The sequence below is a fragment of the Myxine glutinosa genome, chromosome 5 (genome assembly GCF_964187855.1).
Source record: "Myxine glutinosa chromosome 5, kmMyxGlut1.1, whole genome shotgun sequence".
NCBI lineage: Eukaryota > Metazoa > Chordata > Myxini > Myxiniformes > Myxinidae > Myxine > Myxine glutinosa.
Window position 1 is genome coordinate 175,830,032 of NC_136265.1, and position 124,499 is coordinate 175,954,530.

Genomic DNA, 124,499 nt, shown 5'->3' on the forward strand with positions numbered 1-124,499 from the left:
CTAACCCTAACCCTAACCCTAACAACTCTAACCCTAACCCTAACTCTAATCCTAACTCTAACTCTAACTCTAACTCTAACTCTAACCCTAACCCTAACCCTAACAACTCTAACCCTAACCCTAACTCCAACTCTAATCCTAACTCTAACTCTAACTCTAACTCCAACCCTAACTCTAACTCTAACCCTAACCCTAACCCTAACTCTAACTCTAATCCTAACTCTAATCCTAACTCTAACTCTAACTCTAACTCCAACCCTAACTCTAACCCTAACTCTAACTCTAATCTTAACTCTAACTCTAACTCTAACCATAACCCTAACTCTAACTCTAACCCTAATGCTAACTCTAACTCTAACCCTAACTCTAACTCTAACCCTAACTCTAACTCTAACTCTAACCCTAACTCTAACTCTAACCCTAACCATAACCCTAACAACTCTAACTCTAACTCTAACCCTAACCCTAACTCTAACTCTAACTCTAACTCTAACCCTAACCCTAACTCCAACTCTAACTCTAACCCTAACCCTAACTCTAACTCTAACATCCATATCACAATGGTACTTAATTTCCATAAACTATCTTTTCTTATATTTTTATAGGAATTTACATGACCAAGGTGGTGGCCCAAAGGCCTAATTTTGTGAGCATATCTTGGAGTTTTATGTTCATATCATGGTAAATAGAACAACCAGTGTAATGTTTTCTCTGAAGTACGATCCAGGCAACAATGCAACCCTCCCCCACTTTCCGATTCGAGCTGACTCCACACCAAAATGGTGATTTTGTCAGATCCATCTCTGTCAGGCATCATGCAACTCAAAAGCAGATGGTTCAAAAGTGAGCCAACTACCAGCTGGACTGTCCTGCAGTAGCTGTGGAGTGCAGCGTGGAGGGAACTGTTGATGAAGAAAGCACTTAAAGTTTCTTCTCTTCTCAAACTCTTTGAGATCAAAACACAAATTCCGTTTTTATCTGAACACTCCAACCTTGATATGCTTTTCCTGCTTTCACAGTATGCCAGGTCAAGCTGAGACGTCGCTACCGTAGTCCAATCAGGAAGTCGAACCAGGAACCAGAAAACACAAAAGAGAAAGTGAATGAGTCTCGAGTGTTTGGAGAGCTGATGATCTACATTGAGAAAGCTGAAGACTCTGGGACTCTCCGCTTCAAGCTGTCTAAACTAGTCAACAAGACCAGGCGGAAGGATCTCGTGTTCAAACACTTCCCAGAAGCCCAAGTACAGTATAATGGGAGAAGCCCTCTTCTTATTTTCAGAGGAGTGAAAAACAAATTAAAGGAAGCTCTGAAGGAACAAGATGTTGCTGAAGATGCTCTTACCTTGGCCAAAGCTACTATGATAATAAGAAAACACATCTTCAGCCATGAAGGCCTCAAATTCACTTCCTGCTTCCCAGCACAATGTCGATAAGTTCTTGACGGCAGATGTTTTCCACTCTCTCAGATCATCCCCCATACAAAACAATGATATTTTCCACCTCCATTAACCCCCCTTCCCACCTCCAAACCCATCTCATTCCAAATTTCCAGTTTTTCCTTCCTTAGAGTTTGCTCCTGTATCTATCTTGTTCATTCCTCCTTACATCCCTTATTTGTCCGAGTCTCCCTTTCTTTTGTCCTTCAGCCCTGCTCTTGGTGTCCCCCCAAACTCTTTCTACTGTTCCTTTTGTTTCGTTGGGTCCTTATCTGTTCAGTGTTCCAGCTCTTCCTTGAGCCTCGACTTTAGGTACAAACAAGGCTCACTCCCCTCAAGCCTCAAGTCTCTCATCTCCCTTATCTTTCCTGACAACAGCTTGAAAAAAATCAAGACAGACATGAATTCCAGGCTTGTCTCACCATTGTCCAATAAATCTGAAACAACACAAAGAGAAGAGCATCCAATTTTGACGACGTGAAAACACGGCCACCTCTCTACGTCTCAATTGGCTTCAATATCCATGTACTGACCAGAAGTAAGAAACTCATCCAGGATTATACCATATGGGTATCGGTATTCCATACGACAGGGTTAGAGTAGATCTGGATCACCCCTTCTGTCAGCGAGTGCTTTGAAGAAGATGTCGTCGTATCCTCTGCTTGTCTCCGGAATGGCTTGTTCAATGTTGGCACCTTAGACATCCTGAAGATCACAATCCCAGCTCAACCACTTCTCTGACCATTCTCCAAGGAACTGGAATCGGCATTTTCCAGTTTCCAACCAGGATCGAGCCTGGTGAGAGCAGACCACCTGTTATGATACTACCTTTTGGAGCCAGAAAGCACTGTCTCCCAGACAGTTTGCCTCAGTCTCAGCTGTATCTCTGATAACCACTGATGTTCCAGAGTGTCACATGAGGCTAATCCAGAGATGTTTAGATGAGGCCAGAATATAGAGAACATAGCAATGTTACACCACAGAGACACTGAGGACATCAGCCCTAGGATGCAGGCCCGAAGGCATTCTATGGGCAGCCGGGTCCATTGGACCCGAGTCATGCAACCTAGGATTAAATACAGAGCTCGTCATGAATGGTGAACGATTGCTCGAGCACACTTTATTACCTCCGCCAATGAGGGTGGGCGCAGGTTATCTTTTCACTCTGTCTTCCTGTCTGTTTGTGAACAGGATATCTCAAAACGTTGTGGACTGATTTGGACGAAACTTGGTGGACAGGTTGGGCGTGTGTCAAGGAAGAATTGATTCAATTTTAGTCAAGATCCAGATCCGAGTGCTAGAATTTTTTTTTTAAATGATTCGTCACCATTGAGAGATTGGGCCAAAAACGATATATAGCACGATATCGCAAAAAGTTGTGGATGACTTATGACAAAACTAGGTGGATGAGTTGGTTAGGTGACAAGACTAATCCGATTAGATTTTGGTTCAGGTCCGAATCCAGATTCTGTCGGATGCAAAACGTAGACTGTTCAGCCTGGAGGAGGTATGCGCTCTACCGAGTGCACCATGGTTCAGCCTGGAGGAGGTATGCGCTCTACCGAGTGCACCATGGTTCAGCCTGGAGGAGGTATGCGCTCTACCGAGTACCGTTCTAGTATTCACGCTGCATGACGTAACAGGACAAAAGCAACAGTAGAGAGAGGAGGGTAATGAATGGCACCTGGTTAGAGTTTCCTATCAGGAGGATCAAGGTTTTCCACAAATATGTTGATTTAGAAGTCCTCCATCATGTTCTGTCTGGTCTTGCTCCTCTCACCCTGTCTGTTCTCATCTACCAGGCCAGGTCACCCAAGCCGATCAGAAAGGCCATTTTTTTCTTGCTCTCCTCAGATCTAATATTTCTGGTGACCTCCATTCTTTAATTTCTCTCTTCTCTTATTTGTGGAATCACTTCCCTGAGACTGTTCTGTCTCGGTCTTCCTTCTAATATTTAAACCCAAAAACCTACCTCCATTTAATGTTGTCTCTCATGCCTGTCGACAACGTGTTCTCCCGTCACTAACTGCGGATTTGCACCTCTCGCTACCAATAGTTCTGCTTTTCTTCATTTTTTTTTGTCTCTTTGTGACTTGTCTGCCTGTATCTCTTGACTCTGTTGTCGGAATGTCTTCCCACTGCCAGTTGTTGTCCAGATCTTCTATAAGCCTTGTTCTTTGCATGAGAATGGGGCTGGACAGTGTTTTACTCATTCTGGGTACGACATGGCATAGTGGTGAGGACGGACACCCGACAAGCATCACACAGATTGTGGGTTCAAATCTGGCTGAAGACACTAATGCTAAGGATTTGCACTTCTGGAAACTCAGGTGAGCGGTCTGGTTTAGAAAATACATTGATCAGGTGTCGTTCTCGAAGATCAGGTGAACAATCGCCGGCCCCATGGCCAAAATAAGTTCCAAATTCCTGTCCCAACCTCGCGTTTCCCCTGTTTGAAGGGAACGAAGTGCAAAAATAGTCAGGTTCACTATGTCAATAAATTATATTTCGTTCAAAATCATGGTAGATTAGCAAACCTATACATTTTTGGAAAGGTTATAGCATAAGGAAACTAAAAATCAATGTTTACATTTGGAGAGATACCTGTATGGCGGCCATTTTGGATTTTCAAAATGGCCACTGTAAAATACATATTTTGTTCTATTTCTGCCTCTAATTACCCTAAAAACTTTTAAAAATATACTAAACCTTTATTTTCAGGGACAAGGAATCCAAAGAAAGTATCAAATTAGTGCTATGGGGAATGGTAAGACACGAATCAAAGGTTTTGAATTGCAAAATACTGTCTTTATATTCGCGATAAGTTGCATAATCAAATACATGTTATCATTTTGTACAGGCAGTTAATAACATCAAAATGTGTCACAATAATTCATATCACCAAACATACACAGGCAGTCAGCAAAATCATATATACACATGCAGTCAGTATAACTTCACATCTACACAGGCTGTCAATGACAAAATATACACAGGCAGTCAATGGCATCAAACATACACGATTACAGAATATGCCATTTAGAGTTCGTCAGCACTGTCCTGTGTGTCGTATCCGACAATATAGTCCGCGTCGTTTTCACAGTCCGTTCCACACAAGCAAAGGTCGGTCAAATTGATTGGCAAATCGAATTGGTCGAATGGTCGATCGAATCGAATTCGATGAATCGAATCGAATCGAATCGATCGAATTGGTCGAATGGTCGAATGGTCGAATTGGTCGAATGGAATTGGTCGATTGGTCGAATTGGTCGAATTGGTCGAATCGAATTGGTCGGAATTGGCAAATGTAAACATTGATTTTCAGATTTTCCATGTAATAACGTTTCCAAAAATGTATAGGTTTGCTAATCTACCATGATTTTGAACGAAAAAACATAGTGAACCTGACTACAAGGTCAAATCACATCCGCTCCGCCCCAAGGGTAGTACTCGAAGCATTGGGGATAGAGGCATACCTGGATATTGGCAGAAATTTGTAGGTGCGCGATGGCCTCCTGCGTTGAAGTTCCTTGCATTTCCTCGTAAAGCTGCAGTGAAGTGAAATGTTTTGCAGAGGCTTGGGCCTGCAGCACATTCTCAATAAAGAGTTGTTCCACTAGTCCAGGATTTCTGCAATCCTATTCTTCGGGTCGGATTAGTTGGCTTGAGCACATACGTTTGAAGGATTGGCCAATGAAATCCCCCTGGATTTCGTATCAGCATTTGTAACTTACTGGAGACCAACAACTTCATTCCTAGAAGCGGAGCAACAGGTCATAGGCATAGAAAGTGTTTTACTGATACATCTAAACTATTTGTTACAGAACATTTCCCCCATTAACTCTAATGCTAACATGATGCACAATTTTCTTTCACTTGAACAAGAACAAATCACGTGACCTGAAGTTGTGCTCTGATTGGACATTTTTCTTTGAGGTCATTTACCAAGCATTGAAAAGGCGAATTTTAGCCCAGGAGCATTAGCCAAAAATGAAGGGGAAGCCTAGACGAAATTAGTAGAAAGCTGATTTTTTGCACAGAGCTCCAGAATGTCATGTGGATACCCACAGTACAAAGTCCCACGAGTCCCACCTTGTGGCATTTTCAAAATTCAAGATGTCCGCCGGTTAGACGGAAAATGCATAAATTGCGATAACTTCAGCCTAGAACCTCATAAAAGTATACTTTTTATGTCTAAATATATTTTTTAGCATCCTAGGATTTCAATAGAATATCTTTCAGTGACCTCAGATAATGATATGCAGAGATAATCCAAGATGGCCGACAAAATGGCCGCCGCCTTAATGCAAAAAATGGTGACAACTGGGATTGCCTGAGTGTTTTCTCTCGATCTAAAAGCACTCAACAAGAAATAGCGAGAGTGGGAGAGCTGTTTCTGCTGAAGCTGTATGGAGCAGCTCGATCGAAGTCACTGGACAAACACCGATATCTCATGTACTTCCGATCAATCCATAGAACATCTTTGACGTCATCTGGTTTCAAGCTGGAATCACTCCCACCTACTTCGGCAGCTACCAAATTCCACAGCTACAGAGCATACCATGCTGTTCAGCAGTGGCAGGGGAATGAACTGCTGCCAACTGAGTGGGGGTGGCAGTACAGAGAGGGACAACTTGTTCCAATCGAGACCGATAGGCCTGTCGCCCCTGAGAAAGTGCTGAAAATGATATCTTGTGGATGCAAGGCGGGGTGTGGAAAACGATGCACTTGCTACAAGTCTGGTCTGGAGTGTACCCTCTTGTGTACTGTTTGTAATGGCCATAATTGCAAAAACTCTCGGGACATTGATTTAGAGGGTGATAACAGTGTTTAAGTCAGGAATAAGAAAAGTGACATTCAGTTAACACGGTACTGCCCAAAACACTAGAATCAGGTTGGGATGACTGGGATCAAAGAGTTGGTCTGCTTTTGTGTCGTATTGTAATTAAATGTCAAATCCCCATGTGTTGTTTACCTCTTGCAGGCCTTGTGGTCACAATGTGAAACATTTTGCATTAAATAAAATAATAGCAAATTAAACTTATCATGATTTTGATGTTTTTTTGCATTACAGCAGCGGCAATTTTGTCAGCCATCTTGGATTATATCTACATATCATTATCTGAGGTCACTGAAATATATTCTATTACAATCCTAGTGTGCTAAAACATATTTAGCCACGAAAAGTACACTTTTATGAGGTACTAGGCTGAAGTTATCCATATTTATGTATTTTCCATCCAACCGGCGGCCATCTTGGATTTTGAAAATGCCACAAGGTGGGACTCGTGGGACTTTATATTGTGGGCATCCAGATGGTATTCTGAAGCTCTGTGCAAAAAATCAGCTTTCTACTAATTTCTTCTAGGTCCTAACCTAATGCTCCTGGGCGACCAGGATCCTAGGATCCCAAGCCGGCACCCTAACCGCTAAGCCAACACCAGGCCTGAAATTGTAAAATATGAATAGAATAATTTTTTTTTAAAAATAATTCATATTTTTATAAATCATATAAGAATAAAAATTCATGTTTTAAATATGAATAAAATTAATTTTACAAAAGTTGTAAAAAAAAAAATAGTCATGCTGTTTCGTATGCAGCCTCTGACTGCTTGGCTGCATCATCTCCTGGAAGCACAGCTGTGCTGCTGATGCAGTGCCCTTGTTACTAGTCAGCTGGTACTCATTTTGTCCACCGAAGGATGACAGGTTGAGTCAACCGTCGTCAGGGGCTCAACATCAAGACCCTAAGCAACCTAGGCTCAGCCATCTTAACCGTTAATCATGGGCTTTAGTTATGGTAAATAGAGCCATAATTATTGATTTATTCTTGTGAAATCCCCCATTGATCTGGGAATACCATTAAAGCCAAGCAAGGTGACCTCCTGGGTGAGGTTACAGCAGGGGCGCTGCGTTTCGCGGCACACCATCCTTCGGATTGGGACACGAAGCCTACGAAACTTCAAATATCCCACCATGGCTTCCCAAAAGGACAGGCCTTTGAGTGCCAGTACTCTGGCCAAATTCCAAACTCCTGCACTTACCTGGCTTACCGACACGTAGAGGAGACTTATCGGCACCGCCGTTTCTGTTTGCCCATAATTACACTGACTCGGTGCTGAACAGTCTCCAACGTCATGACACAGAATATGTCAGATCAGACATGATAAGCACTAGATCCAGTCGCTGGGAGCTGGGGGAATAATATCCATCACAAGCATGGGATAGGTTCCCTCTTTGGTTATCTCCTTGGATTTCCTTATGTAAAAAAATACTTTGTTGTCTCCTAATGCCATTGGTCTTTATTCAATAGACACATGCACAAGTCGTCTTACTGGCATTAGACACTTAAAGCAAGAAAAAAGCCACTGACCCAAAAAGTGTGTTTTTAGTAGCCCCTGAATGTGAAGACATTTGATTTTTATTAAGAAATGCTGTTTACGTGAACTTGAAACTTCACCTCTAAAATGGGTTAAAACATACCATATGGAGGGCAGGAATTTGGAATGCCAGGGGAGGGTTAATTGCCACTGGTGCGTCAGAGAAGTTTGCGCATGGGCCGCCCTATTGAGCCAGCAGTAAGCTAGCATTCCTAGTCTGCAGACCGCAGACTTGCTTCGACCATTTGCGTAGAAATGTTACCAAGAGCTGTGTGGTTCTGTGTGGTGTTACCAAGAAATGTTACCAAGATTTGGCTTCAAATTCAAATTCTCATATATGGCGAGGCAACTGTTGTGTGTATGTGCGTCTGTGTGTGGGAGATTTCAGGAAGTGGTAAACAACCTTTTGATAACGTCCTTTTATAAGTCTGTCCAGTTTTTTTTTTTTTTGTGAGCACTGATTTTGATTTCTCCATCAGTATGAGTCATACAGGCAGGAATTTCCTGCCATAATCCAGAGCAGCGGCAGCCAGAATCCATGCAAACCTGGTCGGGCATGACTCCATCCAGCCATCGCCTTCGAGTCGAGGCCTGCTTCGCACAGTTACCCAATGTATCTTCTGAGAAATGAAAAACGTCATTATGATTTGCTTACTGGGCACCGGCGGTTAGCACTTCTGTTGTGATGGGGAAAAAAGACCCACAAAGACTTCTCTGTTTTCCAACACCAGTGATGGCTCCGCATTGTGACAGTCCGCAGCAGAATTCCACTTGTGTGGGCCATGAATCCGTTTTAAAGTTGGAATATCTGGTGTTTATTAACTGGAATGAAGACAAACTTACAACTTTCCACCAAATTCCAAATTCCTGAGTGAAGAACAATTTTGATCATAGCAACTGCAGATATAGGTTCATGTCTGATAGGCCATCTTTTCTGGGTTTGATTCCCGGCTTAACCTGTAAACTGTGGGATTGGTGTTTCACTGACAGAGTTGGATCCCAAAGGTGAATGGATGTTGAACTCAGGTCCCGTCTTGCTGGAATCAGTCATTGGACCGTTCATCGCCCAACGGTGTCTTTCACGAAGGGTCCGCGAGTTAACCCCTGCACCCTGAACAAGTCTAGTCTGTTCTTCTCAGGTATTCCTGCACACCAGGTGACACTCCTCGTTCCTATTTCATAGTGTGGTTGACTTTTGGGCTGCAGCTCCCACGCTTAAACCGATTGACACACACACAGGTGTTCGCGTCCCACAGGTAAGTGGCCATATGTAGGGCAAATCAGCAACATCTGCTTACTCATCACAGTTTTCCATTTGATAACCAGAAGGTTTTCTGAGTCGTTTCATCTTTCAGTGCAAAAACCGGAAAGATAAGTGTGTTATATTTACATTGAGATATGACCAAGAAATCCTCTTTTCAGGAATGATTTAACATTCTGCTGTTTGCCCCCAAAATGTGATATGATTGAATGGATGAACAAACTTGAAGTTAACATGTGTGATGCCATGTGTGGTCTCAGCAGAAACTGCGCCCAGAGATGACTACATGCTGGAAGGTAGCGGAGGGACAGATGAAGATTCAACTCAAACCTCACCGCTGAAGCGTATCCGTGAGTGAATAGAATCCCCTGTTACACCGGGGGAGGAAACCTGTGCTGTAAGCAAAGGACACTGATCAAACACCCAGTTTGTCAAGTTACACGACTCCAAAAACAACGTTTTGCCAAAACAGGAAGCTAGACGTAAGAGGGTTGGTTTTGGTTAGGTATAGGATTCATAGGGGTCGAAATGATAGTGGGTAAGGATAACGGGATGGCATGAGGTGGTAATGAACTGCTGGAGGGAAGGCTGCGATGTAACATCCCGAGGTATTGATGTCATTCTGCTCAAAATTGTTCATCCCAGATGGAGCAAGAAGTATATCCATGAGCATGATCTGCAGTTGATTTCAGTTAAAGCGAACTTCGGTGATTAGCTCACAAATCCCCCCTTTACCGCATCTCCAATACGCTGTCGGAGCATCGGAGCTCGGATGTTTCATAGGAATAGTCAATCCAATGGGTTGTCAATGTTGAAAACTCCATTTTTGTCATTGGGAGGTCTGTGCAACTCGACCACAAGACCTCCAGACATTAGGCAGGAAGTTGAAGTTGGAGCGGTTCCCCATCTTCGGAAACACACGACTAACCTTGCCTCTCTAGAACAGCTTAAAGTGGTGCATTTTTACCACACCCTCAAAAAATCACTTATAGTGGTGCATTTTTACCACACTCACAAAATCACTTAAAGTGGTGCATTTTTACCACACTCACAAAATCACTTAAAGTGGTGCATTTTTACCACACTCACAAAATCACTTAAAGTGGTGCATTTTTACCACAGTCACAAAATCACTTAAAGTGGTGCATTTTTACCACACTCTACACAAAATCACTTAAAGTGGTGCATTTTTACCACACCCTCAAAAAATCACTTAAAGTGGTGCATTTTTACCACAGTCACAAAATCACTTAAAGTGGTGCATTTTTACCACACCCTCAAAAAATCACTTAAAGTGGTGCATTTTTACCACAGTCACAAAATCACTTAAAGTGGTGCATTTTTACCACACTGTCACAAAATCACTTAAAGTGGTGCATTTTTACCACACTCTACACAAAATCACTTAAAGTGGTGCATTTTTACCACACTCACAAAATCATTTAAAGTGGTGCATTTTTACCACACTCTACACAAAATCACTTAAAGTGGTGCATTTTTACCACACTCACAAAATCATTTAAAGTGGTGCATTTTTACCACACTCTACACAAAATCACTTAAAGTGGTGCATTTTTACCACACTCTCACAAAATCACTTAAAGGGGTGCATTTTACCACACTCTCACAAAATCACTTAAAGTGGTGCATTTTTACCACACTCTCTCAAAATCACTTAAAGGGGTGCATTTTACCACACTGTCACAAAATCACTTAAAGGGGTGCATTTTACCACACTGTCACAAAATCACTTAAAGGGGTGCATTTTATCACACTGTCACAAAATCACTTAAAGGGGTGCATTTTACCACACTGTCACAAAATCACTTAAAGGGGTGCATTTTACCACACTGTCACAAAATCACTTAAAGGGGTGCATTTTACCACACTCACAAAATCACTTAAAGGGGTGCATTTTACCACACTGTCACAAAATCACTTAAAGGGGTGCATTTTACCACACTGTCACAAAATCACTTAAAGGGGTGCATTTTACCACACTGTCACAAAATCACTTAAAGTGGTGCATTTTTACCACACTCTACACAAAATCATTTAAAGTGGTGCATTTTTACCACACCCTCACAAAATCACTTAAAGTGGTGCATTTTTACCACACTGTCACAAAATCACTTAAAGTGGTGCATTTTAACATACTCTCACAAAATCACTTAAAGGGGTGCATTTTTACCACACTCTCACAAAATCACTTAAAGTGGTGCATTTTTACCACACTCTACACAAAATCACTTAAAGTGTGTGCATTTTAACATACTCTCACAAAATCACTTAAAGGGGTGCATTTTTACCACACTCTCACAAAATCACTTAAAGTGGTGCATTTTTACCACACTCTACACAAAATCACTTAAAGTGTGTGCATTTTTACCACACTCTCACAAAATCACTTAAAGTGGTGCATTTTTACCACACTCTACACAAAATCACTTAAAGGGGTGCATTTTTACCACACTCTCACAAAATCACTTAAAGTGGTGCATTTTTACCACACTCTACACAAAATCACTTAAAGTGTGTGCATTTTTACCACACTCTCACAAAATCACTTAAAGTGGTGCATTTTTACCACACTCTACACAAAATCACTTAAAGTGGTGCATTTTTACCACACTGTCACAAAATCACTTAAAGTGGTGCATTTTTACCATACTCTCACAAAATCACTTAAAGGGGTGCATTTTTACCACACTCTCACAAAATCACTTAAAGTGGTGCATTTTTACCACACTCTACACAAAATCACTTAAAGTGGTGCATTTTTACCACACTCTCACAAAATCACTTAAAGTGGTGCATTTTTACCACACCCTACACAAAATCACTTAAAGTGGTGCATTTTTACCACACTCTCACAAAATCACTTAAAGTGGTGCATTTTTACCACACTCTACACAAAATCACTTAAAGTGGTGCATTTTTACCACACTCTACACAAAATCACTTAAAGTGGTGCATTTTTACCACACTCTCACAAAATCACTTAAAGTGGTGCATTTTTACCACACTCTACACAAAATCACTTAAAGTGGTGCATTTTTACCACACTCTACACAAAATCACTTAAAGTGGTGCATTTTTACCACACTCTCACAAAATCACTTAAAGTGGTGCATTTTTACCACACTGTCACAAAATCACTTAAAGTGGTGCATTTTTACCATACTCTCACAAAATCACTTAAAGTGGTGCATTTTTACCACACTCTACACAAAATCACTTAAAGTGGTGCATTTTTACCACACCCTACACAAAATCACTTAAAGTGGTGCATTTTTACCACACTCTACACAAAATCACTTAAAGTGGTGCGTTTTTACCACACTCTACACAAAATCACTTAAAGTGGTGCATTTTTACCACACTCACAAAACCACTTAAAGTGGTGCATTTTTACCACACTGTCACAAAATCACTTAAAGTGGTGCGTTTTTACCACACTCTACACAAAATCACTTAAAGTGGTGCGTTTTTACCACACTCTACACAAAATCACTTAAAGTGGTGCATTTTTACCACACTCTACACAAAATCACTTAAAGTGGTGCATTTTTACCACACTCTACACAAAATCACTTAAAGTGGAGCGTTTTTACCACACTCTACACAAAATCACTTAAAGTGGTGCATTTTTACCCCACTCTCACAAAATCACTTAAAGTGGTGCATTTTTACCCCACTCTCACAAAATCACTTAAAGTGGTGCATTTTTACCACACTCTCACAAAATCACTTAAAGTGGTGCATTTTTACCACACTCACAAAATCACTTAAAGTGGTGCGTTTTTACCACACTCTACACAAAATCACTTAAAGTGGTGCATTTTTACCACACTCACAAAATCATTTAAAGTGGTGCATTTTTACCACACTCTACACAAAATCACTTAAAGTGGTGCATTTTTACCACACTCTCACAAAATCACTTAAAGGGGTGCATTTTTACCCCACTCTCACAAAATCACTTAAAGTGGTGCATTTTTACCACACTCTCACAAAATCACTTAAAGTGGTGCATTTTTACCATACTCTCACAAAATCACTTAAAGTGGTGCATTTTTACCACACTCTCACAAAATCACTTAAAGTGGTGCATTTTTACCCCACTCTCACAAAATCACTTAAAGTGGTGCATTTTTACCACACTCTCACAAAATCACTTAAAGTGGTGCATTTTTACCATACTCTCACAAAATCACTTAAAGTGGTGCATTTTTACCACACCCTACACAAAATCACTTAAAGTGGTGCATTTTTACCACACTCTACACAAAATCACTTAAAGTGGTGCATTTTTACCACACTCTCACGAAATCACTTAAAGTGGTGCATTTTTACCACACTCTCACAAAATCACTTAAAGTGGTGCATGTTTTCTGATGTTGTGTAGTGTGAGAGTTTTGAGTGTTCCTGGTTATATGATCGCAAAGTCAACTGATCACAGAGCTTCAGGAATGCTGTTCTCAATCCGGAGTGCACGTTCTTTCGAGTAGACGTCCTTCACCCAATCCAAGAAGTATTCAAGAAAAATGTCCTTTCTTATACATCAACATTTACTTTGCCCCAAAGGCCCAGCTGGCAAAATAGAGTGTAACTATAGCCATTGGTCAGCTGCAGGTTTGTTCACAACTCCAGCTTTTTACTAGATTATATTGGATCAAGAATATTTTATATTATGCACCAAAAAACAGCCTTTTGTGATGTGGTCAAAAAGTTGGCCTAACTCTGTTACATATACTGTATGTTAATTAAGTAATTAACTGTTCATGTAACATTATCCCTCAAGAAGGAATTTGTGAGTCTGAGTTTATTTGATCAGCTAAGTAGAACAGCCTGAAATACAATATATAATTCTTTAATTATTCAAAATCCAAGATGGACTTTTTTCTATTTTTTTTTTTTTTTTTTTTTTTTTTTTTTTGTATACAATATCGAGGCTCGTGAAAGAGCGAACATTAATCACATGAACACACAGAAAGACAAACCGACACATAAAACATAACATAGGGAGCGGTAGACAAGATGGGGAGAGAGGGGGAAGGACACAAACACAACATTTGAGAGCAGGGACCGAGAGACATGGAGACATCGAGAGATCTGAGAGAGGGCGAGGGCTTTGGGGGGGGGGGGGGGCGTGGGAAGGGGGCAGTGGGAGAGGTATAAAACATATGGACATTGCCAGGACTTCCAGGAAAGAAGTTGGAATTTCAAACAAGGTGGATCTGGGGTGAATTAGCGGGGGTAGAAAAGATCAAGGTTTTGGATAGGGGAAGATAAGAGATGGTGGTGAACAGCTGTTTTAAAGACCTGGAGGGAGGAGTGGGATTGAAGGGAGTGAGGGAGTTTGTTCCAGAGGCGGGAGAAAAGAGGAATGAAAGAGTGAAGGTGAGCGGAGAGCCGAGATTTCGGCAGTTTAACCATCAGAGGGTTGCTGGCAGATCTTGTGCGACCTGTAGGAATATTTGGGGGACAGAGCACAGAGAGAGCTGGGGGTGCAAGGCCGGAGAGGAGTCGGTAGAAGACAGAAAGACCACCTACCTGCCTGCGGTGAGTGAGTGAAAGGCCCTCAGAGATAGCTTCATCGCGGGAGATTCCAATAATTCTGAAAGCTTTGGTTTCAACAGCGTGAAGCCGAGCTAGGTGTGAGGCAGGAGCACCGGCCCATAGGGGAGAGCAGTATTCCATTGAGCTGCGGATGAAAGCCTTGTATGTGGTGAGGAGCTCAGGTGTGTCAACGAAGGACTTCGCACGACGGAGGATGCCCAGTCGGCGACTGGCTTTGGAGGCCAGCTTGGAAATGTGGTTTTCCCAGGAAAGATCATGGCAGATAGTGAGACCCAAAATCTTGAGCGACAGAACTTCTTGGAGAGGATTGTTGAGAAAGTGGATGGGAGGGTTGTCCAGTCGATCTTTTCGGAGAGACATAGTAAGAGTGTGAGATTTGTCAGGATTGAAAGACATGTTCCACTTGTTTGACCAGTCTGTGATTTTGTCCAGGTCTTCAGAGAGTGAGGAGGCAGCAGACTGCCGATCTGAGAGTTGTGAGATGAAGCGGCAGAAGGTGGAGTTCAAACATGTTGACTTAAAACATGTTTATGTGGTGGGTAGTGGGTAGGCCTACCCCTTATTTGTCGTGAAACAGGCAGAAATGGTTGATGTTGCTTTTGCAGCTCTTAAGGACATTTACATTGACATCCTGAATGAGTGTATGTATATGTCGACTATGACCTCCTTAATGGTCCTGATTATGCCAACCTTTATTGTGGAGTTGGCTGGGGGCTTGGCAGTTGCAGTCAAGGGTATGGGTGGGACCAAGGGCAAGGCCTTGTGGCAAGCCTGCTGGTGGAATATAAGTACTTGTTTTGCACTGGAATATGGCAGGTTAGGTGTGAAGGTTAAGCTGTGCATCAAAGAAGGAGCAAGGCCCAAATTCCTCAAGACAAGGCATGAACTCCTCAAGGCAAGGCATTAACTCCTCAAGGCAAGGCCTGAACTCCTCAAGGCAAAGCTTGAAATCCTCAAGGCAAGGCATTAACTCCTCAAGGCAAAGCTTGAACTCCTCAAGGCAAGGCATGAACTCCTCAAGGCAAAGCTTGAAATCCTCAAGACAAGGCATGAACTCCTCAAGGCAAAGCTTGAACTCCTCAAGGCAAGGCATGAACTCCTCAAGGCAAGGCATGAACTCCTCAAGGAAAGGCCTGAACTCCTCAAGGCAAGGCATGAACTCCTCAAGGCAAGGCATGAACTCCTCAAGGCAAGGCCTGAACCTGTATCTCTTCTGTTGAAATCAATTGTCCCAGTTCTGAAAGCCGACGGTTCTCTTCGGATTTGTGGCAATTAATTTTTTTATACAAAGTCAAAGTTCGTGGAAGACCTGGAATACAGAATGGATTAGGATGTAACAGAGAAAAATGAACAGAAGAAGTAGGGGGACCACACAAACAGCAGGACAGGGTTGAGGGACAAAATCTGCCAACATCACCGCTTTGCACAAAAAAGGTGCAAAAACAGATCCCAGCAACTACAGACCAATCAGCCTTCTCTCAATTATCAGTAAAGTCATGGAATCCATCATTGCATCAGATATGAAATCTTTCCTCTTCCCCAATGGCTTGATCTCTGATCATCAATTTGGTTTCAGACCTGGTCACTCTACTCTGGACATGCTGCTTCTGCTTTCTCAGCAATGGATGGAGGTCCTCAATGCCAAACAGGAAATTCGAGCTGTCTCCCTTGACATATCACGTGCCTTCGATACAGTCTGGCACCCCGCCCTGCTCACCAAACTCTCCTCTGTTGGTATCCATGGAAATCTCCACGCATGGCTGGCGGACTTCCTCTCTAGTCGTAGTCAACGTGTGGCGCTGAATGGGTTTCTCTCATCTCCTCTTCCTGTTCAGGCTGGAGTTCCCCAAGGCAGTGTTCTGGGCCCTGTGCTTTTTCTGGTCTTCATCAATGATCTCCCCGACTCTCTTGAAAATCCTCTCTATCTCTTTGCTGATGACTCTACTCTCTGTCGCTCCATTCTTCATCCCTCAGATCGACAGTCTGCAGCCTCCTCACTCTCTGCAGACCTGGACAAAATCACAGACTGGGCAAACAAGTGGAACATGTCTTTCAATCCTGACAAATCTCACACTCTTACAATGTCTCTCCGAAAAGACCGACTGGACAACCTTCCCATCTACTTTCTGAATAATCCTCTCCAAGAAGTTCTGTCACTCAAACTTTTGGGTCTCACTATCTGCCATGATCTTTCCTGGGAAAACCACATTTCAAATCTGGCCTCCAAAGCCAGTCGCCGACTGGGCATCCTCCATCGTGCGAAGTCCTTCCTTGGCACACCTGAGCTCCTCACCACGTACAAGGCTTTCATCCGCAGCTCAATGGAATACTGCTCTCCCCTCTGGGCTGGTGCTCCTGCCTCACACCTAGCTCGTCTTCACGCTGTTGAAAGCAAAGCATTCAGAATCATTGGAATCTCCCCCGATCAAGCTAACTCCAAGGGCCTTTCACTCACTCACCGCAGGCAGGTTGGTGGTCTTTCCGTCTTCTACCGACTCCTCTCTGGCCTTGCCCCCCCAGCTCTCTCTGGGCTCTGTCCCGCAAATATTCCTACAGGTCGCACAAGATCTGCCTGCAACCCTCTTATGGTTAAACTGCCAAAATCAAGACTGTCTGCTCACCTTCACTCCTTCATTCCTCTTTTCTCCCGCCTCTGGAACAAACTCCCTCACTCTCTTCAATCCCACTCCACCCTCCAGGTCTTTAAAACAGCTGTTCACCACCATCTCTTATCTTCCCCCATCCAAAACCTTGATCTTTTCTATCCCCGATAATTTCACCCCAATTCCACTTTTTGAAATACCAACTTCTGTCCTGGAAGTCCTTGGTGTCCTTGTGTTTTATACTTTTCCCACGCCCCCCCCCCACCCCTTCCAACGCCTCCTCCCCCCGAGCCCTCTCCCTCCCACACATCTCCCTGCTCTCAAATGTTGTGTGCTCTCAAGTGTTTGTGTGCTTCCCATTCTCTTGTCTTCCGCTCCCTCTTTTTATATATTTTGTTTGTCTGGTTGATTTGTTTGTGAAGTAAATGTCATGGGGGGTTCTGGAATGTCAGCTCTTTCACGAGCCTCGATTCAGTATACAAAAAAAAAAAAAAAAAAAAAAAAATAGGGGGAGACCTAATAGAAAAGAACAGAAAGAGCAGAGAGGGAAAGAAAGAAAGGAAGAGATAGAAGACAGAGACCGCCGACCTTTCTGCAATGTGATGATAAGTCCACCTTCAACTGGGTAGCGGTCATTGATCAGGACCCGATTTCTAGGATTGAAGACCCATTGGCAGTGTTGAGAAGTGGTCAGACATAGTCTAAGTTTTGATCTAAACATCAGGGTTTTATCATCCCGTCCGTGTGTCATGTCGTACGTCATCAACCCTGGTGGAAAATTTTCCAGAAATTCATGAAAGACAATATAAAACCGATACCATTTCCTCGGCTGGATGACATTCTTGTGTCAGGCAGAAACCAGGAAGACCACCTGGACGACTTAGGCGAAGAGTTTTGTAATCTGTGGGAGGTGGAAATTCAGTTGAACTAATCAAAATGCCTCGTTTTTGCAGAATCAGTCACATACTATGGTTTCCGGGTCGACAGGATGGGTTTTCGGCCTGTCCAGGAGTCAGTGCAGACATTGTGGCTGCGCTTCAGCCAAAGAATGTGAGCCTGCTGAAGAGTTTTCTTGGGACGTTGAATTACTATCACTTTCTTCCAAAGGTTTCAGCTCCTTCATATTTAACGGCAAATCAACTGGGATATTCTGTTCATGAAATCTTTCCTATAATCTGATAAAACAAATTCCAAAATGTCATCCTCTCTAAACCTCAGGCTCTATGTTGACCACCACATGTATACCCCCCTTTTCTCACATGTGAAATCACTTGTAAACGAGTATCCTGTCATGCTATCCCTACAGTCGTTCAATGCAGTAGCCACTTCACACCCATGTTGTCTTACATATACCTACACATGTGTTTTATTTCATGTCGCAAGTCTACTGCAAGAGCTCCGCATAGTTGTTGCTGCTGTTGTTGTGGTTCTTGTTGGGGTCGACTTTTGAAATGTGCACCCATTGGTCGACAGCTGCCGGACGCCATCCACATTTGTCGCTTTACTCCACCCACCATAGCACCCAGACAAAATAATATGGCTGCCATCTTGTTTTTCTAAACCTCTTATTGTCCCCCGTCGCACCGCGGAGCGAAAGGGGGACTATGGTTTTCCCCTCCGTCCGTGTGTGCGTCCGTCCGTGCGTGCGTCCGTCCGTGCGTGCGTCCGTCCATCCGTGCGTGCGGGCGTGCGTGGGGGTGTGCGTGCGTGCGTGCGTAAGCGAAGGACCTAATTTGGTGTGTGGGTGCAACCCACGTCAAAATCCAAGATGGCCACCACCATACATATGTCTGAACCTTGTGAGCGAAATATCTTGAAAAATAAGCGAAGTACCAACTTCTAATCTGGTGTGTGGGTGTATCTAGGCACAAGGAAGAACGCTATTGAAAATTGGGTCGCCACCTCAAAATCCAAGATGGCCGCCTTGCGTCTTCCACTTTGTCAACTCACATCACTTCACCGACGGGGGACGTAGGCGTAACGCTTGTTCACCTTAAAATATCTTTGCCCCTCTACGTACCTGTAGCTATGTCTACTCACTCACACAGCACCCTTGACTCATGTCGCCATGTTGTTTGGATTCCATGACCATCGACTGCTGGGAATTTAAAAAGCAATATATTGTGTGAAGCAAAATGATTACCTGGCGTTAGGTAACCAATTTTGAACAAGATATAGAAACCTGTGTTAAAATGCATTTTTATAAACATTTATGAAGTTAGTACATTTAACGCTAATCCTCATTTTAACCCCATGAGGGACATTATAGCTTTCATACTCAATTTGGATTGACTGGTCTGACATGAAATAAAACCACAGCTGCCGAAAATATTTGAAATCTGACATGACGTTGGCGAAGGGCTTCATTATTGTCTTTCCTTAGTATGCCCTAAAGCAGTGGCATGACATCATGTTCAAATGAATGGGATGCATTCTTTAGTCACCTGGAAGCATTGCTTTGTATTATTGGTATGAGGATTGACAGGTGATCTTGGAAAACCAGTTTTTATAACAGGACTCCATATTCCATTTGAACATTTTATTTTCCTGGTTTGTTCTTTGTTATGTTTTGAGAGCATATCTCATGGTGCTGGGTGTATGTATATATTTATGTGCCATGCTCTGTTAGAGTGTTAGTGCTGTCGAAGCAGTTTCTTGGCAAAGGTTGCGCTGGGTGGTGAAACAGCAGGACGACAGTTTATAGCTTGGTCAGGATTCAAACACAGGCAAGATGGTGTAGAGACGTGTGTGCGTACCCCTATGCCATACATATATACATACGCATACATACATACACACACACACACATACACACACATACACACACACATACATACACACACACACACACATACATACACATACATACATACATACAAACACACACACACACACACACACACAAATACATACACACATACACACACACACACACACACACACATACATACACATACATAGACACATACACACACATACATACACACATACATACACAAACATACACATACATGCATACATACACACACACACACACACACACACATACACACACACACACACACACACACACATACACACACACACACACACACACATACACACATAAACACACATACACACACACACATCCACACACACACACACATACACACACACATACACACACATACACACATAAACACACATACACACACACATACATACACACACATACACACATACACACACACACACACACATACACACACACACACACACACACACACACACACACACACATACACACACACATACACACACATACACACATAAACACACATACACACACACATACATACACACACATACACACATACACACATACACACACACACACACACACAAACACACACACACACGCACACGCACACATACACACACACATACATACACACACACACACACACATACACATACATACATACATACAAACACACACACACACATACATACACACATATACACACACACACACATACATACACATACATAGACACATACACACACAGATACACACACATACATACACACATACATACACAAACATACACATACATGCATACATACACACACACACACACACACACATACACACACACACACACACATACACACACACATACACACACATACACACATAAACACACATACACACACACATACACACATACACACACACACAAACACACGCACACATACACACACACATACACACACACGTTTCTCTTCTCTCATCCTAATCATTAAAAACAAGCGTTACGCCTAGGTCCCCCGTCGGTGAAGTGATGCGAGTTCACAAAGTGGAGGACGCAAGGCGGCCATCTTGGATTTTGACGTGGTGACCCAATTTTCAATAGCGTTCTCCCTTATGCGTAGATACACCCACACACCAGATTAGAAGTTAGTAGTTCGTTTATTTTTCAAGATATTCTGCTCACAAGGTTCAGACATATACATGGTGGCGGCCATCTTGGATTTTGACGTGGCGACCCAATTTTCAATAGCTTTCTTCCTTCTGCCGAGATACACCCACACACCAGATTAGAAGTTGGTAATTCGCTTATTTTTCAAGATATTCTGCTCACAAGGTTCAGACATACATGGCGTCAGACATACATGGCGGCGGCCATCTTGGATTTTGACGTGGGTTGCACCCACACACCAAATTCGAATGTGGTCCTTCGCTTATGCACGCACGCACGCACGTACGCATGCACGCCCGCACGCACGGACGGACGGACACACGGACGGAGGGGAAAACCATATTCCCCCTTTCGCTCCGCGGTGCGACGGGGGACGACAAGACACCAGCTCTGCAGGAGCTGTAGTCCAGAAGAACTTCCGAAGATTTTCCCAGAAGGTGCAGGAATAATCACAAAGCTTCACAAAGAGGGTGATTTGAAGAGTTAAAGAAGAACTGTCACCATCTCGTATATACTTGACATGACAAGTTCAGTGTGGGAACATTTTGAATGTATTTTGTAAGAATCTGCTCTCCTCCATTTGGAATACTGCTCTCCCCTCTGGGCTGGCGCACCTGCCTCACATCTTGCTCACCTTGATGCTATGGAAACCGATGCCTTCAAGATCATGGGAATCTCCCGCAATGAAGCTGAGTCCATGGGTCAATCACTTCGCCATCGTAGACAGGTCGATGGTCTCTGTCTTCTTCTCCCTCATTTCTGGTCTTGCTCCCTCCCTCTGCTCTTTCCATGCTTTGTCCCACCAGGTTCCTGCAGGGCTCCTACGGTCCCCCGTCAACCCCCTTCTGGTTGATCACTCCTCACCTCCACTGATTTTCTCCTCCTCTTTTCCCACCTGTGGAATCAATTTCCACCTCCTCTTCAATCTCATTCTTCTCTCCAGATCTTCAAGAGAACTGTTCACCACCATCTCAGATCATCCCCAGTCCTCCACCATGATCTTCTCTAACCTTGTTAACTCCATCCAAGTCCAGGGCTGCAGAGAAGAATGGGGAAGACTTAGCCCCTGATTTCCAGTGGGGGTGCAACCACCATGAAGAGGCATTCCGGATAGTTGTGGTTGGGTGTTGTATCAATAGGTATACCGTCTGTTGGCCACCCCACTCGAAAAGGAGGTCACCTCTGCTGGTTGGGTGTCTAATTTCAGGAAGGAGTTGATGAGTTATTGCCAGTGTCGCACAGTACTCCTCACCCCATAAAATGCTTTTCCCAGGGGAATTCCACCGTCGTGTCATAAAGTTCGTCCATTCTGGTGGATTTTGCCCCTTCGTGCTATTGCCAATAATGTCGGAAGATACTGATGATATTCTCCTGTATTAGAGTCCATCATTTGCAATCATGAGAGAACCATTGATCAGCTGTCCAATGGATACATGGAAGTTGTTCCGAGAGGACATGTTGTGGGAAATGTGCCGCGGCAGCCGCTTCATGTGTGTGAACTCTTAACGGTGGATGTGGATCAACAAACAACAATCTTTAAATTTTGGATAAACACCTGATACTAGTTTGTACAAAGGTGTGCCGCAGCACAATATGTATGTGTGTGCAGCACAAGATGTATGTGTGTGCAGCACAATATGTATGTGTGTATGCATGTGTGTGTGCATGTGTGTATGCATGTGTGTATTTATCTCTCTGTGTGTGTGTGTGTGTGTGTATGCATGTGTGTATGCATGTGTGTATGTACGTGTGTATTTATGTGTGTGTGCGTGTGTGTGCGTGTGTGTGTGTGTGTGTGTGTGTGTGTGTGTGTGTGTGTGTGTATTATGTGTGCATGTGTGTATGTATGTATGTGTGTATGTTGCTTTTGGGGGGGGAGGGGTGAGGGAAAGGTTTTTTGGGGAAACGAACAAAGGTGGGAGATCTGCTATTCTAGCCAAATTATAATATTCTGCTGCAACATGGCGAGGCCCCAGCCCTAAAATGACGCTACCAACAGACACGTGATGTGTACTCTCGGAACTCTTACAGTTAAGTTGTTTGTGTTTTTCGCATAACCTATCTGAGATGGTGTCCGTCAACTTCAAACAAAAACGTTTTTTATGCCTTCGCCCCCGAAGGTGGTGGGAGGCATTACGTTTTCGGGTTGTCCTCCATCCGTCCGTCCGGGCTAAACCTCGTTTTTCTCAGCAACCACATGTCTGATTGAGATGAAACTTTCAGGGTAGGAGAGTGACACCCATACAGAATGTTATCATAATTGTGACGTCATAGGTCACGTGGTATGGCAGCCATCTTGGATTAAACGCAAATAATTAAAATATATATTTCTCCGAAACAGCTGAATGGAAAAATTTGACACTTGGCACATTGTAAAAACCTCCCAATGGCGAACAAAAGCATGATCATGATGACATCATCAGTGAAGTTGTATACCAGCCATAAATGTTTTAATCGAATGCCTCATCCTCAAAATCTGAAATTTCATGCACATGATGTCTGATCCATTGGTATTGAAATATTAAATTTATGACATCATAGGTCACATGGTTTGGCAGCCATATTGGATTTAAGGGAAATATAAAATAATTATATCTCTGAAACCGCTCACCCGATCCATGCGAAATTTTATAAATGTCATTTAACGTCATTATTGCATATAATTTGAAAATGATGACGTCGTAGGTCACGTGGTTTGGCAGCCATCTTGGATAGAAAAACGAACCTTATCCGATCAACACGAAACTTCACAAACGTGATCCCCTACTCATACATATGCAGAGTGTACATTTTTGATGTCATATGTCACGTGGTTTGGCAGCCATATTAGCCTGAAAGCCGATATTTAAAAAAAATCCCTTCTCCGAAAACGCTTCACCGACCGATGTGAAACCTGTCCTGTGGTAGAAATGTTAAACTTCAAAACAGCTGAAGGGAAACAAACTTTATTTTTAGGACAGTGAATGAGGGCATCCACCCATCGTCATGGGAAGGGACTATGCGGAGGCATATTGGTGACACAGTCGTATTGCTCTTGTTTCACAAGTTTCATAATCGACCATTTTTTTCTTATTCATGAACCCGTTAAGGCAAAAAAAATTGTATTATGGCCGGAAGTGGCGTTAATATGAACTTTTGAAAATCCATGCTACCGGTGCACCTTTCCCCTTTCGTGTGGTGCTCCATGGTATTACTCTATGGAGACCTCTCCTTGGTGAGGTAACATTTAACCTTGGTGAGAAACATTTGAATCTTCAGTTACGACTGCAGAATCGCTCTCAGTGATACTCATCGCAACACAAGTACTCCGAAAAACAGGAAGTGGGAGCTAGTTTTTGTTTTTGCTCTAGTTTTTGAATGAAGAATGGCATAATGTACGTACATCCATGAGGACGTTCAAGCAGATAAGACAACTGGATTAATTTCTCCTTCGAAAGACAACTTGCTTCAAGGTGCTGCCCGTCCACATAATGCACCAGGAGGGCAATTTGGTGTTTAATTCCATTTCTTCGACATCAAACTTCGAACCAGAAAGACAACATTATTGCCGCTGTTTCCAGATGCAAATATGATGTTAGTATGATGGATCAAGTGTTATGATGTTTAAGGTGCAGACTATCATTCAAACTTGGATTACAGGTGCAACGTCATCGGAGCAATTGTAAAGGATCCGTCTGTGCTTCTTCAATCAAACGTTATGGTTTCCTATTTATTTTGGAACAGGAATTCAATCTCCATTCTCATGTTAGACTTCTCCGGCTCCTTGTCCTGCTGGGATAAGGAGAAGAATTTTCAAGATGAAGACGTTTCTTGGAAGAACACAAGCTCTCCGTGACGTCCTGGCCAAAAAAGGACTGGAAAATCACTCGGAGGATAAATGCATATGGTTTCTCTCTTAGGAACCAGAAATCTCTGCTGAACTGAGAAGTGATTTGAAAAGCAGCAACGGTAACCGTCAAACGTCCTATCATTCGAGGCGGAGGATCGAGAGGCGACCATGTTCCGATGGCCTATCGCACAACTACACAAGCCGAGAGCTTCGTGATGACAAGTTGACCCTTTTGCCATTTTCGAATTCCTAGTTGGAATTGTTTTTTTTTTTTGTATACAAGATCGAGGCTCGTGTAAGAGCTAACATTGATCACAAAAAGACAAACTGACACATAAAACATACAACAAAGGGAGCGGCAGACAAAATGGGGAGCAGGGACATCAGGAGATCTGTGGGAGGGAGAGGGCTTGGGGGGAGGAGGCATGGGAAGGGGGGGGGGGTGGTGGTGGGAGAGGTAAAAAAAAATACACATGGACACTGCTAGGACTTCCAGGAAAGAAGTCGGTATTTCAAAAAAGTGGATCTGGGGTGAATTAACAGGGGTAGAAAAGATTAAGGTTTTGGATGGGGGAAGATAAGAGATGGTGGTGAACAGCTGTTTTAAAGACCTGGAGGGAGGAGTGGGATTGAAGAGAGTGTGGGAGTTTGTTCCAGAGGCGGGAGAAAAGAGGAATGAAGGAGTGAAGGTGAGCAGAGAGTCTTGAGTTTGGCAGTTTCACCAGAAGAGGGTTACTGGCAGATCTTGTGCGACCTGTAGGAATATTTGGGGGACAGAGCACAGAGAGAGCTGGGGGGGGGGGGGCAAGGCCGGAGAGGAGTCGGTAGAAGACAGAAAGACCACCTACCTGCCTGCGGTGAGTGAGTGAAAGGCCCTTGGAGTTAGCTTCATCACGGGAGATTCCAATGATTCTGAAAGCTTTGGTTTCAACAACGTGAAGCCGAGCTAGGTGTGAGGCAGGAGCACCAGCCCAGAGGGGAGAGCAGTATTCCAATAAGTTGCGGATGAAAGCCTTGTATGTGGTGAGGAGCTCAGATGTGCCAAGGAAGGACTTCGCACGACGGAGGATGCCCAGGCGGTGACTGGCTTTGGAGGCCAGCTTGGAAATGTGGTTTTCCCAGGAAAGATCATGGCAGATAGTGAGACCCAAAAGCTTGAGTGACAGAACTTCTTGGAGAGGATTGTTGATAAAGTAGATGGGAGGGTTGTTCAGTCGGTCTTTTCAGAGAGACATAGTGAGAGTGTGAGATTTGTCAGGATTGAAAGACATGTTCCACTTGTTTGACCAGTCTGTGATTTTGTCCAGGTCTGCAGAGAGTGAGGAGGCTGCAGACTGCCGATCTGAGGGATGAGGAATGGAGCGGCAGAGAGTGGACGCTTGCTGACCAGGTACTACCCAGCTGCCATAGTCGGCCTCACGGCCTATTTACAAGAAGCCACGTTTGGAGTTTATCATCGTATTGAGATGGATTGCCGTTGTTGGAGGAGTTCTTCTTGATACGTAAAAAATTAGAACAGAAGGATGTTTTGTGTTAATGTTCAAAATGGAGGTTATATTGCCTCCGTTTACAATGCATCGCGGCTCGTGTTTCAGGACGTTTACTGAGAAATCACCAGGACTGTGTAACCGTATTCGATGTGAGGGCCCAAAGGCCTTTTGTTCACGTGCTCAGTGGAACCCGAGCCACCCTACACTCCCGGCCGTACAGTTGAGCGGCTGCTGGCACCTTGACATCTCTGAATTAGTCCCAAACTTTACAGGGTGTATCTTTTAAAAGTTACACGTCAGGAGAGGCATTCTGGAGCGAGTTGCCGAGCAAGGAACAATTTCCATTTCATGCGTTCAATTGAATATTGATCCAGGGTGCAGGAATGCTTCAGAATAGGCCGATCGAGAAATCTTCTTTGAAGAAAACAGAATTATGTTGGCAAAGGTGCATTGGAAAGTCTCCGCAATATCTTTTATTGTTTTCTTTTATCGAGCACAAGCTGCAAAACCAGACGGAGGAGTCGAGGCGGTCAGCATTTCTGTATAAAACTGACAATGAAAAAGGATTTTTGGCTTTAGCTTGCTGGAAGTGAAATGGAGTCTTTGGGCGTGGTGGGGAGGAAGAAAATGTGCTGCTGATGAAGGGGGATGTGAGGCATCAGATTTTCCATGCGAGGGTGATGAGCAGGGGTGGCGGTCGGTGAGTTTTATGAAAATGTCCATGGATAGATCACTTTCAAATTAGTCATGGCACCGACCGGAAGTGCAACCGCAAGTGCCAAGTTTGGCAAACTGAGGAACAGTTGCTGGAAGTTCAGTCATACTGCAAAGATACTTTCCAACAGTTTGGAGTTTGGCAAAAGCATGTTGCTGAACGATATTAAGTTGACAACCTGTAGGATGGAAAAGGTTGTTTTTTTTTTTCTTTCAAGGTAGTTATTTTGGCTTTTTGATGGTGCTATGGAACCATCTCCAACTACAATGTGAAGACCACGACTTGTTTTCCTGTGATTTCCTCCAAGTTTTCAATTGGAGGTGACCACGTCAAGCGTCCATGCTTTGCGGATACATGGCGTCAGTGTAGCTGGTTGCAATGAAGCTCATGTGCTTTAGGTTAAACGCGTCACAGTGGGCAAGCGGCCTGGTCTCCCCTCCCTAGCTCGCCTCGGGCCTCCTTGCTCGTTCCGTACTTTGCTGGCTGGCTGCGCGTGGTTGGGTGGGGTCCCTAGAAAAACTAGGAATGTGCAGCTGGAGATGTAGAGCAGGCCGTCCTCCACGAAGCGATGGGGAGGGGGTGGCCTATGTGGTGGAATTTGCTAAGGGAGGCTGAAGCAGAGGTGTGGGTGGCAATGTGAGCCTTGGGGACAGACAATGTCACGTGCTATTCCATATGACCAGCCCTGCTGGAAGAAGGGAAGAGTTGAACATTCGCAAGAATTTTGGAAGAATGCGTTAGGTTTTTATTTTTCGAAATCATTGTTTCGATTTGTTGTATGTTGTTAAGTTGTTCATGTCTTTTTGTACTGGAAGAAATTTGGGAAGTGTGATCCTTAACATTTACAGAACTTTTTCCAGGCCTTGAATTGTTTTCATGGGGTGTGGAGGGAAAAAGTGGGGGTGTGATGGATTTCCTGCCGAAACAAACACCAAGCTATGAAAAGGACGATGCAAACGAGATTTTCTCATCAGTTGAAGTCAATTTTTCAGAAGAAAACATTTCATTAATCTTTCTTTTTCTCCAAAATCTGTTGTCCAATACCGGTTGTTGACATAACGTTTTGCAAATTCAACATGGCCAATGTACACTGCACTAACTCATGAACTGTTCCACTGGCCTGTAAAAATCTTCCCTTCTCCCCCGCTCTCTCTCTCTCTTTCCCCCTCTGCGGGTGTGCCGGACTGCATAGTATCTGGTTTGTCGGACGGACGTGTCTGAAAATAGTACATCATGCTATGCATGGCATGTCCTCGTGAGAAAAGAAATGTTCAACTGGCATTCCGTGCCACTCGAGAATCCCGCTCGTGGATGCATAACCTTTGCTCTTGCAGCTCTCTCTCTACTTTCTACTTGTTGACCATCTCCAGCTTCTTCTTTGTCACTTTACTTTTATTTTCTGCTCATCTTTTTTGAAAAGCTTTCATCCTCTTACAGGCGTCTGCGTATCCCTGCTCAGAGTCTCCACTTTTCTCTCTATCTGTTCTAACTCCCTGCCTGCCTGCTATACCTCTGAACCTGCTCACTGTCCCTAATTTGCAGCAATTCTCCACTCTTTCTACTCTCAAATCCCTCTTCCCGGCCCCAGCTGCCCTAGCACGTGCCTTCTGCCCGCCATGATTAATACCAGAAGCATATTGTGGGTGGAGGGCCTGGGGTGGGTCAGCCTTTTCCTTCTCCAGGCCCTCCCTGGTTCTCTCACCCTTCAGGTTTCCCCAACTTCTCCATGCTGCCTCACCCCTCGCTCCATCATGTCCACGGCAGTCAAACACGCCTTCTTCATTTTCCTACATCCCCCTTGCTTTTCCACGCCCCCACGCCCCCACGCCCTCACTCCTCACTCTCTGACTGCATTGCTCACATTCCTGCCAGTGTTCCCTGCAAGTTAAACTTGAAGCTGCCTTTTCTTATAGCGTCTGCGAAATCATCCATTGCTTTGCGCCCTGCAAGCAGCTGAAGCCTACCCCCACCTAATTCAATCCAGAAAGTAAAAGAATGTTCCAAGTCTCATCTTACTGCCTATCATACCTCATCAAGGCCTCAGATTGGCTTTACAATCACACATAATGAGTTAGTGAGTTTGCCATTCTCCTCTTTTGCTTTCCATGCAGATCGGCAATGCTTATCTGGGTCTGCCAAGACCTTCGGAGATGTGCGTCAATCCTGTTCAGGTCGATCAGAACTACGTTTGAGGCCGAGCTTGAGTTTGGGAGCGTTTTTGATGATTTAAAAAAAGCTTTATTTGGGTTTCAATTTGGATTTGGATCTCAGAACATTTCAAATTGGAGTGTTATGGCGATAAAGATCTGTTGAAGACTTAACTTTTTTTCTTTCCTTTTTTTTTACTTGTCCTGTAATCTTGCCTTTCTGGCCATGCGCACTTGTGTTGATGAGAACAAGATCAGGGATGTTTTGCAACGGATACATTTATCTGCACTCACATCTATCCACAAGGAAATTGAGACACAGGAGAAGGACATTTAACCCACCATGCCCGTGCCATATCCACATCCATTCGCTCAATGCAGTACGTCTCAATTTACGTCTCCTCTATATACTCATCCCAATCTTATCATAATTTGAATGCAGCCGGCTTTATGCCTTCATCCAAAGGATGGTGTACTCTGAGATGCAGCTCCCCCTGCCGGCACTGCACCAGGATGGCAGTTTTAATGAGATTTTTCCCCAAATCAATTGCTAGCTGAGATGCCAAATGCCGGGGAAGTCGTACCCAGCCGAGCCGCCCAAAAGCTGGCAACACCCAACCATTCATGGAGCTCTCTCATCCAAGTTTTAACTGTCTTCGACTCCGCTTAGCTGTTGGAATCTTAAGGGATCAGGCACATTCAAGCCAGTGTGATGTGAAGGTCATCAGTGAGTTCAATTGATCACAAACCGACGTAAAGCAAATGTTAAATGGTCATTTGGGTATAAAATCTAAAAAGAACTTGACTGAAAACTGCTATCCTAACATGTAGAGGAGCATCTCGAAGTTCCCCCTAGAACCTAGATAATGCATCGAGCTCCACTCCTTGAGATTACATTCAGCTGAAAGTTGAAAGTAGCAAAGTTTCTTTTCCTCTTTGCGCATCCATTGTGCCATGGCAAACACTCATCCACAGCGATGAGCACCTAGGATAACACCACCCACACCGTTCTCCCATCAAGTCCCGAGCACGTCTCCAAAGCCAACAACTTTTACGGTCTCTCCTTCCCAGCATCTCCCACTCCCTTCCATCAGCCACCATTCCCTCCATGTGGTCCTCCTTTTTGGCTGGGCGGGGCCGAACCTCTTAGCTCCGTTGCCTCGGCCGTGCCACTCACAGTCGCGAAGGGGGAGATAGCGCAAGGAGGTCTGAGAGAGGGTGGCAACCGCCTGTACTCTCATTTCTTCACCGAGCCGTGCCCCGTGCCACTGCTGCGGGCGAAGCGAAGACAAAGTCTACACGGAACCTTCACGAGAGACTTCTGGACGTGACCGAGGGCTCCAAAAGCTTCCATCCCACCCCGCGTTGGATCAAGCGCACGTGTCGCCTTCTGCTTTTCACCAACATGGGATAAGCGGAGGTTAGTCTGGGCGAGGATCTAAAATGCCAACTTGTTTACGCTTTCCTTCGGAGCATGCTTGCTCGTTTCACCAACTTCAGTTGACATTTTTGGCACCGTGTTTTTTGGGGAATGGGGTTTGACAAGGAAAAGTTTTTGTTTAGAGATCTCTGCTGTCATCAACATCTTCATAGCTTAAGTACTTCTTCTAGTCCTCATTAACTCCACTGTATACGAATAAAACCTCAGTACCTATAAACTGCTGCTTTTCAACTTCCAAATGGGAAGGTCCGGTTGGGATTGAACTTTGAGAAGTTTACTTTATTCCTCGTTTGTTGCACCTTTTGGGGAGTTTTCATGTCTGGAGAGCAAAATAGCCAAAGATTTACTCCTAAGGTTGATGGAGAAACTTTTGAGTTGCTTTTGGGTTGGGAAGGAGCTGAGCGAGTGCGTTTGTGAGGATCGGGGATGATCCGCCTTGGAATGGGGGCGCTGAGCGGGGTTGTATTGGCAGCGAAGAGAGCACAGGGTGTGGCACTCTTATTAGGGACTACAGCAAGACTTGGGGCCTTGACTTTCATGATTTGCTTTGATATGACACCCATCGGGGTCACAACCGTTTACTTCCTGAAACTTCTGCTCTGGTTAAGGCATGAACGGATCAGCGTGCGGCAGTGGTTAAGTGGTTAAAGGGAGGAAGGAAAGGTGGTTAAACTTGGCTGTGCTTGTTTCCCAAACTTGAGCCAATCTTTTCATTAGGTCTGAATTTTTGCCAAGGAAGTAACGAATATTGACAAATAAAAAGGAAATGTTCTAGGTTTTCTTGGCTTGACAGGTAAACAAGTTATGGACATAATTTTCATGATCGGTTCTTGTACTCGGACATCTCGAGATGATGGAGTGAGTATATCATACGCAACTTAGGATGAGCTAGCTGCGAAGGATGTAGCACTCACTGTATTTCATCTACATCGGTAAACATTAGAAATTTGGATGTGGACACTTTCTCAGACACTGTGACAATGCGGTGAAAGTTTGTTCTCGCTGACCTTTGAACTCATGCTATGACCTCAAGCTTCAGTTAAATTTGTCACCGAAGGTGGGAGCAGGTTATGTTTTCAGTCCTGTCTGTTTGTTTGTGGACAGGGTATTTGAAAAATTAGTGGATCAATTTGGACGAAATTTGGTGCACAGGTTGTGTATGCGACAAGGATTAAATGATTCGATTTTGGTGAAAATCCGGATGCTAGAATTTTGGACAGGTTGGGTGTGCGACAACTAAGAATCGATTCGATTCGATTTTGGTGAAGATCCGAATCCGAGAATTTTTTTTTTTTTTTCAAGTCATTTCAACCATTGAGTGATCGGGCCAAAAACGATATATATCATGATATTTCAAAAAGTTGTGGATGGATTATAACAAAGCTTGGTGGACGAGTTGGTTTGGTGACGAGAACAATCCGATTCGATTCTGGTTCAGGTCAGGATCCAGATCCGGCATATCAGTGGGATCCAAAACGTAAACTGTTCAACCTGGCGGAGGTGTGCTCTGACCGAAGGTCGTTGTAGTTTAATTTCTGCATCCATTACAACCTGATACACATCTTTGTGTCACTCATTATATTCTGATGCTTTTCTTGCCTCATTCTTTGCTTTCATATTAAAAATAAATAAGCATAATAATAATAATAACAATAATAAATAATAAAAAAACAGATGTCTTTGAACTCAATACCCAAAGAGACGTGTAATGTGCAATTATCAGAAGGATGAGCAAAGTTTGATTTCAACATCAGTGTTGGACAACATTGTTTTAGACTTTCTTTTGCCAATCAATTTGATTTTACAAAAAAAAATAATTAAAAATTGTGGCTGAGAACATTTTTTATTAGTTATAAGATATCCATTTTGAGATGTGCAGCCCTATCTATTGTTGGGAGCTTATCAGAGTGTTTTTGCACTTGATGTCCTCATCAGCACAAGATGAGGAACACGCGGTAATTGCATGGTGTATGTTTAAACCCCATCTGTATCTGTGGATTGCCTGCTAATGACTTTGTTAATGAATGAGAAGTACACTCATTAGGAAGGATTAAAGGAGTCTATGAGAATGTGTGCTGGAGGGAAGTTGCGGAAGGGATAGGACAGGGGGAAAGGGCATGTAAGGGGGTAAAACTCCATCATATTTGTTTGTGTAATTTATATATGGCTGCTGTTGGATGAAGAGAATCATGAATGAATTGGCCACTCATGCGGAAGGATGAAGGGAGAGACAATGTGCCGATGTTGTCACTGGATATGCGTGTGTTTGTGTGTGCTTCAGTGAGTCAAAATATGGGAAACAGCAGTTTCAGAGTTGATCTCACTCCTTGCAACGAGTGAGCATGACGCATCAGTAGACCGAGAGCTTCTGAAAGCGACAAAAGAGAGTGTGTGTGTGTGTGTCTGTGTGTGTATGTGTCTGTGTGTGTGTATGTGTGTGTGTATGTGTGTGTGTATGTGTTTATATGTGTGTGTGTGTCATATTTATATGTGTGTGTGTCACATTTATATGTGTGCGTGTGTGTGTGTGTCATATTTATATGTGTGTGTGTCATATTTATATATGTGTGTGTGTGTGTCATATTTATATATGTGTGTATGTTTATGTCGTATTTATATGTGTGTATGTTTGTGTCATATTTATGTGTGTGTGTCATATTTATATGTGTGTGTGTGTGTGTGTGTCATATTTATATGTGTGTGTGTGTTTGTGTGTGTGTATGTCATATTCATATGTGTGTGTGTGTGTGTGTCATATTTATATGTGTGTGTGTGTGTTTGTGTGTATGTGTGTGTGTGTGTATGTGTGTGTGTGTGTGTGTGTGTGTATATGTGTGTGTGTGTGTACGTGTGTGTATGTGTGTGTGTGTGTGTGTATATATGTGTATGTGTGTGTGTATGTGTGTGTGTGTATATATATGTGTGTGTGTGTGTATGTGTGTGTATGTGTGTGTGTGTGTGTGTGTGTGTTTGTGTTTGTGTCATACTGTATTTATATGTGTGTGTGTGTGTGTGTGTGTGTGTGTGTGTATGTTTGTGTCATATTTATATATATGTGTGTGTGTGTGTGTGTGTGTGTGTGTACACTCGGGGAGGATGGGGTACTCAGATAGACTTGGACAAAGCAGTCACAAGGGGAACTAGAACGGGCACTCGGTAGAGCGCATACCTTCGCCGCAGCTACTGTTCTGTACTTGGCATGGGAGTGTAGGGAACAGAACAGTGAACAGTTTGGTGCTGATTTCATGCAAATCGGATAAGAATTGACCGAGTTATGACAAAAAACGCACATTTTGCAAGGTCGTGACCCCCCTGACCTTTGACCCCCAACCGCTAACAAGGGTAATGTCTTCACCTGGGTCATGTCGTATATCACAAGATCGGGCATTGAATTCTGAACATTTTGGCATTAGTTGCATGCCAATTGGATAAAAATTGACCGCGCTATGGTAAAAATACGATTTTGACCTTTTCGTGACCTTGACCTTGACCTTTGACCCGATTGCTCCCAAAATCTAATCAAATGTGTCCCGTATAATAACCAATCATCCCACCAAATTTCATGCAATTCGGTTGAATACTTTTTGAGTTATGCGAATAACATACACACACACACACACACAGACATACAAATAAATACACAGCGATCAAAACATAACCTTCCGCTTTTGCGAAGGTAATAACAGAGACCTTTGCAAATGGCAAGCACGTGGCTCTCCAAAGCCACAGCATCAGGAGGCGTCGATCAAGAAGGCCTGATTGTCCGAGGGCATTCCCCGCGTGCCAATTCGATCAACCCCTCTTCATGTTGTACGTTCACATTGCTTTCTTCAGTCGACCCTGCCTGTCCTTGTAATTGTGTGTGTGTTTTTTGTCCCTGCTCTGCCCTCTTGAATGTGTACCCACGACCTCCCAACCTCAGAGCAGACACTCAACCACCAAACCACAACCACAACCATCAAATGCTCACCATATGGTCCATTTCGTGCCAACGTCCACATAATTTGTCCACATTTTGTTTGGTGATTTTTCTACGTCATCATAGGAAGTACATTAATTTATTTTTAACGGTTCTCGTTTGTGGAACTTTTTGAACATCCCTCGAATGATAGACTTTGGGAATAACGTAATCTGAGAGAAAGTTCACGTATGTAAGTTATATTCCTTCGGCTTCAGGATGAGAATTCCCTTTTGGGAATGTCCACATTCCACGTGTCTGTTTGAAACTTTTTTCATGTCTAAAACTCTTAGAAAGTCCCTGTTGAATTTTCCCATCCTGCGCAATTCCAAGGCAGGATTCCCATAACATAAAACATGGGAACATGAAAATGAAAAGATCTTTTTGTTTTTGCATTTCCTCGAAGTACTCGGTCGATGTCGTTTTTAACGGACTCGCATGATAACCTGGGATCGAATCCCGACCCGGCTCTATAAAGCCTTATACCCAAGTGTTTCCCACATCGACGTGCCCGTCCTCCATCGGATGGACTTTAAGTCGGCCGTCCTGTCTGCTGCCATTAGCCCGTAGACGTTCAATGTTCCACGGTGCATTTTACGAAGCAGGTGAGTTATCGCCGGCACCCTGAACAGTATACAAATTCCTGCCTTGACCGACTGCTGGAAAGACAATGGCAAACCACCTGCTCTGAAGGAGTATGGTGATGAAGATGTTCGGTCTCAATGGACTCTCTAAGGAAGGAGGTAACGTGGGTCTAAGTTCGAAGTTCGAAGTTGGATGTTAAATGGAGGGTGAAGTGAACTGGACATTGTTAGGGTAGCATGTTCAAGGTCATGGGTTCAAAGTGGGTTCAAACACTGATCTCACCAGAGGTCATGGGTTCAAACACTGATCTCACCACAGGTTGTGGGTTCAAACACTGATCTCACCACAGGACGTGGGTTCAAACACTGATCTCACCACAGGACGTGGGTTCAAACACTGATCTCACTACAGGTCGTGGGTTCAAACACTGATCTCACCACAGGACGTGGGTTCAAACACTGATCTCACCACAGGACGTGGGTTCAAACACTGATCTCACTACAGGTCGTGGGTTCAAACACTGATCTCACCACAGGTTGTGGGTTCAAACACTGATCTCACCACAGGACGTGGGTTCAAACACTGATCTCACCACAGGTCGTGGGTTCAAACACTGATCTCACCACAGGTCATGGGTTCAAACACTGATCTCACCACAGGTTGTGGGTTCAAACACTGATCTCACCACAGGACGTGGGTTCAAACACTGATCTCACCACAGGACGTGGGTTCAAACACTGATCTCACTACAGGTCGTGGGTTCAAACACTGATCTCACAACAGGTCATGGGTTCAAACACTGATCTCACCACAGGACGTGGGTTCAAACACTGATCTCACTACAGGTCGTGGGTTCAAACACTGATCTCACAACAGGTCATGGGTTCAAACACTGATCTCACCACAGGTCATGGGTTCAAACACTGATCTCACCACAGGTCATGGGTTCAAACACTGATCTCACCACAGGTCATGGGTTCAAACACTGATCTCACCACAGGTCATGGGTTCAAACACTGATCTCACCACAGGTCATGGGTTCAAACACTAATCTCACCAGAGGTTGTGGGTTCAAACACTGATCTCACCAGAGGTTGTGGGTTCAAACACTGATCTCACCAGAGGTCGTGGGTTCAAACACTGATCTCACCAGAGGTTGTGGGTTCAAACACTGATCTCACCAGAGGTTGTGGGTTCAAACACTGATCTCACCAGAGGTCGTGGGTTCAAACACTGATCTCACCAGAGGTCGTGGGTTCAAACACTGATCTCACCAGCGATGTTGCGTTGTTGTAAATAATCCGAACAAGTTCCTGTAGTTTCATAATGATCAAGCAAAGCACATCTGAGATTGGGCATCTGGAATAGAAGGGAAACTTTCTGAATTCGATGGAAGTTTCTTTTCAAACAAAGTCGTCATTATTTCACAAGTTGTACAATCGTGTGAAATGTTCTCCAAATGTCATTTTCTGTTGTAGTTGTAATCTGTCAAGCTATGAGGAATGAAAGCAGGTCTTTGCTAATTGTTGCCTTTTGGCAAGTGAAGTGACATTTCAAAACCGCCTACAGTTGTGACACCGACTTTGAAAAAGGATTAATCCACATATTATGTACGCGGTTGGAAATGGAATAAACAAGATGGAGATTTGCTTTGCAACACACGTCCCCCCGACCGGTCCCAATGAATGTTCTTGTTCGTAGCAAAAAAGGACATAACTCCCAACTACCGACCTCATGGACTCGGAACCGACTCTCTAACCCTGATGCCACCGAGTATCGTTATAGAGAAGGACGGATGGTGATAATGAAATTCGAGAGAAGGGAGAGGAGAGGGCCTGATGTTGGATGGGAGGAGGAAAAGGGAATGATATGAGCAGGTGAAGTTTGGGGAGAGGTGGGGTTTGGGGGTGGGGGCGGGGCGATGCGGGGGCGTTTCTTTTTGTTCAAGATCGAGGCTCATGGAAAAGTGAGGTGGCAGAGGATAAAAAGAGAATGTGGTTGACATTGAGGAATTGGGGCAGCAAGTGGACACAACAAGCAAGGGAATGAATGATCAGTAAAAGAGGAGGGAAGGAAACACAGGAACCTGCAAGTCGGAGGTTGGGTGAGTTAGGGGGTAATGGGGTATAACAAGATGGGGGGTGACATGATATGGTGGTGTACCGCCTGACCTAAGCCTCAGATAGAATCATTTTGTTTTCTCCAGATATTACTGGTCTCTGATCTTCCGAAAGGACATCTGTGGAATTGGCCAAAAGTTTTCCTGAAGGTCCTGGCAAATGGATGTGGATGATCAAACCCCTCTCTGGTCGTATGTAAATGTTCCCGATTTAAATGAAGTGGCCATTTTCGAGTTGAAGACCGCATTCTCTGCTCGGGACGTTATTCCCTCGAGTTTCTCACACGCTCTCCCAAATTCCCAATCATTTTCATCATGGCAGCATTGTGTTAGTTTGAGAGCAATTCCAGAGTAGCTTCCTACAGGAAAGGCAGCCTCTTGTTTCCCTTGGCAGTCGCAGTTTCCTCCTGTTTCTTTATATAAGTGACGTGTTCACAACTTGTGCACGTTGTGCCATTTCTGCATGGTTTACCTTTCTGACACAATGGTCTTGCAACCAGAGGGTTGGAGTGAGTTGGTCTACAATGGTCTTGCAACCAGAGAGTTGGAGTGAGTTGGTCTACAATGGTCTTGCAACCAGAGGGTTGGAGTGAGTTGGTCTACAATGGTCTTGCAACCAGAGAGTTGGAGTGAGTTGGTCTGAATTTCAACGTTTCTTTCTCCAATGAGATCTGCGTGTTGGCTTAACGGTTAAGGTGGTTGGCTTAAGGTCTTCGGGTGCTGAGTTTGAGCCCCTGTCAGTTACACATAATGTCAGGTGGGTTGACTCAACCTGTCGTCCTTCCGAGGTCGGCAAAATGAGTACCAGCTTACTGGGAAGAATGAGCCATTCGAGTATCGACCAACCCAGGTGATTGGTGCGTTTCCGGGACCGAGTGATCATGGAATCTCACATGGGAGCATCGCGGTCTATCTAATGCACCACTGCAAATAGCGGTGGAGTTTTGGTTTGATTGGACCACTGGTTTTTGAACCTGAAATTTGAGCTCCGACCAATGGCCGCGGGACTTCCTCCCACAACTCTGATGAGGAATCTTTTCACCCACTTTGGTCATTTGGAATCTAAGCCTCACAAGGTGCTGTGGATTAGAAGATACATCTAATTCAATTTTGTTTTCATCCATCGCCATAACCCAGAATTTTTTCTACCTGTCGACGAATTATTTGATTAAATAGATGTAAGTATTTTGTGCAAGACTGCGGAGTGATACGAGAGATATGAAATGGTGAAAAGCGCATCTGATCCGATCTCTCGTGCGAAGCTTCCCCTTCATCACGGACCCTCGAGATATGGCTGCGGATGTTGTCTGCCCTTGATCCAAACACAAAATAGCCTTGGCTTTTGATGTTAAAAAAGATCTTTTTTCCAAATTTGGATGGATACTTAATTCTTCAAAACACTCACCATTGTTTTCTTTTATCATTTGCTTTGTTACAGTCAAAACCAAAAACAAAGAACTTAGTTGTTGTGAAAGCAAATTCTTTCTTAGCAAACGTGAGTGTGTAGCGTTGTTGGCAGCTAGGCCTTCACTCAAGGCCAGTGGAATGATAAAGCGCTCCATTCTGTTTTCCATTGGCACTGTCATATATTGCCATCGGAATGGAAATCTCCAAAGGTTCCGAAGGCATATCTGGCCCAGAGTCACTTCCGCCGGACCTTTGGCTTCTGAGCGACACAATGAGCCGGAAACGGAAAGTTTGGATGGTCTTGACCCCCACAGGGAAATCGAGCCAGGAACGGGACACCGAGCGTAAGAGGAAAGCAACTTCCCTGGATTGTGCCTGAGGTTGTGCGTGTTTTTGTGAAGCCGATTGTTGGAGAAAAACTTCTCATAAACCTTCTATAAAGTGTTTCTTTTTCACAAATTCTCAATCAACTATCATGAGGCCGGGAACGTTCTTAGTCCGGGTCTTTCTGGAACCCACTGGCCAGGCCTGGTATCCGATTGCAGGTGGCAGGAATTTGGAGTTTGTTCGGGGCGCCTGCTATAACTCCCTCTTTGTGAACGACGACGAAGGATCTTCAACATCGACGAACGACCGATGCTGGCAGACAGCTCCCCCAGGTTGACGTTCTTCCGGTTGACGGTGTGCACCTGCCTGCGAAACACCAGGGCGACAGTTGAGATTCAAACCCAGGATAGACAGTTCAAATATGAGTCTGCGTTCCTCGAGGCCATCCTGCCAGGCCATAACGTCTGTCTATCAACTTACATTTACATAAATTGTGATATCACTCTTTGACATTCGGAATCTCTGCTTCCAAGTTCCGATCCAACGCGCAACTCAACTACACCTGCCGTTTATGTGGTATCCTCACAGCACCGTCAACTTCCGGTTTCAGCTATTCCATAACTTTCCGCTATACCGACAAACCCTCTACTTAGGCAGTTAAGACCGAAAAATAGGGCGTATCGTTCATTTCTTCAGGAAAGCACCAAATTTGGCACAGATGTAGTATGGACCTATACAATTGTTTTCCTGAGGGGCGCCCAAAAATTCAGAACCCCTGGTGGCCGCCATATTGAATTTCAACATGACTGCCCTCTGTGACCTATTTCCCTCGATAACTTCTATACTATGAGCGATAACACCACAGTTCCAGTGTCTTACCCCATGTTTTCATGGTCTTTGAATCCAATGGGATCAATTGCATAAAGATTGGCATCCATCATCTTTAATTTCAAGATGGCCGCCATGGTGTTTCCATTTTCCTTGAATCTCTCATAGTATTTTAGGTAAAATTTCAATCCCAAGTGATACACATTGTTTTATTGGTCTCTGATAACAATGGAATGGTATTAATTAATCAAAGTTACACACAGTTGCAGTTTTAACTTAAAATATTGTGGGCACTTGAAAGGTGGAGGCTCTCGCACAGACGCGCAGTACTACAAGCACTGTCCATCGCAGTCACACAGTGATGTGCAGGGCAGATTTGCCCTGGAACATTTACAGTTGCCTTTACAGGCCGACTTACAATGGCAGCTTGTAAGCTCTGAACATGCCTCCTGTATCAGTGGTATTGTGGTTCAAATTGGTGTCCAAGAAGTCCCTGTTTTCATCCAGCCCCAATCAGCTGGTGATGGAAGTTCTGGGTAGGGCACAAGTGCCTGACTCCATACGTGTCCAGCCTGAAAACATGCACGTTTTAGGTGTTGTTCGAAGGCGTCTGCTGTTGGGGGAATGTGATCAATTGTTCTTGCCTTCTTCGTGAACAAGTGTCGACACATGTCATTCACTGTCTTTATCTCGGTAGTCCGGTCATAGAGGATGGCAACATATCTTTCTATGCTCTGTAGTTCCATAGTAATAGCGTCCACAGATGGCCTATAAGCGAGAGCATGAAAGGTCTGCGTGATGCTGAGGTATGCCTCCCAAGCCTTCCAGGCTGTCTTTTTCCCAATTTGGGCAAAAAATGACACTGTGTCGCAGCCAGTGAAGGCATGAAATAATGGCAAAGACTCGGACTTCCTGCGGCCAAGGCCGGTGGCAATTTTATGGATGGCATGGTATCAGTAGCTTTTACCAGTGCCAATGGCAATCCAGAGTTCCTCCACACCGTATGACTGGTAGGTAAAGTAGTGTGCTATTGCCAAGACCACAATATCAGAATCTACAGTTCGAATCAATACCCGTTTTCTCCCCTTTTTCACGGCATCCAGGACATATTTTTGGATTTTTTGAATTTTCTGAATTTTTGGGTGCCCCTCAGGAAAACAATTGTACAGGTCCATACTACATCTGTGCCAAATTTGGTGCTTTCCTGAAGAAATGAACGATGCTCCCTCTTAACTGCCTAACTACTCCTGTCAGCATTGCCTGATGCATGTAGAGGAGGATTAACTTGTTTGCCAATCAGAAGTTCTCAAACAACAAAGTTAGTCGATTCCTTTGCAAATTCTTGAAAATTTTGATATCGTAAATTAATTTTTCCTATTTGGATTTACTTTAAGTTCTGAAAATATGGGCTTTAGTTGTTTTTTTGTTCTTTTTAAGTTTGATAATCACTGTTTTGAGGCCTAAACTTTACAGTTCTTTGAAGAAATGTGCTCGAAGAGTATAAGGTTTCTCTCACAGTCCTAGAGCCACATCATCATCATCATCATCATCATCATCATCATCATCATCATCATCATCATCATCATCATCAGGGTCACACTCTTTATGGTGCTGCTGAAGCAGCCTCTTGGCATTCTGGGTGGTTTGCCATTGCCTTCTCAGCAGTCAATCAGGGCAGTAACTTGTAATTTGTTCAGGGTTCCGGCGATAGCACGTCTACTCTTGGCAGAATACACAATGGGATCTTTAACATCCACCAACGGTCATTGCTGGCAGACCGGTCCTCCGACTCACCATCTTTCCGTTGCACAGGGCACACATTGATGGCTCGCCTGCATGTGAAACACCAGAGTGGCGGTTTATAGCTGGGCCTAGATTCAAACCCAGGCTCGACAACTCACAAGGCGAGTGCCTGTACCTCTTGGCGATCCTGCCAGCCCCTTGTGCAACGTATATGATCTTTAACCCTCACGTAGTTGATGCCTATGGGGTACCACATACACTCACGAAGCTGATTGGCCACAACCAATAGTACAGATTCTCAATGAGGTCCAAGTTTGGGGGTTGTAGTTCCTAATTATGATGTTGTAAGTGCTTGTCGTATGTTTGGAACTGATCACGCAAGGCTTTCAGTCCAGAGAACCCAGACAGTACCCTGAAACATTCTGCAGGCAACGTCTCCATTTCCTGTGCCTTGCAGATGTGGACATGGCCATCATACATCACGCCTTATGGATTTGCTGTTTGGAAGTGGAATTCTTGGGTGGCTGACCTTTACTCCAATGTTTGTTCGCCTTCTTAATACATGCTGACCACTGCACATTCCTAACGTTTTACATCCAATCCCACACAAAAACTTTCCAAAATAATTTTTGCTGCATTTCAGTCTTGCCGAATATCGTTCGGAACCTGTATTTAGTTCAGGCATTCCAGTAAATCCCCATCGCGGTAATTAGTACGGCTTATAGTTTACTAGTGGGGGATGCTTACACATTGTGTAAGCTTCGTACGTAGGTATGTAATAAATGGAAGCTTTGTGATTATAGGCAAGCATCACCGACCTGCTGCTAGATATCAATTTAGGCTTATTTATTTATTTATTTTAAGGATGCGTTCACTGTTTTTACGTAAATTTCATTGAGATTTTTATTTCACAGTTTACACTTGTAAAAATTACAATTTTGAAATGCTAGATTTTTTTTAACGTATGCATCTACGGATCTTTTAATGTTAAGTTTCATTTACGGATGCTTTCCGATGGTTATGGGATTTTTCCCGGTCTGCCGGCTTCGATGTCTGTTGGCGCACCAAACTTCAGCTTTCTATGACACCCGAAAGGTGCCAAACATTAATATCAGTCAGTCATTGGTTAGAAAGAGATATATATATATATATGTAGTAAACTTACTCATTTTAATAAATATTAGGTTTAAAGTTTTTGGAAGGTCTTGAACCTTAGTCTGACAAATGTCTCCCATCTAATGTATACACAAAGAATTAAGTTAAGCACCCCCCCCCGTTTTTTTACAACCTCGCACATTACAAGGTTGTTGTCGTCAAAACAGTGTAATATACCCATGATATTGCTATATTTTCTGGAGAAGTGATATTATGGTCACATAAAAACATAACAATCATGCCGTTTTCAATATTTTATTCTGAATAATTTAAGGTGAAATTTATTGGGAATTTTAGGCATCTTTTCACCTCAATTTAAGTATGGAGCTATAGGTCCATCACGGACAGTGTGGATGACGTTTATGTTTTCTAACGTACAGTCATTGTTCTGAGAAGACCTCTAGCGATCTTTGCGTCAATAACGTGTGTAGGACCCACGTGATCGGATCACTGACTCAACCCTACGTCTCATAGACCCTGTAAGCCGTCGTATGCGTTGCTGTGGCAGGTTGTTCCATTCCCGATGTAATGCACGTTCCAATTCATCCAGATTGGCTATTGGAGGGACCATCGTACATATACACAAAGGAATACATATACACAAAGAATATATATTAGGGGGTGCTTAACTTAATTCTTTGTGTAGGGGTGCTTAACTTAATTCTTTGTGTATATAAGAGGAGCTCGGTCTTGGTATGCGTGCGTGCATCCATCCGTCGACAGGCCATATATTCTAATAATTACTCAATTACACTCAATGTTGATGGTTAGGAGGTCCTCCAGTAGTGTCGATAACACTACACGACTAACAGACTCCATTTTGACATCACTACACTCTCTTTGCTTCTCCCGAACAATTTTGGAATCTGTTCAGGAAAGGCAAACGTAGTAAGTATAATGATGTCAAAAGGGAGTCTGTGAGTCGTGTAGCGACATGTTCGTAGCCACTGTGAAAGTGTTAATGACATCAACACCGCTGGGGCATTTCCCAACCATCAAGACTCAGTGTAATTGAGTAATTATGGCGGACAATTGCCAGACCAAGGTTCATGAAAAACGCGAAATTAGCACCGGTGAATATCACATTCTTTCTACTCATTATTTTGCATTTATGTGCTTCCCTTGAAGAATGCATATGTAGTCTGCTGTGTAGGGACAAGTGCCGCTCACAGAACCACTCTCAGTGCCACTCATCAAATATCAATGACGTATGAGGATCAGACCATGAACCATGCCCCACACAGGGTGTCGCAGTTTCTATGGCTAGGGTGACAATCCTGAATGGGGGGCCACTCCGACACAGGAAGTCAATGCAGGAATTTGTAATTTGTTCGTGGTAGCTACTCTTCGTGAAGGGCACCATGGGATGTTTAAGTCCAACAACAGACGCCAATAGATGGGACAGGGACACCCACTGAAGCTCCATTGGAGGGACGGAACACTCATTGATGAATCTCCCTGAATATGAACCACCAGGATGGCAGTTTATAGCTGGGTCTGGATTCGAACCCAGGATAGACAGCTTAGAGTCGAGTGTGCATACCTCTAGAGTCTAGACCATCCTGCCCACTTGCATATTGAGGGGGAGGGGACGGGGGGGGGGCGGGGAAAGGAGGGAGGGCGTTCAAAAAAAATTTAACAACTAAAAACTCACAATATAGTTCCAGACACATCATGGTTCAATTATTCAACATATAAGTTTATTTGATTAGTAAATATACTTTTTAAATATTAAAATTAATTATGCATTTCTGCTCAATTGTTGTCTGTGAAAAACAGAACCGCCCACCACAAAAAGTAGTGTCAGCTGATACCCTGATATCCGCAGCATCAGTCGGCCTACATAAACTTTCGAAGCTTTTTATTAGCAAATCGCCTTTCAAAGTTAGAGATTTTATGAAGTATTAGGTAATGGGCACCAAACAGGGGGAGGGGGGGGGGGGAGGGAGTGCGCTGGGCTCCCCCTGTTGGTCAGAGATTTTGCAGCAGATGTTAATGTGGAAAGGCCGCTCCTGGGAGCAGTCCATTTATTTATTTAATCCTAGCCACCTGGGATAATTGATTAGGTGAGAGCTGATAAGTTAGTTATTCCCTCCATTCACATGGGCGAGATTTGGGTGGGTCGTTGTTCGATATATTTTATTTATTTATTTATTAATGTATCATACTTTATTATTATTATTGTTATATATGTATGCATATGTATGTATGTATATATATATATATATATATATATATATATATATATATTTTTTTTTTTGTATACTGAATCGAGGCTCGTGAAAGAGCTAACATTTATTTCACAAACAAATCAACCAGACAAACAAAATATACAAAAAGAGGGAGCGGAAGACAAGATGGGGAGAGAAGGGGAAGCACACAACCACAACATTTGTACATCTTGGACGGATTATTGTGACGATCTTGTTCATATAACCTTTTGAAGGCTCAATGTAGTGAATGTAATTACTATTTGTGTTGTAGGTTATGAGTTTTGATGTTTGAGTGGGCCCAGTCCACCATCCCAAACACAAATGACTTACTTTGGCCGATGTAACCATCAGATTGTGTTCACAACATTCATCTCTAATGTTAGTCCCAATTAAGTTTGGTAGCAGCACCATTTTCTCTCAATTGTTCAATTTGATGCTGGGGCTATCAATCATTTTGTATTTATCTTGATGGATTCACACTCACGCCGGATATGCTACCATTAAAAAAGTTAAATCTGGCATGTTGAGTTGTGGAATGTGCAATTGTAGCTGCTTCCCAGAAGGAGAGAGAGTACCAGATAGCATATCCTGAGCTTGTGCGGGTTTGGGTGCATGGGATATTCAATATTTTCCACAAACCAGATTATCAGAATAGTCCAATATAGGCCCAAAACTAAAACTATAATGAATGGGCGATATAGGAATTTGACATTTTAATATGTACTATATTCTACTTAATTGTCTCTAGTCTCTATTGTAGGCCTACTTAGTACTTATACATTCAAAATGTTTTTAAAAGTTTGCTTGTCTTGGACTCTTGTGATCATCTCATTCATATAACTTCCCACACATCCAGGTGGACCTGAATGTGCTGTTAATATAAAAAATTTCATCTAATTGGAACGACTGGTGTTTTCTGGACTCAAAAGGTGACTTTCCGTCAGTTGTCCCATTGAGGTTTCAGTTGCAGCTGCATTTGAATGTTGAAATCCCAGATTGCCTTTAAGACCCTTGGGACCTATAAGCATGAAGTGGAAAAGGAGGCCATTTGTTGAGAAGCCGAAACGATATCCAGTATTATTGTGATTTACTAACATTCACAGTCATTTGAACTTCCTCCAAAAGATTTCCAGCTGCGCCAAAGCTCTGGTAACTCGTGATTTTCTCGAGGGGTGTGGAATGTTCAGCCTCGTGTAGATGCAAAGCCGAGCAGACTTGTCGTAGTTTTTTGCGACGTCCATAACTCCTGCCATGTTTCTCACTCACCTACCTGCAGACATATAGATCGACCATTGCTGCAGATGAGTCCTCTGGCCTAATGTCCTTCTGATGAACGGTGCCTCGCCTGTATGTCCTAATGTCGCCTTGTATGTCCTAATGTCGCCTTGTATGTCCGAATGTCCTAATGACGCCTTGTATGTCCTAATGTCGCCTTGTATGTCCTAATGTCGCCTTGTATGTCCTAATGTCCTAATGTCGCCTTGCATGTCATAATGTCGCCTTGTATGTCCTAATGTCCTAATGTCGCCTTGTATGTCCTAATGTCCTAATGTCGCCTTGCATGTCATAATTTCGCCTTGTATGTCCTAATGTCCTAATGTCGCCTTGTATGTCCTAATGTCCTAATGTCGCCTTGCATGTCCTAATGTCCTAATGTCGCCTTGCATGTCCTAATGTGCTAATGTCGCCTTGCATGTCCTAATGTCCTAATGTCGCCTTGCATGTCCTAATGTCGCCTTGTCGCCTTGCATGTCCTAATGTCCTAATGTCGCCTTGCATGTCCTAATGTCGCCTTGCATGTCCTAATGTCCTAATGTCGCCTTGTATATCCTAATGTCCTGATGTCTCCTTGCATGAGCAACATCAGGAGGACAGTTTATACCTGGGTCGAGATTCGAACCCAGGCTAGATTGGTCAAAGGCGACGTTGCAGATCTGTAAACTGTCCTGACACTGCACAGGACGACTCAAATAGAACACTTATGTCATGGCCACGGTCATGCAATGGGTGTAAACTAGAAACCTCAAAATACATGTGATCATAACCCACGGCATTCCTGGTGAATTCTGTCACCTTGAACTTGGTTTCCAAAACACTTATTCCAGGTTTTCCACAAACCATATAAACATGAATGAAGAGCGGTTGTTCACAGAGGATGAGTTCTCCATGAAGAACTTCCCCTTGAGAAAGCCAACTGACTCACAACCCCGTGGATGGATCTCGTTGCCATGTTCTCGATTTCATCCGCGGTCACTTCCAGAAACTCTCCTGGACTGGCACCGTTTCCCACATCACCGATTAGATACTATACGGCCTCTGCATTCCATTCTAACTTCCCATGGCCCAAAGAGTCATTAAATAAAAATATATTTTGTTTTGTCAACATCAAGTTGTGAAAGTTGGTGAAAAGAATTCGGTTTTGTTTCCATAAGATATAAAACACGAGGGTGACCTATGAACACGAGACCGTTGGAATCCATGAAAAAGAGCTCTTTGTTCCATTGTTCATCGCTCATTCCAAAGGGATCATGAGATTATTCCATTTTGGCAATATTTGATGGCTTTCAGGGCACTATCAAATTGCTTGAAAGCCGCATTCAAATGAATAGCATGTTTACAGAGGGCAGCTCAGTGCAAAACAGAACTCGTAACAGCGTCTTCTTTCTCTTCGATCTCGTGCATGAATCGGCTGCGCCCAAAAGACCGACAGTGGCGCAAGATTTTGGATCCACCTTCTCTGGGGCACGCAAGATGTGGTGGGGCACGCAATATGTGGTGGAGCAGCGGGGCCGTGTCTCTTGGTCGTAGTGCAGAGAATGTTATGTCGAGACAAATCGACCTTCTGCCCCATACTCGTTACTCCTCGCCAGAGGAGAGCGCATTGCATTTGAGGCCGTTTGTTTGTCTGTTTGTCCGCACAGAATAAATATGATTTTCTCTGCAACCGTTGGTCCGATTGACAGGACATTTTCACCATAGGTGCACCTCATCCCGTATAATTTTTTTATGACAATTATGACGTCATAGGTCATGTGGTACTGGCGCCATCTTGGAAAAAACGAAAATTTTTGCACCTCCATATCTCCGAAACCACTGCATAGACAAAAATTAGACATGGCTCATTGTAAAGAACACGCTATGGGGAATAACATATGTTAATGATGATGTCATAGGTCTTCCGTTGTGGCGTCATAATCCGACAAGTACAAAACATCCAATCAAGATGAATTTATTTTTCTCTGCAACCGTTGATCCGATCGACAGGAAACTCCTGTAAATTTTTTAATGATAATTATGACGTCATGAGTCACGTGGTACAGGCGCCATCCTGGAAAAACCGAAAAACTTTGCACCTCTATATCTCCGAAAGCGCTGCATCGACAAAATTGAGACATGGATCATTGTAAAGAAGTATATATGGGGAATAACATATGTTAATGATGATGTCATAGGTTCCTCCATTGTGACGACATAATTCGACAAGTGCAAAACTTCATCCGATCAAGATGAAATTTCTTGAGCATAATCTAGGAATAAATTGGTTTAGAAAAGAAAAATGATGACATCATCGGTCACATGGTTCGGCCGCCATATTTGGTTTAACACAAACGCCTTAAAACCACTAAAAACCAATCCTGGTGAGGGTCTGCAATCTCTGATTGCTCTTTCTTGTTTTTCTCTGCAACTTGAGAGGCAACGGTGGACCCCTGCCCCCCAAGCAATCCCAACAATTCGGGTTGTGCCCCTGCACCTGCTAATATATTTATAGTTTTGGTATCTCAGTCACTTGGCGAGGCCACATTGCGTCGAAGCTGTGGAATGCTGTTGCAACCAAAACAACAAGAGGAGTCCAAGCACTGTGCCAGAAGTTCACTTTGCAAGTGGAAAAGCCAAGATTTTTATCTGCAAATGGATTTTTTTAAATTGTTTTGCTCACGATTTAGGATTCCCGCCTTAATATTTTCATTGTGGTACATGAAGCTGTGCTTTAGGCACCAGTAAGTGGGACCATGTTTTGCCAGAACTTACTGGAAAGCCAAGATAAGGCGGTTTCTCCCATCAGGAAGTCTTATCAGATAGAGTGTATTGCATGCAGATTCTGACGGACAGTGCGCACTCTGTATGTCGGACATTCCCTTTGAATTTAGTTTTAGTATGGCAATTCACCTGCAAAGAACACAAGACCTTTTCAGATCATGAAAAGTGCAGAAAGGCTTTCAAAGTTTTCAAAGCGACGCACGTTAGTAGAAACTTATCTGTTCGTGAAACGTGTAAAAACTCTGTGACGTATCAATGTGTGCTTTTGTTTTTGTATCATGTTCAACATCCTTGATTTGCAGTGTTCCGTGCCATCTAAATTCTCGGTTACTGTATCTGGCTTTGGACAGCATATTAACCCTTCGTTGCGCTACCAAATTGAGGGACCGATAAAACTGTCTACAGGAGATATGTCGCAAGATTCCTTTGTGCATAACCAGGCTTCACTCCCCAGTTGCATGGAATGTTGAAGGAAAGAATGCACATGGAGTAAGAATGTAGGAGGAGAAAACTGCATGAAGTTGTGAGAATCCCACAGCTCCACTGTGTTACGTACAGTTACAGATCTGGTGTGTACAAAACGAAATTGGGTGTCTCCAATAGCTACACAGCTCGTATTTACTGGCTGTAAATACGACTTAGGTAACGTTTAGCTTCTCCACTGGCTTATACTCAACTTCCTGACCAGCTTTGTAGATTCATTTGGCACAGTTTCCGTGACAACGACCATAAATTTGGAGCCCGAGGTCACAGTTCTTTACTTTCTGGGTCCAGCCAGAGGTTCATGGAAGGCATCTCTTAGAACCGAGACAAAGGGTACTGGCTGGGACCCAGAATCCCACAGTTCCAGGATACACACCAATGACTCGTGAATGAATGAGAATGTTGCAAAAATTACTGATGTATTACAATGGCACCCTTTAAGTACTTTTTTCCTCAAATAATTGATATTTTTCATTACAATGGCATCATCAGTGTTGCTTTCTCGCAATATGCTCAGAATCATGAGGAAGCTGTACATTGGGTGGCCCTTATTTTCGAAAGTTTGAAATGTTAAGCTCTCACCCACTACAACTGATCCATTTGCCCTACAATCAAACCACGCCAAATGTCAGCTAAAGTCATAAATATTTAGAGGTAGTCCAGCACCCTTGAACATTTCCCCCTATAGGCCATGTGACGGAGGTCACGTAACACTAAAAACACATATCACAGATAATACAGTATGTATCACAGAAATAAATAAACACCGTTTGATAAAACATGCTTATGAATAATTATCACATCTATGGACTAAAAATAAATAAATAAATATATATAATCTTGATTCTTGAAGGTGCCTGGACTACCTCTAAATATAAACAGACTTGTATGAAATTTGTACTGCAGTGTTTCTATCCCAAATGGATCACATTCAGGCCATGAGAACATTCAAATTAACATTGTAAAATTTTCACCCCGTTTCAGGGCCACCCTACTATGGTGGCCACCCTACTATGTACTTGCATCACATGCAAGGTGTACTTTCACATGAATAGCAACGGCTATAGACAAGGAAGAAGCAGAGCATAGTACCTGCGATTTGAACCTAGCAGGAGCAATGTGCTCAGGTGGGAATGCTAACCAGCGAAGTAGTCCATCGGTTTTTGTGCAAAGGAAAACACCCAACCAAAAAAGCATCAAAACCTGCCCATCATGAGGATTTGATGACCTCACTATTTGAAATCACATTTCTGCAGTGGGTCTTCCTTTTCAAACCTAAATCGCACTTCGTCATTTCTTGTGAAACCAAGTTGCCTATTCTCTCCTTGATGATGCTCGTTAAACCATGGAGTAACACCTCAAAAGGAAACCGGAAAAATATCTCCAACATTTGTTCACCGTTCGTTAATTAGTCCTGCTGGAACATGATGGGTTTGGGACTCAAAATGTTTATTGTTCCAATGAACATCTCGAACACGTTGTTCCTGCGGCATAAGAAATGCTTTTGAAACCCCAGGCCCTGAAATATAAACCAACAATAATTTTAACATCGAAGTGTTTTCAATTTTGCATTTGTTGTAGCAAGATTTTTCAAGTATATTGGTTGGTGTTGTGCATTATTCTGTCTGTCTGTCTGTTTGTCAGTCACCTGCAGGTCACAATTTTCAACCAATCTTCACCAAACCTCACCAAATGGTATAGTTGGTGATAAGCAAGAAGCCTATTGTGTTTGGGGTCAAAAGGTCGATAGGTCAACATAGGCCAAAGGTCACCAACTTCAAATTTCTAAAATCTTCAATTTCCATTCGATTGACTTGAAATTTGAAGAGGATTTGCATACCAGGTCACTGAATTCAACCACCAACTATTTTTGAGGTCAACATAGGCCAAAAGGTCAACATAGACCAAATTTCTAAAATCCTCAATTTTCATCCGATTGACTTGAAATTTGAAGAGGATTTGCATGTCTGATTACCGAATTCAACCACCAACTATTTTTGAGGTCAACATAGGCCAAAAGGTCAACATAGACCAAATTTCTAAAATTCTCAATTTTCATCCGATTGACTTGAAATTTTACGAGGATTTGCATATCTGGTTACCGAATTCAACCACCAAGTATATTTGAGGTCAACATAGGCCAAACTTCTAAAATCCTCAATTTTCATCTCATTGACTTGAAATTTTAAGCAGATTTGCATACCAGGTCACTGAATTCAACCACCAAGTACATTTGAAGTAAACATTGGCCAAAAGGTCAACATAGGTCAGATTTCGAAAATTCTCAATTTTCATCCGATTTACTCAATTTGTAGAGGGTTTGCATATCTGGTCACTGAATTCAACCACCAATTAGTTTTGAGGTCAACATAGGCCAAAAGGTCAACATAGGCCAAAGGTCACCAACATTGTCAAATTTCTAAAATCTTCAATTTCCATCCGATTGACTTGAAATTTGTAGAGGATTTGCATATCTGGTTACCGAATTCAACCACCCAGTATATTTGAGGTCAACATAGGCCAAAAGGTCAACATAGGCCAAATTTCTAAAATCCTCAATTTTCATCTCATTGACTTGAAATTTTAAGAGGATTTGCATACCAGGTCACTGAATTCAACCACCAAGTATATTTGAGGTAAACATTGGCCACAAGGTCAACATAGGTCAGATTTCTAAAATTCTCAATTTTCATCCGATTTACTCAATTTGTAGAGGGTTTGCATATCTGGTCACTGAATTCAACCACCAATTAGTTTTGAGGTCAACATAGGCCAAAAGGTCAACATAGGCCAAAGGTCACCAACATTGTCAAATTTCTAAAATCTTCAATTTCCATCTGATTGACTTGAAATTTGAAGAGGCTTTGCATATCTGGTTACCGAATCCAACCACCAAGTATATTTGAGGTCAACATAGGCCAAAAGTTCAACATAGGCCAAATTTCTAAAATCCTCAATTTTCATCTCATTGACTTGAAATTTGAAGAGGATTTGCATATCTGGTTACCGAATCCAACCACCAAGTATATTTGAGATCAACATCGGCCAAAAGGTCAATATAGGCCAAATTTCTAAAATCCTCAATTTTCATCCGATTGACTTGAAATTTTAAGAGGATTTGCATTCCAGGTCACTGAATTCAACCACCAAGTATATTTGAGGTAAACATTGGCCACAAGGTCAACATAGGTCAGATTTCTAAAATTCTCAATTTTCATCCGATTGACTTGAAATTTTACGAGGATTTGCATATCTGGTTACCGAATTCAACCACCAAGTATATTTGAGGTCAACATAGGCCAAACTTCTAAAATCCTCAATTTTCATCTCATTGACTTGAAATTTTAAGCAGATTTGCATACCAGGTCACTGAATTCAACCACCAAGTACATTTGAAGTAAACATTGGCCAAAAGGTCAACATAGGTCAGATTTCGAAAATTCTCAATTTTCATCCGATTTACTCAATTTGTAGAGGGTTTGCATATCTGGTCACTGAATTCAACCACCAATTAGTTTTGAGGTCAACATAGGCCAAAAGGTCAACATAGGCCAAAGGTCACCAACATTGTCAAATTTCTAAAATCTTCAATTTCCATCCGATTGACTTGAAATTTGTAGAGGATTTGCATATCTGGTTACCGAATTCAACCACCCAGTATATTTGAGGTCAACATAGGCCAAAAGGTCAACATAGGCCAAATTTCTAAAATCCTCAATTTTCATCTCATTGACTTGAAATTTTAAGAGGATTTGCATACCAGGTCACTGAATTCAACCACCAAGTATATTTGAGGTAAACATTGGCCACAAGGTCAACATAGGTCAGATTTCTAAAATTCTCAATTTTCATCCGATTTACTCAATTTGTAGAGGGTTTGCATATCTGGTCACTGAATTCAACCACCAATTAGTTTTGAGGTCAACATAGGCCAAAAGGTCAACATAGGCCAAAGGTCACCAACATTGTCAAATTTCTAAAATCTTCAATTTCCATCTGATTGACTTGAAATTTGAAGAGGCTTTGCATATCTGGTTACCGAATCCAACCACCAAGTATATTTGAGGTCAACATAGGCCAAAAGTTCAACATAGGCCAAATTTCTAAAATCCTCAATTTTCATCTCATTGACTTGAAATTTGAAGAGGATTTGCATATCTGGTTACCGAATCCAACCACCAAGTATATTTGAGATCAACATCGGCCAAAAGGTCAATATAGGCCAAATTTCTAAAATCCTCAATTTTCATCCGATTGACTTGAAATTTTAAGAGGATTTGCATTCCAGGTCACTGAATTCAACCACCAAGTATATTTGAGGTAAACATTGGCCACAAGGTCAACATAGGTCAGATTTCTAAAATTCTCAATTTTCATCCGATTTACTCAATTTGTAGAGGGTTTGCATATCTGGTCACTGAATTCAACCACCAATTAGTTTTGAGGTCAACATAGGCCAAAAGGTTAACATAGGCCAAAGGTCACCAACATTGTCAAATTCCTAAAATCTTCAATTTCCATCCGATTGACTTGAAATTTGAAGAGGATTTGCATATCTGGTTACCGAATCCAACCACCAGATATATTTGAGGTCAACATAGGCCAAAAGGTCAACATAGGCCAAATTTCTAAAATCCTCAATTTTCATCTCATTGACTTGAAATTTTATGAGGATTTGCATACCAGGTCACTGAATTCAACCACCAGTTATTTTTGAGGTCATCATAGGCCAAAAACTTATTTTAGGGATTTCGCAGGTATCGTGCTATGCACGACATATTTCTTTTTAAAATCTTTTTCATTTGTCATGTTCAAGGATCATTTTCTAACGATACAATCCATTGGAAAAGAAAGTAGGCCGAGTCCGCCAGCAAGAACAGACGAGTTATCTGTTGAAAGAATGGTTAAATAGTGGGCGACACCAGACGCAGGACAGAACAGAAGGCGATTCTTTAAACAAGTGATGACGAAATGGAAGGAATGCAGTTGGATGGTGAGACGGGATCGTAGAAAAACGCAATAAAGAGCGATTTAGAGGAGGAGGCGGTATATAGTGTTCAATGCCACTGAAGATGAAAGGGAAGTTGTCAGGCCAAAGCTATTTTACCTATTTGTTATCGATAAAAAGGGGGTTAAAACCAACCTACAATGCGACAAGACTGGATATATTTAGCCATGGGCTCCTTAACCCTCCGTTAGTTAGTGCGGCGGGGTATCTCAAACCGCACTAACGGAGGATTAAACTCCATTACGACAATATATAACAACCTTCATTAGAAACTCAAAGAATTGCATTAGAAGAGTTGCTTGGTAGTGGAGTGGGTCACCTTTACTGGTTGCCTTACCCTATAATGGTGTGTGATAACCTGTTCACGATTTGTTAATAGCCAATGAAATGTTACCGGCATGAACATCTGTTATAGCATATTCTGTGGGATACAAAGAACCCGAAATAGCTCAGAAATACAGATGGAAACTAGAACGGCACTCGGTAGAGCGCATACCTCCACCAGGCTGAACAGTTTATATTTTCTATCCCACTGATGGGCCGGATCTGGATTCGGACCTGAACCAAAATCTAATCGGCTTGTTCTTGTCATCTAACCAACTCATCCACCAAGTTTAGTCATAACTCATCTACAACCTTATAAAATGTCATGTTATATATCTCTTTTCGCCCGATCTCTCAATGGTGAAGAATCACTTAAAAATTAAATAATCCTCGTATCCAAATCCATATTCAGATCTTCACCAACATCGAATCGATTCTTCCTTGTCAGACACCCAACCTGCCCACCAAGTTTCATTCAAATCCGTCCACAACTTTTTGAGATATCCTGCTATGTATCGTTTTTGGCCAGATCTCCCAATGTTAAAGAATCACTAAAAAATTATAGTGGCCGAATCCGGATCTTCACCAAAATCGAATCTATTTGTCCTTGGCAGACACCCAACTTGTCCACCAAGTTTCATCCAAATCCGTCCATAACATTTAAAGATATCCTGCTATGTATCGTTTTTGGGCAGATCTCCCAATGTTGAAGAATCATTAAAAAAACTTATAGTAACCGAATCCGGATCTTCACCAAAATCGAATCTATTTGTCCTTGTCAGACACCCAACCAGTCCACCAAGTTTCATCCAAATCCGTCCACAACGTTTTGAGATATCCTGCTATGTATCGTTTTTGGCCAGATCTCCCAATGTTGAAGAATCACTAAAAAATTCTAGTAGCCGAATCCGGATCTTCACCAAAATCGAATCTATTTGTCCTTGTCAGACACCCAACCTGTCCACAAAGTTTCATCCAAATCCGTCCATAACATTTTAAGATATCCTGCTATGTATCGTTTTTGGCCAGATCTCCCAATGGTGAAGAATCACTAAAAAAATCTAGTAGCCGGATCCGGATCTTCACCAAAATCGAAGCATTTCGTCTTGCTCACATATGCTACATCTCTGCCAAATTTCGTCCGAATCCGTCGACAACTTCTTGAGATATCTTGTTCACAAACAGACAGACAAACAAACAGGGGTGAAAACAACCCCCGCCCACCTTCTGTGGCAGAGGTAGTCAATAACTGCACTGAGTCAAATGGAGGGAGAAAAGAACTTTTTCTTCATAATTTCATGTTCAATCAGCAGAATGCTCCATTGAAAGTACATTCTGTTATCGCAAATCTGCTCTCTGCAGGAAAGGTCAACAGTGACAATGTGTACCTGTGTGTGTTTTTCATGAAGCACATCCCGTGTATAATTCATCCATGCTTGTTAACTCAACTGGACTACCGTCCAGTTGAGTTCATCACATACCGAACCCTCCGGCGTCTGTTAACTTTTCGACGTTAACACTCCAGCGGCCACAAATATCAACCGATTCTGATCAAACTTGACATGCAGCATCCTTACCCCAAAGACCAGGTTGGTATTACATTTCAGCCCGATCCGTTGAAAAATGGTGGACTTAGGCGACCATTTTGTTTTTGGTCATGAAAACGACGTTAACACTCTAGCATCCACAAATACTAACAGATTTTGATCAAACTTAGAATGTTTAACCCTTACCATACAAGGATGAGCAAGGACACAGGATGGATCAGGACGTATCACAACTACAAGAATAGTAGAAATGGAGGTGTTTGGGGGAGCAGGATTGAGAGACAAAATATAGAAAGACTTGGAAAATAAGGCATGTGGGGAAGAATGACGGGAAGGAGAGGATACAGAAGGTGAACAAGATGGATAGAGCTGCACTCTCAATCACAGAAGTGGGAGGAAAAACTGGAAACTCGGAAAGAGGTGGGCTTGGGGAGTAGAAAAGGTCATGGTTATGGATGAGGCGGGGGTGACCTGAAATGGTGGTGAACAGCTTTCTTGAAGCCCGAGAGGGAAGAATTGAGAATGAAGAGACTATTGAAGTTGATTCCACAGGTGGGACAAGAGGAATGCATCAGTGCAGGTGAGTAGTAAGTTTGGATTTTAGGAATTTCACTAGAAGGGGCTCACTGGCAGAACGTGTATGCCCTGCAGACACATGTAAAGGAGAGAGGGGCCCAAATGGCTGATAGTGAGACCCAAATGTTTAAATGACTGAACTTCCTCAAGAGGATTATGAAGAGAGTAGATGGGACTATTCACCAGACGGTCTTTCTTGAGAGATAGAGTGAGAGTGTAAGATTGTCTGGAATGAAAGACACATTCCAAGTGTTTGACCATCTTGTGATTTGATCAAGGGGTGCAGAGAGGGAAGAGGCTGCTGCATGTCTATCTGAAGGATGAGGGTTGTCACAGTAGAGGGTAGAGTCATCAGCAAAGAGATAGAGAGGATTTTCCAGAGAGTCAGAGAGATCATTGAGGAACATTAGGAATAGGCCTGGAGGCCCAGAACATTGCCTTGGGGCACTCCAGCCTTGACAGGGAGAGGAGATGAACGGGTTCCGTTAGGAGCCACACGTTGGCTACGAGAGTAGAGGAAGTCAGCAAGTCATGTGTGGAGTTGTTTATACGCCATAGGCAGAGAGTTTTAAAAGCCAGACTGTATCAAAAGCACAAGATATGTCCGCAGAGACAGCCTTGATCTCATCTCTGACATTGAGGGCCTCCATCCATAATTAGAGAGCACAAGAAGAATGTCCAGGATAGATTGACCTGGTTGAAATCCGAACTGATAGTATGAGATGAGGCTGTTGGAGAAAAGGAAGGATTTTATGTCAACTGCGATGATGGATTCCATGATGCTTGCTGATGATTGGAAGTAAGCTAATAGGTCTGTAGTCAAGAGGATCAATTTCTGTACCTTATCTATATTATAATAGCCGTAGATGATTCTGTCTGTCTGTCTGTCTATCTGTTGGGTGTCTGTCCGGGGTGTGGCTTACTCGGTTTGCAGAGTAGCTCCACCCATAGCTCCACCCATTCTGGGAGTGGCTATAAACAAATATCCACCATTTTATTAACTCGCATAGCTTTGAGTCCTGTTTTGTAGGCCCGTGGTGTCTTGCTCTCCCCCAGTTTTATTTCAAATCAAATTCGATAAATCATTTCATTTTTCACAGTCGCTAACATAGTTTTAGACTCGGTTGAAAAAAAACGGGAAGAAAATCCGATGAAAGTTGCCGTTTATAGAACGAAATGAATTCTCAAAGGCCTGTAACTTCAAGGCCATTGAGTCTCTCTCACGCCTTTATCTCCAATCTAACTCACCATATGATTTCATTTTTATCGATGGTTTTACTTTTAGACTCGGTGTCAGCAATAATTGAGAACAATCCACACACGCGGGAAAATGCAGAGATATATTTTTTAAAATCGCGTCATGGTGTATCATACACCGCCCAACATGACACCGCCGGCAATGTGTCGATATATATTAAAAATTCGCTTTTGCTTTTCCGTTATGATATATTACTATTTCGTTTGATGATAGTCGTCACAAAAACGTCAACAATGATGCCGACATATATTTCTTCGTTTTTATTTCATTCAACATATTAGCCGGAAGTAAAATATGTTTCAGGAAATTACCGAGAGATATTTCTTCGTTTTTTTTATTAGTTATGTGCGCATACACTTTAAATAGGTTTATTTGAAATCTTTAATTTTCCACAAACATTCCACACACGCGGGAAAATGCAGAGATATATTTTTTAAAATCGCGTCATGGTGTATCATACACCGCCCAACATGACACCGACGGCAATGTGTCGATATCTATTTTAAATTCGATATATCATTTCATTTTTCACAGTCGCTAACATAGTTTTAGACTCGGTTGAAAAAAAACGAGAAGAAAATCCGATGAAAGTTGCCGTTTATAGAACGAAATGAATTCTCAAATGCCTGTAACTTCAAGGCCATTGAGTCTCTCTCACGCCTTTATCTCCAATCTAACTCACCATATGATTTCATTTTTATCGATGGCTTTAGAGTCGGTGTCAGCAATAATTGAGAACATTCCACACACGCGGGAAAATGCAGATATATTTTTAAAAATCGCGTCATGGTGTATCATACACCGCCTAACATGACACCGACGGCAACGTGTCGATACATATTAAAAATTCGATATATCATTTCATTTTTCACAGTCGCTAACATAGTTTTCGACTCGGTTGAAAAAAAACGGGAAGGAAATCCAATGAAAGTTGCCGTTTATAGAACGAAATGAATTCTCAAACGCCTGTAACTTCAACTTCAAGGCCATTGAGTCTCTCTCACGCCTTTATCTCCAATCTAACTCACCATATGATTTCATTTTTATCGATGGTTTTGGACTCGGTGTCAGCAATAATTGAGAACATTCCACACACGCGGGAAAATGCAGAGATATATTTTTAAAAATCGCGTCATGGTGTATCATACACCGCCCAACATGACACCGACGGCAACGTGTCGATATATATTAAAAATTCGCTTTTGCTTTTCCGTTAAGATATATTACTTTTTCGTTTGATGACAGTCGTCACAAAAACGTCAACAATGATGCCGACATATATTTCTTCGTTTTTATTTAATTCAACATTATTAGCCGGAAGTAAAATATGTTTCAGGAAATTACCGAGAGATATTTCTTCGTTTTTTAAAATTAGTTATGTGCGAATACACTTTAAATAGGTTTATTTGAAATCTTTAATTTTCCACAATATAATTTACTTGCCATTTATCATTTGATGATTACGAGACAAATTCCTCTTGAGGATCGTGACAATTCATGCGCTGCGTGGAAACTTCTATTTCCAAAATGAATGAGACGATCGATGAAGAACGCAGACTTGAACAGGATGCAGCAAGAAAACGAATGAGACGGGCGAACGAGTCCATCGACGAACGTCAATGCAAACTTGCGGGGTCACCCGTGGGAATCCCACGGGCATGGATGTGTGTGACATTTCGACATATTGAGTTAGATGCTGCACATTCATTTTTACAAAATGGTTACTGGCAAGTCATCAGATCCAGAAATGGTGTAAAAACCACCGTTTAGAGGCCATTTTTCCCCGCAAAGCGGGGGTTGGCCTTTTCGGGGACCGTGGTAGTTGTTGTTTTTTTGTCCCCTTTTTGAAGCAATGTTTTACGGCCGGATGCCCTTCCTGACGCCAACCCTTTTTGCCGCCTTCAACGACAAACAGGGAATTACCAGTGAACTGGTACTCAATTAGCCGACCTCGGAAGGATGACAGGCTGAGTCAACCCCCCTGGCATTAATTCGGCGATCGACCGAGATTCGAACCCAGGATCCTAAGCCGGCACCCTAGCCGCTAGCCCAACACCAGAAATGGTGTCATGAACACAATTTATTTACGCACAAGCACAAAAGCAAGACGGGCCGATTTCCGATTCCGACGGGCCGACGGGCGAGACGGGCCGATTTCCGATTCCGACGGGCCGATTTGGAGCAAGAAAAAGAACGAGACGGGAGAAAAAGGAGAGAAACGAGACGGGGAAAGCCGATTGGAGAGGCGAGTGAGGCGCGATTGGAGAGGAGTGTGAGGAGCGATTGGAGAGGAGTGTGAGGCACGATTGGAGAGGAGTGTGAGGCGTGATTGGAGAGGAGTGTGAGGCACGATTGGAGAGGAGTGATTGGAGGGGAGTGTGAGGCACGATTGGAGAGGAGTGTGAGGCACGATTGGAGAGGAGTGTGAGGCGCGATTGGAGAGGAGTGTGAGGCGCGATTGGAGAGGAGTGTGAGGCGCGATTGGAGAGGCGTGTGAAGGATTGGAGAGGAGAGGAGTGTGAGGGATTGGAGAGGTGAGGGATTGGAAAGGAGAGGGATGTGAGGGTTTGGAGAGGAGAGGAGTGCTAGGTGGAGAGAGGAGAGTGTCAGGTGGAGACAGGAGAGTGTCAGGTGGAGACAGGAGAGTGTCAGGTGGAGAGGAGTGAGGGGTCACATATTATGTGAAATAAATAAATTGTGTTCATCACACCATTTCTGGATCTGATGACTTGCCAGTAACCATTTTGTAAAAATGAATGTGCAGCATATAACTCAATATGTCGAAATGTCACACACATCCATGCCCGTGGGATTCCCACGGGTGACCCCGCTAGTCTTATTATAATAGGGCAAACGTACATCGTGATGTCGTTATGTATGTTTGTTTGTGTGCGACGCAAACCTCTTCTTCTTCCAATAAAATTAACACCCTCTTATTAACCCTATTAATTACCTTTACACTGCTGAGACCCCTCAGACCTTTGATGACCCTTTAATTACCCCAAGACCCTTAAGACCACCAAGACTCAAAATACCCTTAAAGACCCTGAAGACCCCGAAGACCCAAAACGACCCCAAAGACCAAAATACTCTTGAAGGCTCAGACTCTCAAAAAGACCCTCAAAACCCAAATGGCCCCAAAGACCTAAAATACCCAAAAGACCCTGAAGACCCAAAACACCCCAAAGACCCAAAACACCCCAAAGACCCAAAACACACCGAAGACCCAAAACACTGAGAAGACCACAAAGACCTTAAAAAACCCTGAAGACCCAAAACACCCCGAAGACCCAAAAGACCCAGAAGACTCAAAATACCCAAAGACCAAAAGATCCCAAAAGACCCCAAAGACCCAAACACTCAGAGACACAAAGACCCTTAAAGACCCTGAAGACCCAAAACACCCCGAAGACCCAAAACACCCCGAAGACCCAAAATACCCAGAAGACCCCAAATACCCCGAAGACACAAAATACCCCAAAGACCCAAAAGACCCCCGAACACCCAAAACACCCTGAAGACTACAAAGTCCCTTAAATACCATGAAGACCCCAAAAGACCCCGAAAACACCCTGAAGACTACAAAGTCCCTTAAATACCCTGAAGACCCAAAAGACCCCGAAGACCCAAAACACCCTGAAGACCCAAAACACTCAGAAGACCACATAGACCCTTAAAGACCATGAAGTCCCAAAATACCCTGAAGACCCCGAAGACACAAAACACCCAAAATACTCAAAATACCCTTGAAGGCCATGAGGCTCAAAAAGATCCTGAAGACCCAAATGTCCCCGAAGACCCAAAACAACCCAAAGACCCAAAATACTCTTGAAGGCTCAGACTCTCAAAAAGACCCTCAAAACCCAAATGGCCCCGAAGACCTAAAATACCCAAGAGATCCTGAAGACCCAAAACACCCCAAAGACCCAAAACACCCCAAAGACCCAAAACACCCCGAAGACCCAAAACACCCAGAAGACCACAAAGACCCTTAAAGACCCGGAAGACCCAAAACACCCCGAAGACCCAAAAGACCCAGAAGACTCAAAATACCCCAAAGACCCAAAAGATCCCAAAGACCCAAAAGACCCCGAAGACCCAAAACACTCAGAAGACCACAAAGACCCTTAAAGACCTTGAAGACCCAAAACACCCCGAAGACCCAAAATACCCAGAAGACCCAAAATACCCCGAAGACACAAAATACCCCAAAGACCCAAAAGACCCTGAAGACCCAAAACACCCTGAAGACTACAAAGTCCCTTAAATACCCTGAAGACCCAAAAGACCCCAAAGACCCAAAACACCCTGAAGACCCAAAACACTCAGAAGACCACAAAGACCCTTAAAGACCATGAAGACCCAAAATACCCTGAAGACAGCTCTCCCTACCTCTTCCTCCTCTTCCACATCTTACCCTACCGCTCCCCCCCCCCCCCCCCCCCCACTGTTCTGTATCCGATGCTCCCCCTTCCTCTTCCTTAACAGTATGGACCTCAAACATCCGGGGCCTTCGCTCAAACTTAACTGATCTCTCCAGGTTGCTTCTGACAAACCAGACGTGATCTGCTTAACAGAAACTTTCCTCCTTCATGATGTCTCTGATTCCTTGGTATCTTTCCCAGGTTCCTCCCTCCTCCGGTATGATAGACCTGAGCCTTGTCCTGGAGGTGGGGTTGCTATCTTTATAAAAAAAACTCTCTTCTTCACTGGCCCTGCACTGCCCTCTCTCCACCTCACCCCAAGGAATACCTTTGGCTACGGCTTCCCCTTCGCTCCCACCTTTTGTTCATATGTGTGTTGTACCGTCCACCAAACAGTGATGCCTCCATCTACATCTCGCTGTCTGATAATATGGACCAACTTCTATCTACCCATCCCAACTCTCTCTTCCTCATATGTGGTGATTTCAACTGTCACCATGCCAGTTGGCTGGGGGTGGGTACCTCTCTCACCAGCCATGGCTCTTCAGCAAAGGACTTCTGTGACTCACTGGGACTGACACAATCTGTCAATTTCCCAACCCGGATCTCAGTCAACGGAGCATCTTCTCTTCTGGACTTGGTTATGACGAACTTCCCTGAAAATGTCTGCTGCTCTTCTTCTGCTCCAATCGGCTCTTCTGATCATGTGCTTGTTAAAGTGGACATCTCTCTGACCATTCTCAGAGAGCCTCCTCAGCGTCGACGAGTCTGGCATTTCACTCAGGCCAACTGGCACAGTCTTCAAGCAGCCATCAATCATCTGGACTGGTCTCCCATCTCTACTGCCTCTGACATCAACTCATCCTGGGAATTCTTCCAAAGTAAATTGCTCTCTCTCATGCACAGATTTATCCCATCTCGTCTTCAGTTGTCATACCCTTCCTCCCGTCCATGGTACACGGAATATTGTGGTGAGGCTATTGCCCAGAAACAACTTGCTTTCGTCTCCTGGAAAGCAAATCCAACGGAAGGAAATCTCATTTCCTTTCACAAAGCCCGAAACAAGTGTGTGTCCACCCTCAGGAGAGCCAGGAAACAATATCTCTCCATTCTCAGGACCGAACTCTCTTATCTGTCTCCCTCTTCCAAATCCTGGTGGCGTCTGGTCAAATCTGTTTCTGGTGTTTGTTCCCCCTCCATCCCCTCCCTCACCTCAAATGGCCACACGGCTGACTCCGCACGTGAAAAAGCTGAATGCCTCAACTCTGTGTTTGCCTCTAAATCTTGTGTCCCAAACCCATCCCTCTCTGTACCCACCGTACCCAGTCGTACCCAGCTGCTCCTGGACTCTGTGTCCTTTCCTCCTGACAAGGTGGAAAAGTTTCTGTCAACCCTCGACTCTGATTCTGCAACTGGACCTGACGGCATCAGCCCACGGGTCCTAAAATCATGTTCTTCCGCTCTTTCACTCCCTCTCTCTGTTCTCTTCACCCTCTCTTTTGCTCAAGGTCATCTTCCATCTGCTTGGAAATCTGCCAACATCACCGCTTTGCACAAAAAGGTGCAAAAACAGATCCCAGCAACTACAGACCAATCAGCCTTCTCCCAATTATCAGCAAAGTCATGGAATCCATCATTGCTTCAGATATGAAATCTTTCCTCTTCTCCAATGGCTTGATCTCTGATCATCAATTTGGTTTCAGACCTGGACACTCCACTCTGGACATGCTGCTTCTGCTTTCTCAACAATGGATGGAGGTCCTCAATGCCAAACAGGAAATTAGAGCAGTCTCCCTTGACATATCACGTGCCATCGATACGGTCTGGCACCCCGCTCTGCTCACCAAACTCTCCTCTTTTGGTATCCATGGAAATCTCCACGCATGGCTGGCGGACTTCCTCTCTAGTCGTAGTCAACGTGTGGCCCTGAATGGGTTTGTCTCATCTCCTCTTCCTGTTCAGGCTGGGGTTCCCCAAGGCAGTGTTCTGGGCCCTGTGCTTTTTCTGGTCTTCATCAATGATCTCTCTGACTCTCTTGAAAATCCTCTCTATCTCTTTGCTGATGACTCTACTCTCTGTCGCTCCATTCTTCATCCCTCAGATCAGCAGTCTGCAGCCTCCTCACTCTCTGCAGACCTTGACAAAATCACAGACTGGGCTAACAAGTGGAACATGTCTTTCAATCCTGACAAATCTCACACTCTTACGATGTCTCTCCGAAAAGACCGGCTGGACAACCCTCCCATCCACTTTCTGAATAATCCTCTCCAAGAAGTTCTGTCACTCAAGCTTTTGGGTCTCACTATCTGCCATGATCTTTCCTGGGAAAACCACATTTCAAATCTGGCCTCCAAAGCCAGTCGCCGACTGGGCATCCTCCGTCGTGCGAAGTCCTTCCTTGGCACACCTGAGCTCCTCACCACATACAAGGCTTTCATCCGCAGCTCAATGGAATCCTGCTCTCCCCTCTGGGCTGGTGCTCCTGCCTCACACCTAGCTCGCCTTCACGCTGTTGAAACCAAAGCATTCAGAATCATTGGAATCTCCCGCGATGAAGCTAACTCCAAGGGCCTCTCACTCACTCACCGCAGGCAGGTTGGTGGTCTTTCCGTCTTCTACCGACTCCTCTCTGGCCTTGCCCCCCCAGCTCTCTCTGGGCTCTGTCCCGCAAATATTCCTACAGGTCGCACAAGATCTGCCTGCAACCCTCTTATGGTTAAACTGCCAAAATCAAGACTCTCTGCTCACCTTCACTCCTCTTTTCTCCCGCCTCTGGAACAAACTCCCTCACTCTCTTCAATCCCACTCCACCCTCCAAGTCTTTAAAACGGCTGTTCACCACCATCTCTTATCTTCCCCCATCCAAAACCTTGATCTTTTCTACCCCTGCTAATTTCACCCCAATTCCACTTTTTTAAATACCAACTTCTGTCCAGGAAGTCCTTGGTGTCCTTGTATTTTATACTTCTCCCTCCCCCCCCCCCCCCCCCACCCTCCCATGCCTCCTCCCCCGGGCCCTCTCCCTTCCACACATCTCCCTGCTCTCGGATGTTGTGTTTGTGTGCTTCCCCTTCTCTCCCCATCTTGTCTTCCGCTCCCTCTTTTTGGGTATTTTGTTTGTCTGATTGATTTGTTTGTGAAGTAAATGTTAGCTCTTTCACGAGCCTCGATTCAGTATATGAAGAAAAAAAAAAAAAAAAAAAAAAAAAAAAGACCCCATCGACCCCGAAGGCACAAAACACCCAAAATAGTCAAAATACCCTTGAAGGCCATGAGGCGCAAAAAGATCCTGAAGACTCAAATGTCCCCGAATACCCAAAAGACTCTGAAGACCCAAAATACCCCGAAGACCCAAAATACCCCAAAGACCCAAAACACCCCAAAGACCCAAAACACCCTGAAGACTACAAAGACCCTTAAAGACCCTGCAGACCCAAAATACCCTGAAGACCCCAAAGACCCAAAATACCCCAAAGACCCAAAATACCCTTGAAGGCCCTGAGGCTCAAAATACCCTGAAGACCCAAATGTCCCCGAAGACCCAAAAGACCCCAAAGACTCAAAAGACCCAGATGAGCCAAAAGCCCCTGAAGACACTGAAGACCCAAAAGACCCAAAACAGCCTGAAGACCCAAAACACCCTGAAGACCCCAAAGACCCTTTGGACCCAAAATACCCTTAAATACCCCAAAGAAACAAAATACCCCAAAGACTCTCAAAGACCCAGAGGAAACAAAAGACTCTTAAGACCCAAAAGCCCCTGCAGACACTGAAGACCCAAAACACCCCAAAGACCCTGAAGACTCAAAACATCCTGAAGACTACAGACACTTAAAGACCCAAAATACACTGAAGACCCCAAAGACCCCAAAGACCCAAAATACTCCAAAGACCCAAAATACCCTTGAAGGCCCTGAGGCTCAAAAATACCCTGAAGACCCAAATGTCCCTGAAGACCCAAAAGACCCAGATGAACCAAAAGACCCTTAAGACCCAAAATCCCCTGAAGACACCGAAGACCCAAAAGACCCCGAAGACCCAAAACACCCTGAAGACCCCAAAGACCATTTAGACCCAAAACACCATGAAGACCCAAAGGACACCGAAATGGTCAAAGATGCCTATCCCTCTGAAACGATGTGTGGTGAGGCGCGTGGAGCATGCCGAGTCACACTAGTTTATGTAATGTGGTGATGTCGGCTGACTTTCAAGCAGATGCAAGATCAGGGATCAAATAATAGGAAGATCTGGGAGTAAATGAAGGAGTAAATGATGCAGTGAGCAGAACAGAAAGGGACTATGTATGAGCAGCAGAGCAGGTTTTTAGGACAAGTGAGCTGATGCCGCCCGGTTCCGGTTGCATAACCAGAGCCTAGGGTTGCCCGAAAATCATCCACCTTCTCGGATGCAAAAGACACAGAATCCATGAGCATACAGGGGTGTGTAGAGAAAGTGATGGTGTGAGGAGATAAGATTTGGAAGCAAACACAGAATTGAGGCATTCAGCCTTCCGCTGAGCGGAGTTGGCTCTGGTGTCATTTGAAGGTAAGGGATAGGATGGAGGTAGAGCATACCTCAGAGACAGAGGTAACTGGGAGCACCGGTTTTTGAGGAAGGAGAAAGTTTGAAAGTTCACTTGAGGGAAATGGAATCATCACTGTTAAGAGTACGGTGCAACAGCGACAAACAAGAGGTGGAAGCAGAGTGGGAAGTCATAGCCAAAGGTACTCCTGGGAGTTTTGAGGTGTAAGAGCAGTACGTGCACAGATAGTGGGAAATGGAGTGATATGATGAATAACACACACACACACACACACACACACACACACACACACACACACACACACACACCATCAAGCATTATCCTAGCTAGCAATACCCATAACCACCCCACAATCCCCCCCCACCCCCCCACAATCCCCCCCACCCCCCCACAATCCCGCCCACCCCCCCACAATCCCCCCCCACCCCCCCCCACAATCCCCCCCACCCCCCCCACAATCCCCCCCACCCCCCACAACCCCCCCACAATCCCCCACCCCCCCACAATCCCCCCACAATCCCCCCACCCCCCACCCCCCCCCACAATCCCCCCCACCCCCCCCCACAATCCCCCCCCCCCACAATCCCCCCCCCCCCCACAATCCCCCCCAACCCCCCCCCCACAATCCCCCCCAACCCCCCCCCCCCCACAATCCCCCCCAACCCCCCCCCCCCCCCCCCCCCACAATCCCCCCCCCCCCCTCCACAATCCCCCCACAATCCTCCATCAACCGTCACTCTAGCTAACAATACCCACGACCACACCAACACCATCAATCATCACACCCACAATACCCACCGGCCACCACCATCTCACATGACATCCGGAAAAACTTGATCTTCAAATTGATTTTCATTCTGAAGGAAAGGAGATATAATGTAATGCTGTTCCTGTTCCGTGTTTGGTGAAATAATATAGATGCTCTTGTGCCTCAAGCAGGTTCGCGTGAGATCTCGCGAGAGTACAGCACAGTGTAGGCCTGACGCATAAAGCAACTATCGTGCATAACCACATAGCCCCACACGCCCCCTCCACAATACCCATTAAACCGTGTACTTGGGCGGTGTAAGTGTTGCGTCCGTTCGTGTCGTGTACGTGCCGTATTTATTATGCAGTTAAATAAACAGATTCATCAATTAATACAAAATCCTCAATAAACCATCAACTGAACAGAAAAATAAAACCTTCCAATATGCCGTGAACATTCGACCAGCGTTTTCGTCTGCACAACGAATGCAACACCGCCATCTTCTTCTTCACTAAATCCTCGTTCGTCTGAATTCTGATTCACTCGTACCAGGTTCGAAACGATACAGACCTACAATTCCTTCCAAAGTGTTTCTTTCACTAAGTTTGCCCCCAATAGCTTATTCACAATCCCACTGATCGGTTTCAACATACTGAGAACCTTCAGAGTTGCTAATGATGCGGTATTGGAATCCGAGATCGACATGCACTTCCTCCATGTAAGTCGCCGTTCGGATCAAGGTGAGTTCATAATGTGACGTCACTGGCAAAATCGAAAAATTGACCCTAGGGCTTTTTTCGACACTTTGTCATTGCCAAAAAAAAATTCAAAAGAACATTTCCTTTCAAATGAGACCGATTAATGATTTTCAATGGTTTTCAGAATTTTTTTGGGTTTTGTGTTTGGGTTCCCCTTTAATAATCTCATCGCATCCGAGCTATAGACTGTCATCCTGGTGTTTTCCACGTAGGATGAGGCATAAATGTGTGCATTGTCCCTCATGTGGACCACATTAAGCCGGGCGTTCCGTCTGCTTGCAGCATTAGTTGGTGGATGTTAAAGATCCCACGGTGTGGTCCTTTGCGAAGAGGAGGCGAGCTATCTCCGGCACCCTGAACAATTATTACAAATTCATGCTCTGCCCTTTATGTCGTTCTGGTTTTTAAAATGATAATCTGCTGTCCTATTAAAGCGGGTCACCCAGAACAAAAATTTGAATGTGCATTCACATCACACCTTTAACAAGGAGAAAAAGATGTAAAATGTCATAGCCCCCGTGGTTTTAGTAATTTTGCTCTACGGAGTTAAAGGCCTCCAGTCGGCCATTTTTGGTCGGATTACAAAACAAAATCTTCCACATATCTATACTCTCATGTAATGTCTTTGTGCCAAGTTTGAACAAAATAGGTCCATGCATGTCCGATAAATTGTTGGCTACACGTTTGAGTAACAAAATGGCCGTTGGCCTGCCATATTGGATCTGATTTTGACAAAAATTACATGCATATGTAAACCATCATTCTATGCACCAAGTTTGAACAGGATCGGTAAATGCATGTCCGAGAAATGGTTGAGGACGTGTTTAATACCGGGTTTGTTACAACTAAAATGGCCTCCAGTCTACCAGTCGGCCATATTTGATGAAATCGCAAAATTAAGTGAGTTGTATGTGTATGCCATCATGTACTGTGCTTGTGCCAAGTTTGAACAAAATTGGACCATGCATATTCAAGAAATGGTTATATGGGGACATGCTTAAGTAACAAAATGGCCGCCAGTCGGCCATCTTGAATCTGACTTTTTTTTTAAAGACGTCCATATGTAAGACATCGTTCATTATCTGTGTGCCAAGTTTGAAAAAGAACGGTAAATGCACGTCCGATAAATGGTTGACATCGGGTTTTTTAACAACTAAAATGGCCGCCAGTCGGCCATCTTTGACCGCATCATGAAACAAAATGATGTGCATCTGCATGCCGTCATGTATTGTCTCTGTGCCAAGCATGAACAAAATCAGTCCATACATGTCCGAGATATGGTTGCGGGCACACACACTGACACACAGACAGACGGACTAGACCCAATCCATATGCAATAAGCCCTCCTTGTGGACAAAATCCAACTGGGGCTAAGAATACACAATGTCACCTCTTTAAGTAGTGGAGGGTAGGTCACAAATGATATTGATCTCCACGTTTTCTTTGTATTAAACATATTGTCACTTTTATCAGCGATGGAAGCTTGTGGTTGACATAAAATGGTCCATTTCATTGATGCAAAATTAAAAACAGTTGATCTTTCTTTTCTTTGAAGGATAATGTCTCTAAAACGAATGAGTTTTTTATTCAGTAACGTCTTCTTTCTTTAGCTGGGACTTATTGTTCTGTGCAGGTCCTCTGAGATTCCATGCCAGCGATACCTGGGTGACTGGAAATGATTATCCAGTAAGTGTGCTTTGGGTTGACTCTTAAATTCATGTCTCACTCTGAGAAGTGTGGACGACACTCATGTCATGTATTTTATCACGTGATTTGTACATACATGACACATGAAAGTTGAAATAATGACATGATGACTTTGTCTTCCTAGGAGGTGGCGGCCGATGTTCCAGAGAGATATCGTCCTCCTCCGCAAGGCTCTTCACCGGTGTACGAAGACCCACCTATAGAATACATTGACGCCGATTCAAAGGTAATGTCCTGTGTGCCTAATGAACTTAATCAAATATTTAACCGAATAGGAGACTTATACCATGTAGGGAGACTTATACCATTATACTTATACCACTTATACCGTGTTTCCATGTAGGGAGAGGCATCAACATGTGCGTTGTTCCTCGTGTCCCCATCTTGCATTAGTTGGTGGATGTTAAAGATCCCACAGTGCGGTTCGCCTTTGCGAAGAGTAGGCGAGCCATCTCCGGCACCCTGAACAATTATTACAAAATCCAGCTCTGACCTACAGGGGGCACTGCATCTGACCGACGGCGGGCACTGCTTTTGGCTGCACCCCCAGCAAATGTTACTACCCGCAGCCATGTGCTGCATCCGTAAAAAGAAGAAGAAGAAGAAAAACATGCCAAACAGAATACTTAACACATTGCCTCGGGCAACTTTTATTTTCTCGACCAACTTAAGGGTTTATACACCGCCTCAAAGTTTGTACCTTTTGTGACGTGTTTGTGCGCTCACTTTTTCCCTATGACTTGTATGTTTTAAAAGTGGATTTTTTCCATGGTTATCACGAGTTATTATGTCCTACGTCATACTAAATGTCCCACATTAACTCAGAAGCAATAAAGGTGGGATGTGGAAATATTGAGATTGGCTATTGGTGGCACTGACTTCAATACAGCTACCGGTTACTGGATGCGGCCGAGACCATATGTATGAGGAAGAGTAAAGTTCTCCAGATCTCAATGATCTAGTTGGACTCATGCTCCAAGACCTCTGGACTTTAGATCAGATTTTCATGGGTTAACAGGAAGGAATCCCAACCATCACTTGGAGGTTATTTTTGGCTATGGTAGTAATTCCATCCAGTGGAATACCTTAGTAGTTCGTCATAACCAGACCGCACAGCTGGTTGTAGTGTTTATTATGGTCGTTTTCCTCCTTCCTGTGTGCTGTACTGAAGGCATCTCGATTCTGCTAAATGATGTGTTGTATGATCTACTGCCGACTTCAATAGGAAAGTAATGTAGTACCAGCCATTGCCTTCACAGTCAGCAATCAAATCTTGATACTTGCATGTCTTTCTGACATGAACAATTGAACATTGGCCAGATTTTGTCCCATTCGGAAAGTCGGTCCCATAAGAATGACGTGCTTTGTTTTTCCATAATAGATCACTATATATGGCCTTTTGGCAGTTTCAGTTATTTGCAGAGGGAACACCATTGGCCTGTGTTCATCATCGACCAAGACAGTCCAGCGATTGGCTCTTTCCAAAATATAACCTTCCTCATCTCAAGGGAATTGCAGTACTGAATGGAAGTACTCAACATCAGTAGATATCCATAAACAACACCCTCGGCTGTACGGAAAGGTTACATTGGACAATGACAAAAATCACCCAAAAACATTGAGGTTTAAATTATTTACTTTTCTCAATACGCCCAGTAAAGTCCAATGGAAATGACACTTCTTCTTTTGAGCTGAAATGAAGTTCTGATTTATTTTTTACCCTTTACATCTGTGACGTAACACAGGTCTACTTTAGCTTGGCATTGCTGTTGTTGTTGGGGTTCTTGTTTCCATTGGTCAGACAGTTGCTGGACCACATCCACACCTGTTGCTTGACTCCACCCAAATTATATGACCGCCATCTTGTGTCCTGATGGGCCTAACTAGGCTTCTGCTGATTGCACAGTGTCGGCTTTGTTGCGTCAGATTTCCGTTGGCTTTGTTTGGGTCGAGTGTTAAATTATTATTAAGGTCTAATCAAACCCATACGCGCCTCCCTAAAGAAACAGCGTTATTTAATTTTTGAATGGTGTCATATGCACGTTTCTCAATTGGCCCGTTGCTGCATTTTCGAAGCCAATTCTGTCGTGCTTAATGGCAAAGTCCCGTACCTCGACCACATACAGATTTTTATGAACAAAAGGTTTATTACCACAGAGAGAGCGTGGGAGGGTGGAAACTTGGTAACTGAATACATCTCTGACATCGTTGAGGCCCGAGCCTAAATCTACTGTAATCTATATACCCCACAGAGGACAATAACATAACCCTGCCATTCCTGTTTTGGAGTGGGTGCACTAGTTGCCTGATACCAGACCCAGCTGTCCATCAGATTCGCAATTGACATTGAACCAAATTATGAAGACCCTCGGAGATGAATTGTATAATACTTTCAACAGCAAGGATGAAGGAGTTGAGAGGACCGAGGAGGCCAAAAAAAAATAATAATAATTTTTTGTCGGACGTTGTGACCACAGCACGGTCATTCGTGTTATTTAAATATTATATCGTGTTTATGGAATAACAATAAATTCCCATATTTTGGACTTTTGCATGCAACAGATTGACTTGGAGTACGCTTATGTAGAGATTCAGGATTTACAGAAAACGTATTATAGTAACTAGTGGGCAATCCCACGGGCATGGAGGTGTATCGTTGCGATCGGTGCAGCCGTTTTTGCGGTACCCGGGACAATAACGTTAGCCTTTTTACAGGAACTTTCAAGGAAAGGAGATCACAAATTTGTTCAAGGCCTTTAGAAGAAGTTTCTAGAACTTGGGTACCTCTTGCAAATTTGAAAGTTTTATATATTTTATTTATAAAACGAATACATGCTGAGTTTTCCAATGACTCAATGTTTCATTTGCCAACACACAACCAGACGTCCTTCTCAACAGTCTAGGTTAGCTGAGTCTAGGTTAGCATGCCTTATTGCGTGTTGCTAAATCTTAAACTTAAATTGCTCATAAAAATGTGATATCACCAATGCTACGAATAAATTAGGAAAAAATTAATGCTTGTTTTATGATTGGTGGAAATCATGTCAGCACAGCAACCCACGTCATTATTCTCAGTTAAAACAAGCCCATGCCTCTGTAGCGAGGCGAGTACAGTGAGCTGATCCATGCTTGTACATATATATATATATATACAGTCACATGAAAAAGTAAGTACACCCCATGTAAAGTTGACTTTTTCAACATATTTCAACATACAGCTATTTGATCTTCATTTCAACAATATTGATACATAAAGGTGATATAATATAACAAATATCATGAAACATTTACATTTTGTAGTCCATTGTATAATTTAAATAAACATAAATGCAAATTTTGCATGTGGAAAAAGTAAGTACACCCTTGGCTCTAAAAGGTGGTATTGCCCCCTTTGGCAGAAACAACCTCAAGTAGGCGTTTCATATAACTGTCTACCAGTGTCTGACATCGACTGGGAGAAATTTTTGCCCACTCCATGCAGAATTCTTTCAGCTGTGCGATGTTTGAGGGGTTTCTTGCATGGACAGCTCGTTTCAAATCCCCCCACAACATCTCGATGGGATTTAGATCCGGGCTTTGACTTGGCCATTCCAGAACCCTCCACCTTTCTTTTCAGCCATTTATTGGTGGATTTACTGGTATGTTTAAGGTCATTGTCATGTTGCAAGGTCCACTTTCGGTTGAGCTTCAAATTTCCGACAGATGGCCTCACATTATCCTCAAGCACCCTCTGGTACAATGAAGAATTCATCGTGGATTCTATGATGGTGAGCTGCCCAGGCCCTGATGCAGCAAAGCTGGCCCAAACCATAATATTTCCACCACCATGCTTTACAGTTGGTATCAGGTTCTTGTGGTCAAATGCAGTCTTTGGTTTTCGCCAAACATGTCTTCTGGTACTGTAGCCAAATAGCTCGACCTTTGACTCATCTGTCCAGAGCACATTGTTCCAGAAGTGCTGGTCTTTGCCGAGGTGTTCATTGGCAAACTTTAGTCTTGCCCTGATGTTCTTTCTGGACAGCAAAGGTTTCCTCCTGGCACACCTCCCATGTAGATCAAATTTGTGCAGCCTCTTTCTAATGGTAGACTCGTGCACTTTGACATCAACAGTGGCAAGAGCTACCTGTAGTTCCCGTGATGACATTCTGGGGTTCTTAGAGACTTCTTTCAGCATCTTGCGGTCTGCTCTCGGGCTGAACATGCTGGTGCGGTCTGGCCTGAACAAGTTGGCAGTTGTTTGGAAGCTTCTCCACTTGTAGATGATCTTCCAGACAGTCGAATGATTGATTTGAAATTGTTTGGAGATCTTTTTAAATCCCTTCCCAGACTCGTAGGCATCTATAACCTTCTTTCTGAAGGCCTCAGAGAGCTCTTTTGATCTAGGCATGGTGTCGCCACACACTTCAACAACAAAGAGCAAACCAAACGAAATGTCTGAGGTTTACATAAGACAGGTTCCTCTGAGATCCTCTCTAACGATGTTCTAATCATTTGCACCTGAGCTGGTAAACCTGATTCTAATTTTAGGTATTTGAAGTAGTGATAAATGTAGGGGTGTACTTACTTTTTCCACATGCGAAATTTGCATTTATGTTTATTTAAATTATACAATGGACTACAAAATGTAAATGTTTCATGATATTTGTTATATTATATCACCTTTATCTATCAATATTGTTGAAATGAAGATCAAATAGCTGTATGTTGAAATATGTTGAAAAAGTCAAAACTTTACATGGGGTGTACTTACTTTTAGTGGGGCGGCTTAGCCCAAATATTCAAAAGAATTGTGCATTTTGTGATACAAGCACCAAATTTGGCACAAATGTACATTAATATGTTGCGAACATTTTCAGATATTGGGCCACTTGAAATTCCGTAATTTTTTTTTTCAAATCTTTTCAAATATCGTAATTTCAAATTTTTCGGGTGACACCGTCACAATTTCGGTCTTCGAGGCCGGCCGATAGGCAAAGTGTGACCGGAAGGGACGAGGTTCTCCTGACCACGTGGCCCTCGATCTGGGAAGCGAGAGGCGTTCCATTAGTGGACGCGCCCCTCACGCCCGACTTTTGGGCGGCCCCGGCAGGCCGTTTGTTTTGACGTTCCGTAACAGGCCCCGCACCCCCACCTCCGGGCCGACCGGAAGCTTGTGCTGAGTACATCATACCTGAACAACTCAGTGAGGCAGAACACAGCAGTGCACACCAGGGTGACCCCTTCAGTGCATAAACCAATTAACCTGTCCACTGCAGGGCATATAGAAATGAAGTTATTTTCTGCATATAATAATAATATAAGTTCAGTTCTATATAACAATTTCTGTTATCACCACTACCACTACAACTACCACTACTACAAGCTTTGTCTGGAATTTTGTGGACTAACAGACAAACAGACATACAGACAAGCTGGGATCAAAACATTACCTCCTTCCACCATTGAGTGTAGAGGTAAACATCATGGAAATTATATCATGCCCTAGATTTAATTCATGCTTACCCGTGTATTTGCTTCACTGGTTCACAAGGTCTTTTGCATACATGTAATTCAGACTCTCGTCTTCATTGCTGACCACACAATGTTCGCAACATATTAATGTACATTTGTGCCAAATTTGGTGCTTGTATCACAAAATGCACAATTCTTTTGAATATTTGGGCTAAGCCGCCCCACTATATCAGCCGGCCTCGAAGACCGAAATTGTGACGGTGTCACCCGAAAAATTTGAAATTACGAAATTTGAAAAAATTTGAAAAAAAAAATTACGGAATTTCAAGTGGCCCAATATCTGAAAATGTTCGCAACATATTAATGTACATTTGTGCCAAATTTGGTGCTTGTATCACAAAATGCACAACAGGTTTGCTATGCTGCTACACTATTTTTAACATGACTGTATGTAATATTTAATACTATTAAAAATCCATGCTCCACAAGGCTGCCCTTGTCCCTATGTTTATAAAGATCATATGAACCAAATATGAGGTCAATTGGGACTTATTTAGAGGTTGCTCAGAAAATAACGTTTTTAATTTATCCTGTCTTTTTCAGATGGCAGAAACTCGCAGCTCTTCCACAGTTTGGTTGCTGGGCAAGTCTGAAAAGGAAATAATATGTGGGGGACTACCAACCAAAGGACACACATTGCAGAAAATGGTGTACCATCACATACAAGAACACCATACAGTTCGTGAAAGTGCCAAACTTAGTGTACAAGCTGTGTGTGCATACTGGGAGAAAGCACGAATTCCAGTGCAGAGAGTAGATTCCTGTGAGCGCCAACTTTTGAAGTTGTATGATGCCTACAAACTGGTAAAGAAAAATAGAACCAAGACATTCGAAAACTATAGAGTGAAGGAGCAGATGTTCAAAGATTATTTTCAATCCCTCTTCGATATCTCACCAATTGATGCGCTTGAGAAAATGACGAATGAAGAAGACAAAGCATTCCTTATCATGCAGCGTGAGGGTCCCTCAAGTTCACGTATGGGATCTGTGGACAACACTCTGGCAGTGAAGGAGAACAGAAAGCGTATCAGGCTTGAGAATGAAGATAAAATAAAGAACAAACATGCTGCTGAGACTCCAACAGCAATGCAATCTGTTCCATCAACATCGGCTGTGGTTGATGATGATGATGAGTCTGAGATTGAAAGCTCCGATTCAGGGTACAATTAATTCAAACTCCAAAGTCCATCTTCTGCCAAACAGGCGAAAAAGGCTCCCATCAAGGTGCTCACTCCAGCAATAGTGGCAACTCTGGACAGAGTAAATCTCTCAGATCGGCGTGCTGTGTTTGCGGCCAGTGCTTTTGCACAATCTCTTGGTCATACCATTGAAGACAAGTGCAAGCCAACAATAATAAATAATTTGAGTAATCGAAAATAGATAATTATCTATGAATTGATGTGTGATGCTAAAAATTCTGTGTCCAATATTCATTAAACATTCAGTTTTGAACATCCAATGTTCATTAAAATTTGTCAACATTTTGAGCAACCTCTAAATATTGTCCAATCAAGCTCAAATTTTAACCGCAAACTACTTTCTTCAATAGGAATAGGGGCAGGCTTGTGGAGAAATGAAAATCCAATCTTCAAATTTTTGGACCTCCCTAATATACATACAGTATATAATCAATATATATTGTTATGAATTTGGTAATGCAACATCTAGAGCTAGGTAGATCTGAATAGGTAGGTATTCGGCTGTCGTGACAGGGACTCTACATGTAATAAGTTATTGATGTTCAGGCGGTTGTCGGGGTAAGATGTATGAGTGTGGATCTACCTGGAGATTCGAGTGTTAAATAGTGAGGGATTAAAGGTAACGCCCCTGTGAGTATCACCTAGTAATCAAACCTTTGTCCTTTATGGCACTGCAAACCACATAAACATTAGTTAGGTCCTTAGTGCAACATTAAATAATTCCCTTTCCCTGACATTGACTTCGTAATAAATGGGCACCACCAGGCCAAGAACACCGCCACAATACACCGCCACCGTTTACACCTCCAAGGCCTACAAACCTCGCCTGCGCACCTCAAAGGCCTACCAACCTCGCTGGCACGTGTTACACCAGGACCGCGGGGTCACGGACGGGAGATGTCAGGAGTCGCATGCCGCAGAGGGCGTGACCTGGGCGAGTTGGGAGGCTATGATTGGCTGAGGAGCGCGCCAATGTGACGTCATCGGCCACCAATATAGGCGACGGTCGGACGCCATTTCGGCAGTTCGAGTGGAGTCCAGAGTTCGAGTGGAGTCCAGAGTTGAGAGAGTTGAGTCGCAGAGTTCGTTGTTACAGTTCCGTACCAGAGTTCGTGGCAGTTGGCACAGGACACGGTTCGTTGCACAGTTCGTCGGAGTTGGCACAGGACACGGTTCGTTGAACATTCGTGACCACAGCTCGTTGCAGTTGGCAGTTGGCACTTGGTTTTGGTTGCTTCGTGCAGCCCTGCGGTGGACCGTTGGAGCAAAGGAGCTCGTGGTGTGTGTGGGCCGTTGGACCGACGAGGCCTGGTGGCGCTTGGAGGCGGACGCAGAGGGCCGTGGAACTTGGAGCGAGGTGTGCGATCGGGCCGAAAGGAGCGGTGTTGGACGGCAGCCACAAAGACGACGAAAGACCAGATAAGCCCGAATCCGCGTACATTTTGAACGACGTGACGTGTTCTTTTCGTAATTAATCTCCCTCGTTTTGTGTTTGATATCAGTCGTGTGGGGACGTCCCGATTTAGTTATTAGTATTACCGGCGCGTGTTTTTTTCACTGTTATTACTTTTCAATAATAAATCCTTATATTATTTTCTGTACATATTTGAACGCAGTTTCCTGGGTGTTTCATTTTAATAGATAAGGCTGTGGAGCTCGTTGCGTCTGGCCTCCCGCGCGTTTAACTTTGTGTTGAGCTTGAATCCGCCATTGAGTTTTCGCCTCGGGAGTGTAAAGTCTCGCAATCGGTCATCCGTGTTACCCTACGGTGTTCACCAAGGGTAGTCACGCGACAAGTGGTGTCAGGAGTGGGATTTGAACCCGTCGGACAAATTTTTTTTGTCCGCGGCGAGACATCGACACGGTCGGGCGTACATTGCGTCCGACGTTCGAATGCAAAATTTGTATAGGCGAGGCGGAGAAACTTAATAATCAATTGGGCATACGGAGCGCGATATCGCGTCTTCGTCAAATTTAAATTGTGTTTTTGGTATTAAAATAAATACGCGCGCGGGAAACAACCTTCCGAAAGGCGGATGTCGGAGGTCGACGAAATGGAGGTGCGCAGCGAGGCCTCCGTCAGCGTCGGGAGTGAGCCGGAAATGGGGGATAAGGAGGATAGCGTTGGAACTTTCCCCGCCGGTGGGACGGCCCCGATAGATCTCCAGACCATAGTAAATTTAATAAATGCTCAGAGGGCCGAGGGTGAGCGAAACCTTGCAGAAATTCGGGGAGACATGAGGGCTCAGAGTGAGCGATTGGGGAACCGGATGGATGCTCAGGGTGAGCGATTAGAGGGCCAAATGGGGATAATGAGGGACGAAGCGAGGGGTACTGGTGAGAAGTTAGACAATAATTTTGAGGGGTTAGACAACGGGATAAAAGAGGTGAAAAATGGGTTAATGGGGGTAGAAAATAGAATGGCTGCCCAGGAGAATCAGATAGAGGGAGTGAAAAATGGGTTAGAGGGGTTAGAAAACAGTATGGAAGGAAAAATTGGGGAAATGGCACAGCAGCTGGGGGAACGAATTGATGGCATAGAAGGGAGAGTGCAAAACCAAATTACGGACAGACTGGGGAAATTTGAGGGTAAAGTAGAAACTCAAATGGGGGCACAGGAGAAGCCAAAGGTGGCAAAAATTGAATCGGAACGGGGGGAAGCTAGATTGGGAACAGGAGAGAGTACGGCCCATGCAGATGTGCACGGGGCTCAGGAGCCGGGAATGGCAAAATTGGGAATTGCACAGGGAATGGCAATTGAAGTAAATGGGGAGACCGCAGGTCCACAGGTGGATGGGGAATGTCCACAGGTGGATGGGGAATGTCCACAGGTGGATGGGGAATGTGTACAGGTAGAGGGGGAATGCCTGCAGGTAAACGTGGAGAGTCCACAGGTGAGCGGGGAAGGAAATTTGGAATGTGAGAGTTGTAATGGGGAATGTTTCCCACATTCTGGCCTGGTTGTTTATCGGGACCGTGTGGATGTCACAACACCCCAACCGGGGGATGAATTTGGAATTGTGCAGCACCAGGGCGGTGGTGCGGAGCAAGAGGGGGTAGAGTTTTTGGGGGTCCATGCGATAGAGCCGGACCGGGTATTTATTGGGGATATTGATCAAAGCCTGGCGGGGCCAGGAATGATTTCTAATGATGAGGATGAGTTGATCCAGCGGCTGGAGACCTGTGACAGTCCCATGGAGGTAGAGCTTGTTCAGGCCCAAAGGAGTCTGGGGGAAGAGGTGAGTTGGTTCGAGGAGGTGGTTGGAATGACCGAGGGGACGCTCACTGTACACTGCTATTTGGAAACAGAGGCTCCAAAATTGGACAACCAGTTGGGGGAGTGTGTTGGCTCCGGGCTGGATTTGGATCTTGGAGGATCGGGAGATAGAGCTTCTGGAGATTTGGTCCCTGTAGGGAATTTGGATCAACTGCAGGGAGGGGCAGAACAACCGGTGGTAGAGGTTGTTCCCTGCAGCTGCGGTTTGGCAGTGGGAATGAAAATTTGTAAAAGAAAATTTAAAATAAAATTACAATGGGAAATTGATTTGGAGCAGCCATGGTGGGGATTGGTCCCCGGGCTGCGGGATCTGGACATGGAGAGGTCATGGGTGATGGCCTCGGGCCAAAGTTGCCCCTTTCAAAATTTGGGTATGCCAGCCAGCTGGGGGGCTGTGATGGCGAGATTTGGACGTGGGGTCCAGCCTTGGGTGTCGAGGTACGAGCTGGGTCCCACGGGGGGTCTGGTGGAGTGTGGCGTCCCTTGTCCGTCGGGGCGCCGTCCGAGCTGGTGGCTCGGGCCGGCAGGGTCACCGGACCCTGGTGGGGGTTAAGACCTCCAGGGAGGTCCGAGGTGGTTTCTCAAGCCTGGGATGGCAAATATTGAGGACCACTAGGGGGAGGTGTTGTGGGTCGCGCTTTGGTGGTGGCACTGCGGACGGCCAACTTGGGACTGATGTGGTGACCACCCGGGCATGCGGCCTGGCACTCTCCTCCAGGGACTCTGGGACAACCAGCATGTGGTGACCTGGCATGGTGGTTGGTCTATGGACGCGGGTCAAACCGAATGGACAGGGATGGAGATAGCCTGCCGGACAACCATTGGGGCATCTGTGGAACGTGATGGTGTGAGCGACCTTCCACAGATGCTCCGTTGTGATTTATGGACTCTCGGGTTGGGAAGAGAGCCATGGGGATGTGAATCGGGAGATGTGTAACGACGAGCCGAGCATATGGGCCATGCTCGGCTGGCATGTGTATGGCAAAGCATCCTTCTTTGGTGAGGTGAGTGAAATGTGACAAATGGTTGGCATGGGTAATCTGTGGGTTAGATGCAAATTTAAGGGTGGATTGTGAAATGCCATGGTGGACACTGTATAGTGACGCCATTATTGATCCAGGTGTGTAGACCAAAGTGTTGGAGGCTGTGATTAAATTAATAGGGTAGCAAGACACAGCTTTCAACTGGTTGCGGGGGCAACTGTGCTGATATTTGGGACGTGGGATGATGGGGATGTAGTTGTGTAGCCTGAGGGTCAACGTGGTGCCGTGCGTGTCCGAGGTGTGTGGACCATGTCTTCTGGGTGGGTCTCCTGGTGGAGCATGGCTGTTGACTGGACCTTGGTGTGGTCAAGTGTGGGTGAGCACTGGGGGGGGCTGCAGTTCTGTAGTCGGACTGGGGGATGATGGGGAGGTGCAGGGGACGTGGCTGTAGGGATGCCACGCACTGCGACCGTGCCCCCCAGGGCCGAGGTTGTGTGTGCGGTAGTGTGTGTTGTGGCAGCAAGTGCTCACCACATTGGCCAGCTGGGGCTGCTGCAGCTGTGTTCCTCGCAGGGGGGCCGAAGGATGGATGGTGGGTCGCACCCTTATGGACACTCATGGGCCATGTTGGCGTTTTGACTGCTCACCTTGTCCCGGTGACCCTTGCACGGTAGAGGTGCAGAGCTGTCGTGGCCATAGGTAGTTGTGTAGTGATGATCACCGTTGGATGCGGATCCACATACCTGCCAGTGTAGTGGGGACAAAAGAGAAATTTGGAAGGATTTGGTAGGCCCAATGTGAAATTTGGGGAATTGTATGGGTGGATTGCACTTTGAACCTGACCAACCTGCAACTACCTGCACTTGAGGTGAGTGTTTTGAGGAGTACTGTCCCAGGCTTCAGGATTTGCTTTGGGAAATTGGGGACATGTAATTTGGAGTTGGGAGGCGGGTGAGAGTGATGACATGGCCGGTGAGGGGATGGAATGGGAGCCACAGTGTCTTGTGGGTGGCGTATGTTTTTGTATTGTGGTTATGTGTTTTGATGTGGTCGTGAGAGTGGAACCTGGAGAGTGTGTGATGATTATTGGAGATAATGAGGGATGATAATTGTGCTTTTGGAAATGTACTTTTGGGAAGATGTGATGGTTTAAATGTGAACTGGGGGGATTTCACATGTGGCAGGCCATGGCAAGCCTTGTAACACCTTTTACACCATCTATGAATTGTACTGAATTGTGCTGAGTTGTGTGGAGAATTGAATGGCAGCGGGGGAGGAAGTGTGTTTTGGGGACCATGGGTGGGGAAGGTGTGTGTGTCCGCAGGTACAGAGCAAGCTCTGAGGAGCGATGCCTGCGGGCCCCCCTCTGCGGCAATTACCCCTGGCAGCCGGTGGTAACTGGAAATTGGAGCTCGTCGGTGGAGGGTCTGGTTGGGCGCCGCGGGGTGAGGAAGTCCCCCGGTGACCCGTGTTGCTGCGCGAAAGCAGGAGGCAAAGGAGCCTGGTGTGTGTGGAGACCCTCACCGGCGAGGTAACGGCGGAAAGGGGCTGTTGGGCTGTCACGGGGCCAAGAGGTAAAGGGGGGGGGGGGGCAATGAATTTGTAAGTCGGTTGACTTGTTTTTGGGACTGCGGGCACCACAGCCTGATGCGCCCCCACCATCTTTTTGTGCGGTACCTCCCCGCTGCCTAGTTGAGGAATGCACACACACGTGAATGACATCAATGCCATGGTCCTGCAGGGGGTGTATTGGGAATAAGTGCTTTGTTGATTTTTGCAATGCCTTGATGACCTATGGAATGAGAATGAGTGGTTAAGGGGTCTGTGTAGCATGAATGTGGGCGAAATCCACCGAGCCGTGTCACTCACCTGTAACATCTGGACAGGGCCCGAGGAAATTTAGGGGGATGCATTGGGGATGGCCCCGCAGGTAAGGTTGAGTCTTGTGGCATCCACCGGGGGACGCGGTCTGTAGACCGGGGTATGTACAAAGGTTAGAGTTTTGAGTTTTGGAAAGATGGTTAAGTTTTGTGGTTAAGTTAGTGTTGTGTGTTGTTGTTTCCTCCCTCCACAGGAACAACGAAGAAGATGTACATACTTGCATGATGGTTAAGGGGTTCAGCATGTTAAGGAAGTGTAGGTAGGTAGTCCGACTCACTTCCCACAGCCCTTCCTGATTTATTTCATAGGTTAATTAAGTGTGTGACAGTAAGTGTTAAGGCTGGAATGGTAGCCCTGCGGTGAACCTTGCAGGAGCTATGGTTCCAGGGGGGGGGCTGTGTTATGAATTTGGTAATGCAACATCTAGAGCTAGGTAGATCTGAATAGGTAGGTATTCGGCTGTCGTGACAGGGACTCTACATGTAATAAGTTATTGATGTTCAGGCGGTTGTCGGGGTAAGATGTATGAGTGTGGATCTACCTGGAGATTCGAGTGTTAAATAGTGAGGGATTAAAGGTAACGCCCCTGTGAGTATCACCTAGTAATCAAACCTTTGTCCTTTATGGCACTGCAAACCACATAAACATTAGTTAGGTCCTTAGTGCAACATTAAATAATTCCCTTTCCCTGACATTGACTTCGTAATAAATGGGCACCACCAGGCCAAGAACACCGCCACAATACACCGCCACCGTTTACACCTCCAAGGCCTACAAACCTCGCCTGCGCACCTCAAAGGCCTACCAACCTCGCTGGCACGTGTTACACCAGGACCGCGGGGTCACGGACGGGAGATGTCAGGAGTCGCATGCCGCAGAGGGCGTGACCTGGGCGAGTTGGGAGGCTATGATTGGCTGAGGAGCGCGCCAATGTGACGTCATCGGCCACCAATATAGGCGACGGTCGGACGCCATTTCGGCAGTTCGAGTGGAGTCCAGAGTTCGAGTGGAGTCCAGAGTTGAGAGAGTTGAGTCGCAGAGTTCGTTGTTACAGTTCCGTACCAGAGTTCGTGGCAGTTGGCACAGGACACGGTTCGTTGCACAGTTCGTCGGAGTTGGCACAGGACACGGTTCGTTGAACATTCGTGACCACAGCTCGTTGCAGTTGGCAGTTGGCACTTGGTTTTGGTTGCTTCGTGCAGCCCTGCGGTGGACCGTTGGAGCAAAGGAGCTCGTGGTGTGTGTGGGCCGTTGGACCGACGAGGCCTGGTGGCGCTTGGAGGCGGACGCAGAGGGCCGTGGAACTTGGAGCGAGGTGTGCGATCGGGCCGAAAGGAGCGGTGTTGGACGGCAGCCACAAAGACGACGAAAGACCAGATAAGCCCGAATCCGCGTACATTTTGAACGACGTGACGTGTTCTTTTCGTAATTAATCTCCCTCGTTTTGTGTTTGATATCAGTCGTGTGGGGACGTCCCGATTTAGTTATTAGTATTACCGGCGCGTGTTTTTTTCACTGTTATTACTTTTCAATAATAAATCCTTATATTATTTTCTGTACATATTTGAACGCAGTTTCCTGGGTGTTTCATTTTAATAGATAAGGCTGTGGAGCTCGTTGCGTCTGGCCTCCCGCGCGTTTAACTTTGTGTTGAGCTTGAATCCGCCATTGAGTTTTCGCCTCGGGAGTGTAAAGTCTCGCAATCGGTCATCCGTGTTACCCTACGGTGTTCACCAAGGGTAGTCACGCGACAATATATTATATATATATAATCAATATATATATAATATATATATACAGTATATACGCTATTTTGCATGAATGTGTAATGGGAGAAGAAATAAAGGGACATTAAAAGATATTGAGAATAAAGGGAGGACATTGAAAGTGATTAGAGTGAACATTGTGGAAGCCCAACAGCTCAGTACAAATGTGATGTTTACATTGCTTTAATAGCCAGCAGGGCTTGCTGAAGAACTTAAATTTTGTTTGTTTGTTGTGATTTCTTCGTTTTCCCTACAGTCGAGCAAAGAGCAGCTGCTGGAAGCTTGGAAAAGGTTTCTTCCAGGACAAAGAATGGCTATGGCCACGTCGGACGTCTCTGCCTTGTCCGGCAGTGTTGAGGTATTGTCGAACAATCGATGTGAGGACTTGCCAGTTCACACAAGTGGAAAAGTAGCAATCTGTCATGACATAGTAATAATGCCTAATATCCCAAATGCACACGAACATGCACAAGGCAGATTTCTTCATATACATGGGTGGTTCAAAGTTGACATGGGCTTTAAATTGAATATATATACGAGTATATATACGTATATACACAAAGAATTAAGTTAAGCACCCCTACACAAAGAATTAAGTTAAGCACCCCCTAATATATATTCTTTGTGTATACGTTTGGGACATGTTGGGACGACAAATTGCGAAGATGGTCCCTCCAATAGCCAATCTGGATGAATTGGAACGTGCATTACATCGGGAATGGAACAACCTGCCACAGCAACGCATACGACGGCTTACAGGGTCTATGAGACGTAGGGTTGAGTCAGTGATCCGATCACGTGGGTCCTACACACGTTATTGACGCAAAGATCGCTAGAGGTCTTCTCAGAACAATGACTGTACGTTAGAAAACATAAACGTCATCCACACTGTCCGTGATGGACCTATAGCTCCATACTTAAATTGAGGTGAAAATATGCCTAAAATTCCCAAAAAATTTCACCTTAAATTATTCAGAATAAAATATTGAAAACGGCATGATTGTTATGTTTTTATGTGACCATAATATCACTTCTCCAGAAAATATAGCAATATCATGGGTATATTACACTGTTTTGACGACAACAAACTTGTAATGTGCGAGGTTGTAAAAAAACGGGGGGGGTGCTTAACTTAATTCTTTGTGTATATATACATACAGGTGAATGGTGCAAGTTTGTGTAAGGATATTTTGTCTACTTTGAGAAAGGTATACAGGAAGTTCAATCAATAGCAGTGAAAACATTTTGGGTAAAACCATGATGGTGGGCAACATAATCACGTGTGCAGTGGAACAGTGGTACTGTATATCATGAAGTTTTTTTTAATGAAGGAGAACATCCAATCAGTTGACAGGACAGGAGACATCACTTGTCGGTGTTGCATGTCTTTTATATGTAGTTGTGTCAGAGAGTTCAAACATTGCTGTGAATTAATGAGCATTCTTGAGCGTTATTGAGCATTCTCACAAGCAACCAAGTGCTGCAAACTCAAACAGGTATTACACGTGTTCATCAGATGATAATATTGACTAATCGACCGATTACAGAAAATGAAATTGCAGAATTAAGAATTATGTGCCAGTGTTGGAAGTGTGGAATCAATCATTCATCCTCACTTGAAATGCAATGAAGGTTAGTGCAAGGTGGGTACCAAAGTATCTCAGGTTTGATCAAAAGGAAACTTGAGTGACCTTGCGACAGAGCTCCTGGAACAATTCCAGAGTGAAATGATTTACTGAAGAAGATTGTGGCAAATGATTAGACTTGGATTATACTAATTTCATGGCAGAGTCAAAGCTCTCAAGTAATTTCTTCTTCCACATGAATGCTAATCTATGAAAAACTGATTAGATTTCAGGGTCAAAGGTCAGAGGTCATGTCAGGTAAAAATGTGATACTTGAGAACAGCTAAGGCCTCAGTCACACTGGATCGTACGATTTCTGGATCGTGCGATTGATGGCAATCTGGCCGAGGTACGACTAATCGTCAATGTTTGCTACGCTCTCCATTTGCGATCGCAAACAGCGATTGGTCTTAGGGGTCATCGTACGATTGGTGGTACGCGTGGTTGTGCGATCACCAACGATTGGAGAAGATCGATCGCAAGATAAATCGTAGGTAATCGTGCGAATAGTGGTGGCGATCAGCGACCAATCGTACGGTCAATCGTGGCGACTTGCGACCGCTCGGACAATCAATCGTGGCGACCTGCGAACGCTCGCACTACCGATCGTGAGGTTGAACGACAGGTGGCACCACCAATCGTCAGGTGGCAGGACCAGTAGCACGACCAATCGTGCGACTACTTGACCCGCGATCATGCACGACTGGTGGTGCGTCCATGCGCGACTGGTGGTACGACCATGTAAGACCTGTCTGCGACCTCTTACGATTTGGAATCGCAGGTCAGAAGTTTTGAACATGACCATCGACCTTGCTGCGACTGATTTTGCTCTGGCAATCACCCACGACCTCTGCGACCAGTCGCGCGCTCTTTCTACGATTTGCCCGCGATTCACAAAATTTTCGGTCGCAGCTAGGTCGTAACCTGGTCGCAGGCCCGGTGTGACTGGGGCTTTAAGGGATTTAAATCAAGTTTGGTACAAGTATGTATAATTATGTAATGATGTGGGCAGAGGCAAATCAAAATTTATAAAATGCAATTTTTATTTTATATATTTAATTTAATTTTAAATTTTAAAAACTTTTGGTATGACTCGGCCGGGGCTTGAACGACCAACATCCCAGATTCAGAGCGGACACTCGAACCATTACATTTTCGAGTCGGGTTCCACTGAATTGAATTTGTCCACAAAAAATGGAAAATTGCATTGTTACAACAACAACAAACAACATGCATTTTAAAAGGCCATTTTCCCTGCTAGAGCGGGGGTTAGCCTTGCGGTCCCCATGACAATCTTCTCCTTAGTTGCATTGTTAAAATTGCATTGTTAAATGGAGAAAATTGCATATCCCAGCCATCCTTTGAGCTATGAAGCTGAAATTTCGACACAATAGTGAGCACATGCTTGGACAATAACTTTACTTTTTATTTTTTCATTAATCAGTTAATTGATTAATTACTTCATTATTATCGATTAATTAAGTACTTATTTATTTCCTTTCTCTTCTGGGCATTATCTCAGGCACCTTTTGAGCTAGAGCTTTGCTGTAAAGGCTATTTTTAATTTATTGATGAATAAATTAATCGATTAATTATTTAATTATTTGATTAATGACAAATATTTTACAGTTACAGATTCTCATGAAACGGTGGTGGTTTAGGTATTCTATTAGCCAATTGATTAATTATTTAATTTTTTATGATCATTATTTATTTATTTTAATTATTAATCATTTATTTATTTTCTTTCTCATCTGGGCCTGGTGTTGGCTTAGCGGCTAGGGTGCCAGCTTGGGATCCTAGGATCCTGGGTTCGAATCCCGGTCGATCACTGAATTAACGCCAGGGGGGTTGACTCAGCCTGTCATCCTTCCGAGGTCGGCTAATTGAGTACCAGTTCACTGGTAATTCCCTGTTTGTCGTAAAAGGCGACAAACAGGGTTGGCGGCAGGAAGGGCATCCGGCCGTAAAACATTGCTTCAAAAAGGGGACCAACAAAAACAACAACAACCACGGTGCCCGAAAAAGGCCAACCCCCACTTTGCGGGGAAAAATGGCCTCTAAAGGTGTTTTTTTTTTCTCATCTGGGCAATATCTCAGGCATCTTTTGAGCTAGGAAGCTGATATATGGACGCGACAGTGACCAAGTGATGTGGCTATAAAGGATATTTTTAATTTATAGCTTAATCAATTAATCGATTAATTATTTATTAATGAATCAAATTTTTTTTTTTTTTTTTGATTAATGACTTATTCAATTAATTTTCAAAAAGTTACAGCTTTGGATGAAACACTGGTGGTTTAGGTATGCTATTAGCCAATTGATTAAGAAAATATTTCATGAGCATTGTTTATTGATTTTAATTATGCAATTAATCAATCAATTTATTGTACACCTCTCCCTCCAAATACAGTCTCTATGAGCTGCACGGCAGTATTGCCGGGTGCCGAAGGCGCCCCGGCAATGCTGCACTGGAGGATATTTATTTATTTGGCATGGGTGTGGTGTACTTTGAATGTATCTGTACTTCTTTTATATAACTTGTTATTATTTATTCATTTTTTGAGAATTGTTGTTGTGGAAACCAGTAAGGTACTATCATTACACACCTCAAGCTCTGTTGTTGCTGCTTACGAGTATTACACAGCACACAACAAAACTGTTAACCGTCCCTGTTTTCTGTAGTTTTGCCTACTGGGAATATGTTTGAGGTATGGATGAATCTGCCATTTAAATGGTTGGACAGAAAGTGACAACATGAAGATTGTCTGATAAGTTTTGTTGTGCAATAATCTGAATGGTTTTTTTGGCAGTAAAATTATCCATTTATCTGTTTGGGTCCCGAGACAAAAAGAAAACTACAACGGCACTCGGTAGAGCGCATACCTCCGCCAGACTGAACATTTTGTTTTGTATCCCACTAATGGGCCAGATCTGGATTCGGACCTGAAACAAACAAAAATCTAATCGCTTGTTCTTGTCACCTAACCAACTCGTCCCCAATTTAGTCATAACTCGTCCACAACATTTTAAAAATATCACACTATATATCGCTTTTTGTCCGATCTCTCAATGGTGTAGATTCACTTAATAAATTAAATAATTATCGTATCCGAATCCATATTCAGATCTTCACCAAAATCGAATCTATTTGTCCTTGTCACACACTCAATCTATTTCGTCCAAATCCGTCCACAACGTTTTTGAGATATCCTGCTATACAGGCTTAACTGTGATAAATCTGAAATAATCATCATTGGCCCAAAAACGCTCACAAAATCCACCCATAACTTTGCCCTCAACATCGACGGTATCCCAGTATCCACCTCCCCTCACATCCGGAATCTTGGCGTCATCTTTGACCAAACCCTTTCCTTCGACAATTACACTAAACAGATCACAAAGTCAGCCTTCTTTCACCTGAAAAACATTGCCCGTCTCCGCTCATCCCTCTCCTCCACGGCTGCAGAAACCCTCATCCACACCTTCATCACCTCCCGTCTGGACTACTGCAATAGCCTCCTCTATGGCTCACCCTCAAAAATCACCAATAAACTCCAATACATTCAGAACTCCGCTGCCCGTCTACTCACCCATTCCCGGACCCGTGACCACATCACCCCCGTCCTTTACAAGCTTCACTGGCTCCCCATCCCCCAGAGAATCCAGTACAAAATCCTCCTCTTGACATACAAAGCCCTCCATAACCTGGCCCCATCCTACCTGGCTGACCTCCTCTCCAGACACACTCCCACCCACAACCTCCGCTCTGCTGGTACCAACCTCCTGACCCCCTCCATCCGGACCAAATTCAGATCCTGGGGGGACAGCGCCTTCTCCATCGCTGCTCCCACCCTCTGGAACTCACTACCTCACACCATCAGAGACTCCTCCTCACTCACCACATTCAAAACATCACTAAAGACCCACCTGTTCAACATTGCATTCAACATTCAACCCACAGCATTTAACCCCTGACAATCTCCTGTCCTTCTCCCTCCTTTTGCTTTAAATTCTTGTCTTTTTGCAATTGTTGTTTTCATGTATTGTTATGCATTATGTTTTCCACTCTGTCAAAGCGCCTTTGGGCTTCATGAAAAGCGCTATACAAAATAAATGAATTATTATTATTATTATATAGTTTTGGCCCTATCTCCCAATGGTGAAGAATCACTTAAAATTTCTACCAGCCGGATCCGGATCTTCACTAAAATCTAATCATTTCGTCCGTGTCACATACACTACCTCTTTGCCAAATTTCGTCTGAATCCGTCCACAACTTTTTGAGATATCTTGTTCACAGACAAACAGACAGACAGGGATGAATGCATAACCTCCACCTTCGGTGGCAGAGGTAAAAAAAAAAAAAAAATGCAATTACAAGCACATTCAAAACATTTCAAATTAAACTTTATATATATAATAAAACATGGGGGGGGGGGGGTGTATGAAATATGTAACGAATTTTTGGATTTGATCCCTGGTTCATGCCCAGGGGGAGCAGATTCAGGGTCACACCAGAACATTTTTAAAACTCAAAATTGGATATTGGATTATTCCTGGTGGAAGTTTTTCGCCAACTTTTAACTTTGCTTTCGGTGGGAAGAGTGGGGAATTGCGATGGCGTGCCAATGACGTCACTCTAGTTTTAATTTAATTTAGGTTAAGAAGTTAACTATTACGTTGTATATACACGACAAAACCCAACGATGTTGGAAAGTCCATCAATGTAGTTGCTAATATTTATTCTGCACTTCTGTGGCCATAACTTTGTGCACAGGACATCAACGTGGAAGTTGGTGAAATTGAGAGAATGTTCCACTCGAGGGATAAAGGAGTGATCACAGCCACAAAAGGATTGAGTATCGGAGGAGGAGAAGATGAAGGAATTTTCATTAAACAGGTTGAAAAGGATTCTCCTGCAGCAAAATGTACAAAGATAAAAGAAGGTGAAAACAAGTACAAACTCATCGATTTTGTTAATCCACTTGAGGTTTTCCAATACTATTTTTCACCCTCACCTGAGGAGGGTGTATTGCATTTGGGTCTGTCTCTCTGTTTGTCTGTCTGTCTGTTTGTTTGTCCACACAGAACGTGAGTATGCTTTTCTCCACAACTATTGGTCCAATTAGACACAAAATTTTCTGTAGAATTTTTCGTGTGCATGAAAGAAAATAAATAAGTGATTAATAAATCACTACGGTGCCCGGTGATGACGTCATGCAGCACCTGGAGATGGAATAGGAAAGGAGCGGTGTACAACGATGACATAAATACAGCTGGATATATTTTATTCACTATTTAAATCCAAGTAAAGGCGATGAATGTTTTCCAGGTGACCAAATCTTAAGTGCAACAGTCTACTTTGACAAGATGAAGTATGAAGATGCGATGAAGATTTTGAGGTTTTCTGAACCATATCAAGTTGGGTTGCAGCTGAAGAGAAAACCTGGTTTGGATTTGTCCGACATCGAGGTGTCAAGTGCTCCAGAGATGGATATCAGGGGTGAAGGAAAGGTGAGATCCACATGATATTTACAAATGTTTTCTACGATTGCACACCAGTGTACATTCTGTTTTATTTTTTTATGGTTTTGGCATCCTTTGACAAACATGTTGTAAAGCCTTTTTACAATTAATTTAAAGATTCTGCAATGCCACGTTTACCACAATGAGACTCAATAGCATTTTGGTTGCAGCGACCATTCTGAATCCGTGTCTCGTACCAAGAGCGACCCAGGAAGTTACGTCACTTCTCCATAGTTCAGTGGCCATGTTTGTCTGAAGTGAAGCCCAGTGTTGTCATGTACTTGGCTGCATATATTTTGAGCAATTTGTATTGCAGCTCCTCCATGAGCTTGTAGGCTTTTTATTTTTAATACATGGTCTAACTAAGGCTTGTAATGGAGCTGTCTTTCACACTCACAAACACACACACACACACACACACACACACACACACACACACACACACACACACACACACACACACACACACACACACACACACACACACACACACACACACACACACACACACACACACACACACTACCTGGCGGTCCAACATTACATTCGTTGTCAGGATTGGGATCAGGAAACTGGAAGCTGCTGTAGCATTTTGAAAAAAGTGTTGCGTTATTGAGTTCCTCAATGTCACGTTGTTATGACAAGTACTGTTGTTGGCCAATCAGCATCAGCCATGTGTACCAATTAATGACGAGCACTAATCACGAACCATGTTTGAGTCGTGTAAATTGCTGAGATGGACTGATTTAGTATAAGATTTATTGCCTACTTCCTTATGTAAATCTCAACTCAAAAAAACAAAAAAAAAAGACATTACCTTCTCTGTGCTCATTCGTTTATTCATTCTTATTCGTTCGTTCGTTCTTCGACCACGTGTTTCTCCCCCATTTCCCCAGATAGATTGTCAAATTTCAACTCGTTATTTTATCGTCCATGCGATATTGTTTGATTATAGTTAGTTTTGGTTTGAATTTCCTGTAACTCGTAATTAATTAATCGTGTTCTGCTCCTCGTGTGTGGCCTTGTAGTTGTACCCCCGTCGGTGTTTTGTTAACTTAAGCGTGTTTTGCTTGGCTCTTGGTTTTTTCCCTTCTACCCCGAACATAATACTCTGTCTAACGTTCTAAATCCCCACCCCCTCCCCCCCCCAAAAAAAACAAAAAAAACAAAAACATTTATTTTCCTTTCTCCATGTGTACTGTTGTCTCATCCTGTATTTTCTGTCCAGGTGTGCTGTTCGCCCCACCCCCATTATCTCCTTGCCATCCACCGTTTGCCCTGTTCACGTGACTCGTGGTGGTCCCTCTCGGCTCTCCCCCCGTTGGTATTTTTGTGCATATAAGATTGTTCACAGTTCTGTTTAAATATTATTTAAATATGTTTAACCTTTCCCCTTCTGTGTTTTATTCAGTGGTATATTACAACACGCTGTTTTTCTTCCTATTTAAAAGGCTTTTCTCAATTTCCTCTCCAACTCATTCCACTTCAAAAAAAAGAAATTCAATATCTTATACGTCTCCCTCACTACATGGTCTAAATTCACATTCATTCCATCCCTCCTCCATCGTTCTGAATCGGATTGCTAACTTGAAAATCACAACAAACCCAATTTGTTATCAATGTTCGTCTTTCATTAATCATCCACTTTCTAAACTCCCCTCTTGCCCCTCCCATCCAAATCCCCCCCCTTGCACCTACACTCCTAAACTCCCCCCTTGCCCCTCCACTCCTGAACTCCCCCCTTGCCCTTCCCCTCCTAAACTCCCCCTTTGCCCCTCCCCTCCTAATCCCCCCCCTTGCCCCTCCACTCCTGATCTCCCCCCTTGCCCTTCCCCTCCTAAACTCCCCCCTTGCCCTTCCCCTCCTAAACTCCCCCCTTGCCCCTCCCCTCCAAATCCCCCCCCTTGCCCCTACACTCCTAAACTCCCCCCTTGCCCCTCCACTTCTAAACTTCCCCCTTGCCCCTTCCCTCCAAAACTCCCCCCTTGCCCCTCCCCTCCTAAACTCCCCCCTCACTCCTCCCCTTCAAAACTCCCCCCCCAATCCCTCCCATTCAATTCTCCCCCATACCATTCCTCTCCAATTCTCCCTCCTCCTCCTCCAAGCTGCCTCCTCCCCACTTCGTCTCCCTTCTATCTCATACCTCCACCCCCCCAAACCTTCTACTTTCCTCTGCCCCCCTCAAACAACCCCTCACTGTGCCTCATCCCTTCACCATCAAACCTTTCATCCTCCTCATCCTTCCCTTTCTTGGAACTCTTCTGCAACATCCGACACACTATCAACTGCTCTCCCTACCTCCCCCTCTCATCCTTCATCTTACCCTACTCCTCCCCTCCCCTGTCCTGTACCCGATGCTCCCCCTCTCTCTTCATTAACAGTATGGACCTCAAACATCCGGGGCCTTCGCTCAAACCTGACTGATCTCTCCATACAGGTTGCTTCTGACAATCCAGACTTGATCTGCTTAACAGAGACTTTCCTCCTTCAAGATGTCTCTGATTCCTTAATATCTCTTCCTGGTTACTCCCTCCTCCGGTATGATAGACCTGAGCCTCGGCCTGGTGGTGGGGTGGCTATCTTTGTCAAAAACTCTCTTCCTCACTCTCCTTGCACTGCCCTCTTTCCTCCTCACCCGCAGGAGTACCTCTGGTTACGGCTTCCTCTCCGCTCCCACCTTTTGTTCATATGTGTTCTGTACCGTCCCCCAAACAGTGATGACTCCATCTACATTTCACTGTCTGACAACATGGACCAACTTCTATCCACTCATCCCAACTCTCTCTTCCTCATATGTGGTGACTTCAACTGTCATCATGCCACCTGGTTGGGTGTGGGTTCCTCTCTCACCAGTCATGGCACCTCAGCAAAGGACTTCTGTGACTCACTGGGATTGACACAATCTGTCAATTTCCCGACCCGGATCTCAGCCAATGGAGTATCTTCTCTTCTAGACTTGGTTATGACAAACTTCCCTGCTAATGTCTGCTGCTCTTCTTCTGCTCCAATTGGTTCTTCTGATCATGTGCTTGTCAAAGTGGACATCTCTCTGGCCATTCTCAGAGAGCCTCCTCAGCGTCGACGAGTCTGGCATTTCACTCAGGCCGACTGGGACGGTCTTCAAGCAGCCATCAATCGTCTGGATTTGTCTCCCATCTCCACTGCCTCTGACATCAATTCTTCCTGGGAATTCTTCCAAAGCAAACTGATCTCTCTCATGCACAGATTTATCCCATCTCGCCTTCAATTGTCTTACCCTTCCTCCCGTCCATGGTACACTGAATCTTGTGGTGAGGCAGTTGCCTTGAAACAACTTGCCTTTGCCTCTTGGAAGGCTAATCCAACTGAAGGCAATCTCAGTTCCTTCCACCAAGCTCGGAACAAGTGTGTGTCTACCCTCAGGAGTGCCAGGAAGCACTATCTCTCCTCACTCAAGAATGAACTCTCAAACCTGTCTCCTTCTTCCAAATCCTGGTGGCGTCTGGTCAAATCCGTTTCTGGTGTTTGTTCCCCCTCCATCCCCTCCCTTACCTCAAATGGCCACACAGTTGACATCGCACGTGACAAAGCCGAATGCCTCAACTCTGTGTTCGCCTCAAAATCCTTAGTCCCAAACCCATCTCTCTCTGTTCCCACCTTTCCCAGTCGAACCCAACTGCTCCTGGACTCTGTGTCCTTCTCTCCTGACAAGGTGGAGGAGTTTTTGTCAAACCTCAACTCTGATTCTGCAACTGGACCAGACGGCATCAGCCCACGGGTCCTAAAATCCTGCTCTGCCGCTCTATCTCACCCTCTCTCTGTTCTTTTCACCCTATCTTTTGCTCAAGGTCATCTGCCAGCATCCTGGAAATCAGCTAACATTACCGCTTTACACAAAAAAGGTGCAAAAACAGATCCTTGCAACTACAGACCAATCAGCCTGCTCCCAATTATCAGCAAAGTCATGGAATCCATCATTGCTTTGGATATGAAATCTTTCCTCTTCTCTAATGGCTTGATCTCTGATCATCAATTTGGTTTCAGACCAGGTCACTCTACTCTGGACATGCTGCTTCTGCTGTCTCAACAATGGATGGAGGTCCTCAATGCCAAACAGGAAATCAGAGCTGTCTCCCTTGACATATCACGGGCCTTTGATACGGTCTGGCACCCAGCTCTGCTCACCAAACTCTCCTCCTATGGTATCCATGGAAATCTCCATGCATGGCTTGCGGACTTCCTCTCTGGTCGTAGTCAACGTGTGGCCCTGAATGGATTTCTCTCATCTCCCCTTCCTGTTCAGGCTGGAGTTCCCCAAGGAAGTGTGCTGGGCCCTGTGCTTTTTCTGGTCTTTATCAATGATCTCTCCGACTCTCTGGAAAATCCTCTCTATCTCTTTGCTGATGACTCCACTCTCTGCCGCTCCATTCCTCTTCCCTCAGATCGGCAGTCTGCAGCCTCCTCACTCTCTGAAGACCTGGACAAAATCACAGACTGGTCAAACAAGTGGAACATGTCTTTCAATCCTGACAAATCTCACTCTCTTACTATGTCTCTCCGAAAAGATCGACTGGACAACCCTCCCATCTACTTTCTCAACAATCCTCTCCAAGAAGTTCTGTCGCTCAAGCTTTTGGGTCTCACTATCTGCCATGATCTTTCTTGGGAAAACCACATTTCCAAGCTGGCCTCCAAAGCCAGTCGCCGACTGGGCATCCTCCGTCGTGCGAAGTCCTTCCTCGGCACACCTGAGCTCCTCACCACATACAAGGCTTTCATCCGCAGCTCAATGGAATACTGTTCTCCCCTATGGGCTGGTGCTCCTGCCTCACACCTGGCTCGGCTTCATGCTGTTGAATCCAAAGCTTTCAAAATCATTGGAATCTCCCGCGATGAAGCTATCTCTGAGGGCCTTTCACTCACTCACCGCAGGCAGGTAGGTGGTCTTTCTGTCTTCTACCGACTCCTCTCCGGCCTTGCTCCCCCAGCTCTCTCTGTGCTCTGTCCCCCAAATATTCCTACAGGTCGCACAAGATCTGCCAGCAACCCTCTGATGGTTAAACTGCCGAAATCTCGGCTCTCTGCTCACCTTCACTCTTTCATTCCTCTTTTCTCCCGCCTGTGGAACAAACTCCCACACTCCCTTCAATCCCTCTCCTCCCTCCAGGTCTTTAAAACAGCTGTTCACCACCATCTCTTATCTTCCCCCATCCATAACCTTGATCTTTTCTACACCCACTAATTCACCCCAGATCGACCTTGTTTGAAATTCCAACTTCTTTCCTGGAAATCCTGGCAGTGTCCATATGTTTATACCTCTCCCACCCCCCCCCCCCCCCCCTTCACATGCCTCCCCCCCAAAGCCCTCTCCCTTCCACAGATCTCTCGATGTCTCCATGTCTCTCGGTCCCTGCTCTCAAATGTTGTGTGTTTGTGTCCTTCCCCCTCTCTCCCCATCTTGTCTACCGCTCCCGATGTTATTTGTTTTATGTGTCTGTTTGTCTTTCTGTGTGATTAATGTTCGCTCTTTCACGAGCCTCGATCTTGTATACAAAAAAACAAAAAAACAAAAAAAAAAAGACCACCATCTTCCTAAAATAGGCAGACTTTATCTAAAAGTGGATATTTGAGAATAGACCAGAATTATACAATTGTCAGAGTTACTAAGCAAGGAATAATGTCAGATTATTGTCCCCCGTGGCACCGCGGAGCGAAAGGGGGACTATGGTTTTCCCCTCCGTCCGTGTGTCCGTCCGTCCGTCCGTCCGTGCGTGCATGCGTGCGTGCGTATGTGCGTGCGTAAGCGAAAGACCGCATTCTAATTTGGTGTATGGGTGCAACCCACGTCCAAATCCAAGATGGCCGCCGCCATGTATGTCTGATGCCATGTATGTCTGAACCTTGTGAGCGGAATATCTTGAAAAATAAGCGAAGTACCAACTTCTAATCTGGTGTGTGGGTGTATCTAGGCATAAGGAAGAACGCTCTTGAAAATTGGGTCGCCACGTCACAATCCAAGATGGCTGCCGCCATGTATGTCTGAACCTTGTGAGCTGAATATCTTGAAAAATAAGCAACGTACCAACTTCTAATCTGGTGTGTGGGTGTATCTAGGCATAAGGAAGAACGCCATTGAAAATTGGGTCGCCACGTCAAAATCCAAGATGGCTACCACCATATATATGTCTGAACCTTGTGAACGAAATATCTTGAAAAATAAGCGAAGTACCAACTTCTATTCTGGTGTGTGGGTGTATCTAGGCATAAGGAAGAACGCTATTGAAAATTGGGTCGCCATGTCAACATCCAAGATGGCCGCCACCATGTATGTCTGAACCTTGTGAGCGAAATATCATATCATAGCATGTTTTCTGCGTCTTCCACTTTGTCAACTCACATCACTTCCCCGACGGGGGACCTAGGCGTAACGCTCGTTTCTTCCTAAACTATAATGTTATGGTGATATCATCACCTGGTGAATAACCCACCTACTCTTCATAAAAGGTGATAACCCACAGACAGATCCTCTAGATTAATTAAGGGAACAAAGGAGGAACAAATAAGAGAGCAAAGGAGAGAACAAATAAGAGAACAAAGGAGGAAACAAAGGAGAGAACAAAAGAGGGAACAAAGGAGAGAACAAAAGAGGGAACAAAGGAGAGAACAAATAAGAGAACAAAGGAGGGAACAAAGGAGAGAACAAATAAGAGAACAAAGGAGGGAACAAAGGAGAGAACAAAAGAGGGAACAAAGGAGAGAACAAAAAGAGGGAACAGGGGAGAGAACAAATAAGAGAACAAAGGAGAGAACAAAAGAGGGAACAAGGAGAGAACAAAAAGAGGGAACAAGGGAGAGAACAAATAAGAGAACAAAGGAGGGAACAAATAAGAGAACAAAGGAGGGAACAAATAAGAGAACAAAAGAGGGAACAAAGGAGAGAACAAAAGAGGGAACAAAGGAGAGAACAAAAAGAGGGAACAAAGGAGAGAACAAAAGAGGGAACAAAGGAGAGAACAAAAGAGGGAACAAAGGAGAGAACAAAAGAGGGAACAAAGGAGAGAACAAAAGAGGGAACAAAGGAGAGAACAAAAGAGGGAACAAAGGAGAGAACAAAAGAGGGAACAAAAGAGAGAACAAAAGAGGGAACAAAGGAGAGAACAAAAAGAGGGAACAAAGGAGGGAACAATTGTGGATGCTAAATGAAGTTGAGAGATTCCTGTGCGTTGATTTTTTTTTTTAAACCTAGCATTGTTGGAGTATTGTATCTTGTTCAGATAAACAGTTTGAACTGTCCACATCTATGTCCAGGATTCTTTGAGGCCTAAGTAAATCCTGTTGAAGTGCTAACTGCGAGGGAAATAGTGAGATACTAGATTTTGCGTTACACTTGAGTTTTGCTATGTCTACACATACATTGGACACCCCTATTTTATGATGTTACGGAGTATTTTACACATTTTTAAAATACAAGGTCAAGGCTCGTACAGGAGCTAGAATATAGAATGGATCATGACGTAAAATAACAAAAGGAACAGTAGAAAGAGTGAGGGGGGGGAAACAAACCAACGACCTGTCTGTGACATAAACATGATAGGCCCATAGATTCAGCTTCGTCATTGGAGATTCTAATGATCTTGAAGGCCTTGGCTTCCACAGCATCAAGATGAGCAAGATGTGAGTCGAGGGAGTGCAGTACTCCATCGAGCTGCAGATGAAGGCTGTGTAGGTGGATGGGAGTTGAGGCATGCCAAGGAAGGTCTTTGTATTATGGAGGATGCCCAGATTGCCAACTTAGAAATGTGGTGTGCCCAAGGAAGATCATAGCTGATTGTGAGGCCAAAACGTTTGAGTGACTGAACGTCTTCAAGAAGATTGTTAAAGAAGTAGATCAGAGTGTTTGCCAGATGGCCTTTTTGGAGAGACACAGTGAGAGTGTGAGATTTGTCAGGATTAATCAACATTCCAAGTGTTTGACTGGCTTGTGATCCTATCAATGTCCGCAGCGAAGGAAGAGGTTGCTGCCTGCCTATCTGAAAGATGAGGAATGTTACAGCAGAGGGTGAAATCATCAGCAAAGATATAAAGAGGATTTTCCAGAGAGGCAGAGAGATGGTTGATAAAGATCAGAAATAGGACTGGGTCCAGAACACTGCCTTGGGGGCATTCCAGCATTGACAGGAAGACGGGATGAAAGGATTCTGATGAGAGCCGATGATTGGCTACTAGAATAGAGGAAGTCAATAAGCCATGTGTGTAGTTAGCCTTGGATGCCCTAGGCAGAGAGAGTTTAGAGAGCAAAGTGGGGCGCCAGACTGTATCAAATGCTCGAGATATTCTAGAGAGACGGCCCTGATCTCATGTCTGAAATTGAGGGCCTCCATCCATTGTTGGCAGAGTAGAAGCAGCATGTCCAAGGTAGAGTGACCCGCTCACTCAGGAGACAATATCCATTGAGTAACACTGAGGAGTCAGGAAAGTTCTGTGGGAGGAAGTATTCTGTTAAACAGATGATGTCCGTTTTATTAGCACCGTTGTTGGAGCAGATGCCACAGATGTTTGACATTTACATAGTAAGAGACGGGGGAGGAGGGTTGATGGACCAAGCTTTTAGGAGTGGGACAGGTTTTGGGAACTAAGTCAAGTGAAGAAGATCGAAGAAGGGGAACAATCGATGATGATGAAGAAGAAGGACATGTGGGGTGTTCCTGACATAGAAATAAGGAAAGTGAAGGATTTTAAAATGTTTAAAAAGCTTTTAAAGGAAGAAGTGTTTCATTCAATGACGATTCAGTTGAGAGATATTGAGAAAAGAAAGGGATAAATAAATAATAAAGTACAGGCAGATTGAGTTTGTGATTTTGTTTTGGAGAGAAAAAATATTATAATACTTTTTTTTTTTTTAAGCAAGGATAGGGAATAGGATAAAGGTGAGGAAGCTGAAAGGGCAATACTTGGGAGAAAGGAAGCAGAATGGGGCACGTGGTGTCAGCACAAACAAATTTTGCACACCAATGAGTTTAGCTGAGTTTAGCTTTCTGTTATATTTTTGGCCCTGTGTTGTTGTTTGTGTTTTCGTCAAATCTTCCAGTTTAAACCGTACTTTGTTTTGTTGTATCGTTGAATCCGTGTCCCTGTGGCTCTGACCTATTAGCCGAGGCCTCAGCTAAACTCATTAAATGGCCTCTAAACGGTGGTTTAATGAGTTTAGCTGAGGCCTCGGCTAATAGGTCAGAGCCACAGGGACACGGATTCAACGATACAACAAAACAAAGTACGGTTTAAACTGGAAGATTTGACGAAAACACAAACAACAACACAGGGCCAAAAATATAACAGAAAGACATGACGAATCTGGTATGAAAAACTTAACTTTGATGAACTGGAAGCAGGAACTGCTCGATCCGACATCCAGTGTGCCCAGACCAGAACTGGAAGGAAACAATTATAGCACAGTATGCTTATAGTTGTTTATGTGTAATAAAACACTCCATCTTTGAATGCTCAAGTGTGTGTGCATATGCACAGGTACCTACACACACACACACACACACACACACACACACACACACACACACACACACACACACACACACACACACACATCCATCTAAGCACACACACGTGGGTGGATACTTTGAGACCTGGGAGGGCTCCGTTACACCTTTTGAAACCCGCAAAGGGAGATAACAACTGATGACACATTCAAGACTGCATGAAAACACATGCACATGTGAACGCTTGTATATACATTTACAAAAATAATTATATTGCATTGACAGGCACTGACATAAAAATGTATATTGGAATAAACAAACATTTCTGTCTTCCAACAGATATTGTATGGAGATGTGCATGGAAAAGCAGAATTACCAAATGTGGAGCTAGCAATACCGAAACTCCCCAAAATGAAGAAACCACAAAAATCAAGCAGCTTAAGGTTTTCAAAGACAAGTTCTGATTATGATGATGACAGCCAAATACAAGGCGATAATATTGATGGCAATGCTGAAACCAGGTCTGTTGGTGAAGCAGCAAAGGAAAAGAAAATGAGGATTAAAATGCCAAAGTGGCATTTCAGCAAGTCCAAAGGAAAAAGTGGAAAGGCCAGTTATGATGTAACACCACCAAGGTTTACCGGAACAGAGGACACAGACGTTGCGAAAGGAGAATTCAAAATAATAACAGAATCACTCAATCCAAAACTTGATATTTCTTTACCGCAAGTGAAAGGTTCTAAAGAAGGAGCAATGATTGTGGTTGAACATGAAACACCATCTAAGGATATTGAATGGACAAACGGAAAACCCAGGATCAGCCTTAGTGGGTTGCAGGGTCACATTGGAGAAATGGATGTGTCCACTCCACAAATTAAGGCGGATATCAAGGCTCCAGAAGTGGACATCAAGTTCCCAGGGATGGATGTCAAGGTTCCAGACATGGATATAAAGGCACCAGAGCTCAAAGTCAAAGCAGGAAATATTGATTTGAACGCTCCTGATTTGGGAATTAAAGGGCCAAGAGGAGAGTTTGACATTGAGGGTCCAGACATGAATATAGAAGGCCCTGAGGGAAAGTTCAAAATGCGCCATGTTAAAATCCCGAAGTTTGGATTTTCTTTTCCAAAGTTCCATGGTCCTGATGTGGAAAGCATTATAAGCTTGCCAAGTGGGCATTTGGATGTTGATGTGCCAGATGTGAATGTGGATATGAAAGCCCCAGACATTGACATGAAGTTGAAAGGCCCAGATGTCAACGTTGACCTTCCTGATGCTGAGGGAAAGGGATTCAAGGTGAAGATACCCAAGATTGACATGTCTGGCCCAAAGTTTTCTGCCCCTGACATTGACCTTGACTTTAAAGGTCCAAAAATGAAAGGAGATGTGGATGTTTCATTTCCAAAAATGAAAGGCGATGTCAAAGGACCAGATTTTGATGTTGATATTGAAGCTCCCGATATGAGTTTGGAGGGACCAGATGCAAAATTTAAGATGCCGAAATTCACAATGCCTAAGGTCAGTCTCTCTGGACCAAAGGTAAAAGCTCCAGACATTGATTTTGAGCTACCAAGAGCAGACATTGATGTGACAACACCACACTTTAAAGGAGACATCAAGGTTCCAGAAGTGGACATCAAGGTTCCAGATGTGGATGTCAGGGTTCCAGATGTGGATGTCAAGGCACCAGATCTGAAAATCAAGGCACCAAATATTGATCTCAAAGCTCCAGATTTGGATATTAAAGGGCCCAAGGGAGAGCTTGACATTGAGGGTCCAGACGTCAATATAGAAGGTCCTGATGGAAAGTTCAAAATGCCCCATGTTAAAATCCCAAAATTTGGATTTTCTCTTCCAAAGTTCCATGGACCTGATGTGGAAAGTGATATCAGCTTGCCAAGTGGGCATTTGGATGTTGATGTGCCAGATGTGAATGTGGATATGAAAGCCCCAGATATTGACATGAAGTTGAAAGGCCCAGATGTCAACGTTGACCTTCCTGATGCTGAGGGAAAGAGATTTAAGGTGAAGATGCCCAAGATTGACATGTCTGGCCCAAAGTTTTCTGCCCCTGACATTGACCTTGACTTTAAAGGTCCAAAAATGAAAGGAGATGTGGATGTTTCATTGCCAAAAATGAAAGGTGATGTCAAAGGACCAGATTTCGATGTTGATATTGAAGCTCCCGATATGAGTTTGGAGGGACCAGAAGCAAAATTTAAGATGCCAAAATTCAAAATGCCGAAGGTCAGTCTCTCTGGACCAAAGGTAAAAGCTCCAGACATCGATTTTGAGTTACCAAGAGCAGACATTGATGTGACAACACCACACTTTAAAGGAGACATCAAGGTTCCAGAAGTGGACATCAAGGTTCCAGATGTGGATGTCAGGGTTCCAGATGTGGATGTCAAGGTACCAGATCTGAAAATCAAGGCACCAAATATTGATCTTAAAGCTCCTGATTTGGATATTAAAGGGCCTAAGGGAGAGCTTGACATTGAGGGTCCAGACGTCAATATAGAAGGTCCTGATGGAAAGTTCAAAATGCCCCATGTTAAAATCCCAAAATTTGGATTTTCTCTTCCAAAGTTCCATGGACCTGATGTGGAAAGCGATATAAGCTTGCCAAGTGGGCATTTGGATGTTGATGTGCCAGATGTGAATGTGGATATGAAAGCCCCAGATATTGACATGAAGTTGAAAGGCCCAGATGTCAACGTTGACCTTCCTGATGCTGAGGGAAAGGGATTCAAGGTGAAGATGCCCAAGATTGACATGTCTGGCCCAAAGTTTTCTGCCCCCGACATTGACCTTGACTTTAAAGGTCCAAAAATAAAAGGAGATGTGGATGTTTCATTGCCAAAAATGAAAGGTGATGTCAAAGGACCAGATTTCGATGTTGATATTGAAGCTCCCGATATGAGTTTGGAGGGACCAGAAGCAAAATTTAAGATGCCAAAATTCAAAATGCCGAAGGTCAGTCTCTCTGGACCAAAGGTAAAAGCTCCAGACATCGATTTTGAGTTACCAAGAGCAGACATTGATGTGACAACACCACAATTTAAAGGAGACATCAAGGTTCCAGATGTGGATGTCAAGGTACCAGATCTGAAAATCAAGGCACCAAATATTGATCTTAAAGCTCCTGATTTGGATATTAAAGGGCCCAAGGGAGAGCTTGACATTGAGGGTCCAGACGTCAATATAGAAGGTCCTGATGGAAAGTTCAAAATGCCCCATGTTAAAATCCCAAAATTTGGATTTTCTCTTCCAAAGTTCCATGGACCTGATGTGGAAAGCGATATAAGCTTGCCAAGTGGGCATTTGGATGTTGATGTGCCAGATGTGAATGTGGATATGAAAGCCCCAGATATTGACATGAAGTTGAAAGGCCCAGATGTCAACGTTGACCTTCCTGATGCTGAGGGAAAGGGATTCAAGGTGAAGATGCCCAAGATTGACATGTCTGGCCCAAAGTTTTCTGCCCCCGACATTGACCTTGACTTTAAAGGTCCAAAAATAAAAGGAGATGTGGATGTTTCATTGCCAAAAATGAAAGGCGATGTCAAAGGACCAGATTTCGATGTTGATATTGAAGCTCCCGATATGAATTTGGAGGGACCAGATGCAAAATTTAAGATGCCAAAATTCAAAATGCCGAAGGTCAGTCTCTCTGGACCAAAGGTAAAAGCTCCAGACATCGATTTTGAGCTACCAAGAGCAGACATTGATGTGACAACACCACACTTTAAAGGAGACATCAAGGTTCCAGAAGTGGACATCAGGGTTCCAGAAGTGGATGTGAAGGTACCAGATCTGAAAATCAAGGCACCAAATATTGATCTCAAAGCTCCAGATTTGGATATTAAAGGGCCCAAAGGAGAGCTTGACATTGAGGGTCCAGTCGTCAATATAGAAGGCCCTGATGGAAAGTTCAAAATGCCCCATGTTAAAATCCCAAAATTTGGATTTTCTCTTCCAAAGTTCCATGGTCCTGATGTGGAAAGTGATATAAGCTTGCCAAGTGGGCATTTGGATGTTGATGTGCCAGATGTGAATGTGGATATGAAAGCCGCAGATATTGACATGAAGTTGAAAGGCCCAGATGTCAACCTTGACCTTCCTGATGCTGAGGGAAAGGGATTCAAAGTGAAGATGCCCAAGATTGACATGTCTGGCCCAAAGTTTTCTGCCCCCGACATTGACCTCGACTTTAAAGGTCCAAAAATAAAAGGAGATGTGGATGTTTCATTTCCAAAAATGAAAGGCGATGTCAAAGGACCAGATTTTGATGTTGATATTGAAGCTCCCGATATGAGTTTGGAGGGACCAGATGCAAAATTTAAGATGCCAAAATTCAAAATGCCGAAGTTCAGTCTCTCTGGACCAAAGGTAAAAGCTCCGGACATCGATTTTGAGCTACCAAGAGCAGACATTGATGTGACAACACCACACTTTAAAGGAGACATCAAGGTTCCCGAAGTGGACATCAATGTTCCAGATGTGGATGTCAAGGCACCAGATCTGAAAATCAAGGCACCAAATATTGATCTCAAAGCTCCAGATTTGCAAATTAAAAGGCCCAAGGGAGAGTTTGACATTGAGGGTCCAGACGTCAATATAGAAGGTCCTGATGGAAAGTTCAAAATGCCCCATGTTAAAATCCCAAAATTTGGATTTTCTCTTCCAAAGTTCCATGGTCCTGATGTGGAAAGTGATATAAGCTTGCCAAGTGGGCATTTGGATGTTGATGTGCCAGATGTGAATCTGGATATGAAAGCCCCAGATATTGACATGAAGTTGAAAGGCCCAGATGTCAACGTTGACATTCCTGATGCTGAGGGAAAGGGATTCAAGGTGAAGATGCCCAAGATTGACATGTCTGGCCCAAAGTTTCCTGCCCCTGACATTGACCTTGACTTTAAAGGTCCAAAAATAAAAGGCGATGTAGATGTTTCATTGCCCAAAATGAAAGGCGATTTCAAAGGACCAGATTTTGATGTTGATATTGAAGCGCCCGATATGAGTTTGGAAGGACCAGATGCAAAATTTAAGATGCCAAAATTCAAAATGCCGAAGGTCAGTCTCTCTGGACCAAAGGTAAAAGCTCCAGACATCGATTTTGAGCTACCAAGAGCAGACATTGATGTGACAACACCACAATTTAAAGGAGACATCAAGGTTCCAGAAGTGGACATCAAGGTTCCAGAGGTGGATGTCAAGGCACCAGATCTGAAAATCAAGGCACCATATATTGATCTCAAAGCTCCAGATTTGCAAATTAAAAGGCCCAAGGGAGAGCTTGACATTGAGGGTCCAGACGTCAATATAGAAGGTCCTGATGGAAAGTTCAAAATGCCCCATGTTAAAATTCCAAAATTTGGATTTTCTCTTCCAAAGTTCCATGGTCCTGATGTGGAAAGCGATATAAGCTTGCCAAGTGGGCATTTGGATGTTGATGTGCCAGATGTGAATGTGGATATGAAAGCCCCAGATATTGACATGAAGTTGAAAGGCCCAGATGTCAACGTTGACCTTCCTGATGCTGAGGGAAAGGGATTCAAGGTGAAGATGCCCAAGATTGACATGTCTGGCCCAAAGTTTTCTGCCCCTGACATTGACCTTGACTTTAAAGGTCTGAAAATGAAAGGAGATGTGGATGTTTCATTGCCAAAAATGAAAGGCGATGTCAAAGGACCAGATTTCGATGTTGATATTGAAGCTCCCGATATGAGTTTGGAGGGACCAGATGCAAAATTTAAAATGCCAAAATTCAAAATGCCAAAGGTCAGTCTCTCTGGACCAAAGGTAAAAGCTCCAGACATCGATTTTGAGCTACCAAGAGCAGACATTGATGTGACAACACCACAATTTAAAGGAGACATCAAGGTTCCAGAAGTGGACATCAAGGTTCCAGATGTGGATGTCAAGGCACCAGATCTGAAAATCAAGGCACCAAATATTGATCTCAAAGCTCCAGATTTGGATATTAAAGGGCCCAAGGGAGACCTTGACATTGAGGGTCCAGACGTCAATATAGAAGGCCCTGATGGAAAGTTCAAAATGCCCCATGTTAAAATCCCCAAATTTGGATTTTCTCTTCCAAAGTTCCATGGACCTGATGTGGAAAGTGATATAAGCTTGCCAAGTGGGCATTTGGATGTTGATGTGCCAGATGTGAATGTGGATATGAAAGCCCCAGATATTGACATGAAGTTGAAAGGCCCAGATGTCAACGTTGACCTTCCTGATGCTGAGGGAAAGGGATTCAAGGTGAAGATGCCCAAGATTGACATGTTTGGCCCAAAGTTTTCTGCCCCCGACATTGACGTTGACTTTAAAGGTCCAAAAATGAAAGGAGATATGGATGTTTCATTGCCAAAAATGAAAGGCGATGTCAAAGGACCAGATTTCGATGTTGATATTGAAGCGCCTGATATGAGTTTGGAGGGACCAGATGCAAAATTTAAGATGCCGAAATTCAAAATGCCGAAGGTCAGTCTCTCTGGACCAAAGGTAAAAGCTCCAGACATCGATTTTGAGCTACCAAGAGCAGACATTGATATGACAACACCACACTTTAAAGGAGACATCAAGGTTCCAGAAGTGGACATCAAGGTTCCAGATGTGGATGTCAAGGCACCAGATCTGAAAATCAAGGCACCAAATATTGATCTCAAAGCTGCAGATTTGCAAATTAAAAGGCCCAAGGGAGAGCTTGACATTGAGGGTCCAGACATCAATATAGAAGGTCCTGATGGAAAGTTCAAAATGCCCCATGTTAAAATCCCAAAATTTGGATTTTCTCTTCCAAAGTTCCATGGACCTGATGTGGAAAGTGATATAAGCTTGCCAAGTGGGCATTTGGATGTTGATGTGCCAGATGTGAATGTGGATATGAAAGCCCCAGATATTGACATGAAGTTAAAAGGCCCAGATGTCAACGTTGACCTTCCTGATGCTGAGGGAAAGGGATTCAAGGTGAAGATGCCCAAGATTGACATGTCTGGCCCAAAGTTTTCTGCCCCCGACATTGACCTTGACTTTAAAGGTCCAAAAATAAAAGGAGATGTGGATGTTTCATTGCCAAAAATGAAAGGTGATGTCAAAGGACCAGATTTTGATGTTGATATTAAAGCTCCCGATATGAGTTTGGAGGGACCAGATGCAAAATTTAAGATGCCAAAATTCAAAATGCCGAAGTTTAGTCTCTCTGGACCAAAGGTAAAAGCTCCAGACATCGATTTTGAGCTACCAAGAGCAGACATTGATGTGACAACACCACACTTTAAAGGAGACATCAAGGTTCCCGAAGTGGACATTAAGATTCCAGATGTGGATGTCAGGGTTCCCGATGTGGATGTCAAGGCACCAGATCTGAAAATCAAGGCACCAAATATTGATCTCAAAGCTCCAGATTTGCAAATTAAAAGGCCCAAGGGAGAGTTTGACATTGAGGGTCCAGACGTCAATATAGAAGGTCCTGATGGAAAGTTCAAAATGCCCCATGTTAAAATCCCAAAATTTGGATTTTCTCTTCCAAAGTTCGATGGACCTGATGTGGAAAGTGATATAAGCTTGCCAAGTGGGCATTTGGATGTTGATGTGCCAGATGTGAATGTGGATATGAAAGCCCCAGATATTGACATGAAGTTGAAAGGCCCAGATGTCAACGTTGACATTCCTGATGCTGAGGGAAAGGGATTCAAGGTGAAGATGCCCAAGATTGACATGTCTGGCCCAAAGTTTTCTGCCCCTGACATTGACCTTGACTTTAAAGGTCCAAAAATAAAAGGCGATGTGGATGTTTCATTGCCCAAAATGAAAGGCGATGTCAAAGGACCAGATTTTGATGTTGATATTGAAGCGCCCGATATGAGTTTGGAGGGACCAGATGCAAAATTTAAGATGCCGAAATTCAAAATGCCGAAGGTCAGTCTCTCTGGACCAAAGGTAAAAGCTCCAGACATCGATTTTGAGTTACCAAGAGCAGACATTGATGTGACAACACCACACTTTAAAGGAGACATCAAGGTTCCAGAAGTGGACATCAAGGTTCCAGATGTGGATGTCAGGGTTCCCGATGTGGATGTCAAGGCACCAGATCTGAAAATCAAGGCACCAATTATTGATCTCAAAGCTCCAGATTTGCAAATTAAAAGGCCCAAGGGAGAGTTTGACATTGAGGGTCCAGACGTCAATATCGAAGGTCCTGATGGAAAGTTCAAAATGCCCCATGTTAAAATCCCAAAATTTGGATTTTCTCTTCCAAAGTTCCATGGACCTGATGTGGAAAGTGATATAAGCTTGCCAAGTGGGCATTTGGATGTTGATGTGCCAGATGTGAATGTGGATGTGAAAGCCCCAGATATTGACATGAAGTTGAAAGGCCCAGATGTCAACGTTGACCTTCCTGATGCTGAGGGAAAGGGATTCAAGGTGAAGATGCCCAAGATTGACATGTTTGGCCCAAAGTTTTCTGCCCCCGACATTGACCTTGACTTTAAAGGTCCAAAAATAAAAGGAGATGTGGATGTTTCATTGCCAAAAATGAAAGGCGATGTCAAAGGACCAGATTTCGATGTTGATATTGAAGCTCCCGATATGAGTTTGGAGGGACCAGATGCAAAATTTAAGATGCCGAAATTCAAAATGCCGAAGGTCAGTCTCTCTGGACCAAAGGTAAAAGCTCCAGACATCGATTTTGAGCTACCAAGAGCAGACATTGATATGACAACACCACACTTTAAAGGAGACATCAAGGTTCCAGATGTGGATGTCAAGGCACCAGATCTGAAAATCAAAGCACCAAATATTGATCTCAAAGCTGCAGATTTGCAAATTAAAAGGCCCAAGGGAGAGCTTGACATTGAGGGTCCAGACGTCAATATAGAAGGTCCTGATGGAAAGTTCAAAATGCCCCATGTTAAAATCCCAAAATTTGGATTTTCTCTTCCAAAGTTCCATGTACCTGATGTGGAAAGTGATATAAGCTTGCCAAGTGGGCATTTGGATGTTGATGTGCCAGATGTGAATGTGGATATGAAAGCCCCAGATATTGACATGAAGTTGAAAGGCCCAGATGTCAACGTTGACCTTCCTGATGCTGAGGGAAAGGGATTCAAGGTGAAGATGCCCAAGATTGACATGTCTGGCCCAAAGTTTTCTGCCCCCGATATTGACCTTGACTTTAAAGGTCCAAAAATAAAAGGAGATGTGGATGTTTCATTGCCAAAAATGAAAGGTGATGTCAAAGGACCAGATTTTGATGTTGATATTAAAGCTCCCGATATGAGTTTGGAGGGACCAGATGCAAAATTTAAGATGCCAAAATTCAAAATGCCGAAGGTCAGTCTCTCTGGACCAAAGGTAAAAGCTCCAGACATCGATTTTGAGCTACCAAGAGCAGACATTGATGTGACAACACCACACTTTAAAGGAGACATCAAGGTTCCCGAAGTGGACATCAAGATTCCAGATGTGGATGTCAGGGTTCCAGATGTGGATGTCAAGGCACCAGATCTGAAAATCAAGGCACCAATTATTGATCTCAAAGCTCCAGATTTGCAAATTAAAAGGCCCAAGGGAGAGTTTGACATTGAGGGTCCAGACGTCAATATAGAAGGTCCTGATGGAAAGTTCAAAATGCCCCATGTTAAAATCCCAAAATTTGGATTTTCTCTTCCAAAGTTCCATGGACCTGATGTGGAAAGTGATATAAGCTTGCCAAGTGGGCATTTGGATGTTGATGTGCCAGATGTGAATGTGGATGTGAAAGCCCCAGATATTGACATGAAGTTGAAAGGCCCAGATGTCAACGTTGACTTTCCTGATGCTGAGGGAAAGGGATTCAAGGTGAAGATGCCCAAGATTGACATGTCTGGCCCAAAGTTTTCTTCCCCCGATGTTGACCTCGACTTGAAAGGTCCGGGGATAAAAGGAGATCTGGATGTTTCACTGCCGAAAATGGAAGATCTCAAAGCTCCAGATTTTGATGTTGATATTGAAGCTCCTGATGTGAGTTTTGAGGTTCCAGGAGGGAAGTTTAAAATGCCAAAATTCAAAATGCCTAAAGTCGGTCTCACTGCACCAAAAATGAAAGCTCCAGACATCGATTTTGAGCTCCCCAAAGCAGATTTTGATGTTTCAACTCCACAAATGAAAGCAGACATTAAGGTTCCAGATGTGGCTATCAAGACTCCAGAAGTCGACATCCAGGTTCCAGATGTGGATGTCAAGACCCCATATCTGAAAATCGAAGGATCAAATATTGATCTCAAAGCTCCTGATTTGGGCATTAAAGGTCCAAAAGGAAGCCTTGATGTTGAGTGTCCAGATATGGGTATTGAAGGCCCTGAGGAAAGATTCGTTATGCCCCATGTTAAAATCCCGAAGTTTGGATTTTCTTTACCGAGATTTCATGGTCCTAACCTAGAAGGTGATGCCAGCTTGAAGAGAGGGCATGTTGATGTTCATGTGCCAGATGTTAATGCGGATGTGTCTGCTCCAGATATTGACATGAAAGGGATGGATGTAAAGGTAGACCTTCCTGAAGCTGAGGGGAAAGGATTCAAGTTAAAGATGCCAAGCTTTAACATGTCTGGACCAAAGTTTTCTTCCCCTGATGTTGACCTTGACTTGAAAGGTCCGAAGATAAAAGGAGATGTGGATGTTTCACTGCCAAAAATGAAAGGTGATCTCAAAGCTCCAGATTTTGATGTCAATGTTGAAGCTCCTGATGTGAGTTTGGAGGTACCAGAAGGGAAGTTCAAGATGCCAAAATTCAAAATGCCTAAGGTTGGTCTCACTGGACCAAAATTTAAATCTCCAGACATCGATTTTGAGCTCCCCAAAGCAGAAGTTGATGTGACAACTCCACTAATTAAAACAGATATCAAGGTACCGGCAGTGGACATGAAGCTTCCTGATGTGGATGTGAAGACCCCAGATCTGAATATCAAAGCACCACAGTTTGACCTCAAAACTCCTGAATTGGCTGTTGAAGGGCCAAAAGGAGGCCTTGATGTTGAGGGTCCAGATATAAGTATTGAAGGCCCTGAAGGAAGATTTGTAATGCCCCAAGTTAAAATCCCAAAGTTTGGATTTTCTATACCAAAGTTTCATGGTCCTGACATGAAAAGTGATGCCAGCTTGCTGACAGGGCATGTTGATGTGCCAGATGTGAACGTGGATCTGGAAGCCCCAGATATTGATATGAGGCATAAAGGCCCAGATGTTTATGTTGACCTTCCTGAGGCTGAAGGAAAGGGATTCAAGGTGAAGATGCCAAGATTTAATGTGTCTGGGCCAAAGTTTTCCACCCCTAACATTGACCTTAAAGGTCCGAAGATAAAAGGAGATGTGGACATTTCATTGCCAAAAATGGAAGGCGAACTCAAAGCTCCAGATTTTGATGTTGATCTCGATGCTCCCGATATGAGTTTGGAGGGACCAGAAGGGAAGTTTAAGATGCCAAAATTCAAAATGCCGAAGGTTAGTCTCTCTGGGTCAAAATTTCGAACTCCAGACATTGATTTTGAGCTCCCCAAAGCAGATGTTGATGTGGCAACTCCACAAATTAAAGCAGATATCACGGTTCCAGATGTGGACATTAATGTTCCAGATGTGGATCTCAAGGCTCCAGATCTGACAATGAAAGCACCAAATATTGATCTCAAAGCCCCTGATTTGGGCATTAGAGGTCCAAAGGGAGGCCTTGATATTGAGGGTCCAGACTTGGATGATGAAGGCCCTGAGGGAAGATTCGTGGTGCCCCATATTAAAATCCCGAAGTTTGGATTTTCTTTACCAAAGTTTCATGGTCCCGACCTGAAAAGTGATGCCAGCTTGCCTACAGGGCATGTTGACGTTGATGTGCCAGATGTGAGCATGGATCTAAAAGCCCCAGATATTGACATGAAGTTAACAGGCCCCGATGTTGACGTTGACCTTCCTGATGCTGAGGGAAAGGGATTTAAGGTGAAGATGCCCAAGTTTAATGTATCTGGCCAAAAGTTTTCTTCCCCTGACATTGGCTTTGACTTCAAAGGTCCAAAGATAAAAGGAGACGTGGATGTTTCACTTCCTAAAATAGAAGGTGATGTTAAAGCTCCAGATTTCGATCTGGATCTTCAAGGGCCTGACGTGAGCTTGGAGGGGCCGGAAGGGAAATTTAAGATGCCAAAGTTCAAAATGCCTAAGGTCAGTCTATCAGGACCAAAAGTAAAAACTCCAGACATTGATTTTGTACTCCCCAAACCAGAAGGTGATGTGACAACTCCACAAATAAAAGCAGATATTGAAGCTCCACATTTCGATGTCAAGACTCCAGAAGGTCCAGGCATGGAATTGAAGGGTTCAGCATTGGATTTCAAGGTTCCAGATGTGGATATCAAGGCACCAAATATCGATGTGAAAGCTCCAGACTTGACCATTAAAGGTCCAAAAGGAGGATTTGACATTGAGGGTCCAGATGCAAGTTTCGACAGCCCTGAGGGAAAAATCAAAATGCCCCATGTGAAAATCCCTAGGTTTGGGTTTTCTTTACCAAGGTTTCATGGTGCCAATGTGGAAAGTGATGTCAGCTTCCCTAAAGGAAACATTGATTTTGATGTTCCTGATGTGAAGGCGGATCTGAAAACCCCAGATATTGACATGAAGTTGAAAGGCCCAGATGTTCATGTTGACCTTCCTGAAACTGATGGAAAAGGATTCAACGTGAAGTTACCCAAGTTTAATGTGTCTAGTCCTAGGTTTCGTGCCCCTGACGTTGACCTTGATTTTAAAGGTCCCAAGGCAAAGGGAGAGGTAGATGTTTCACTTCTCTCCATGGAAGGGGATGTGCAAACACCAGGATTAGATGTTGATCTTCATGGTACTGATGTGAGCATGGAGGCAGCAGACGGGAAATTGAAGATGCCAAAATTCAGAATGCCTAAGGTAGGCCTATCTGGGCCAAAGTTTAAAGAGCCAATCAGTGATTTTGAGATTCCAAATGCAGAACTTGACATTTCATCTCCAAAATTAAAAGCAGATATTAGTGCTTCAGATCTGCACTTCAAAGCACCAGACATTGATGTCAAAGCTCCAGATATGGAATTTAAAAGGCTAAAAGGAGATCTTGATATCGAGCAGCTTGATGTGAATGTGGAAAGTCCTGAAGGAAAATTCAAAATGCCCCATGTTACAATTCCCAGGTTTGGATTTTCTTTACCAAAGTTTCACAGTCCTGATGTTGACCTTGATGCCAGCCTACATAAAGGAACTGTTGATGTTGACATGCCTGATTCCAAGATGGACATTAAGTCTCCAGAAATTGACATGAAATTGAAAGGCCCAGATGTTGATGTTGACCTTCCGGAAGCTGCAGGAAAGGGATTCAAAGTGAAGATGCCCAGGTTTAATTTATCTGGCCCAAAATTTTCTCCTCCAGATGTTGACCTCAACTTCAAAGGACCAAAAGTGAAAGAGGATGTGGACGTGTTACTTTCTAATGTAGAAGGGGAAGTAAAAGTTACTGATGTTGATTTTGAAGCTCCGGATGCAAGCTTGGAGGGACCGGAAGTGAAATTTAAGATGCCAAAATTCAAAATGCCGAAGGTCAGCCTCTCTGGACCAAAAGTAAAAGCTCCAGACATCGATTTTGAGCTCCCTAAGGGAGAAGTTGATGTGCTAGCACCAACAATAAAAGCAGATCTGAAGGCTCCAGATGTGAAAATCAAAGAAACAAAATTTTCACTGCCTGTTGATGTGAATGTGAAAAAGGCAAAACTCACAGAAGACATTGACATTTCAATTCCCTACATTGAGGGAGACATCAAAAGCCCAGAATTTGATGCTGCACTTGAAGCACCGAATGTTTGCTTGGTGGATTCAGAAGGAAAAACAAAAGCACACAGATTTAAACTTCCAAAAGTCAGCCTCACTGGACCTAATATTAAAGCCCCAGAGATTGATTTTGATTCTTCAAAAACTGATGTCGATGTTTCGACTTCAACAATAAGTTCATATTTTAAGTCTCCTACTGTCGAAGTAAAACCTGCAGAGGCTAACATTGCAGACAACATTGACCTGGAATGCCCTCACGTTCACGTCGAAGGTCCTGAGGGAAAATTCAACATGCCTGATGTTACAATACCGAAGTTTGGATTTTCTTTGCCAAAGTTTCATGGCCGTGACGTTGACCTTGATGCCAGCTTGCCAGAAGGACACATGGAAGTTGTTATGCCAGATTCGAATGTGGATGTGAAAGCTTCTGAAATTGGCATGAAGACGAAAGACCCAGACATTGATGTTGGCATGCTCGAAACAGAAGGAAAAGGATTCAAATTGACAATGCCCAAATTTAATGTAGCTGGCCCAATGTTTTCTGCGCCTGATGTTGAACTAGATGTAAAGCGACCCAAGATGAAAAATGTCGACGTGTCACTTCAGAAAATTGAAGGAGGCATTGAATCTCCAAAACTTGAGGGAGATTTCCAAGTACCAGAAGTACATTTAGCTGCCACAGAAGAAAAAATAAAAACTCCAAAATTTAGACTCCCAAAAGTCAGAGCGAGTACACCGAAAGTTAAATCTGCAGACCTTCAAAAAGCAGAAATTGATGTCTCAGCCCCGAAGTATGAGGGTGATATTAAAGTCCCACATCTAGAAATTGAAAGACCAGAGGTCGATGTTAAAGTACCTGGAGGAACAATTGGATTTGCAAGTCCTGATGTAAAACTTGAAGGTCCTGATGGTAAATTTAAAATGCCGCATATAAAAATGCCTAAGATTGGATTTTTTGCACCAAAACCTCAAGATCCCAGCACAGAACTTGATGTGAGCTTCGAAAAGAGAGATTTGAATTTTGATATGCCTGACGTTAAAGTGATGAACTCAGACATCGGCATGAAGTTGAAGGGTGCTGATGTGGATGTTGAGCTGCCTGAAGCAGACGGAAAGGGACTGAAGTTGAAAATGCCCTCTTTCAATCTTTCTGGTCCAAAGATGTCTGCACCTGATGTTGACCTGGATTTTAAAGCTCCTAAGCTCAAAGGAGATGTGGATGTTTCATTTCCTCAAGTGGAAGGTGATGTGAAAGTTACAGATTTCAGTATTGATATTGATCCTCCAGATGCGAACTTGGAGGGACCGGATGGAAGATTGAAGATGCCAAAATTGAAAATGCCTGCGGTCAGCCTATCTGGACCAAAAGTTAAAGATTCAGACATTGATGTTGACATTGCTAAAGCTAAAGTTGATATGTCAACTCCTCAAATAAAAGCAATTATCAAGACTCCAGATATTGACATGCAATCTCCTAAATTGGATGTTAAAGGGCCAGAAGGAGGATTTGGAATATCCATGCCTGCTGTCAATTTAGAAAACGCAAATATTCATCATTCTGATCTCGAGGTGGATGTAAACATGCCAAAAGTTCCTGGTGTTAATGTCGAGCTTCCTGATACTGTTGGTGAAGTGAAAGGTGCTGATATTGATGTCCATTTGCCACATGCAGAAAAGAAAGGTTTGAAGCTGAAGTTGCCAAAGTTTAGTGTCATTGGTCTGAAGATTTCAGTTCCTGATGTTGAAAGGAGCATCACACCACCCTTATACAAGGAAGATGTGAATGTATCAGGTCCCAAATTGGAAGGTGAATTGAATGTTTCAGATGGTGGGATGGAAAGTTCTGCTGTGAAAGTTGAAGGGCCGGATTTAAAAATAAAGATTCCCAAATTCAGAGCACCAAAGGTCAGCTTTGCAGGACCCAAAATCAAGACGCCTGAAGTTGATCTTCATTTGCCAAGCACAGAATTAGAGTCTTCTTCCTACAAAGGAAAAGGCCTCAATACTTCTGAGCTTCAAACACAAGGTGACTTTGAAATTAAAGTCCCAGATAATGAAATAAAGTCACCTGAAGGTGATATTGGAATCAAATTAACAGGACCCACAGTGGATGTAAAAAGTGGTGAAGGGAAAATAAAAAAACCCAAAATTAAATTACCTAAAGTCGGCTTTTCTGGATCCGCAGCTGACAGTCCAGACATAAATTTGAATGCGAGATTACCAAAAGGTCAAGTCGAAGACACTGCCATGGATCTGGATGTAGATGTACCGGCCTTTGACGTACATACTAAGGTTCAAGCCCCTGATGTGGAGGCAGACCTTCCAAAGGCAGATGGGAAGGGACTGAAGTTGAGGATGCCAAAATTCCACATTTCTGGGCCAAAAATATCTGCACCAAAAGTTGACATAGAAGAGATTGCAGTTCAAAAGGCAAAGGAAGATATGGATCTACCCCCCTGCAAAATCAAAGCGCACGTCAATGTTCCAGAATTGGATATTGACCTTGATGAACCCAGTGCGAAAATGAAGGTTCCTGAAGAAAAACTGAAGACGCCAGAATTCAAAATGCCAAAGGCCAGTTTTAGCGGCCCAAAAATTGAAACATCAAATTTTGATCTCAAGGGGCCAACAGCAGATTTGAATGTACCTGGAATAGATCTGAAAAAGGGTGAAATTAAAACTCCCGACATTAATGTTGACCTGAAAGCTCCAGAAGCAGAAATTAAATTAAAAAGTCCTGAGGTTGATCCCAACTTTGAAGAAGGAGAAGGAAAACCTTTCAAATTGAAAATGCCCAAGTTCCACGTGTCTGGTCCCAAGATTACTGCTCCAGATATCAACATTCATGCGAAAACTCTGAAGCAAAAGGGAAGCGTGGATATTTATCTACCAAAAGTTGAAGGGGATATGAGTGGTCCAAAATCAAATGTTAAGGTTGAAGGCCAGGACATGCATGTCAAAGGTCCCGAGGGAATAATGTCCACGATGACCAGACAGCGCATCATTGAAAGACAAGTAAAAATGCCGGATATTCACCTCTCAAAGGGGGAATTCGATACATCAACACAAGCAAAATTTGATATCAATGTACCAAAAGGGGAAATGACAACACCTACAGGTATAATACGAACTGAAAGTCCAGAAGGGCATGTTAAAGGTACAGATGGACACACGAGACTCCCAAAGATAATAATGCCAAAATTTGGATTTTCAGAACCACATGTCCACAGTCCAGAGGTCGAATTGGATATCAGTCCTCCAAGGGCACGTGTAGATATTGATAGTCATAAGGTGGCACACGAGGTGAGCACTGAGCCGAAGACTGTTGATAGCAATGTGAAATCAGCGAGACAGCCTTATAAATTAAAAATGCCCAAGTTTCAAGTGACAGGTGCCAAAGTTTTGGCACCAACTGCCGACGATGCCAGAAAGGCAACTGCCAAAAGAGATGTAGTTTTGTCCGCTCCGAGACAAGAAGGAACCGTAGAAGATCCAGATTTTGCATTTGAAACTTTTGAGGATGACGTGATATTGAAAAGTCCTGATGCAGAAGCTTTATCTGAAAAATCAGTGTCTTCTGATACGCCATCTTTTAAGGTGATGGGTGGTAAATTAAAATTACCAAAGTTTAAATCCGACACAAAAGCAAAAGACTCGGAATCACCCAAGCATGAATATTCTGAAGACTCACAACACGGACAAGTGATGCATCTGGAAGCTAGTTGGGATGTTAAACAGAGTGATGACAGCAAAATGTCAAAGTTTAAGCTTCCAAAAGTTGGTTTTACTCCGCCTAAAGGAACAATTGATTTGCATCCTGCTACATCACCTGCAGACAATGATGGAGCACCAAGTGTTTCTCCAGCTGATAGGACGAGGGGCATTGCTTATTCGGGAGACACAGATGATTCTGTTGTGATCTCCAAAGCGCGTACTGAGTTGATTTCTGATGCTGGTGAACTGCATCCACATCCACATTCTGGGTCCCATGTGGAAACATCAACAGTTGCGACCAAAACTTCCGGTCATCATGCAGCACCTCCTATCCAAATGGGAACCCAACGTATAAGCGGTGGTACGTCTACCAGCCAAATACAGAGTAAAGTGTCCAGCACAAGTGGTGATACAAGTGTGAGTACTTCAACTTACAAAACATCTGAAACTCGGTACCAAATTCAGTCGTCAAGCTATTCCGTAACTTCAAAATCGGGACAGTCCTCAATACATGCACCATCTCTTGAACAAATGGGATTTCAGTTTCCAAGCGGGGCCCTGATGAGCAGTGCAGAGGGGACAGCGGGACTGAATCAAGAAGGCACAGCGCATTTCAAGTACGAGTCACCCACCTCAACGTATTCTTCAACGAGTGAACAGAGGTCATTCGTGGAGCACCTGGGTCCCAGGAGGCACGTCGACCCCCAGTCACCTGCGCTCACAGTTTCAGGCGGAGAAGCGGGAGGCATGGGCACTTTAGAAGGCGTGAAGATCACGAGGATCCAGCAAAGCACAGAATACGCCACGACGCAAACGATGAGCGAGGAAGGTCATTTTCTGGACGTGTCGCGACAACTCGGTTTCCCTACAGAAACAAGGGCAGCTCAATCGCAGCCGCAGGAAAAGAAGTCGTGAATACTTCTCGATACTTCACCTCTCAAGCTTTTGGTAGCATACATGCTGTTCTTGTCAAATGCAGGTTTTCAATAATATATAGGAACACATCGTTACTCTCTGTACTCTATATGCTGTGTGGATGTCTGAATCGAATTCATTCTTTCTTTCGTTGACCGTGAAGTGTTTTTATTTTCGGGCGGAGAGCTGCAATAGAACCAAAATGATACATTGGTTTCCTGCTTTGCTTGTATGATATTTTAACTGATAATTTACTTATGAATTGTGATTGTAAAAGTTTTGTTTATGGAAATGGAGGTTTATGCTCGCATTAGATGGGACTAATGATGGCTGTTCTGAACTGCAGCCGCTGATTGGCTCAAAGTTCAATATCGTCAACTGCTTATCGAGCTTTGCTACGATTTCTTGTTTTAAGGAATGAGCAAGTTAAAGTTTGAATGTAAAGTAATGTGTTTTACATCTAATATTTTATCTTTTTATTTTGCAGACACTAGGAATGGTTAAGGTTTTGAACATATTGATCTTCTATCCATTTAAGGTTGTATCTCGATATAAATCGATATTATTGTCATGTTAGCATTTCGATTTTCCAACTTTTCCTTTTGATGGAGAGCATAGTGTTATTACAATTCCCTTCTACCTTGTCGATGCTACAATGCTGCATACTTAGGAAAGCAGACACTCCTTGTAAATATGTTATGTTTAATACGTCAGTACAAATATATGTTACCATAAAACATCGTTATTGTCATACTTTGCGATTAAAATAGTTTCTGGCAAACATATTTTTGTGCTATGATGCTTTGAACGCTTCAGAATACAGAATGAAAATTAAAAGTTTGCTGTTTCCATTGACTTTTGTTTCCTTGTTCCGCAAGCACTGGCTCTTAATAAGGGTATAATTGTGTCATACGTATGTGACACGTGTGCCATGCATGCACATAAAACACACCTTCAAAGCGGCTTACGAGAGATGGTGTTGGATAAACCCTTTCACTTTGCCTCATTGGTCTGAAGGATGCTTTTGTTCCCAAGAGAGTCCAGTATTCCACGTCACATCCACGCACAGAGAACATTGATTCACACATTATATGACATACAGTCATGTGAAAAAGTAAGTACACCCCATGTAAAGTTTTGACTTTTTCAACATATTTCAACATACAGCTATTTGATCTTCATTTCAACAATATTGACAGATAAAGGTGATATAATATAACAAATATCATGAAACATTTACATTTTGTAGTCCATTGTATAATTTAAATAAACATAAATGCAAATTTCGCATGTGGAAAAAGTAAGTACACCCTTGGCCCGAATCGGTGGTATTGCCCCCTTTGGCAGAAACAACCTCAAGTAGGCGTTTCTTATAACTGTCTGCCAGTCTCTGACATCGACTGGGAGAAATTTTTGCCCACTCCTCCATGCAGAATTCTTTCAGCTGTGCGATGTTTGAGGGGTTTCTTGCATGCACAGATCGTTTCAAATCCCCCCACAACATCTCGATGGGATTTAGATCCGGGCTTTGACTTGGCCATTCCAGAACCCGCCATTTATTTCTTTTTCAGCCATTCCTTGGTGGATTTACCTGTATGTTTAGGGTCATTGTCATGTTGCAAGGTCCACCTTCGGTTGAGCTTCAACTTTCCGACAGATGGCCTCACATTATCCTCAAGCACCCTCTGGTGCAATGAAGAATTCATAGTGGATTCTATGATGGTGAGCTGCCCAGGCCCTGATGCAGCAAAGCTGCCCCAAACCATAATATTTCCACCACCATGCTTTACAGTTGGTATCAGGTTCTTGTGGTCAAATGCTGTCTTTGGTTTTCGCCAAACATGTCTTCTGGTACTGTGGCCAAATAGCTCTACATTCGACACATCTGTCCAGAGCACATTGTTCCAGAAGTGCTGGTCTTTGCCTTTGTCTTGTTCATTGGCAAACTTTAGTCTTGCCCTGATGTTCTTCTGGACAGCAAAGGTTTCCTCCTGGCACACCTCCCATGTAGATCAAATTTGTGCAGCCTCTTTCTAATGGTAGACTCGTGCACTTTGACATCAACAGTGGCAAGAGCTACCTGTAGGTCCCGTGATGACATTCTGGGGTTCTTCGAGACTTCTTTCAGCATCTTCCGGTCTCCTCTCAGGCTGAACTTGCTGGGGTGGCCTGGCCTGAACAAGTTGGCAGTCGTTTGGAATCTTCTCCGCTTGTAGATGATCTTCCGGACAGTCGAATGATCGATTTCAAATTGTTTGGAGATCTTTTTAAATCCCTTCCCAGACTCGTAGGCACCTATAACCTTCTTTCTGAAGGCCTCAGAGAGCTCTTTTGATCTGGACATGGTGATGCCGCACACTTCAACAACAAAGAGCAAACCAAACGAAATGTCTGAGGTTTACATAAGGCAGGTTCCTCCAAGATCCTCTCTAACTATGTTCTAATCATTTGCACCTGAGCTGGTGCACCTGATTCTAATTTTAGGTATTTGAAGTAGTGATAAATGTAGGGGTGTACTTACTTTTTCCACATGCGAAATTTGCATTTATGTTCATTTAAATTATACAATGGACTACAAAATGTAAATGTTTCATGATATTTGTTATATTATATCACCTTTATCTATCAATATTGTTGAAATGAAGATCAAATAGCTGTATGTTGAAATATGTTGAAAAAGTCAAAACTTTACATGGAGTGTACTTACTTTTTCACGTGACTGTATGTACCATAGTACTCTATATAGAGCACTATTGCTGCTGAAACTGTTTCTTGCCAGGGTAATGCTGAGTGGTTTGCCATTTTAACGTCCCATCTGAAGGACGACACACATTGATGATTCACCTTGCCTGTGAAACACCAGGATGACAATTTATAGCTTGGGCCAGGATTCGAACCCAGGCTAGACAGACAGATGCGTGTGCATACCTCTTCGACTAACTGCCCTGCCAGCCCTATTCAAAAATAGCATATCCTAATTTATCACACAGCTTTCCTTTTTGTAAGTAACGTGAACGTGAAGAAACCTCAATTATTGAGCAGTGAGTGACGAAGGGAGATGGGGGGGGGGGGGGGGGGAAGTGATGCCTTACCACACATTGCTATATACCAAGGGAGTAAGTGGGTATGAGGAGGGGGGTGGGAGCGAGAGAAAAAGAGGGTGGGGGAGAGAGAGGAGGGGTGAGATAGAGGGAGGGGGAGTGAGGAAAGGTAGGAGAGAAAAAGAGAGGGTGGGGGAGAGAGGAGGGTGAGATAGAGGGAGGGGGGAGTGAGGAAAGGTGGGAGAGAAAAAGAGAGGGTGAGGGAAAGAGAGAGGTGGGGTGAGATAGAGGGAGGGGGAGTGAGGAAAGGTTGGAGAGAAAAAGACGGTGGTGGAGAGAGAGGAAGGGTGAGATCGAGGGATGGGGAGTGAGGGAAGGTGGGAGAGAAAAAGAGAGGGTGAGGGAAAGAGAGAGGTGGGGTGAGATAGAGGGAGGGGGAGTGAGGAAAGGTGGGAGAGAAAAAGAGGGTGGGTGGAGAGAGAGGAAGGGTGAGATCGAGGGGAGGGGAGTGAAGAAAGGTGGGAGAGAAAAAGAGAGGGTGGGGGAGAGAGAGGAGGGGTGAGATAGAGGGAGGGGAGTGAGAAAAGGTGGGAGAGAAAAAGAGAGGGTGAGGTAAAGAGAGAGAGGAGGGGTGAGATAATGGGAGGGGGGGTGAGGAAAGGTGGGAGAGAAAAAGAAAGAGGAGGGGTGATATAGTGGGATGGGGAGTGAGGAAAGGTGGGGAGAGAAAAAGAGAGGGTAGGGGAAAGAGAGAGGAGGGGTGAGATAGAGGGAGGGGAGTGAAGAAAGGTGGGAGAGAAAAAGAGAGGGTGAGGTAAAGAGAGAGGAGGGGTTAGATAATGGGAGGGTGGGTGAGGAAAGGTGGGGAGAGAAAAAGAAAGAGGAGGGGTGATATAGAGGGATGGGGGAGTGAGGAAAGGTGGGAGAGAAAAAGAGAGGGTGAGGGAAAGAGAGAGAGAGGAGGGGGTGAGATAGAGGGAGGGGGGAGTGAGGGAAAGAGAGAGGCGGGAAAGAGGGGAGTGGGGAATGGAGAGGAAATCGGGGTTGAGGGGTAGAGGGGGGAGAAATCCTGGCAGATGTGACACCCAGTTTAGCATCCATCTGAGCTTGGTGTTGGGCTAGCAGCTAGGGTGCCAGCTTGGGATCCTAGGATCCT

The 124,499-nt window shown here is 43.8% G+C and overlaps 1 protein-coding gene across 2 annotated transcripts; it reads left to right on the forward strand.

Moving 5' to 3' along the window:
• The first annotated feature begins 30,078 nt into the window (after positions 1-30,078).
• AHNAK (AHNAK nucleoprotein) lies at positions 30,079-121,157 on the forward strand. 2 transcript variants are annotated; one of them, XM_068115489.2, is made up of 7 exons: positions 30,079-30,831; positions 70,528-70,580; positions 70,726-70,827; positions 85,475-85,576; positions 91,625-91,793; positions 92,180-92,361; positions 102,186-121,157. In XM_068115489.2, the coding sequence occupies exons 4-7, from the start codon at positions 85,529-85,531 to the stop codon at positions 120,300-120,302; spliced, it is 18,516 nt and encodes a 6,171-aa protein (XP_067971590.2). In that variant the 5' UTR covers positions 30,079-30,831; positions 70,528-70,580; positions 70,726-70,827; positions 85,475-85,528; the 3' UTR covers positions 120,303-121,157. The 2 variants fall into 2 exon arrangements, with proteins under 2 accessions (XP_067971590.2, XP_078635246.1); XM_078779120.1 differs by lacking the exon at positions 70,528-70,580 and having other exon boundaries at positions 30,587-30,831.
• The last annotated feature ends 3,342 nt before the right edge of the window (positions 121,158-124,499 follow it).

Coding starts and splice junctions, on each gene's coding strand:
- AHNAK (XM_068115489.2), top strand. CDS start 85,529: ATGGCTATGGCCACGTCGGACGTCTCTGCCTTGTCCGGCAGTGTTGAG. Junction 85,577..91,624: donor CCTTGTCCGGCAGTGTTGAG/GTATTGTCGAAC, acceptor CTTTGTGCACAG/GACATCAACGTGGAAGTTGG. Junction 92,362..102,185: donor ATATCAGGGGTGAAGGAAAG/GTGAGATCCACA, acceptor GTCTTCCAACAG/ATATTGTATGGAGATGTGCA.